General features: G+C 37.9%; 10 protein-coding genes across 22 annotated transcripts; 3 read left to right on the forward strand and 7 right to left on the reverse strand.

Annotated features, from left to right (window-relative positions):
* Positions 1-603: 603 nt before the first annotated feature.
* Positions 604-7,922, reverse strand: LOC116246905 (dehydrogenase/reductase SDR family member FEY-like). Its single transcript, XM_031618819.2, has 8 exons — positions 7,616-7,922; positions 6,985-7,105; positions 4,377-4,494; positions 4,019-4,155; positions 3,324-3,425; positions 3,146-3,238; positions 1,243-1,315; positions 604-1,136 (listed from the first exon to the last, which is right to left on the reverse strand). Exons 1-8 carry the CDS (start codon positions 7,792-7,794, stop codon positions 868-870), a joined length of 1,092 nt encoding a protein of 363 aa, XP_031474679.1. The 5' UTR covers positions 7,795-7,922; the 3' UTR covers positions 604-867.
* Positions 7,923-11,019: 3,097 nt separating this feature from the next.
* On the reverse strand, positions 11,020-20,385 carry LOC116246904 (uncharacterized). Of its 2 annotated transcripts, none has more exons than XM_031618817.2 (12): positions 19,070-20,385; positions 18,497-18,613; positions 18,191-18,383; positions 17,809-17,975; positions 16,232-16,406; positions 15,851-15,912; positions 14,094-14,175; positions 12,839-12,896; positions 12,641-12,765; positions 12,351-12,440; positions 12,181-12,251; positions 11,020-11,604 (listed from the first exon to the last, which is right to left on the reverse strand). In XM_031618817.2, exons 1-12 carry the CDS (start codon positions 19,588-19,590, stop codon positions 11,484-11,486), a joined length of 1,782 nt encoding a protein of 593 aa, XP_031474677.1. In that variant the 5' UTR covers positions 19,591-20,385; the 3' UTR covers positions 11,020-11,483. The 2 variants fall into 2 exon arrangements, with proteins under 2 accessions (XP_031474677.1, XP_031474678.1); XM_031618818.2 differs by lacking the exon at positions 11,020-11,604 and adding an exon at positions 11,655-12,098.
* Positions 20,386-28,686: 8,301 nt separating this feature from the next.
* LOC116247194 (rhodanese-like domain-containing protein 8, chloroplastic) lies at positions 28,687-43,814 on the forward strand. The gene is made up of 8 exons (XM_031619212.2): positions 28,687-29,052; positions 29,148-29,201; positions 36,273-36,422; positions 36,563-36,734; positions 37,087-37,178; positions 41,436-41,539; positions 41,633-41,914; positions 43,518-43,814. The coding sequence occupies exons 1-8, from the start codon at positions 28,708-28,710 to the stop codon at positions 43,669-43,671; spliced, it is 1,353 nt and encodes a 450-aa protein (XP_031475072.1). The 5' UTR covers positions 28,687-28,707; the 3' UTR covers positions 43,672-43,814.
* LOC116247195 (two-component response regulator ORR3-like) lies at positions 34,846-47,906 on the reverse strand. Of its 2 annotated transcripts, XM_031619213.2 has the most exons (6): positions 47,646-47,906; positions 47,437-47,504; positions 45,731-45,808; positions 45,570-45,640; positions 44,968-45,072; positions 34,846-35,872 (listed from the first exon to the last, which is right to left on the reverse strand). In XM_031619213.2, exons 1-6 carry the CDS (start codon positions 47,824-47,826, stop codon positions 35,854-35,856), a joined length of 522 nt encoding a protein of 173 aa, XP_031475073.2. In that variant the 5' UTR covers positions 47,827-47,906; the 3' UTR covers positions 34,846-35,853. The 2 variants fall into 2 exon arrangements, with proteins under 2 accessions (XP_031475073.2, XP_049931829.1); XM_050075872.1 differs by lacking the exon at positions 34,846-35,872 and having other exon boundaries at positions 43,943-45,072.
* An 8,417-nt stretch (positions 47,907-56,323) lies between these two features.
* Positions 56,324-57,243, reverse strand: LOC116248163 (uncharacterized). The gene has a single exon (XM_031620799.2). It carries the CDS (start codon positions 57,184-57,186, stop codon positions 56,584-56,586), a length of 603 nt encoding a protein of 200 aa, XP_031476659.1. The 5' UTR covers positions 57,187-57,243; the 3' UTR covers positions 56,324-56,583.
* A 2,728-nt stretch (positions 57,244-59,971) lies between these two features.
* LOC116246681 (60S ribosomal protein L23A) lies at positions 59,972-67,591 on the reverse strand. Of its 5 annotated transcripts, none has more exons than XM_050075980.1 (4): positions 67,506-67,591; positions 65,320-65,371; positions 60,494-60,857; positions 59,972-60,369 (listed from the first exon to the last, which is right to left on the reverse strand). In XM_050075980.1, the coding sequence occupies exons 2-4, from the start codon at positions 65,336-65,338 to the stop codon at positions 60,285-60,287; spliced, it is 468 nt and encodes a 155-aa protein (XP_049931937.1). In that variant the 5' UTR covers positions 65,339-65,371; positions 67,506-67,591; the 3' UTR covers positions 59,972-60,284. The 5 variants fall into 5 exon arrangements, with proteins under 5 accessions (XP_049931937.1, XP_031474357.1, XP_049931938.1 ...); XM_031618497.2 differs by lacking the exons at positions 65,320-65,371; positions 67,506-67,591 and adding exons at positions 61,003-61,051; positions 62,783-62,883; XM_050075981.1 differs by lacking the exons at positions 65,320-65,371; positions 67,506-67,591 and adding exons at positions 61,003-61,051; positions 62,721-62,740.
* LOC116249265 (60S ribosomal protein L23A) lies at positions 64,446-67,591 on the reverse strand. Its single transcript, XM_031622486.1, has 4 exons — positions 67,506-67,591; positions 65,320-65,371; positions 64,813-65,176; positions 64,446-64,688 (listed from the first exon to the last, which is right to left on the reverse strand). Exons 2-4 carry the CDS (start codon positions 65,336-65,338, stop codon positions 64,604-64,606), a joined length of 468 nt encoding a protein of 155 aa, XP_031478346.1. The 5' UTR covers positions 65,339-65,371; positions 67,506-67,591; the 3' UTR covers positions 64,446-64,603.
* Positions 67,592-68,958: 1,367 nt separating this feature from the next.
* Positions 68,959-71,217, reverse strand: LOC116247466 (uncharacterized). The gene has a single exon (XM_031619645.1). The coding sequence runs from the start codon at positions 71,215-71,217 to the stop codon at positions 68,959-68,961; it is 2,259 nt and encodes a 752-aa protein (XP_031475505.1).
* A 3,324-nt stretch (positions 71,218-74,541) lies between these two features.
* LOC116248727 (cysteine-rich receptor-like protein kinase 2) lies at positions 74,542-87,836 on the forward strand. Of its 7 annotated transcripts, XR_004171052.2 has the most exons (10): positions 74,542-74,729; positions 74,910-75,007; positions 76,717-77,420; positions 79,313-79,432; positions 80,130-80,257; positions 81,550-81,763; positions 83,280-83,511; positions 84,608-84,758; positions 85,578-85,954; positions 87,562-87,836. XR_004171052.2 is itself a non-coding variant. In XM_031621677.1 (9 exons), exons 1-9 carry the CDS (start codon positions 74,598-74,600, stop codon positions 85,887-85,889), a joined length of 2,091 nt encoding a protein of 696 aa, XP_031477537.1. In that variant the 5' UTR covers positions 74,542-74,597; the 3' UTR covers positions 85,890-86,153. The 7 variants fall into 7 exon arrangements, 6 of the variants coding, with proteins under 6 accessions (XP_031477537.1, XP_031477540.1, XP_049932342.1 ...); XM_031621677.1 differs by lacking the exon at positions 87,562-87,836 and having other exon boundaries at positions 85,578-86,153; XM_031621680.1 differs by lacking the exon at positions 87,562-87,836 and having other exon boundaries at positions 85,698-86,153.
* Positions 87,837-95,223: 7,387 nt separating this feature from the next.
* On the forward strand, positions 95,224-102,802 carry LOC116247467 (cytokinin dehydrogenase 3-like). Its single transcript, XM_031619646.2, has 5 exons — positions 95,224-96,432; positions 96,498-96,625; positions 96,710-96,973; positions 99,159-99,427; positions 102,286-102,802. The coding sequence occupies exons 1-5, from the start codon at positions 95,850-95,852 to the stop codon at positions 102,644-102,646; spliced, it is 1,605 nt and encodes a 534-aa protein (XP_031475506.1). The 5' UTR covers positions 95,224-95,849; the 3' UTR covers positions 102,647-102,802.
* Positions 102,803-111,150: the final 8,348 nt, after the last annotated feature.

A 111,150-nucleotide genomic window follows, 5' to 3' on the forward strand; every position in this document is an offset into this window, starting at 1 on the left:
GTTCAACCATGATCTTTGCAGATGAAAACTGTAATTTGTAGGTTTCCACATTTTGACCTAACAAAGAAATATAGCATTTAGATGGAATGTTACAGATCTCCTCGTGGATTTTGTCATGAATCTAATCCTACTTGAAGGCGTAGATATAGATCAGATAGACTATATGGCCCTCTAATTGGTTTGGCTCAGGTTGGTAATCAGGTCCAGGTGCGACCAGGCCTGTATTTTACACGAGACATGCTCCAATTGTGCTTATAAAATAACTATTTCAGAAATTTTGAACTTCAAGAAAGGATTATGAACTTTAATTGATGCAGCTTTCACTAGATCCAATCAAACAAATTGCATCACACAAACACCCAAGCACTCACCAAGTCCTGCCAGTGCCAACAGCTACAGTGATGCGGTATTTTGTAGCATGACAGCAGATATAAGAGATACATAGAGATGTGAATCATATTCAAGCAAGCATGCAGTGAAACTTCTCAACTCAAAGCGTTATTATGCAATTTCATGCGACTTTGTGATTAGTGCATTCGGCTAGACAAGCTAAAATTGTTCATCCTAGGTAAGGAGCTCAATTCAGTATGAACACATACAGCAGATCAGGATGAGGGCTCACATCATGGGCCCACATAATTTTCCATTATCCAAAAAGCAAGCACCCCAATCTCGTTACAATTTAACAATTGCCATTGATCTACTGTTAAAGTCACATTAAATTCCAAAAGTAAAAACCAAAGGAGAAGGATCAGCATTCTTTGAATATTGGTAAGAAATGAAAAGACCCAAAAAAGAATCAAACTTCTGATCCAGGTGAGACTGCACTGTCAAGTTTATGCTTGATGAAGCTAAAATTTACGTGGATCAATGGCTGTGATCTCTTTCAATCTCCTCCGTGAGAACTTCTTCCCCTTCTAAAAGCTTCTCCACCACATCTGGAGGGAGACCAACAAGCTCCATAGTCTTCTCATACACCCTCTTTGACGTTTCCAAATTATGTGCCTCTTCAGATGCATTGGTTGGTCGACAATCAACTGAAATATAGGCACAGACGGGCCAATCATCTGCCTTCAATACGGAGCAATATTCTGGAACTTGTGGGTCAGTTGCTGTGAACAGAGTGCTCCTTGCACCTGCAGAAAACCAGACACGTATAATGCTCTTTGAATAATAAAATTACAGAAAGTGTGAAATAGAAAGAAAACTAAAAAATCCATCAAATTGGTCAAGACGGCGCACCTTCTTGTGGAGTGAAAAGGAAATATGGAATCAGATGATATGCAGCTTGAATAGTGCTAGAAAGAGTTCTGGCCTGCATTTATGTAAATCTTAAGCAACAACTTAGAAACCATATGAAGCAAGGTCAATGACAAAATTTACTAGGCTAATGGAAACAAAGATAAAGGTATTGTGGTTAAATAAAGCATTTGCTGCAGACAGAAAATATATAGTAGAAACATTACATTCTGAAGTTTGGACACGTGTAGATTCAGAAAAGGGTAGCCCCTGGAGATAATGACCACCAAGAAGCTTAGAATAATTAAGACGACACTGCGCAATTTTTTACTACGTTATTGCCTTACCAGAAATTAGGAGATACATTAGGTTCTGGAATTTAGTACTTTACAAAGACATACCCTGCATTTTCTCATAGTTTATATCAATGTTATCTGTATCGTACGATACGCACATATCGTATAGGTCTAAAAAACATATACGATACACGATACGCTCGTGTATCGTAAGTGTATCGCCCTTATCGTACGATACAGGCGATACACCCCCGTATCGTACGATACAAGGAAAAACATAAAATTTTTAATTTTTAAAGTTTAAACAGTCCTCCCTCTCTTTCTTCTTGTATTTCAAGACTCCAAGAGACGTGGGAGGGAGAGATTTTGCTCATTTTCATAAATAATAACCGAGGATTCATCGATTTGGGGAGATATTATCGTTGAATCATGAAAGATAATAACTATATGTTTTGAACTTATGAAATTGTAATGTAATCTAAGTCCTAAGACTCCAAGTCCTAAGACTCTAAGTCCTAAGATTCTATAAAATTGTCAAGTTTAAAATTGTGATGGATGCTCATTATGTTATTTTGAATCTCTGATTTCTTATTTTTGAATGTGTTGTCGATACACATGAATGTTCCTTATGTATGATGATCTTTTTGATATTTGAAAACAATTTTCTTGATTTCTGACTTTTGTTTATTTTTCAGATTTTTAATGAATTTTCTCTATTTTTCCGATTTTTTAATACTTTTTCAATTAAAAAATTAATTTTACGATATGCTACGCTATTTTTATGATAAGTTATGATACGGCGTATAGGTCGGCCTAACCAATACGCGATACACTACGCCTTGTAGAACATTGGTTTATATAATCACTTATAGCAGTATTCAAAGCTCAGAGTAGGGAAAAAGAAAATTAATGGAATAAAACATTGCAGAAAAAGTGAAGTAAAATGAAAAACGATATGAAAAAAAGGTAGACAATGAATCTATTTTGATGTGGAAGCATGCCATGTGCCACATGGCTCTCAGTATAATTCCTTATAGCAATTTTCCATGCTCAAAGTAGGAAAAAAAATAAATAAAGAAAAATATTGCAGAAAAACTGAAACAAAAATGGAAAAGGAGAAGCCAAAAAATGGTAGAAATTCAATCTTCCAAGATTTTAATTTGTTCATGAAATTAACGTGCAGCCTTTCAAAATTTTTAATTAGTTCATGAAGTTAACATGCAAAATCACAGAGAGACAAAGAGGTGCCAAAAGAAAAACACACACACAAACACATAGAAAAACTGAAGAAAAAAGAAAAAAGAAAAAAGGTCGACATTCGACCTTTGAAGTTTAAATTAGTTCACGAAGTTAACATGCAAAATCAGAGAGAGACAGACAGAACAGAAGCTTACAACATTTGTTTGAACTGTTCCAGGAGTTTTAATTAGTTCATGAAGTTAACGTGCAAAATCACAGAGAGAGAAGCAGGTGCTAAAAAAACACACAAATAGAAAAATGGAAGAAAAAATGAAAAAGAAAAAAGGTAGACATTCAACCTTTGAAGATTTAAATTAGTTCACGAAGTTAACATGCAAAATCATAGAGAGACGGAGAGAGCAGAAGCTTACAACATTTGTTTGAACTGTTCCAGGAGATACGCATGTGACACTGATGCCGGCTTCTGAAGGTATCTTTTTATTGAGAATGCTATTAAACATAACCTGGAGTAGAATCTAAATTATTAGTCCTGCGCATCTTTCCTCTAAAACACATTGACGAGAATGGACAGTTACAATAGTGTTGCACCTGAGCAAGTTTGCTACTTGAATAGCCAATTAGACTTGAAAATTTCCTCTTGCCAGACACCACATTCATGTCATCAGGATCAACAAAGCCTACTTGGTGCATCTATGTCACGAGTAGGTCATCCATTTAATAGAAATATAAATGGTAAGGAATGAATTTGTAGCAAGCAAAATCATAAGAAGAAAATTAAGTGGGTTCTATCGTCATGGTATGAACAAATAACCCTAAAGGCACATTAAAAAGACTATATAAATGAACACCACTTTAAGGTGGGCAGCAAGGAGACGTATGAAGATATATTTCAGCCACAAATAGACAAAAAGTATAACCATATTTGTATTTCAGTTTCACTGACTATTAGAGTATGAGCTCTGCACAGGATATGAATGAAAATTAAATCGTGTACAATCAGATATTATCACCCTTTATTTTCAAGGGTAGTTTTGGAAGTAATTGGGCTTAAGGAGTTCTAAGAATGTGGAAAAACCACATATGGTAGCTCCATCTGGACCATCCATAAATACACGAATGCAAGATTTTCCAATAACCATCACAGGATTCAAGAAGGCTGGACTCCTCTAGTTATAGCATCATCCAAGTGGAACCCAATCATAATGCAGCCAGTTGGTAGAAAAAATGAACACAATAACCTGAGCTACATTACATATCAAGCCATGAAAAAGTAGGAAACTTACAATAGAGTTTACATTCACAATTCGACTGGGAGAGCCTCGGATCAAAGATGGTAATAGTAATACTGTAAGAAGTGCTGGAGCCAGGTGATTCACTTGCATGTGTTCTTCATGTCCATCCACTGAAAAAGCTTGAGGAGCTGAAAATAAAACCAGGCAAAATCAAACTCTTTTCCCTAGTGTCTGTTTTATATTAAATGTATACAAGTGAACTGGTTATGGAAGCCATTAGTTGCACAGCATCGTTCTCACCCTTTTTCTTTTTGTTAGTTATTTTGAAAATCAGATCGATATTGCATATGTTAGTTGGGCAATCAATAAAAAGCCACTGAATTTGGTGGAGTCGTGAACTTTCACAAACCTCCTATTGAGAAAATGCCAGCATTGTTGATCAAAACATGCAGTGGTCCTGATCTTGCATTCCATGCAGCAGCAAACCTTCTTACTGAATCTAGAGAGAGAAGATCGAGCTCCATCACCTTTACAAGAGTCAGAATGGTATCAGTGGCCCTGCAAGCTAAGGTGCAACTAGGAGAAATTTACTGCAATGTTTGTAGCTTACATACAGCATAAAGCCTTAAACCACGAAAATCTTGTACTGCATTTTTCTTCTGGTATTCAGCATAGGATTGTTCATATTGTAATCAAACTATAAGATAGCTACTAAGCTGTAGAAATAATAAAAAGCAAAGGTATCCTCAATCAGCAGGATATAAGAACACTTAAAAGGAGTTCACATATCACTTGTATATCATCTAGTTTTGTTTTTAGTCTTTTACACCAATGCAAATTCCATTTGCTAATAAACAAAAGAATGACCTGTGTCTAACTAAGAAGACGTTGAGAAAAAAGAAAGAAATAAATCTAGATAAACTGGGTAAATGACACCTCAGGGATTCAAAAATGTGAAATTAACTGAATCTACCTATAAACAGCTCAAGGCTCTGGTCAGCTCCTTTCTTCCTATTGGTCTTTGCTGGGTTTACATAGCACGAATTTACCTAGGGAGGACTAGGAGCTACCATGAGCTGCTAATTAGTGCCACTTGGCCTAAGATAACATCCATAGTCTTCTTAGGATAAACAACTATGCAGAAAAGAAAAATAATCATGCTAATTTAATTGTTCCACTGATGTAACAAATGTATCCCAATATAGAAATCCATATTGGTTTAATTACCTCAGCTATCAGTAAGTAAATCACATAGTGAATTTCAGGGCATGGCAAATGACAAAGCTTCCACCAAAGTTTTGGGTTTTCTACTGTTTATCAGGCACTCAAAACTAGATACATGGACCACTAATAATGAAGGCGGCCAACTGTTTAGAGCAATGAAAATGAAAGCTCTTATCAATGGCATGTCACTCTCGTTCAGGCAGCCTTAAACCTCAATCCAAGTTACTGGTTCAGTGGCTTTTTCCCTGCGAAGAAGATTATCAACACAATGGAACAAATCATAAGGAAATTCTTGTGGCCTGACTCTGACCATATGATACAAATCCATCACATGAAATGATCTACCTAAAGAGGAGGGTATACTTGATTTGAGGAAGTTGGAGGAAGTAAACTTTTTTTAAAATGGCATGCTGCCCTTTAAATATGTCCAACAGAAAGTGACCCTTTTAGAGATCTGATACCATCCAAGTATGATTCAAGGGAGACAAATAACAAGATCAGAAGTTTGTCCAGATGGAAAGTATTGAAGATGGGAACCAAAGTCAACTCAAAGTACAGTTAAATGGAGTACAGGAAATGGCACCATTACCAACTTTTAGTTTGGCATTAAGCAATCCTCTTTATGTTGATGCCAGAGTCCAATCAGGTCGTCTTGTTCACTTCTTGTTGAATGTGAAAGTAGCATATATGCTAGATATATCAATGCATCACAAATACCTCAATGTTACAGATTCCAGATACATCAACAATCCGTTTAGGATGTAGGTGAATGTTCTCAAAGCAGATCAGTTGGTCGCATGAGAAACAAGGTTAACCATTTAATATCTATCCTGTACTGAGAGCACTAACATCCCTCTGTTTTTGGTTGTTCAATATTGGCTCTTAACTCATGAAGACTGAAGGAGATGTATTTGCAGTGTCTAGCATATGCTATTTGTGCTACAATGCATGAATCCCTTGATCACTTGTTTACATGTTGCCCAGCTGCTTCAATGATTACAAGAGATACGTAAGGTATTTGGTTGAGCGCATTTGTCCTAACAAATTTTTAATAGTAATATAGAGCAACGTAGAAAGTTGAACTTTCAGAGGAAATCAATGAAGACTAGTCGCATGTTATGCTTTAGAATTGCAGTACAGCAGAACTAAGAAGAGCGCAAATGAGCAATTTTTCAAGGAAAGGTTAAGCAGAAACAATAGTAAGATCTTGCTTAGCAGTCATGAAGCAATGAATTAGTTAGACAATAGCAATTCAGAAACTGCAAGCTGGTAGTGCAGTAGCATCCCCACCTGCATTAGGATGGATAAAACAACAACGTGGATAGCATTTTAAAGCAAAAATTGAGTATGGTATTAACCATTTACAGATATTAATATAAGTTTTTTAGTAGCAGGAGTTATTGAGGTAGCAGGCAGCTGATAAATGGAGATTGGAGCCTACGGGCAGCAGTTTTGCATAACGTAAACAGTAATATAGTGATTCAGACAACTGGCAAAACGTGTGATACATTCACCAGTTCTTGTTAGAGTCTACAAGGGAGCGGGATCCCAAAAGGAATTCCTATTTACGGTATGGTTTTCTCTTGTGAAGTTGTCATGATCGTTGTTAATCTTGTAGATAAAGTGCCCAACAGTGTAGCCCAACTCCTATCACATTTTTGGAGGGCAAACCTCCAACGCGGATGCTTTTTGCATAATCGCCCTTTCTTGTCCGGTGATTCAGTAATAAATGGCAGGAGACTGCCAGACCCCACTTGACTATTGGAAAAGAGTAAAGGATAAAAAGAGGTTACCTCTACATTCAATGGAGGCCCCATTCCAGACCATTCAGATTGCCATTTGTGGATCAACTCCTGACCAGCTTGCGTTCTCCTACATGCCATTACCACATGGGCACCAGATTCTGCTAGTTGCCTGCGCAACATCCAAAAGTAACCATGAAACGACAGTGATGGTGAACATAAATGCGTATTAAGTTATAATGACGGGGGTTCTTCACCCTTCTCAAGCTGTGCGAATGATTGGTGGTTGTGATGATTATAATGATGATGAGTAAAGGGAAAAAGATGGGGCAAAGACCATATACGTTTTTGCCTCAGCTAATGACATCATATGCTGCTCTCTACATGCCACCATCAAACGCACCACTGATTTACGGTTTCTTTTCACGTAATTGCAAAATTATTATAATGATAAAGATGTAACACCAGAGTCAGAAGAACAGAGTGATGGCGGCGAGACGACGACGCTGGTGGGTGCCTGAAATGCATGTTCATAGAGGCCATGACTATTTAGTGGCCTTCTTGCCAGAGGTCTAATGGCGGTTCACCATGATGGAGCTCCTGACGATCATGGGGAAAATGCCCATGAAGAAAGAAGGTGGTTCTAAGATGATGGTAATTTTTATCTCAGTCAGCAACTTACTTGGCTATCTCCAGGCCTATGCCGCTAGTCGAACCAGTGACAATGCAGGTGAGGTCGCCCAGGGGAGGAAGAGGCAGGGGGTTCTTGAGGTGGCACGCCAGAATCCTTTGGAAAAATATCTCGTAGAGGATATTGAGCCATCCTCTTAGCCATTCCATCCAACCCAACGCTTCCTTCATGATTGCGCTCTCCTTTCTTTTTGTTCTCTCCCTGTTCTCTTTTTGTTGTCTCGTCCTTCCTCCTCTATGCTCCCCACTTTCTTCCGCTCCTCCTGCAGACTCCCCACTTCTCTACACTCGCTCACAGGAACACCAACTTTATGAACTGGCAGGATGGAAAATTACCGGTGCCTCCACCGTACTCCTAGGAATTACGGTTGGACGGCTGAATTGAATTGCAAGTGGGGAGAAAAAAAATTAAAAATTTAGTGCAAATCTGAGGCTTTCCCTTTTCTACTGGAGCATACGATCAGGATTAAGATTAAAATCTTAGAATACACTGCAGGCTTCTACTTTCTTCACATGGTAAACGAATCATGGTAAAATCCGTCGTGATCGAGAAATTTATGCCTATATTTAAAGCACATAAGACGTACTGCCTTAAATCATCATGGAGTGGTACCACCATATATTATTCAGCAGGTACGTTGTTCATATATGTTGTTAAAAAAAGAAGCTTGTAAGAGCTTAAGAATTCACGAGGCAAGCAGATGATGGCCGTGTGGCTCTCTATATTAGTGATTGAAGTTGTTTTTCATAAATTTAACAATTATGTATAAATGTTAACTATATAAAAATAAAAAATCTTAAGAGCTTCATAGTTAAATTAAGAAAGCTAAAGTCGTGAATTTCGCCAGGGATGCTGAATATGGAAAGCACACATGAGCTTTACGATCTTTCTTGTTCTTTCAACATTGCTGTGGAAAATCTGTAGGAGTCGAAAATCTTGTATAAGTGGCCGTCCTATGTCCAACAAAACATGGCTTGCTGTCAGCATCAATCAGACTGTAACAAGTGGCTGACAAGTTGACCGACTAATACCTTTACCTGTTCATCTTTATTAAGCATGCAGGTTTGAAAATGACTTATACATTCTCCTAAATTAAGACATCATCACCATTTATTAAGGTTAGGCAACGGAGATCAGTTAGGATTGAGTTTGGGTTGGTTATTTGACATTCAGGCCGACTGGTAGAAGAAACTTGTCGGGGTTGGGCCGGCTTGGGGGCTCGACCCAACCCAATATATATCATCTCTGTCTCTCTCTCTCTCTCTCTCTCTCTCTATATATATATATATATATATATATATATATATATATATATATATATATATATATATATATATATATAATGCCAACATACAAAATTTTCGGTAGATGGCTCCCTCTTTACATGTACCAGGAAGGCTCTCTTAAAAACAAAACACTTGATATATCAATCTGTGTTTTTGAGATATTAAAAAATAAAATGTTAAGAGTTTTAAATAAGGGTAGACATCGAACATGGTACCCAACAAATGTGACATTGATGGTCGAGCTCAACTTGATAACTAAGCCGGCCAGGCTTGGGCTGCTGCCAAAAACTTTGGTTAGCCTGAACCCGATTTTGTCAAGCTTTGGGCCAGCACAACCCGATCCAATGCCCAGACTTGCCATCTATCAATCAAGTCCTCTTTTAACCTTTCATGGTGAAATCTCTCTTTCTCTCTCTCTCCACCCCCGTATGAATGCAGGCACATGGATATTTGTTGTATAACTAGAAAGCAAAATAGTGAAATTGTTTGAGGGTACAGTCTCTGGGTTTGCTTCAAAGGCAAAGGAGCCAGCTCAGTGCTTGGTGGATGAAGGACTTTGCCTCCGTGGGTCGAGGATTGTGTCGGCTTATAGAGGGAGGAGAGCTGACAGTCACTTGAACCAGCTCATTATAGCAGCCCATTGGTTGAAAGTTTTTTTCCTTCTTTCTTTTTTAAATGAACAATTCATTTCTATTATTTTGAAAAATAACAAAAACGCGAAAAGAATTCTAAAAAGTACAAATTTTCAAGTTTTTCATAAAAATATTCTCTATTCTGGTTGAGCAAGGGAATCCACTACAAATACAAATGAGAGTTGAAGTCCCCTTCCCTTCTGCCCTCCCGGCTACTGCATTGATGCCTGAAGTCGGCGTCTTATAGTGTCAATTAGGTACCAGGATACACCCCATAAGGTAATGGAAGATATAGTTCATCGGAGTTGAACTGATGATATGTCTTTACACTATACTGACTATTGACCAATTATATTACTTCCCAAAGGTGCAAAACCAAGGAGTTGAACCCCAAGCCCCCTACATTAGTTGCACTAATTGCAGTAGGAAAAAAAAAATGCAAGACTCACAAGAACGAAGCTCTTGTTAAGAATTAGTAAAAGAAATCAAGGCATAGATGAGAAAAATTTTCAATAAAAGGCGAGACTGGAGGATGGTCAAACTCAATTTACAACTGGATTTGAATGCAAAACCCAGTTAGAAAAAGGTTGGAGCATGTTTGGGAGACCCCACCATATTAAGTTCTCTGGAAAATTGGTTTCTAATGGAAATGAAAATCCTGCCCTCAGCTGGCTTTCTCATGATCAAAACTTCTTGCTTCTTCAAAAACCTTAATGAATGTTCTTATATACTCGTTTTATGAAAACATACAAGATATGTCATCCAAATGAGCCCTAAATCATGTCCATTATAAATGGAACGGTGCTTTTTATCCACCGCAGCAGAAGAAAAGATGTTCATATTTCCAAGTCCCGAATAGCTCTGATTTAAGGCTCAGGATCTCAAACGTGAGCTTTGGATTCGCACAGTTTTAAGGAATTAAGATGGCATATTTGTGGTCTGCGACCCAGTTTCTTTTTAGTATTTACCCCACAGAGTTTCTAAAGAACAAATCTTTCATGAATTGCCAAACTTCCGGTGTCATACTCATCAGCTTGTCTTCATTCTTACTTCTTTGGCATCCATGATTTTACGAACACCGATTTATTAATGAAGGTCCTGCAGTAAAAGAATATTCATTCATGACCATTTGTTTCCTATGCTTCTCCTCGGTCCTGACTCACGTAGACAAATTTTTCTCCACTCGAAAACCAATATCTGAGAAATTCATAATTGATTGAATAAAGCTGTTTGATGTAATTTATTCTAATTGATCTCGAGCATGAACAGTACCATCTTTCAGTATTAGAAACACCACTCAAGTCCCCAAGCAGCCCTGGTCCCTAAGGCTACTCCTCAAACAGCCAATATTAGAAATGCCTAATTAATGACCATATACTCAAAAGGCTGCCCATGTTTTAAATTATTGACACGGATCACATCTAAAACAGCATAAATACTTCCCGATCACACGTCCATTATGGCACAGCCTTCAATCTTAACATAATTTCATCACCGGTTTGCATGTTTGGCAGCCTTCAACTCTGTCATTCTATACTTGAGCTGTTCCATGGTATAGTCCTTGCAACACATTGATCACAGCTCGCCAGGGACGAGCCGTCCGGTCCTTGACTCCCTGTTCTCAAGCCAGAATGTCAAACAAGAACAAGAGACGCTTTTTTGCCTCACATTAGAGAAGATTACTAGGCAATGCGCTACATTAGATAAAAACTAGGGCTTTGTACAATGAACAATGTACTTAATTCCATAACAGGATGATCGCGCTCAGATGTCAGCATACATTCCGCTCATCATTGTTCAGATGAAGATGATTTTGCTCCGTGGATTGATAGATATGTCGAGCAGTAAGATCCTCACTGAATTCGAGCCGGTTGCTTAAGGGATGAAATATACACCATAACAATTTACACGTCCGAGATGTCTTGCAGGAGTACTTTCTTGTCAGCTGCCATTCTGAACCACATGCTGAGGTTGTTGATCTGCTTGAGGTTTTGAGATCTTGTGTAGTGACCTATACTGCAGACGAACGCTTTCCCCATTATCTAAGGTCTTGAGAAGATACCTGGAGCCACCAGAACCAGGATCAGCAAAGAACATGATGACCAATATCAAGTTTGCAACCAGAAGCACCAACTTGCCTAGCTGAAGGCGGTTCTGAAATTTCAATCACATTTCTGAAAGATGCTAAAAGCATGCATCATTAAACCGCTTAATCTCACGACAGATAAATTTCAGACTGCCCAATTTGTTGAATGTATAACACTTTTCTTTTTAATAGTGACTAAAAAGTTTTCCCATAACAATCATACGAAGTTCTAGTGTCAAGCACAAATCTACAATAAATAGCCTTTAGGGATGCAAGTGGATATATTCGCTTAAAACGATTCCATGAAAATATTCCACAAAATTAACAATACCCTGAAAAACATCTTCCACACAGAGACAACGAATACAAGGGAATAGCAACTTGCACTTCCTTGGATAGCAGTAGAACATGTCTCAAAGAACTGGCATTTGTTGGACAATAGAAGTCATTACATCTCTTCTTTTTAGCTCCTAAAAATGAGATAAAAGTTCAAAATACAATGCACGAAGTTGAAGCAACTGATGGGAAAAATTAATATTTTGATTAACTTACCAGCCATTTAGACACTGTGAGGTGATCACTGCTTCCCTTCCTACAAATTTCTCAGGTGTTCTCCTATTCCCCTGCAAAAAGCTTCTCTTATATGAATTACATATTCAAAATTATCATAATTTCAAGGCTACCGATAGTTCTCCAATAAATATGCAAGAGTGAACTCTGACCTTAATTATCACTTTCTCATTTACAGAAAATGGATATTGTACGGCTTTCAGTCCAAGGTTCTCACCATCTGCATTCATTTCCCCATCTTCCTGTAGTTGAAATAGCAAAGTCAAAAGCCTGCTAAATTTGTAAGAACAAAGCTAACGGAACCACATTAACTAATCCTCAGTTAGTGAAAGAATGAGCACCAAGATAGATATTTCAAGCAGAAAAAAAAATATTCAAAATAGCATGGCAAAGTTTTATTTCATAAATCATGATAGCACAGTTTGAGCTTCCCAGAAAATACCTTGTTTAGTCTCTTTACTGAATCCACATGCTCAACGCCTTCCTTCCTTCTTTTACGGAGTGCTGCATTATGGAATAGCCTCCGGTCGTCCTCATGCTTTACAGCTGCAGCAGCAGCCCTTAGAGCTGCACAAGGTCTCATCAATTCCTTCCTCCTATCTGATGATGGAGAAGTGTACTTATAATTAAGAATACATACCATGATTAGGGATCAATGAACCACTATCAATCTCCACACCGCAGGTACTGCACCTGGACTATATAATAAACAGGAAATCAAATTATTGTTCATTACTCCAAAAAGATGCAACTCTGCGATTATCTAAATAATGCATGCAGGAGTGAAGATTTGACATGCATCAGGTCACATAAACAACACATCAACAGCAATACACGCCTTCCAGGTACAAGCCCACTAAGAAAAGAACAAGACGAAGGCCTGATATATTAGGCAACAAAGATGGAGATAAACAGTAATAACACATATGCGTGTGGTAGGAACCTGCTGCCCTTGACACAAGATAGCCAGGACAAGCAGTCAAGCACAACTAGAGAAAACTAAACATTGTCTCGTGCCATTCCTTTCAAATAAGTCAGAGACATACCATTTCATTTGTCTGTGTGTGTGCATGAGAGAATGAGAACATGTAACACGGAGTTTACAGAACACGGAGTTTCCAGAAAATGGATTTCTATCATGTATGTAAGGATATTAAATGAGTCAAGCCAACTCGGGCTTGACTGGAACTCATGCGGCTAAGCTCAACTCGAGCTGGACTCGTTTAATAAATGAGTTGAGTTTGAGTTAAGAACTCAACTCACTTCAAATAAACAAGTCAAACTCGAGCTAGACAGGCTCGGCTTGAATAAACTCTCCTAAGCTTGTGGGATAAATATATGTAAAACATGTTTCACATTTTCATCAAGTAAAAGAAGTTGCCTCAATGGGCTTCTGTGGGATTTGCAAGAGGCAGGTTCAATGTTCAAGTCCTCTTGTCCCCTGCTCATGACAAAATAATTTTTAAATATGGCTCTGCGAGCTTGAGCTCAGCTTGAGCTCAGCTCGAGCTCAGCTCGTGAACATTCCTACATGTGTATCTCCAATCCTCAATACATAAGTCTAGATCCCACTAAATATTTCAAAAGTAAGACTGTTGTATGGCCGGTTCTCTCCATAATATACAAAAAAGTATGAGTAGAATGCCGTCTTCTAATTTTGAATGAAATATTTCACAAGCCAGATAACTAATCTGTGAGCAACATAGAAGTAATACAAACAGGTTCATCCACCATGATCCAAAATAAGGCATTTAGACCTGGAAAGAAACTATAAGCATCATTGGAAGACTTCAACAATGAAAAATTGAAAAAATTACAAATCAATGAGAAATATCTGACAGAGATAAAGAAGAATACAAGTTACATTTTTTTAACAATGGGTCATCTCAGCTCACCATATCAATGACTTTCCTTAGCATCATCCCACCAAATGAATGACCACAGGAGACAACCATTGCATCTTCGAGGAATGCACCACTGCAATGCAAATGTCCCATCAACCAATAATATCACAAACAATAAACAATGTCACATTCCACACATTTAGAAGAAATAACACCAAATGGATGGATCAACAACAAAACAAACTGGACCAACCGTATCAGAAAATCGCGCTTGAAAAATCAAAACTGCTAAGAGAAGACAAAACTGACAAAAATTGAGACAAACGTAAATTTTAGATAACACTATATCTTTTCGGAAAAATGTTATCCAACCAACACATTAAGTAGTCAACTATCAGAAACTACCTCAGCAGTATGATTCTTAATACATAAATCAATCAGGTACACACAGAGCTTAAAGCATAAACATAATCACGTTTAACTGTTTAAGATCACTAAGGTATTTCTGAATTTTCCTTTTTTCTATCTTTCCTTATTCTCATATTTATTCATCCATTTTAGTGTCTTTACCTAATCTGACATGCTTAAATCTTAATATTGAGTCTTCATTTCTTCAACTTGTTGTAAAAAAGTTATGCTGTATAATCTTTGTAAATTCTACATTCATGTTCAAGATGATTGGCTTCATTTTGTTGACTAATTTTTCTAATATTGGTAGAAGTAGCATACCAAAGAAATACTTAAGTTTGACCAATATCTGCAAAATAGATTATAGCCTTCTCCATGAGAAATTAGGAGTTTGTAACAAAGCCATGCACCAAAATAAAGTTCCAGCTCAATGAGTAGGGCAGTAATCTGCAAACCTAAAATTTGTGAACCTGCTCAACAAATTCTTGTAAAGATCACAATAAATCAGTTAAAATACTGGATGTTTATGTCATCGTGGCAAAGCTTTGCAAAATTTTCCAGAAATGTCACAGGAAAACTATAGTCCTGATTAATTCTATCTTGTGGGGAAAACGTCAGCATCAGAATCATCAGAGAAACCAATTTGCATGTGATGGAGAATACATATAATCCATAGAAATAAATAAATAAAAGAGGTATACCTCACCAAAATGAGGATACAACACCACCTAAAAGGAATGACCTTTCCAAGAATGGAAAACAACAGTTTCTAGTTCTTGCCCCCACATGGGGACTAGTTAGACATCCTGACACAAATAACCAACTGGCTGTTGGAAAAAGGGACAGCTTGAAGAGAGCTAAGAATCATATATTTGCAGTATAAAGTCTTGAAGTCCATATTTGCAGTATAAAATCTTTAAGTCCAAGAAAACGTAAAAGGAAATCTGTTATCTATTTCCAGTAACATACATGCTCAGTGTGTGTTTAGTTTTTTCCTACATAGTATGATTTTTTGAATCCATTGCAGCATAAGATACAGAATGCGAAGGTACTTGTACCAATCTAAGCAAAAAGATCAATCCTGAAATTTAATAGCAAACACCTTGCACACAAAATTATCCACAGTATAACGTTATGCATCTGGAAACAACATTGTAAAATGTCCTCCGAGGCACTCAACTCTTTTAAAAAAATATTTATAACACGTCCCTGATAAATAGGACTCAGTTAATAACAGAAAAGAAGTTGAAAGCAGTGCTTCTGAAGAAGGATTGTAAGACATTCCTACATAAAAGCGGCCACAAAGGAAATGGGCCACAGGGCCAGTAATAGTAGATAATTACAGAAAGAATATGAGCTTCTCTAAACATCTAAGATTCTAAAATAAGAACACCACTTACGACAATGGATCTGAGAGAACACTCCTCAATGATGGCTCTGGGTTAACATTATTTTGCACTTCCTGCAGTTGAAAAATAGGAGAAACATCATATAAACAATAATTTTATGAACAGTATCTACATGATCTTCTGCTAATATCCTATCAAGAAAAAATGATTTTTTGCCTTCTAAAGAACAAGTGCCAAAAATGACTAAACTAATTAGCAATGAATGATACATCATCTTAGGTGCACGAGTTTGTTCAAGTAGAATCAAACCCAACTCGAGTTTGAGATGATACTGAACGGTTTTTTTTGTAGCAAGACAAGTTTGTACAGCTAACGCACAGGTCAGCACTAAATTAATAAGGTCATTGACATAAAGCCTTGGATAAAACTTACATAGTTATTCTCTACATGATTGCATGCTGTCATTTCTTCAGTAGATAAATCATCCATAAACTGGCTAACGCTTATTGGCACAAAGCTTTGGGGGATTATATGTCCAGCTGCTGCTATAGGAGAACAGTCCAGTATAGCATTGCTTTGTGGCATAAGCCTAAACAATAATGACATCCTGCAACAACAAAAGGAAACATATATAATTGCATCCAACAGCCAAGAGCATGGACATCTAAGAGGAAGATGAGCAATGAGTGGAAAAAGAAGTCCTTCCCACTGATATTTTGAAACAATTGTTACCATTTTCTTGCTTCCTAGTTGTCCTATACTTTTATAGAACGGCCTCGTATGAGTAAAACAGGTGGGATGAAGTGGGATATATACATATATTCACACACACACAAACAAGCAGAAACTTAAACACTATAAATATAATTCCCATGCCCATAAGCATTGAGATCAACTCATAAATCATCTCTATTAGTGTGCATTGTCAACTGTATCTGGAATTCATAATCAATATGCAAAGCAAAAATTGACTAAAAATTCAGTCTTTTCCAATGTATTGGTCAAATTTGCAAAAATATGATATGACTCCTAACGCAACTCTTAGGTTTTCTACCTCCAATTAGAAAGTACAGGATTCAAGTATAAAATATTATCAGAGTGCATCAGCACTCTAGCCAGAACTGATATTTTCAAGTGTTTTCATAAAACTAACTACATAAATGTGATTGCACGTCCGAAAACCTATAAACCAACCTCAAGAAAAAAAAAAAAACATGCCTTCCCATATGTAGGTCAGATTTAAAAGAGTTTAAAAACAATTAACTGGAATTTCTTGGCTTAACAAATTCTATACAAAAAAAGCACGATTTTTTATGGATTTCAAGCTCTTTGGGCATGGAGAATACATCTGTGCAGTTAGTCTTCCCAAAATTGAAAACAATGATAACGGATAAATCACAAGGTGTGAGCCAGCTAGAATCTACAAGTGTGTGCAAACATTATCCATGCATTACATAGTTTATAAACGTACTATCTCTTAACATACCAATAAATCCAACACTGAATATCACTTAGATGAACATGATTTTTACTTGTACATACATGACTCAATGCATTTGTTTCCATAGATGGGACATGTCCATACACATGTATATATTTCTTTTCCAAAAAAAACAAATTTTTAGACAAACTGTTGAGGCTGACAGTAGGTTGGGCATGGCTTAAATCAGGGCTTTCCTATAACTGCTGAAAAAGTCACTAGATGGAACATTGATCCCAGATTTGTTAAATTAAGAAAATAAATGCCAAATCCAGGCCAAGTAACTGAAAAGGCATCGAGACATGGGTCAAGTAAAATACACAGCCCACAGGTGACCTCAGTTATGTCAGTTGTCCAGACAGATTCACGAACTTTCCATATATATTTCAGATTGGTTTTTTGCTGGCCTAAATAACATTTGATTCACAACTTGGCATAGCCATCTTGTTCTCTCTCTCTCTCTCTCTCTCTCTCTCTCTCTCTCTCTCTCTCACACACACACACACACACAGATAAGGAACCATCAAACCTGCCCCCAGTCGTAGCTCCTACACCATAATCAGTAATAGCCCTGTATGAAGCAGCATGTCTCAGTCCAGCAGTGGCATGACTAAGTGCTCTTCCTGTAAGGAGCAACAGATCCCCAGGTCCCAAACCACCATCTGCCAGGTACCAACGCCCATTTGGGTCACAGACCTATGCAAGAAATAACTGAAAAAATGATTTGAGGATCACACCAAGTCCTGCTAAAGCTACTATGAGTTGCATGCATTTCAAGTGAGCCATAAGCTTGTTTTTTTCTTTTAAAACATTTCACCTGTAACCAAAGTTATCGAAAGTGACTGTGCAAATCCAGCATCTAACTCATGTTATAGTGTATCTTAAGCTTCAGAAAGCTACAAGTGGGTTACCTGAAGCCCTGGATTATCTGAAGCAATCAATGTAAGTAATCCTTTCTCAACTTCGCCGTTTGTCACAGGCTTTACTCCTCCCATCATACCTTTGCCGTTCTGTGTTGAAGTGTGTGAGTAAGTTGCAACCAGTACTGATGAAGAAGCTTCGTTAGCAGGTAACGGTGTATCATCCAGTAAATGATTGAAAACACTGCCAACAGCATTTAAAATAGAAAAGGACACAACAGCGTAAGCACAGCCATCACTTTATATGAAAAGAAAAAAGGAACACAGCATAACCTCAACACTGAAATCCATTATTACTCGCTCCGCAGGCGAAGATGCCTTGCAATTGCACAGAGTGCCACTCTAGAAGCCTTCCCCATGCATCTGAAAGCCTCCCCCAAACATGGTGGTGAAGAATCCCCTTCTTCAAGTGCCCTAGAATTTAAGCGCAGTGAAACAGTTTCATATGATTGGTGTAAAGTTGAAAAACAACTATGCATCCTACCTTGCAAGGAATCTAGACGAAGACTCAGGCAACTTATTAAGGAAGGCCATTACACTATAACAACGCTTTTTAGCTAGCATGATGTGCAAGCAAGAAGCCCGCTATCATAAGTCCTACTGCTAAGACCATTAATTGATGGAAAGTAACTGTTATTCAATAAGGTGCGTAATTTAATCTTTTGGCACGAAGGATGAATCCCCATATTCTTCCCCATTCCATTAGCCGTAAGTGGTCCAATTCTTTTCATAACAAGATTCACTTGCACTACACTTGACAAAATAATTTCCAATTTAACAGTGCACGGCTAAATGCATGTGAGCAAACATATCAAACTTGACAAAATAACGGGAAAACAAAAGGTGGCAAGGAATAGGCAACATTTCTACCTTCCGGCTCTATACATGTAAATACCAGGGCGAGCAGGCTTGGACCAACTGCCACCAAATTGCGAGCGTGTTCGGAAATATAGCTTTCCGGACTCCAAAGCGCACCTAAGCAGAGCAGCTTCCTCGCTCCCTACAACGATCACAGCTGCGTTGTGCCTTGTCAACGACGAAGAAAGGGTCTCTACTGCCTTGTTGTACATAGGTGTGGGAGCGCCGTCATATGAAGTGATCTCTGAAAGCTTTATCTTCGGCAGCGATGATATGGGTGTTGCCGTGGGCACGGAGTGCTCAGGCAGAGGGTGCACTGCAGCAAGTGGCTCCACGTTGATCATGTGGTCAGCACGATGATGAGAAGAGGCGGGAGGAGGGAGTGGAAGAAGGCCAAGAGAGAGAGATGATGCAGAAAGGCCAGGCTGAAGTTGTGGTTGGAGAGGAGCGGAGGAAGATCTCGGAACGGAGCTGTGTGGGATCTGCAAGGGCGACGGTGACATTGCAGACATCTGCATCCCAATTTCGAACATTACTCATTCTTTCTCCCGCTTTAAACTCTCGACGACTGTCGGTCTTTCTCCGGCAGAAAAGCAGAACCTCTTGCCTTTCCAAAATACACGCAGCAGAGTAGGGGGCTGCTCAAGAACCTGCATCCCAATTCGTATCATCTATCGTTCTTCTCGGAGATTCTGAGCTTATCCTACCATGGATTATGGTATTACTTCGGCCAACACAGCATTTGTAAGGCTTCAAAGGGTCATTTTGAAAGGCCCGAGGAACGTCCCACAGGGAGAAGCAGGTTGTGTACATTCAACTACCCGTTCCTCAGTTACCAATTCCTCGTTTTTATACACAGCCGCTATAGAACCAACTCAAGCACCGTTAACGCCTAAATGACACGAATTCTCTGCCTTATGAATCTGAATAACCTAGGAAGGCCAACGAAAAACAGAAATCATACGCATTGCAATCATCTACCACTCGCCTTCGTCATGTCTCCGCGTCAACTGCGGTTTGTAGCGGAAGTAGCAAAAGAAAATGGGTGGGATTCAGTGCTTCTCCAATAACCATGACAGAAGGAACCGTCAGAGAGCGGAGAAGCCAGAGGCCTTCAGGAACTATGGTTTCTTCTTGTTCTCGCTTCGGTTTCGAGTCCGGGGACAACGACTGTTCCTCGTTTTAGGGTTACCAATGGCGGGTGAGAATAGAAGATGAGTGAAAAATTAGGGTTTAGGGTTTGGGTTGCAGACAGAGGGAGGAAGAGAGGAAGTTTTCAGTTTCCGCGACGACTGTCCCATCGAGGGGTTTTCGCGAAATGCGGAGAGGGATTTTAAATAATAAATAGGGAAATAGGAAACCAAAGCGAAAATTTCACATGCGATGAACGAATTTCACCTTAATTGGAATACTGCAACACGAAATTTGTTTTTCGAGTCACCACCACTTCTTGTATTTATTGTCTCACCATTAATTGGATGTAGGACTTTCCTTATGAAGGCAAAAGTAAAACCTAATATCATTCATCATGTGAACTTTGGTGTTCATATTTTCTCCTTTCGAGCAAAAAAAAAAAAAACCAAAATAAAGCAAGCTTTAATAATTGGTCCCCTTTTATCACTTATAACAAATAAATGGAGAAAAACAAATGTTCAATCTAAAATTTTTTTTGGAGGAAAGAGAAAATAATCAAAAGATTTGACTAAATGGGCGTTTGTAATCATAATTTATAATTTAAACGTTGTCTTGCTGGGGACTTTACGGCTAGGTTAAAAGTTTTCTGAAGACGTTTTAAAAAGTAAGAGAACACTAAGGTAGATATATTGATTAGTGGAAAATGCAGGTGGCTGCACGCAAATTACTCCAAACGAGATCCGAAAAGCGCCGCACTTGAATTTCCTCGATATCCTTTAGAAGTTAACAATTATCATTGATGTACCTTCTAAGCAAAATTAATTACCATCAACCCCTTCAAAGGTCATGCGACGCCGCACTGAAAATGGAGAGAGAATTGAGAATTCCCTGCTGACTTTGAGAGTAATGCAATTTTAAAATATTCTATTCGTCGGCGAGGCGAGTGTGCGATCAAGTTACCAAAATACCCTTTACCTTTTAGGATATCCCGGACTGTGCTTCGTTTGACTTGCGTTCGGGAATATTCTCTCTCCCCAGTCAATGGGGGCCAAGATGGACTCTCCGCGTGGCCAGGTTCGCGAATCGGATCTGATCTGGTACCGAATCTAATTCCGATACTGTACTTCTCGATCCGAGGACCCTGACCCAATTGTACGTTTGGACTTGGATCTGATTCTGCATGGCCAGACTACTTCAGCCTAGTATTGGATTTGGATAGTTGTTTCTGACAGACCCGTGTTAAGATCCAAATCTATCCAATCAGTTAAATTGGTGGGGCAATGGGTTGTTGACCGGAGTGGACTGGTCAGGAGCCAAGCCCACTGACTACATGGGCCGGCTCATAATTGGGTGCTTGGCCCTTAGGTCATTAATACATGGGTTGGAGCTACTTTTGCTTCCCTTTACTTACATAAATATATATTTCCACGTATATATATACACACACACAATTGCATAAATAACATTTGTAATGTCCCACCCATCTAAGTTTGACATCATACATATCAGGACAGCCTCCTTATATCCTCAACAAAACCTTACTATATGTATATATATATATATACACACACACACACACAATTGCATGAATAACATTTGTAATGTCCCACACACCTAAGTTTGACATTATACATATCAGGACAGCCTCCTTATATGCTCAACAAAACCTTTATATATATATATATATATACACACACATACACAATTGCATGAATAACATTTGTAATGTCCCACACACCTAAGTTTGACATTATACATATCAGGACAGCCTCCTTATATGATCAAAAAAACCTTACTATATAGACTTGCCATATTATCATTGAATATAAGAAAACTATATTGTGGTTTCTAAATTCCTGTTACACTTTTTTCATTAATTGCTTTCCTCATTCAACTTTCTTCTCAGCTGTTACTGTTAGTACCAACCAACCTGTACACTAAAAGGTTCAATAAGTCCTTCAAGGTGTACTATTTAATTTCATGTACATAATTGGCATTAGTCCTTTGTGGAGTACAATACAACACTTCATCCTAACAGAAGTGGGAATTTGTAGTTGACAATTGTCCTATTTATTCCACTCCCAAAGTATCTTTTATATGATTCGCTACGGGATGACACTGTTTTTTTTGTTTGTTCTCAACCATGGTGTTCCTGCCATATATAAATATTTGCAATAGATTCGAAGGCGATATATATAAAAACAAGTTGAAATAGTCGATGGATTGTTCAGATCTCACGGATCCAAGTAAACATGATTATAATAATAGCAATAACTTTGCACGATTTTAATTAAATATATAATGAATCTATATCTATTGATATTTTTTAATGTTTACTTGGGGAAAATTACTTAATCTATATCTGTATCTATTGACTGCGATAAGCCAATAACATGCTTGTATATGTAATATGATTATTAGATGATGTTCGATAATAAGAATACTATGTTTTTAACATGGGCATAGACAGTTAAAAGCTTAAGTTAGTGTTCCCACTTGGGTGGATCTGATTTAGTTATATAAGACCGTCTCACGAGACCAGAGTCACTGTTGTATGTAATTAAAAATTTGTTAACTATATGTTTAGTGTCTCATGAAAAAAAAAATTTGATTCTACCCCTGGTTCTTAAAAAGGAGTTCATAAAACATGTTATGGGAAAAAGTTTTCTCGATTTTCATGCAATGTACTTTGATTTTGTCCATGATTTCTCATTAATCTACAAACACTTATAATCACGACATAATTTTTTAGTGAAAAACAATATATTTAATGAAAAAAAAATGAGTTAGGAGCCTGTATAAAGGCAGGTCTCGAGTTCGATTCCCATGGGTGTTATATTTTTGTGTCTTAAAGTGGTAGGGCGCGACATCCAAGTTAAATGGTGTACAGTTACTATCACTGACATTGACGCAGCTCACGACCCCTGAAAACCATCAATGCACTCGTACTACTTTTCATTTTCTATTTTAAATCTCGATCATCAACAACATTGAAGGCGATCTAAAAATTTAATACGATTAAAAATATCGCATCAAATACACATTCACTGCTACATGGTCCAAGATGATTTAAATGCTTAAACTGACAATACATATCATTGCGTGCCAAATTCAGTTTGCTTCTAAAAATATTAGAAATCTAAATAAATTAATAGCAAACAACTTACCAATTAAAATTTCATGTATACCTTTAAAAAATTTTAATGTAAGTGTATTCCTTAACTCTTTCCTACAATATAGTTCACTTGAACTCAAATATTAACGCGCTTGCTTGTGTTGCACCAGAGGATCGAGTCGCGATTTGGTTGGAAAATTGACTCAAGCACCTAGTTTGGAAGTGTGTCACAGGTTGCCGAGGGAGGGGCATTCATGTCATTTCCAAAAAAGAGAAATTGCGTTGAGTGGAATGGTGAAATGAAGACGTAGCGACAACATCGACCCATGATGAGAGTCGTCAATAATGTCTTTGGTGACAGTGATCATGATGATGGCGCCTAACGTGGTAATTAAAATTGCTTTGACAATAAATAAATTGATTAATCACTGTATATATAATATGTATAGTCACATGATTAGCGTAATAGGTACGTTTGTTTGCTTCTTCAAAGCAGTACTTAATTCAACGATATTGTTTTTTATCTTTAATTTTTATCAAACTGAGAAATTTATTTTCTGAAACATAAATCCAAGTCCACCAAACACAAAAGGGTTATGGAAATCTGGATTTTGTTTTAAATTTATTTAAATCCTGAAATAAGTGTTTGAAAACTTATTTCCAATTGTATATTTCCAATGCATCAAACGAGTCCTAATAGAGAGTCTTGGATCATTTGAGAGATATTTTGGTCTTTTTTAAATAGTTTTACTTTTTTCATCTTCTCTAGATGGACAACACAACTATTTTTATTAAATGTAGCACATAGAGGGCTTGATGGAAATAAAAAGAAAGAGTAGTTACATTCTAACTCGTTAGGCATGAACCTTACCATTGATTTAATTTGCAGGAGAAGTTGAGAAAAAAAAAATGATATTTTCGTCATTTAATGTTAATTCATAATTTCTTTTGAAATTAGTTATGTTTATAATATAATTGCAAAATAAATAAATAAATAAATAAACTTAAATAATTGTTGATGAGTCTAACACCTAAAGGTCTAGTAGCTACTTATGTCTCATAAATTGTTTATAGTATACTATACTGCCATGATGGTGACCACCAGAGAGAAAATACACCTCAATAAGGCCATAGTAGTAATGGATCATCACCATCTTTGAGAGGGACTACACTCTGACTTTCATCAAAGGACCCTATTGGATGTTAGAGCAGGCTTTGCTTCTAACAAATTAAAAGTTTTTAAATTTTAATAAATTAAAAGTTTTAAATTTTTTTATAATTATTTAGCTACTATGAAAGCTGGTAGGCTGTCAGCTTTTATTTTGAATAACATAAAAAGGGATCACTATATGCAAATTAAAGTATAGTAGAGACGACACCCAAAAGCAAAGAAAGCATATCTTTTACCATAAAAGGACACGGGGTTGGGTGAAAACTTCACTTTTTGTTTAGTGGCAGTCTCTCCTATTTACTCAAAACTTACCTTAAAGTAAAAGCCATTGAGAGTAAGTAAAATGAGTTTAAAAACGATCCAGCCTCTATAATAAGAGGAACAAATAAACATTGAAAAAAAAAAATTGACCAATAAGTCTGGTTCCAGTTTGCATTTTGTAGAAAATGAAGCTCCAAACTGCCATTGTCAACTAAAAAAAGCTACTAATTGATGTTGTTTATTTTTTGAAGGTGATGATGACAAGCTTGCAATTAATTGGCATTGGTGTTCAACCATTTTTAGTAAACCACAAGTTTGAGTCTTTGTTTTGTTTGATATTTCAAAAAGCCCTAAAATCTTCAACAAATTCGACGAGGTATATTTGTATAGTGATGACACAGGTAAGTTGTTTCTTACACGCTCTGCATGAAAAAAAAGTGCTCCCTATTGATATGCGGCACACGGTGCATGCGTGATACATGGAGGGAGGGCCACTTGTTCCACCAGTAGTGAAGCTATCATGGGGTTGTCTACCCCAGTAAATTTTTTATTTATCATGTGTTGGACTGAGACCTAACCATACGGGATGCTCACACCATACTCATACCAATGTCTTTTTGCTTTATGTGCACCCAATCAATTGCAATAATAAGATGAATCAATGTTCCTTAGCTAAAATTTTCTGACTCCGTTGCTGTGTTCCACCCTTTACGGTGCAAGAACATTACACCCAAAATGCCTCCTCTTATAATTCGTTGTGCAACAGCCCCAGTTTAGTAATTTTGTCGTGTTTGATTAACATTTAAGCAAAACTTAGTGCCACCATGACCTCTATCTAATAATCTTTGGTTAAATGGTGTAGAATGAAAATGTCACGTGGGATCAATTATGACATCTTAAAAAAAACTATTGGGCTAAGTTCCCTAGGTTCATAAATTAGTATAAAACTCTGACCTACTCTAGTCTCTAAAATGGAAAAACAACTCTACTGATTCCTGATTAGGTTTAAATGACTAGTACCAACTATGACATTATTTTAAATCAAAACAAAGAGCAACAACTAGAGTGTTCTAGAGCAACCAAATTTTGTAGTCTTTCTATTGAGACAATTTTTTCTTTTTCCTTTATTAGGGACCGTTTGGTGGTTTGGAATTTTGATTCAAAAATAAAAATTCTATAATCATAATTTCTCCTCAAACGATAATGAAATCAAAATTTCAGGTTTTAGTTTCTTAGTTTCAAAAACAAGAAAACTCCGTTTGTTTAATAATTTCATTTTTTTTTAAATAAACATTTCGATTCTAAAATTTCGTGATTTGGGTATATCAAACGCCTCTTAAAAGTTAAAAAAGGACAAGATGAGGCTTTATAGAGATGGATCCAAACCTAAGACAGTAGACAGCCTAGTGCAAGTCCATGTCAAGCACGAACAAGTCGGATCGATGATGGAGTTCTGTCGTGCTGTCACTTTTGAATCCGATCTGGATCCAACTCTTGGTATTGTAGTATTTACCAGTAACCAAAATTAACGCAATCCCCCTTGGATTTGGATATCTTTGATCCATTTGCGGCTTTATGATAGACTTAGAGTTTCTAGGGGAGCCAAAATTTTTTATTGTTGTGGGCACTAATTCAATATGTTTTATGTTTTTAGGGGCACTTATATATATTAAATTGTTAACATAAAAATAAATAAACTTTGTGAAGCTGGTGTGGGCAACTGCCCACACAAGTCACCATTTTGGTTGGAAGAAGAAAAGAAGAAAGATAATGATGGATGCAACGCATGATGGGGCTGTGGTGGTGGAGCGTGAAGGTGGTTGGGATGGACAAGCGGCCACCATCATTAAATTCTGGTGATAAGTCCAAGATACGTGTCGTATTTTGTTATGATGATGATGTGGAAGATGATGTTGATGTTGATGGTGGAGGTGGTTGCACATGATAAAATGATAATGATGATGGCTGTGGGTGGAAAATGGTGGGACAACATGATGGCGATGATGATGATGATGTTGGGTGGTAGTGGTGGGGCATGATGATATGACGATAATGGAAGCAATGATAATGAAAGTTAAAATTAATCCCACTTGCATCTCCTTTTTATTCTCTCCATTACCAAATTCATGTTTGACTGAGCGATTTTTTTTGTTTTCCTTTTTAGCGGCTTAAACCCCAAAAAATTTTCCAAAAACTTCAGCCGGACATGATATTTGGATACCAATGGAGATGAAGAAAAGTCGATACGTTCTACATGCCAAGATAGGGGAGTTATAAAGAACCTCTCCAATATAATGATAGGCTTATTTACATAATTCAGACCAAGGATTTGAGGTCCGACTAGATGCGGGGTTCTTCGCTACTTAATGTGGATCTTAAATCCACACTTTGTCAAATTCAAGCCTACCATAATCCATATGCTACTTGTTTGCCCTCATATCCGAAGGTATCTCAAAATCCCTTTTCTTGAAACCCATAGTTTAAAGTTCTTTAAACTAACTAAGGATTTCAGCTAGTCGTTGCAGAATGGATCTAAAATTGAGGATTTTATATGTGTGTGTGTGTGTTTTATCGGTGTGGTTGGAGGTTGTGTTTGCCATCAAATTCATAAACATGAGATCCTTGATAGACAAACAACAAACATGGCTATGTTGCCTATCACAGAGCCAGGATGATCTTATGGGCAGTTTGGTATTAAGAACACATTGTGAATGCTTTATGAATCAGTCCTAAATTTAAGGTAGATTTATATGAACTCACCCAAATATCAAGCAGATTAATAAAACACCAAAACATTGTTCTTACCACCGAACAACTCCTTAAGGAGTGTTTGGATAATTGTAAGTGTGTAATGAATCTAACCCGAAAATTGCTGCATATATTCGTGGAGCACTAGAACCCAGTGTTCCACGAAGATCTTATGGGCAGTTTGGTATTAGAACATCTTGTAAGTGCTTTATGAATCTAACCTAAATTTAAGATAGATTCATATGAATTCACTCAAATTTAAAGTATATTCATGAAACACTAACATATTGTTTTTACCACCAAATAGCTCCTTAGGAAGTGCTTGGACAATTGTAAGTATCTAGTAAATATGCCTCAAGAATTGCGGCATATATTCATGGAGAGCTAGAACCCAGTGCCCAGTGCTTCATGACTTTAATTTTTTGAACAGATTAATTCATCACTCACAAACTGTTTCTTTATCCAAACACTCCCCTAAAGCCACAGATTTGTAGTCCCATGTGCCCCTTGGACTACATACCCATGGTTTTTATAATGTAATGCTAATCACAAATATTTTTGGCTCTGCTACACTGAATGACCATGAGGAAAGTTTGTATCCTTTTCTTAACATTAGATTTTCTACGTCAGTTTATAGCTTATTTTCATTTCTTTGTCTCCATAAATATCATTTAGATATGAGTATTTCTAAATGAGCACTCTTCCAGCCATTTTTTCAGCTCTGCCACACTGAATTTCCTCATGGTTATGAGGAAAGTTGTATCTTTTCCTTGAAATTAGATTTTCTACGCTTTTCATTTCTTTGTTCCTATCAATATCATTTATTTAGTCTACTTTTTTACTTCATATGTGGTCGATTTTATTGTTTGCATTTAGGAGGCGTTTGATTACTTCATATTGAAGATCTATAGATCTGTTTGGATATTTTGAAATTCATAATTCATGAAACTCAAGATCTTCAGTCAGACCTAATGTCGACGCTTAAACCATGTAATTATTTATGCTTCAAGAAATAGCTCTACGTGAGCCAATGCATCTCGATTGAAACGCTACGGTGCACATGCCAGCACCCACAGAAAGCCACGCCCACCGGGTCCAAGTGGGTGCGCCTCTCTCGTCCGATTCCAAAACGACTCGGGTTGCAGCGACACGGTTCTATCCAAAGGAGCAAAATGCATCTCCCACAGAGAGCGAGCGACCTCCTTCCGGATTCCCCTCCAAATGGAGGTCGCAACTGCGGTTTTCAACCTCCCCAATCGATTCCAAATCGTGGCGTCTTCACTGACGCCCTCCCTCTGCAGAAATACAACAAAAACTCTCCTCTTCTTTGCACCAGAGTCCTTCAAGTCCTCTCTCGGGTGGGCCATTGTCAACAAGAAACCGATTTCTGCAAATTTTTATGTGAAGAGAAGGAGAACTCTTTGTGGGTATGGAGTGAATTGCAGCAAAACTGACATAGAGAACGGAAAATGTGGAAAGGAAGAGTTTATAGTGGTGAACTTCTACCGGTTTGTGCACATAGAACAACCTCAAGAAGAGGTTGCCAAGCACCACTCGTTCCTAGAGGTTTTTCTTCTGAACTAGTGTTATTTTCTGTTGTTAATCTCGTCAAACGGAAGGCCTGAACACTCATTTTAGTGTTAATCTTGGTGGTGTTGCAGGGTCGTGACATTCGTGGTAGGATATACGTCAACGAGCAGGGCATCAACGCCCAGGTGACTTTGTTGGTTTTTCCTTCCATTCCTTTCAAGTTAAAAGATGAACGGAAAGCTACTTTGGACAATATTTTAATAGGTTATCCGACATACGCATGCAAATGGCGCATTGTTTTGATGGTTTGTATTGGAGAGGAAAATCAGCAAACTGATTTTAAGGAATCAAGAAAATCTTTATTATACATCAAAGAGGAAAATCATAAAGTGAAATTTTAGGAAAGAAGTTATAATCTTTCCTTCTATTGTTGTAAATCACAAGATTGTGATCTTCCAATTCCAATCCCAAAACTTGTGGGATCTGCACATACTGTAAACTTGTATAAATACCCCATCAAACATGAAATGAAGTATCTCTTTTTGGCTCCTTCATCTTCCTCGTTCATCTTCTTTCCTCACGCTTTTCTTTACATGGTATCAGAGCAGTGAAAGAAGAGAAGAGAAAAGAGTGTCGCTTACCCTGTCTGTCTTCTCCATTTCTTGATAAGCAGTGCGAGAAAGACAGAAAGAGCTGTTGAGATCGGGAGGTCGCCCATTCGTTCATTTGCTCTCCGATCTTCCATAACCGGTCTATTTCTGTCGTCGACCGCCAAATTCATCACCAAAACTTGGTGGGGATTGGCCATTTTCCATTTCCCTCAGTTTTCGTTCCCATTTCCCTTCTTCCAGAGCAGAGGAAGAAGGGAAATCACCATGGAGGGCCAGAAATCGCCCAATCTTTGGTTGGGGTTTAGAAGAGTAAGAAAGGAAAATCGCTCTCTCTCTCTTTCCCTCCCCGTTTCGCCTCTCTCTGCATACTCTCTCTTAGCCCCATTCAGAGAGAGAGGGAAGTCCTAGTACCCAAGGAGAAACGGAGGCTGCCCGATTCTTCTCCTTCGACGCATCTTCCGCTTCCTGGAGGGCAGCTTCGATGTCGATCTCCATGTCGGCATAAAGACGGGCGAAGGTGTTGTCATCGGAGATCAGGAGGAGGTCGCCCATCTCCTCTGCCTCCTTCACGTCTTCAGGAGGAGGTCGTCCATCTTCCTCAACGTATCACTATCGAGTTACCAATCTCGCTCTCTCCTTCTCTCTCTTCTCAGAGATCAGAAGGGAAGCGGGTGGAGGCAATCCCAGAAGTGTGTGGATTCTCAGACCTACCACATTTTGGCGTCCCTCCTCCTTCTTTTTGGTGGCCGCATCATGCCTACAGGAGGTTCCGACGAACACTGGTTTGAGGAAGAGGTCGTTTGGCAAGGCAGACTCATCGTGTGTGCTGGTCATCTTCATCGTCTCGCTCAAACCTCTGTTTCTGAGCTTTTCCTGAAGTGCCGCTCGATTCTGCAAAAGGTGCTCTTCGTAAGGTCGTGTAGGGTTCTTGCGTCCGCAAGCCCCCGTCTCCTTGCTCCTCCCTCCGGCCGCCCTCTTTGATGCGTTCCTGGATCGCTCTCTCAAGCGCTCCCTTTTTGCTTCTAGAAGCTTCTCCGAAAGGCAATCTAAGGGACGAAGATTGCTAGGCAAAGAACCATTGGATTGGGTGAGGGATTCTCGCCGAAAGGGGTTCTCTTCTAATTGGATTTGGATCTGAAACTTGCATTCAATATTTTTCACTATGGCCACAACCCCTGTGGTTGATCGGACTACTGGTGAACAAAATGAATCGCCTTTCATCATGCACCACTCTGATAATCCTGGTGCTATTCTAGTGACAAATCCTCTTGTTGGCGACAACTATTCCACATGGCGACGGACAATGAAGATGGCCCTTAGTGCCAAGAACAAGTTCGAATTTGTTGATGGTTCTATTCCAAAACCAACAACCACTAGTTCAGACTATATGACATGGGTTCGTTGTAATGATTTGGTTCTATCATGGATTCTCAATTCATTATCCAAGGAGATAGCGAATAGCGTCATCTATGCCAGTGAAGCTCACGAAGTTTGGATTGATCTTCAAGAACGTTTCTCTCAAGGTAACGCTACTCGTATTTATCAATTGAAGAAGATGATATCTGATTTACGTCAAGAACAAAATTCGTTGGCTGTCTACTTCACTACACTCAAAACTTTTTGGGATGAACTTGGATCTTATTCAACTGTGTCTACATGTACTTGTGGTGCGTTCAAAGAGTTTCATTCATGTCAAGATCATGAGAAAGTTTATCAGTTCTTAATGAGGTTGAATGAAAGTTTTAGCAATCTTTGTAGTCAGATTCTTGCTATCGATCCTCTACCCAACATTAATAGGGTCTATACTATGCTGCTTCAAGAAGAGACTCAACATCCTGCATGTACTTGTGGTGCATTCAAAGAGTTTCATTCATGTCAAGATCATGAGAAAGTTTATCAGTTCTTAATGAGGTTGAATGAAAGTTTTAGCAATCTTCGTAGTCAGATTCTTGCTATCGATCCTCTACCCAACATTAATAGGGTCTATGCTATGCTGCTTCAAGAAGAGACTCAACATCTTCTCACACCAAAAATGTCTGGATCCAATAACATAGCTCTTGCAGCCAGGTCTTCTCCTACATCATATACCAAAAAGAATCTGGTAAGGACACTTAATGCTACTCGCAATCGTCCTTGACCACAATGTAATCATTGTGGAATGCTCGAGCATATAAAATCTCGATGTTATGTGCTTCATGGTTATCCTCCAAATCATCCTAAGACTGCAAGTTCAACTATTGATTCTTCTAAAATTGACAAGGCGCAACAGGGAAGAACATTGGCTAATAATGTAAAAGTCAATGCTGTTTTGTCACAACTTACCGAAGAACAGGTCAGTCAATTGGCATCTTGGTTAAATGTTGATACTTCACCGGCTGTTGCTAATCTAGCAGGTAAACAATCATTCCCAACTCATTTTCCTTGGGTTATTGACACCGGAGCCTCAGACAACATGACACCTCATTTACATTTGCTCTCTAATATCAAAACTCTATCAAAACATCGTGTGATCAACCTATCAAATGGACATCAAACACTAGTCTCTATTACTGGAACCGTTTATCTTTTAGCCACTATTCAGCTTACTGATGTCCTATATATTCATGATTTTAAATACAATTTATTATCAGTTCCAAAGTTTACCAAGACCATTAATTGTATTGCTGTTTTTCTTTCAACCTGTTGTGCTTTCCAGGACCCTTTGTCGAGGAAGCTGATTGGAGTGGGTAACTTGAACGGTGGACTTTACCATCTTCTTCTTCCAACTGCTTCACATGCTTTGTTTGCTTCTCCTAGTCATAAGACAACTCATATATGACATATGAGACTTGGATATCCTTCATTTGATAAGACTTTTTCATTGAATGAAAACATTTCTATTTCCAAGCATGATTCTCCTTGTGATGCATGTCTTAAAGCTAAGTTCACTCATTTGCCTTTTCCAACTAGTACTAGTAGAGCAAGTGATCCGTTCGGCTTGATTTATTGTGATATTTGGGGAGGATATGCTACGCCGTCACACACGGGAGCACATTACTTTCTCACCATAGTAGATGATTTTACATGATCGACTTGGGTCTTCTTGATGAGGTTCAAATTTGAAACATTTGCCTGCTTAACTCGTTTTTATGCCACAGTATTTACTCAATTCAATACTCATGTGAAATGTGTTCAGAGTGATAATGGTGCTGAATTTACAGCTAATAATATGCAAGCCTATTTTCATGAGCATGGCATCGAACATCAAACTTCATGTGTTGGAACTCCTCAACAAAATGAGCGTGTTGAGAGGGAACATCGTCATCTATTAGAGGTGGCACGAGCACTTAGGTTTCAAGCAAATCTACCTATTACTTTTTGGGGTGAACGTATTTTGACTACAACTTTTTTAATAAATAGAATGCCGTCAACTCTTTTGAATGACAAGTTTATTTTCATGAGCATGGCATCGAACATCAAACTTCATGTGTTGGAACTCCTCAACAAAATGAGCGTGTTGAGAGGAAGCATCGTCATCTATTAGAGGTGGCACGAGCACTTAGGTTTCAAGCAAATCTACCTATTACTTTTTGGGGTGAATGTATTTTGACTGCAACTTTTTTAATAAATAGAATGCCGTCAACTCTTTTGAATGACAAGTCTTCATTTGAACTTCTTTATAATAAAAAACCCAATTATGCTGACTTGCGTGTTTTTAGATGCTTGTGCTATGCCAAAAATTTAAATCCACTGCACAAGTTCTCATCACGTGCATACAAATGTGTTTTTGTAGGTTATCCTCACAATCAAAAAGGGTTTCGTGTTTATGATTTAGATACCAAACAAATTTTTACAAACAGAGATATAACCTTTTTTGAGGATCATTTTCCATTTCTAACAAAAAACTATCATACTAATGATTTGAACAATGTCGTTTTGCCTCAACCCCAAGACGATTGTCTTGATGAGAAGTATATGACACCGTGTAAGAATGACATTCCAAAAAATTCTTCCCCACTATCACCCATTCAATCTCACGATTCCATCAACAATGCCAAAATCAGCCAGTCTCTCATGTTTCATATCAACAACCTATGTCAGACATTTCACTTTCTTCAAACTCACTTGCTTTACACCGATCTAGTCGTACCCGTCATTCCCCTTCCTACCTTCAAGACTATGTGTGTTCCAATGTGATGGTTACAAGTTCACCGCCTAAGGTATCTACTTCAACTAAGCAATCCTCAGGTACACGTTATCCCATACATAATTATCTACTTGTTCACAAATTCTCTAAATATCATTATGCCTTTTTAACCTCTATCATGAGTGATGTTGAACCTAGCTCGTATGCGGAAGCCGTTAAGTATCAACATTGGCAAAGTGCTATGGCTGATGAGATTCAGGCTATTGAACAAAACAGAACATGGTCTATTACTACTTTGCCTCCAAACAAACATCCAATTGGATGTCGTTGGGTTTATAAGATAAAACGACGATCAGATGGAAGTATTGAACGCTACAAAGCCAGCCTTGTCGCCAAAAGGTACACTCAACTAGAGGAACTTGATTATTATGAGACATTTGCTCCAGTTGCAAAATTAACAACCATGCGCACGCTCCTTGCTCTTGCCTCTATTCAAGGATGGTACCTATATCAAATGGATGTGAGTAATGCATTTATACATGGAGAATTACATGAGGAAATATACATGAGCATTCCACCAGGCCTCTTGCGTGAGGGGGAGTATACTAGTAATAAAGTGTGTCGCTTTCATAAGTCTCTGTATGGACTCAAGGAAGTGCCACGTAACTGGTTTCACAAGCTGTTATCAACACTCAAAGGCGCTGGTTTCATTCAATCATCAGCTGACAGCACTCTCTTTACTCGGAAACATGAAAAACCATTTATTGTTATTCTTGTCTATGTTGATGATCTTATCATTGCAGGAAATGATGAACCATGAATTGCTTCAGTTAAGCAATATTTACATTCGAAATTTCATATTAAGGACTTAGGAATACTTAAGTATTTTCTTGGCATAGAAGTTGCAAGAGCGCCATCGGAAATATTTCTAAGTCAAAGAAAATATATTCTGGATATTTTGAATGATGCAGGTTTGATGGGAGCTAAGCCTATGGACTTTCCAATGGAGCAAAAATTGCGATTAACTCCCAATGATGGTATTCCACTGAAAGATCCAGCTAAATACAGGAGGTTAGTTGGACGTTTGATTTATTTAACCATTACTCGTCCAAACATAATGTATTTAGTCCAAGTTCTCAGTCAATTCATGCAATCGCCACAAACTATACATTATCAAGCAGCACTTAGAGTATTGAAGTATTTGAAGGCTTCACCAGCAAAATGAATATTTTTATCCTCATCAAGTGCAACACAATTGAAGGCTTATTGTGACTCAGATTGGGCTAGCTATCCTAACACTCGTAAATCAGTTAGTGGATATATTGTGTTCTTGGGGAATAGCCCTATCTCTTGGAAATCAAAGAAGCAGTCTATTATTACTAGATCGTCTGCTGAAGCAGAATACAGGGCAATGGCTTTGACAACTTGTGAAGTTGTTTGGTTAAAAGCCTTATTGAATGACTTGGGGTGGAGTCATGATAAACCAGTCAATTTATATTGCGACAATCAAGCAGCTTTGCATATTTCAGCAAATCCAGTTTTTCATGAAAGAACAAAACAAATAGAGCTAGATTGTCACTTTGTAAGAGAAAAAAAATCAGCAAGGAATCATTCGGGCTCATCATGTATCATCATGTTTGCGACTAGCTGATATTTTCACTAAACCATTGGGGAAAGACAGTTTTCAAACTTTAAGAATCAAGTTGGGTGTTTCAGATTTGCATACACCAACTTGAGGGGGAGTATTGGAGAGGAAAATCAGCAAACTGATTTTCAGGAATCAATAAAATCTTTCCTATACATCAAAGAGGAAAATCAGAAAGTGAAATTTCAGGAAAGAAGTTATAATCTTTCATTCTATTGTTGTAAATCACAAGATTGTGATCTTCCAATCCCCAAATTTGTGGGATCTGCACATACTGTAAACTTGTATAAATACCCCATCATACATGAAATGAAGTATCTCTTTTTGGCTCCTTCATCTTCCTCGTTCCTCTTCTTTCCTCACGCTTTTCTTCACAGTTTGAATGCTGGTCTTCTGCTCAGTCATGATATGGCGGTCTTCATTTATCGAAAAAGAAGCTTGTTGTTGAATTGTCTTCATGCTTGTCTCATGCTACTGTCCCACAATGTGGTTAGTTCTATAGTAAGCTGTCTACATGAAGATTTTTCTCTTTTTTATATCATCCATGCAATCTCTGTGCATGACACTTCAGAAATAATTTCACGTGTATAAGTGTACTTCTAACTGTAAATGTGGTTGCTACTTCAGGATCTAATAAGTAACACTCATAGGACATAAACAAATAAGCTGGTTTGCGTTTGTATTTTTACTACTATCGCTCTTCAAGTGGCCTTGCTTGTGAATATGGAACTGCAGGTTTGAATTTGAAACTGCCGGATCATTTTATGGGAAGAAAATGCATGCAAATTTCCTTTTTAACCCTTCTGTTTTGTGTTGGTCAAGTAAAATTTCCCGTCAAGTTGCCTCTAAGGACTAATGTGCATCTTTGCTGCAGTATAGCGGCCCATCCCAGGATGCATTGGCATACGTCGAATGGTTGAAGGAAGATGACCGATTTTCTGATATTTTGGTTCAGATTACACCAGCATCAAGTGGGCATGCATTTCCTTGCCTTAAACTGCGGTATAAACCTTCATTAGTCCAGGCAAGGCCATATATACGAACTTGGTGCTGGCATTTTTTTGAGAAAACGAAAGATTCGGCACTTTCAATGTTTCATTTGAATTATTGTTCTATGTGGTTGTTGAGTTTGATTGACATGAGTGCCTCATTTTATTGTTTCAGATGGAAGGAGGCATCTCACACCTTCCTATACTGGATCCAGAAATGAGGGCCGTACCATTGGATCCATCTGAGTGGAAGGAACGACTGCAAATGGCAAGACATTCATCATCTTCAGTTGAAATTAGCAGTTCAGCCCAGGAAAGGCAGATTCTGCTTTTGGATGTCAGAAATGGTAGTTTTAACTTCTCCCCCTTAGAATGTCTTATTTTTGATGAATTTGGTATTCAATTTGTTTCTTTTTTGTCAATTTCTTTTTACGAGTATTCTATTATATGTTATCTACTTAGACCATGAATATACGCTATCATATTCCTCAATCTGTCTAGCTGCTTTTGGAACTCTCGAAGGCTTAAACTCTTCACTTCGTTTTATTCTTGGCATTCGCTTCTTGCCAGGGTTTTCATTTGCATACTGTGTGTATCTATGTGGTCCGTGGAGCTAATGGTGTGTAATATGGATTGCTGGGGTCAACAATTTTAGATTTCTTCAATTTAGTTAACACCCTGATAATTTGGCATGTACAGGTTATGAATGGGATATTGGTCATTTTTGTGGAGCTCAGCGTCCACCTGTTGATTGCTTTAGGAACACCTCATTCGGGCTTTCTGATTCAGAGGTAAGAGTTCAAGCTGATGCATTGAAAGGGCAAATGACAACGAGAGGTCTGCCCTTCAGTTTTCCCAGTTTATGCGATTGCTTCAGTAGTTTTAATCATTTAACTTACTTTACAAGGAGGTAGGAAAACGAATATGAGTACATTCTCCCACTTGCTGATCTGTGAAATAGTAAAACGTTGAAAAGCAAACCAGATTATAAGGTGATGGGTCTCAGGTAGCTACAAATTTGAACTGAGTCAAATCATTTTAAAGGAAATCTGCATTTCAGGATTTGACTGATGAGATAATGTGATTTCTTAGGTCTTCATAGTTAAGGTTCTCTTACTTGAAGGATTAATCCATTACATGTGTTTGTTGTGTCTCTTCTGAGAGTACTTGAGCTCTTTTAACCATGTTTTATGTAGTTAAAATTGGTTAGTCAAATGGCATAAAGGGGGTAATTTTTTATTTAATTTTTTACAGTGAGATCCTTTTATTTATGATTGTGGAAGTTACATGTGGTACCCCTGGAATTTGAGGAAGTTAAATGTGATATTGCTGGATTAGAGGCTCTAAAATTTCTGAATCATGTCGGCCACATTTTCCTTTGATTCTCTAAAGATTGATCGCGTGATGTACACTCATGAATTTTTCTCGAAACAATAATGGTATTTTGGTCCTTTCAAAAGGTTATTGACCAAATTACCCCTGATGGCGGCTGGAAATGGGCAGATTTCTTTTGGTAAGAGCAAGGGCATATGGGCCTTTTGCTGCATGAGGCAAAAGTCAAGTATAGCTAGGAAATCCAACTTGGGGATTTAGGTTCCAGCAATTTCATGCCCCAAACAAGAAGAGAAAGTGCTTGGGCACCTTGATGTAAGCAGATCTCAAATTGGAGCATTTTTTGTTGTCTGGAATCCATGAAGGGCAATTTAGACTTTTTTTTTGCAGCAGAGGTCAGAAGCCAAAGTAAAGGGGTTTTTTCATTTTATATTGTATTGTTCTTGAATTGGATTAGAATCTCAGTGTTTTTAGTTCCAAATTCAACCTGTTTGCATCCATAATCAATCAAAGAGGTTACATTTTCATTTCAACATTCCAAATCTCTGTGTGCCACGAGACTCTTTAAATAGGAAAAAGTGAATTTATGGATCTAAATCCAACCATAAGAATATGGATTAACCTAAATCTGCCAGTCATTGTAACCTTAATCCTTCTGTGTGAATCCTTTTTAAGATGAACATGAAAAAATCCCACTGCCCGAGTGTGAAATGAAGGTGTCCCCCTCCTACCTTGCTTCAAAGAGTCCAGAGCTGCGTTGGAGCCCCGGTTGGAGCCCATGCTGCACATTAACTAGTGCATCCCTTTTCCTCCATCGGCACTTGGTTGAAGGGATATAGGCATCCATGCCAATTGAACTAACAACCAGCCACCTACCAGCTACAGGGCCCAAGTCGGTGCGCCAACACCCACTGGGGCTCTACATGAATGTGTACGTTTTGGATTCAATTTTAGAGTCTAAAACTAGACGAAAATAACAAAAGATAAACAACAATATAAGTGCAAAAAATCTTTGATTTAGCTGCTCTGAGTCTGATTCTAGATGAGCTTATGCCTGCTCAAAATCTGCTTCACTAGAAAGATGTTGATCCGACCACAAAAAAGCCCAGTGAAGATTCGCCCTAGAATATCATTGATGACCTCTAAAATGTGATACATCACAATCTCCTAAACAGCATTTGATTGATTCATTGGTCACCAAAGCCTCTACCAAAATGACCCTCTATAAAGAGAGAGAGAGAGAGAGAGAGATTAAACAGTCTGAGTGTCTGTCATCTTTGAATCCCGATAAACGTGCCATTTTTCATATCTTTGGTGCCCAGGTAAAACTGGTCTGAGCCTGGGAGCTGATGTGCATTCCGGGGAGCAACATCCTCTAAACTCCTCGACACAGTTGTTACAACATCTGCAAATGCAGCAAAGAGTATGCAGTAAAAATTTCAAACACTCATACATGCACGCAATCACACACACTAAACTGCAATACGAATTGTATGATGATACGATCTACAAAGAAAGAAAGATGTGTACATAGAGCAGAACCAATGTGCAAATTTTATGTCAGAATTTTATGCAACATACTTTACAAAGTAATACCTTCAGCTTAATATAACATTTGGCGACTGGAACAACTTTACTACAAAACCCACAACAAAGATCATCCAGACTCAGCTTCCTTTTGCCTTCAGGTTTCCGTGTCTATTGACTTCATAGATGACATGTGTCAATAGATACAGAAAATAAACACATAACCAGTAGCACCAACTCATCAATACTTATTTTCTGAAATGATGTTCTTGCAATTTATTTTGTGACATTCAAATGAGTTCATTAACTTCATGTTTTCACTAATGATCGATCCAACCTTAATGATCTCATGAATTTGGAAAATGAAGTGTAAACGACGCTCATTTCCTTCAAATTTTATGGTTACAAGAACCATGCTGTCTCCTTGCCAAATTTTGTGGTTATATAAGCGATGCTGATTCAGTTCAAATTTTATGGTCACAGATTTTATGCGAGTCAAAGCATAGTAACTGATAAGCCAAATGTTTGTTGAGAATTAGCAGTAAGGCTTTCATAAACAATGAAAAGTATGAAAATTAAGAAGATCTAACCTATAGCTCCTTCTTCCACCTCTACCTTTATTTTTTATTTGGTGTGCAAAATTCATATTTTCTTTTATGGTGCCTATTACATGTTATCTGTTTAGATAAACTTCTGCAACACAGTTTTATCTCTACAATCATAATCCTCAAACACTATCCAAGTCAGTGGCAGAGATACATGGGGCCTGGTGCAGGCCACGGCCCACACCAGCCTATCAAAAGTTTCATTTTAAAAATTCAAAGCTACATTGTGATGCATTAAAAGTTACATGGAATGCCCACATTAGCCTTGGGCTGGTGACACGAGTGCCACTCAGCCAAAAAATCCTGGCTTCTCCACTGTCCCAAGTACATAGGCATGTATTCAACTTCCCACTTCCTTCCTATTTTAACCAACTTTCAGTTACCTCACAATCTCTCATTATCACCTTTCACACATTGCTTCAAAGTCTGTAAGTGTTCTTGAGTTAACAATGTAACTAAATTACAAGCATATAATTCATGCCAAATTGCCAAGACTGATTAATATCATTTGATTGTTCACCAAGTCTGCACCCGATTGAAGTTCTCATGATTGTCTCCATTCCCTTGTATGTGTTTGTATGTGTATATTCAAGGGAAACTATTATAAGGACAGAGTCATCTTTTGAGTTATGAGTAAAGGGGAAATGATTTCCATCCACTGTATAAAGTCCGTTTTTCCAACTTATTCTTCTTCCTTTTTCCAATAATAGTTCTCCAGAAGATGGACTGATGAGAGCACAAGGTTCTTTTTCCCTGAGTTGTAGTCAATATGCCAAACCAACATGGTATTGTTTGGACAGTAAAACTCATGCACCACAAGAGGAAAAATGAGTACCAGTAGCTGTAGCAAAAACTTACAGGAAAAGGAAGTTGCAATCAAGGTTTGCACAGTTTATGAATGGGATATTGGTCATTTTTGTGGAGCTCAGCGTCCATCTGTTGATTGCTTTAGGAACACCTCATTTGGGCTTTCTGATTCAGAGGTAAGAGTTCAAACTAATGCATTGAAAGGGCAATGACAACGAGAGGTCTGCCCTTCAGTTTCCCAGTTTATGCAATTGCTTCAGTAGTTTTAGTTTTAATCAATTAACTTACTTTACAAGGAGGTAGGAAAACGAATATGAGTACGTTCTGCCACTTGCATTTTATAAGGTGATGGGTCTCAGGTAGATACAAATTTGAACTTAGTCGAATCATTGTAAAGGAAATCTGCATTTCAGGATTTGACTGATGAGATAATGTGATTTCTTAGGTCTTCGTAGTTAAAGTTCTCTTATTTGAAGGATTAATCCATTTACATGTGTTTATTGTGTCTTTTCTGAGAATACTTGAGCTCTTTTAAGTTTTAACCATGTTTTATGTAGTTAAAATCCTTTTATTTATGATTGTGGAAGTTACATGTGGTACTCCTGGAATTTGAGGAAGTTAAATGCGATATTGCTGAATTAGAGGCTCTAAAATTTCTGAATCATGTCGGCCACATTTTCCTTTGATTCTCTAAAGATTGATACAGCAGAGATGGATCATGGAACATTCCTAGTTTATTACTTACTTATGGAAGATGTGCTTTTGGTATACATTCAGTGTGATTGTTCAGATCCTCTGTCCAATGTCAACAAAGAAACTACAGATATTATGATGTACTGCACCGGGGGCATCAGATGTGATGTGTATTCCACTCTACTTAGGTGGGTGCCGCTCGCGATAATTTTTTTCTTCTTGCAAAGTTGTTAAGAGTCGTGGATGTTGTTTATTAACTATTTTTGTTAAATTATGGGCAGACAAAGAGGCTTCCAGAATCTGTACACTTTGAAGGGAGGCATCTCACATTTTCTTGAGCAAGAGGGTCCAGGAGAAGATTGGGAAGGGAATTTGTTTGTCTTTGACTCACGTTTGGCTCTTCAACCGTCCACCTTTAAGCCTGATGCAAACACACATGAAAAGCAGAAAGGGAATGGCTTAATCCACAAACTAACATCAGCCAGATGCTATTTATGTGGATCTTCAGTGCTTGAACTCAGACATCGGAACTGTGCAAATCTTGACTGCAACTTCCTTTTCCTGTAAGTTTTTGCTACAGCTACTGGTACTCATTTTTCCTCTTGTAGTGCATGAGTTTTACTGTCCAAGCAGTACCGTGTTGGCTTGGCATATTGACTACAACTCAGGGAAAAGGAAACCTTGTGCTCTCATCAGTCCATCTTCTGGAGAATTATTATTGGAAAAAAGAAGAAGAATAAGTTGGAAAAACTGACTTTATACAGTGGATGGAAATCATTTTCCCTTTACTCAAAACTCAAAAGATGACTCTGTCTTTATAATAGTTTCCCCTTGAATATACACATACAAACACATACAAACACATACAAGGGAATGGAGACAATCATGAGAACTTCAATCGGGTGCAGACTTGGTGAACAATCAAATGATATTAATCAGTCTTGGCAATTTGGTATGAATTATATGTTTGTAATTTAGTTACATTATTAACTCAAGAACACTTACAGACTTTGAAGCAATGTGTGAAAGGTGATAATGAGAGATTGTGAGGTAACTGAAAGTTGGTTAAAATAGGAAGGAAGTGGGAAGTTGAATACATGCCTATGTACTTGGGGAGCCAGGATTTTTTGGCTGAGTGGCACTCGAGTCACCAGCCCAAGGCTAATTTGGGCATTCCATGTAATTTTTAATGCATCACAATGTAGTTTTGAATTTTTAAATGAAACCTTTGATAGGCTGGTGTGGGCAGTGGCCTGCACCAGGCCCCGTGTATCTCTGCCACTTACTTGGATAGTGTTTGAAGATTATAATTGTAGAGATAAAACTGTGTTGCAGAAGTTTATCTAAAGTTCTAAACAGATAGCATGTAATAGGCACCATAGAAGAAAATATGAATCTTGCACACCAAATAAAATGTAAAGGTAGAGGTGGAAGAAGGAGCTATAGGTTAGATCTTCTTAATTTTCATACTATTCGTTGTTTATAGAAACCCTTATTGCTAATTCTTGACAAACATTTGGCTTATCAGTTGTTATGTTTTGACTCGCATAAAATCTTGGACCATAAAATTTGAACTGAATCAGCATGGCTTATATAACCACAAAATTTTACAAGGAGAGCATGGTTCTTGTAACCATAAAATTTGAAGGGAATGAACGTCGGTTGCACTTCATTTTCCAAATTCATGAGATCATTAAGCTTGGATCGATCATTAGTGAAAATGTGAAGTTAATGAACTCATTTGAATATCACAAAATAAATCACCAAGAACATCATTTCAGAAAACAAGTAATGGTGAGTTGGTACTACTGGTTATGAGTTTATTTTCTGTATCGATTGACATATGTCATCTATGAAGTCAATAGACACGGAAACCTGAAGGCAAAAGGAAGCTGAGTCTGGATGATCTTTGTTGTGGGTTTTGTAGTAAAGTTGTTCCAGTCGCCAAATGTTACATTAAGCTGAAAGTATTACTTTATAAAGTATGTTGCATAAGATTCTGACATGCAAAAATTGCACATTGGTTCTGCTCTATTTACACATCTTTCTTTCTTTGTAGATCGTATCATCATAGAATTCGTATTTCGTATTGCAGTTAGTGTGTGTGATTGCGTGCATGTATGCATGTTTGAAATTTTTACTGAATACTCTTTGCTGCCTTTGCAGATGTTGTAACAACTGTGTCGAGGAGTTTAGAGGATGTTGCTCCCCGGAATGCACATCAGCTCCCAGGCTCAGACCAGTTTTACCTGGGCACCAAAGATATGAAAAATGGCACGTTTATCGGGACTCAAAGATGACAGACACTCAGACTGTTTAATCTCTCTCTCTATCTCTCTTTCTTTATAGAGGGTCATTTTGGTAGAGGCTTTGGTGACCAATGAATCAATCAAATGCTATTTACGAGATTGTGATGTATCACATTTTAGAGGTCATTCAATGATATTCTTGGGCGAATCTTCACTGGGCTTCTTTGTGGTCGGATCAACATCTTTCTAGTGAAGCAGATTTTGGGCAGACATAAGCTCATCTAGAATCAGACTCAGAGCAGCTAAATCAAAGACTTTTTGCACTTATAATGTTGTTTATCTTTGGTTATTTTCATCTAATTTTAGACTCTAAATTGAATCCAAAACATGCACATTCATGTAGAGCCCCAGTGGGTGTTGGCGCACCGACTTGAGCCCTGTAGCTGGTAGGTGGCTGGTTGTTAGTTCAATTGGCATGGATGCCTATATCCCTTCAACCAAGTGCCGATGGAGGAAAAGGGATGCACTAGTTAATGTGCAGCATGGGCTCCAACCGGGGCTCCAACGCAGCTCTGGACTCTTTGAAGCAAGGTAGGAGGGGGACACCTTCATTTCACACTCGGGCAGTGGGATTTTTTCATGTTCATCTTAAAAAGGATTCACACAGAAGGATTAAGGTTACAATGACTGGCAGATTTAGGTTAATCCATATTCTTATGGTTGGATTTAGATCCATAAATTCACTTTTTCCTATTTAAAGAGTCTCGTGGCACACAGAGATTTGGAATGTTGAAATGAAAATGTAACCTCTTTGATTGATTATGGATGCAAACAGGTTGAATTTGGAACTAAAAACACTGAGATTCTAATCCAATTCAAGAACAATACAATATAAAATGAAAAAACCCCTTTACTTTGGCTTCTGACCTCTGCTGCAAAAAAAAAGTCTAAATTGCCCTTCATGGATTCCAGACAACAAAAAATGCTCCAATTTGAGATCTGCTTACATCAAGGTGCCCAAGCACTTTCTCTTCTTGTTTGGGGCATGAAATTGCTGGAACCTAAATCCCCAAGTTGGATTTCCTAGCTATACTTGACTTTTGCCTCATGCAGCAAAAGGCCCATATGCCCTTGCTCTTACCAAAAGAAATCTGCCCATTTCCAGCCGCCATCAGGGGTAATTTGGTCAATAACCTTTTGAAAGGACCAAAATACCATTATTGTTTCGAGAAAAATTCATGAGTGTACATCACGCGAGCAACTGCTGAGTTGCCGTTGTGTTTATTGGCAAACACTAATCCTTTTCTTCTCTAACTAGAGTTTCAGAGAGAGAACCTAGAATCGGTTTCTGCTCGGCGTCACGGTACCTGTCTGAATGCCGGTTCGATCTCTTCATGTGGATCCCGAGACGCTTCACGTCCGATAGTTTGAGGGGTTTGAGAAGGAACTCTTTGGCTCCCTCCGCGAGGCATCTGAAGAGAAACCAAAAAAAAAAAAAAATCATTTCGTGTTCTAAAGAATTCACCGATTCACCCAAACATATTGGGAGCAACTTCATCTGACACAAAATTACCTTTATAGTTTCAGTTGAAGACTAAAAGATAAAACAAATAAAAAAATAACAATAAAAAATGTGAGAAATGGCGCCCTTGAATCGGAGATGAATCGATTCATACATACCAACACGATTTGAATCGGCCGATTCAGGCAGTTCAGCCTATTTTGTCCTTGTTTTGATATCATTAAATATGATAAAAAAAACATGCAAATCAACATTATAACAAGACAGATCTCTTGTTTTATTCCTGTTCCTGATCTTAAACGTCAATTGTGTGAAGCCCACGCCCCACTAGAAACGAGGCCGTCTATGTGACGTTTTATTATCGATAATTACAAAACGAGGATTTAAGTACGCATATTTAACAATTGGCGGCAAATAGTTTCTTCAATTAAAGAAATGGGGGCTCACCTGTCGATCCTCGTCGGAACATTTTCTGACGATACGATCACCACCGGGATCTCCCTCAGATCTGACGACTCCTGATTCACTCAAATTCAATATATTTAAATTTTCTGTCTGAAATTAAAAAATATATATATTAACTATTTATTAATTTGTTTTTTTAATACCTTGAGTCTTTTGAGCAGATCATACCCTGTCATCTCCGGCATGCAGTAATCAGTAATTATCATATTCACGCTTACGTCCTGAAACCATTGCAACAATTGCAGTTAGACCCCTCCACACTTTTCCATAAATTAATTTCTCATCGCTTGACGCGAACAACTAACAGATACGCCGAATCTTGGCGTCGGGATGTGAGCGTGAAATGAATCGAGACGCCAACCAAGGAAAGGACATGACGGTGCTTGCTCTAGAAAATATTTACAGAAAGCAGGCTATGTCAATGTTGTCACGATGGACGTCACTTTGGTTAATGATCATGTTCGGATCAGGAGTTGTTTGGATGACATTTCAAAGCTAGGTTTTGTAAAAAAAAAAAAAAATGGTTTTTGCCTCAAATATCAGGATTTTTTATTGTTTAGATGTCATCAAAAGTAGGTTCACGTAAAATTCAATTTTATAAAACCTGGTTTTGCAAGAAAAAGTGGAAAACCTGACTCTCTCGGGTTATTCACAAGACCAGGTTTTAGAGCTCACATAAACAAACAAACCAAGTTTTAAAAGACCATAAAAAAAACTTGGTTTTCATAAAACTATGTTTTTAAGAAACTGAAATATATTTGGGTCATTTTAAAAATAGAATTAGATATTTTGGTCATTTTCTCTAAAAATAAAATTTCTACTTTTACCTTTATAAATGACAATAATCATCGGCAACTCTAAGCCCTTTAACACAAGAACATGCAGAACTAAGAGTTTGTTGACAAACAATAAGGTTGCATTGATTGATGCTCTCTCTTTCTCTCTTTGCCAATCATCTTCAATTTTCTTTTAAACTACAATGGACTACAACTGGTTAGGAGCTAAATTAATTTTCATTATTTGAAGTGCATTTTTCTAGTATAAACATGCGCGCACAAAAAGAGAGAAAGCTCCACTCAAAGTCATCCTAAGAGTGATGGCTATGGGAATCGAATAGGAGACGTACTCGATATATGCTTCTCCCCGACCAGCTATCTTTATAGTGTGTGAGAGACAGTCCACTTCCCAAGTCATTTTAGTCAGAGAATAAACATAGTTGCACATAATTTTCTGCATCAATGAGAATATATATATATATATCTATCTTACCAGTCCTTGTTTGTGGTATAGCTAGAGAATGAAATTGCTTGATTTTAATGATCAACTTAAACTCCTACTCAAAGTACCAAAAACAAAATATGTGAACACATATACATAACATTAAAAAAAATTAAAGTGTCTTTGGTATAAGGCTATTCCCAAGTTCTTCCTCACATACTTGAGATAGAATATATAAATGTTTGTACATTTTCACAAATTATCTAAATTAGTGACCAGAGGATGGAAAAGATTTCAGTGTTTTCGACCATGCTGAACACATGATTCAATTATTTAATCAATGAATATAAACAACATCTAATAACAACAACAACAACAATAATAATAATAATCAAGAAGCATGGATTAAGCAACTAGAAACCTTTTTATTTGATACCTATTGAATTGAGTGCATATATTACTGCTGCTGAGGGGTGCCGGCACACTGGTGAGTTTAAAGCCCGTTAAAATCCATTTTGTATGTGCAGTTCGTTATATTGGATCTAAAAGCGTCGACTACTAAACAAGAAAACAGTTTCTGTCATTTCTTTATATAAAAGAAACGCGTTAATTATGTCGCTGTTTCACTTACATTTTGCGATGACTCGTCCCCCAACCCCAAGATCTCCAACGCTTGCTTCGCGCTGTCGACGGCCGTCACTGCACCCAAGATCAAAGCATTTATCGTCAGACAAAGAAAATTTCCGGCCACCCATCTGCCATAATCCGTTCTTCCGGCGACAAGAAGCACAAGAAGTTAAAGCTGTAAAACCGGGAGACGGTTTTCTTCCGGCCACCAACCTTTGTAGGAAGAGAACCGGAGCAGCCTCTCCATCACCTTGCGGTCGAGGAGACTATCATCTACGGCTAACACGTGGAGCTGCGGCGTGTCTCCTGCTGCCGGTACCCGTCGGGGGCACGACGGCCCCACTGAGATATCCTCCGACTCCGACCTCTTCTGTTCTTCAGCCGGTGGGTCCATCCCAGTTGTTGTCCCTCTTCTCCTCGTCAATGAGCTCACGGGGCTTTGCTTACAAGTCGCGTGCCCCGGAAAACCTGCCGGAAAACGTCCTCGCCGGTTTTTGTTTCTTGGGGGTTGCTGAGGGCTGGTTGGCCATTAATCGACCACCTTTCGTTATATATACGTTGAGAGAAACAAAACAAACCCATTGACGCAAGAACGGGGATAATGGAACTTGACAGTCTTACCCTTGTCTGTTAGATTAAAACGTCTTCTTTAATTAAAAAAAAAAAAATTGAATGGTTCTTGGATGCCCCCACCAAATCTTTTAATTTATTTTAGAAAAACTTACATTTGGAAGGCCATCCTTCCGCCTTGGTTTCAAATATGAGCATTATATTTCAGATTTTCCCCTTAGAGGCCCCATTTATACAGACAATTGCGGTATAAAAACCTACATTTAGCATTAAATTTAGAATATGAAAAAAAAAAACAGACTTTTCTTTCGTTTGTAAAAGTGAGCAACATTTTCGAAACATATTAACATAACTTGGGAAGTTAATTTTTTAGGTGCTTCAACATTATATATAGGGGTGGAGTTAAATTTTTATGAAGGGGGCGATTTAAAGTTTTTTAATTTTGATACACACTAAAATATTATTTTTCAAAAAATTTATATAGAACAAGCAAATTTTTTTAAAATTTACCCTTCTACGCCCCTGATCACATATAACTCCAGGACCCCTTGTAGTTGTAGTTTTTAGCAAAACGAGCACTACAAAAAATAAAAAAAAAATCACTTGAATATGCACTAATAAAACTATTGTTTCATGTTCAAGTTTTTATGAATGTTACTCTTTTAATTAGATTGCTTGCGACATGCATAACACTCGAATCAAATGATGTACCGTAAAACCACCAGATTCTGAATGCAACTCTAAAGATAATGGGCGCTGGAGGTTTCTCAATAAGAGCGAGATCCCTGCTTGGGAGAACTAGAAAATCAAAGCCCGAATTTGAGATTAAAAATAAAAAAAGTGGTCTGGAAACGAATACTTCTTTTTATTTAATTTTAATTTTTTGTTTTGCTGGCAAGCCGCCCAGCCCAAGGTCGGTGTGATTGGAGAAAAGACTCCGGCCGTTTATGATTGCACGACCTAACCTTCCAGCTATCACATCTCATTTCTCTTACTACGTTAAAATTATTTTGCCGCGAATAGCAAAGGTGAAAATCATGTTATTTTCATTTGTCCTTGTAATAAAAGTCGTTTTAAGCAAATTCTTAACACGACGATATTTTGGCGACTACTAATTGATAGAGCGAGATGTGCTTATAAATTTAAATGCAGCTCAAGTTGATCCTGTAAGAAATCTTATTTTCTTTTATTACCAAAGTATCAGTCCAATAAGAGTCATTGTTTTTTACGGTTAAAAAAGGAAAATTGAACATAAAGAATTATTAACTTAATATATATTCTTTACCAAATCACTCTTTAATCATATTTCAGAACGTATGGTTGCACCAAAAAAGTGCCTTCTCAGCATGCACTTGATTTAAGTAGCTCAATTTTGGTCCTATATATATATATATAAAAGTTGATGATGATTTCGGCTATTGAGAGTCACCAATGCTTATTTGTGAATATCTGATCCATTAAAATGAATGATTGAGAGAAAAACAATGAAAAAAAAAGTACTAAGTACCACATGTCAATTAAGAAGGAGCCATTCTAAGAATATATTAATCATAAAAAAGCTGAAACCAGAAGCGACCAAGAGTACCTTATTAAATATGTTAGTTGGTCATTTGTTAATATGTAAGTATAATGGTAGTTTATTCGCACGTCATTTTCTTTAATAAATATATAATATATATGCGAGTGAGGACCAAAATGTTGGAATAAAATTTACCCCCCGAAAGGTTAGTGAAAGAAATGGGAAGACAACACTCACAAAGTCTGCCAGAGATCGATCAGTTGACGCAGGACAATTCGTTTTGGATATTAGCTGATGGATCCAACACAGCTCCTTCCAGTTCAAGCAAACAGGATAAATTAATTTCTAGATATTTGACGTAGGAACGGGAATATTATGCAGCATCTTTTAGTGCCAAATTATGTTCGTGACTCCAATTATGTGATACAATAACTTATTACAGTTCTCTCTCTCCCTCTTGGTTTTTTTTTTTTTTTTTTGAGTTATTTTGCTATATGAATTTTATTATAGAAGTGAGAATTTAGTAGTTTCCTTCTCATCCATTAAAAATATGCACTGAGCATGTCCTTAAAAGAATCTTAGACAAATAAACAATTTAACAGTTTTCATTAAAACATTAGAAAAATGAACTTATATGATTTTTTCACCAAGATCCACTTGATGGTACTTCCAATTGAGCAGGAACCCGGCTTTTTTTTTTCCTTAAATAATCAATGGATTAAATAATTTTCTCTAACAATTAAACTTTTAAATAACATAAACAGTATATCTTAATTAATGAAACATATCTAAAGATTGTGCTCAATAAAATCCTAATAACATAAATGGTTTTTTTTTAATCTAATGCCCAAAACCGTTGCAAAGTTAGATTAAGATTTTTCAAGGCATTTAGCAGCGGTTTTTCGGATTTTCAGCGACAATTTTTTTTTTTTTAAATCCATTTCAATTTTTCGATTTACTAAGTTGTTGATAAGATAATATCAGGTAGACAAAAAAAAATTGGTACCTTTCAATTTCTTTTTTCCTGTTTTTTGAAGCTTTGGCAACTATGAATTCAATGCCCAAGATTCTATTGTCTTTGTTTATTATTCCACTTGCTATAGGGTTTAGGGCTGAGGGTTTTAGGCTCGAAGTTTTATGCCGCAAACAGGGACTAAGAAAGTTTTTCATAAATAGGATTTCCTCCAAAAAAGTGAAGTCAAGTTGGGCACTGCAATCTAAGCACAACATGTTGTCTAAAAGTCTCATGTTAATCCAACTCTAGTTGGATGCAATTTTTTTCATTTTAGAATTCTCCGGCCCATCCGTCCCCGCAGCTAAAACGTAAGTTGTGGTGAAGCTAGAAATTTTTGGTTGATTAAAACTATAATAACTAAAATTTAGATCCTCGAGAAAAAAAAAGTATAATTGAAAAGCACCAACAAGCAATAAACTAAATTACGTGAAAGCTCCTATATGTAAATAAACTAAATTGTGTGGGTCTGCATGGGCAATTGCCCTTTGTAATTCAAATGAAAGCTTGTGACACGCCATAGTCTCCTCAAAATTTTGAAAAATCTAATACCTATTAAAAATTTTTTAGAAATTTTATTTTGACCCATGTAAAAGTTTTGGAAAATAGTCTTTTGTAATGGTCATTCCTTGGACCATTCAATCTGGTCTCCTTTCAAGGGATTTGGCTCCGCCCCAACTTACAAGTTCTTCTTTTTTACAAAAGACTGGATGAAAGTGATGTTCATGCTTAAAAAACCGGAGACTGGTCAGAAAAAAAAAATCACTATTTTCCGATGTGAAGTTTAGGTTCTTGAAGGATTTAAAAATTGTATTCTGCACCTTTCCGGTTATAGAATCTTATCGATACATTAAAGAATGCTTTTTAGATCATCTTTTGGGCTTTAAAGCATTGATTCATATATATATATATATATATATATATATATATATATGAGAAAGAGAACTTGTCTCGGATCGGTAACATGGTATATATAAAATGGTCTGAAAAATTAGGTAATGGCAGGTCAAAATTGATCGGTTATATGTATAATGTATTTATTTATTTGGCACTAAAGAAAAGGGGCATAATAGTCCAAAATAAGACAGTTCTGCAGGTTTAAGTAAGCAATTAATCTATTTATTTATTTATTTGCGACATAATAGTCCAAAATGGGACGGTTCTGCAGGTTTAAATAAGCAATTAAAATGCCAAATGTCACAGTTTTATCTCATGTAGCAACTAATCTACATTGGATTCTCATACATTCTGAGATTGTCTCCTCTAATTAATCCACAGCCGGTGATGTTCGTACATTGGCTGGTAGCTCCTAATTCAAATCATTTTTACATCAAACAGGTGGATAACAAAAAATACTAAAGTGGTTTTGTTTTTTAATTTTTTTTTTCTAAGTGCATCCCCTAAGGGACCAAGAACAGCAAATATATGCGCATGGGGGTGATATTAATGTTGAATTAGTGTTTTTTTCTTTCTTTTTTTATTTGTTTATTATTTTTTAATAAATCACACGTGTCGCGACACTTAATGGCTTGCACAAAATTACAAAGTTCTATATTTGGTCATGTTTATCCGGTAAGCAAGAAGAATATCCCACCGCCCAAATGAGAGCTCAGCCCCTCCAACCCCATGGTCCAAGGCGGTGCTGGCGTCATGTGGGGCTCGTAATACATGTTAGTTCTGCTTTCAGTGCATTGAGGTAGATCCTTCAACATGCATATAATACCTACTTTTGCGGCACATAAAGTTGATGCATTAAAAGCTAAAAACAGATACTAACCGCCTCTCAACGTCTGCTTCATCCATTGTACTAACCTGACTGGAATCCACAAAAAAAAAAAAAAAAAAAGTTAACCATGTCACTTATGTTGATCAGGTTTCTTTTCAACGTTAAATATATAGAAAGAAGCATTGCGAATAGAAATTGCATATAAGGGGTTGAAAGTAACTTGGATCCTGGCTTCGGTAGACATGACAAATTGACAATCAAAGCTACTCTTTTATCCCTCCGTCTGCATAGAATACTTAAAAAAAATCAGTGAACAGGACAGAACGAGCAGTTAATTTATTATCTTTATGGAAGATTTAGTTATTCAAGTTGTTAATATTAAAAAGAAAAAAATCTGCCCGTGTGATTTGAAAAACACAATGTCGCTTATCACGTGGAAAATTTCCTGTTTTTCTATGACTTATACACTGACAGTTCACATATTTTTCTTGTGAAAATTTCAGAGAAAGTTTGTCGCTTGTCATTAGAGAGTGTACTTTTTCATGTCCAACTTATTTCCTCCCACCATTGGCTCACTTGCATATCCGTTTCACTGTAGAAATTCTCTCTCTTACCTCTCTCTGAAATTACAGGGCACGGCCTATGGTGTTTGCCCAAGTGAAATACTCGGTCTTTATATTAAAGTTTCAATATTACAACGAAGGCAACAATAACAAAACAGAATTATAATGCATGCCTTTCACATCTTGAAATGCTAAAAACAAAGCAATTTAATAATTCTTTTCGATGTCATGTCCCACCCTCCAAAAAATCTTTAAATAGGCACTAGGATTGTTGTTTGGAATTTTTCATGCAGCAAAAGTAACATTAATCTCTAAAATCCAAACGACACCCTTCTTGTTAAACTCTAGAACTGTACTGGGGATCAAATTTGCACTCATCTATCTAAACCATTGTCTTCTTCTGCACATTTTGTCCTTTGTCAACGTCTAAAACTGATTGTCAACGTCGAAAACTGATTAAGGTCGCCTTGCAAATTCAAAGTAAACTGTACAGTATGCTGACATAGTTTGCAGGGGTCTGCACAACCCAAAAAACAAATAAATCAAATCCAGGACAGTCATTGTGAGGACAGGATGTTAGTCACATTCATTCCTCCAATTCTAATCTAGAAACAGTCATTGTGAGGACATGATGTTAGTTTAACTTTACCTGGTGCAAAAGTGGAGTTACATGATGAGCGTTCTATTAACCAGCCTTTTCACACCGACTTTCTGCTCGTGCAGACAATATGAGGACGATTTTGAGGTTACATATATGCAACACTAAAAGTGGAGTTTGCGTTAATTGGGTGTCAAGTCTCCAATTAGTGAAACCTGCCAGAGCTAAAGTTTGTAACACCAGAATTACAGGTCTCAATCTAGAGCTAAAATTAAGTAAATCAGCATGACTTAACACATTTGGAGGAAATGAGAAGGTACTTAAATCCATCAATCAAATGAGATGCCTTAGGCGCGCTGTCCTTTGGCATAAAGCAAAAGAAGTTAAAGAGATCATCAAGGAGAGTGAAAAGCGGGGCACTCAAGTTCTACATCATGGAACAATTCAAGCAGGATATGATAAACATGCACCTCCAATGCCATCACACAACAATAAAAAGGAAAAATTGGTGGTTTTCCTCCGACATCATAGGGGTTTTCTGTTATCAGAAAACACATGTTTGAGAAAGCCCTTGAGCAACAAACCGTTACACAGGGTTGAAGGCTTGAAGCAGCTAGTGAAATCTTTTACTACTGGACTGCCGCCTCCTCTAAGCAAATAGAAAGTGTTTTCCATGCTTTTTTGCGTGCAAGCCAGTGTGAGTTTCAGACTTTTGGGAGCAAAAACATGAACCCACCGGCTATTTCCTGAAGCAATATTGGTTTCAACCACATGGGCAAGAAACTTTACACACTCAAATTTGAAAGGAAGTTCAGCAAGGCAAATTTATGATCCTTTTACGATAATTATGTTCACTGTTTCTCATGCATATGTAACATGGCAAAATCATCAAAGGACATCGTGTCTGTGTGCATGTGCGTGTGCAAGAGAGATCGAGCGAGAGAGCGAGAGATAGAAAGAGAACCAGTTACAGTTGCTCTGATGACTAGTTTAATTGTGGAATGACTATGGAGAGCTTCTCACCTGCTCCCACAAGCTGACAGAAAGCAGCACATGGGTCAGATATTTCCTTTCCTTTTGGGGTGCGTGTGCATGTGGGTAAAAAGAAGCAAGTTAATTGTTCTGGCTGCTCATAAGAGAGCTCTCCTCGCAGTTTGTCCCGAAATATGATCAGATATTTGTACATTCTACTCCAGTATTCATCATAGAGATCATCATTGCAATAACATTTCATCAAAAAGTACAATAAAAAATACACAGGAGAATATTTAGAAGCAAGTTTTACACTTTTTATCATCCATCTTATGCACGTTCATGCACAAAATTCTGTGATTTAAATTTTAAAGAAATGTAAACATATGAAAGCAAACATACCGTCTTCGCAAGATATATTAAGCCATAGCAGATTCTATACAGCTTTAAGTTGATTATGAGCTTCACAATTCTTGACAGAAGCCATGTTTTGCCACTCTAATACTTTGCCATAGTATTAAACTACTAGCTTCGTAAGACTTATTAAACCTCAGTAGACTCTATACATCTGGATGATGATTAGGAGTTTCATGTTTCTTTCAAACAGAAGCTGTTTTTGCCACTCTATTAGCTTGCCATATTATTAGACAACTGAGTCAACCTTGCACTGGTTAATGAATAAGCAAAAGAAATAACTAGCAACAAAGCACATGACCACTTATCAGTCTCATAAAACACCAAAGCAGTGTTAAAGCCAAAAGCAATATCAGTGCCAAAAGATCAACCCAAGCATCAAAACAAGATAGATGAATGAAGAGTGCATGACCATGGGGATCCCATCCTATGTTCAGTAGGCCTAAAACAATCACCAGCAAAAAAATAACATCCAATGCACCTCTATAAGCACCAGCATGTAGCCAGGGGGCTTCCAGCCTTTGTTTGAGACAGGTAGGTGCATGCCATGTTTCAAACATGGGATGGTCCTGACTCCTTTTAACCAAGGAAAATTAGGTGACTGCCTAGCGACATGTGCACCTCTTGACAAGCTTTTGGAACTAGTCTTGGTAAATGCATAAACATGATGTTATAGAACAACTTTGTCACCCTCAAAATATTACAACAGAACCAGAAATCACTTCCAGCACAAAGCAAACTTGATGTGAAATCAAAATACTTGAGCATCAGATGGATGTTTACCAATGCAACCACTAATCAACATCCAGTTATGCCACACATTAAAGGACCTTGACTTATAGCAACACTCACTATAAGGAGTAACGAGCGGATTAAAATTCAAACGAACCACCCAAAAGTATCTACACGAACCAAACAACTACAGGATAAAACACTTCAATTATAAAATCATGAACGTTAAGAGGACCGGCAGCTAATAAACAATCACCACAATCCTGCTTAATTTACAGAAGTAAAATTGAAGTTCCAAACCAAAATCGACCATGTATAGAGTTGAACAAGGATTCTGGATTTTAGTTCCACTAATTTTTCTTATAGAAACGACAATGTTCAGGAATAAGCAGCCATGGGACAAACAAGAAAGTCGTACGATCCGAATTGTCCCCAAAATAAAACTCTGTACGCGGGTACAACAAATAGACCATCACGAGAACTTCTAGACCATAACACAACAGGTAAATAGCAATTACACTATCAATTCAACTACAACCACGCAGTTTTTTTTAGCCAAAAATAACCAAAACTACGAACCAAGTAACGAGCTCGAAGACAAACATCAACAGAAACACCCAAATGAACGAACAGGTGAAATTCCATACATCATAAAAAGGGGATGAAATGAACCAAGAACTTCAGAACTAAAGCGATGGATGACAGAGGAGTCGGTGCAAAAATCAACAAAACCTAGTAAGAAGAAAGATTCTTCAACAAATCACTAACCAATGAAACACCCCACAGAAGCAATAATATAAATGAAATTCAACCCAGACCGACGGTTCCAAACAGATAACAAGAAATCATACAGAAACCCACAAGTCACATATAACTGCAATCCATTGGACAGGACGCAGACGATACAGGGTTAAAGCGGAGAACTTAGTCCGTTCCACAATTGATAGACAAAGCGTCATATATAGATTATAAGGGGACATGATGAGCGGTACCCCACAAGATAAGATGCCCCATAGTCCAACGTACAACTCGTGGAACCCTAACCCTAATTTCCCTCGTACCCTTCCTTCGGCTTCACTGGCTCCGGAATCGACGGGATCTTGATGTACTCCTCGTGCCCGGAAAATTCGTCGTCCTGGGAGTGGAAATCGCACCCATTGTTGAAGAGGGACCAGACAAGGTACATGGTAGACGCGGTGAGGGCGCCACAGGCGACGCCAAAGAGCAAAGAAACCACCACAGTGAGGATATCCCTGGCGCGGGCATGCAGCGAGCTCCTCATGTCGACGGGATCGGCCGCCACAGAAATGGCGGGCTTGGAGGGGACAACAAATTCCCGCTCGGTGGTTGTCACCAAGGGGAAGAAATCGGCGGGACGGGTGAGGCCAAGGCGGGAGAAATCGGACCGAATTAGGGAGAATTCAGATGATCCGTCGTCGAATCGGATGGTGGGCAAGAGAAGTTCAGACGGGTTGAACGTGTCGAGGGTTTTCAAGGAGTCCTTGGGGGAGGAGAACGAGTAGGAATAGGAAATGAGGAAGGTCCTGCAAGGGTGGAAGTGAGCGCCAGGCCTCGCCTGAACTCCCATGAGGGAGCTCATCAACGAGACGAGCAGGATAACTTGAAGAAGGAGATTGCCGGCAGCCATGGACGTTGCAGTCAGGGAGAGAGAGAGAGAGAGAGCGAGAGAGTTGAAAAACGGAAGACGGGGCTGATGGTTTACTTTATTTAACCAAGGCTCTGGGAAATGGAAACTTTCAATTAGGCCCCTAATATTTATCTTAAAATAAAATTGGCGCCATACCAATTTCTTTACCTTATAAGCACATTTGACGTTAAGCAAACACTTGCATGATTTTAATACGAGTCTTTCAAATTCAGAAGGATTTGCTTGCATGCAAAAAGAAGGCTTGATTCTTGGTTCAAAGTCTTCAAAATGAAAGTAAGTTTAGAGATCAAACATACTCACATTTTCATCAAGCCTCAAGCCAATAGATTTTTTTTCTTTTGACAATTTTTTTAAGATCCAAAAATAAAAATGAAAAAAAAACAAGTGAAAGGGGAGAGAAAATATGAAAAAGGCAGTTGGTATAAGAAAAGATGAACAAGCATATGATTAATAAAATTGTGATTGGCCTCTCCAAAAACATGAGATTTGCTATTACATTTCTCTAGATGGCAAACATGTGAATGTGATTGAGAAAACAGGTGCACGTCCAGTAGCATAAAGATGAAAAATAAATGAAAGAAGTAGGAATATGAATAGGGGATATCAATGAATACCAATTTGATTTTGAATTTTATTTCAGTCAAATTAAAAAAAAAAAAATCACTATGCAGGTTCATAACTGATTAGGTTCGGAGTCCAATGTCTGACTGAGAGTTGAGATAGTTCATGCTTGATTATGTACTAAGACTGGATATTTTGGTGGTGCATTTGAATCAATTTTCAAATTCAAATCAGAATTCGAATCTAATTATGTAAGATCTAATTTAGTCCAATTGGGTATGAATTATATCCAATTTGAACCCAAACTCATAGCATCCATAGGTAAATTATATCCAAGTTTTTTTTTTTTTAAGAATCGGAGATGTAGGCTGAATCCCTCATCCAAGTTTAAATGCATAATTTTTTACATATAATGTGGATTTAAGATCCATTTTACTAAAATGAAACTGAGGATCACCTTTTGACGTAACCTAGAATTTAACATATGAAGCTATCAAAGACAACTTTAATATCCGCTTGTATTGATTTTTATACAATTCAAAATAATGTAAACTATTTTAAATTGATTAAAGAAATTGAAGAAGTGGAAGCCTAAGAGCGTCGCATGAACAGCTGGCGGTAAGACTGGCTTTTAATATTAGAATATTAGAGGCAGAAAAAAAAATTGACCATGGGTTTGACAAAAATTAGGGCGATTTTTAGAATTAGAGCAAAAATACTGGACCAATTCGGAAAAAGGTTGCCGCAATCTCCGCTTAGTAGAAGCTCCTTCCGCACCATCGCCTAAATTAGAGGCTCGTGAATTTCGTATTATATGGGAAATTCTGCAATTATTTTTACTTGAATCAACTTCCCCATCGAGAAGCCAACAGATGTCCCTGATGTTCGTCATTTGGCTGACTCTCTGACTTGGAGCTTCAAAGCCCTTCCTGTGGCGTCCAAGGATGAGTTTCGATATCTGAATATCGTATATTTGGTATTTCAATTAGTCTTGGATCTAACCCCAAAGGGGTTGTAGCGCACTGGCACAGGGAAGTGTTCTGTCCATTAAAAGCTAGGGATGGAGTCCTTAAAAGCTAGGGATCGAGTCCTTAGGCGTCATTTGATCGCTCCAAAGCTGCTTAGTTATTGGCTCGTAAAAGGGCCTGAAACAAGCTTGGTAATCCAGGAAGGAAGGCACCCCGGAGCCTGTGGCCTCTGTCTCACCCTAAAAAAAAAAGAAAAAAAAAATATAAGACTCATGATTTGAGAATGATACAGCAACAAAATTTAATCAAGTAGTATGTTTGAAGTTTAAGCTTTGCAATATGTTTCCCCTAAACAAACATTAAAAAAATTCATTTTCAAAGGCATCAGGGTTTTCCAACGCATTATTTGGCTTCTCTCAAAGACTTCGAATCATCCAGTCTCTGCACATGGGTAGAACAAATGTTGAAAAACAATGCTGACTGATAACTACTAGGAATTTTTAGTGATTTTAAATGTTTTAAAGGAGTGTTTGGTAGAGAATATAAAAAATTCCAACGCGTGAGAAATACATTTTATTTAGTTGATCTAAATACAATACATTTACATTTCAAGACCAACAAGTTGACCCTTTTGAACATATCTATAATTTCAGATTTGGGAAAGAAAATAAACTGAACCCGATGAAGAGAGAAAAAAAAAAAAAGACATAAACCGGTGGCATTAAGAAAAATTCCATCCAATTAGAAACAGACGCGTTTTAGGCTATCATCTAGGCGTCTAATTATTCAACCCGATTGATTACTTAAAACTATAGAAACAGACCCAATTTCTTTAATCGAATATCCAACCAACAATTAAGGACCCAAGTAATTCTCAACAAATATGGTAGCTACATATATATATAATTCTACCCTTCAATAAGAATTAGCTCCACCACTACTAATTTCATTTTCTATCATTAAATTTCATAGTTTTATCCAATAACCTGCGCTATGAATGTGATTTTTGCATCTAAGCCATTATAAATATATAAAAAGAGATAATTCTATACAAACGTAGAGGGAATTTATAAAGGCGCAAGATCGGCAAACTCAATTTATTGTCTCCCGCCACTCATATATTTTTAAGCACGAAGACCATAGCCGTGGAATATTTTTTCAATAGAAACCCTGTAAAGCAACAGCAAAAAATACATTCACATGGTTCAAAAGAATGTCAATCAAACTACATATGATTAAACTTTCAATGCCCCAGGCTCTAAGACAAAATTCATTAACTGAAGATACAGCAAAAAATACATTCAGAAACCCTGTAAAGCAACAGCAAAAAATACATTCACATGGTTCAAAAGAATGTCAATCAAACTACATATGATTAAACTTTCAATGCCCCAGGCTCTAAGACAAAATTCATTAACTGAAGATACAGGTCCTAGTTAGACTGACTACAGCTCCCGGCATAGATTTTTCGTCCATCCGAAACTCCATAATCACAATTTTTTTTTCTGGAAAAAAAGCAAGAAAACAGAGGCAGGCAACTGATCCAATTTAGATGATGCCGATCTTGTTTGCAACATCCAAAGCATCATAATCTGGCGTAAGCCTCACATATGCTTTCTTTGTTCCGTCAGGCCTGCATAAAGAATCAAAGAGAAGGCATACAATTCAGACAAATTTTCACCAGTTACAATAACCAGAAATGTAGCATTTGGAACAATGAGATGAGAGAAAATGGAGGAAATGGTAAAGCATATCACCTGACCAACGTGTTAACCTTCTTGGCTTGAATGTCATACATTTTCTTTACGGCTGCCTTGATTTTCTTCTTATCCGCCCTGATGTCCACTATGAAGACGAGGGTGTTGTTGTCCTCAATCTTCTTCATAGCTGATTCAGTGGTCAGCGGATACTTGAGGATCTCATACTGATCCAACTTGTTCCTTGGTGCTGCACTGATGCGAGGATACTTTGGATTACGTTCTTTCTTCAGTGTCTTCGGTCGATGGAAAGTAACAGATGTTCGGATTTTCTTTGTCTTTTTCTTCAGTGTGAAGGACCCGGACTTCACTGCTTTGGCTGCCTTCAAGGCCTGACCCTTGGCATCAGGTTTCTTAGCAGGAGCTGTACACGGAAATTTCAAATTACTGGTAAGGAACATGAAGCAGAGAGAGAAACACAAGCCACAACTAGTATACTACAAACTTAACTACAATATGTAGTGTAAAGAAATGAATTGCGCGTCAACTAAGAAACAACGTGGACATACTTTTTGCAGGAGCCATTCTATCGCAAATTAGCTACCTCAAAAGTGCTACCTGCAAAAAGGGAAACAGGTTAAGATTTCAACAAATTATAAATATAAAATCAGACACACCAAAAGATGCTTGAGCATTCAGAATAAAGCAGCAAAAGAATCCAAGAAAAAGGAGAAAATTGTTCATGCCCAGCACATGCTTCGGTTTAATCTGTCCTAGTGATGACATTCAAACTCTACGAAGAAGGGTCAACAAGGCTATAGATAGCAGATACATGCAATATGCACACTATCACAATCAAGACCTCCATGATAATTCTTCTATATAACCACAAATATGGACAACTAATTCCATCCAAAATTGCAGCAATTAAACAAAGTCAATTCAAAATTACTACAGCTACCTAAATATAAAGTAAATTACTAACAAAGCAAAATAGAAGGCAGTTTGCTACAGACGCAATGACAAAAATAATGCCCAGAACTTGACAAAGGCAAGTAATCATCAACCTGTATCTATAGTCTACCATATTAGCGGACTCAAGAGCACAAGAGATCTAAAGATTGTTCAACTAGAGATTACAAACTTGAACTGCAATACCAACAATACAAAATAATAACAATTCGATTCACTCGAGCACATCAAGGCAATTTAATAACTAATGAACTTGGGAATGTAAAACTGCTTCTAAAATGCAACGATACATATACTCAGAACTGATCTAATATGCACAGATTAAACGAATGGATTGAGCAAGGAACCCAAGACACAAAACTACTTAATTTGATATAAAGTGTGGATTCTATGTAGTCAAAATACAGAATAAGTCTAGAAAACTATGTAACATTTAGCAGGAAAGCAGCCTAAGAACTGTAAGATCTAACATGTTGTTATCATGCAATGAGGCAAAGCAAGGCGTTGAGCCTATCGCAAAGCAAGGGGTAACGTGAGAGAGAGAGAGAGCCCCGATTCCTGATCGGCAGCCCTTGTTTGCAGCATGAGAGTAATAGAGACTGAGAGACAAATCGAAGGCAGAAGAAGGGAGGGAGGAAGAGAGAGAGAGAGAGAAAGAGAGAGAAAGAGCCCTCGCCTGAGCGGTGCCGGCGTTGAAGCGAGAGAGATAGAGAGAGACGCTCACAAACAGAGAACGGTTGGCAGCTTCCTCGGGGATGAAAGAAGAGAGAAGAGGGATTTTATTTTTAGGGTTACGTAGCGAAAGGAACCGTGTTTGCATTTTTTTTTTCACCAAAAAAAAAAAAACAGCGTGGACAGCGATCACACACTGGGATTTGGCAGTTGGCATACTATAATACAGAAATGCAGCCTGCGAGAAAACCTCCTTCACTGAAGTTTCTCACAATAATATCAACAAATTTAAAATACCATAGAGATCAACACTAAACTCCACGGTACATATGCATTTCAAAGTGGGGTTGGAACATGAAGAGGTGCTAAACTCGAATCTTCATGTATTTCACTTTAGAAGACATTTCGCCACAAGCACGAACCGCAATTCCTGATCAAATTTCTCTTGATTTCCCGTAGCTAATGCTTCTCACCTCATAGATTCAGAGACCTAATGAACATTTATCGTTCTAAAAAACGTTCATTCGAACAACTTTTTTCACCAAAATTACACCATCGAAGATAGATTCTGTCACGTAATTGCACTTGAAACTTCGACAAAGATCCGCTTGTTGAAGCAGTAGAAACAGCAACGATATCATACCCATCGAATAAACCAGGGAATGGAGTTCATCTAGGAAACAAAGAAACAAAGAATAGAATGACCTTCCCCGTGAATTTCCCCGCCACCGGCTCCACCAGAAAACCCTAGAGGCGAAAGGTTTGGGGCAAGGCTCGATACTCTTTTATATACAGCTAACACTTTCCAGAATCAACCTTCCTACTCTTGGAGTATTACGGTTTATCCTTCCCTTTCATGAACGGGTGGGACCTCTCCAGATCCATTTTAGATATTTGGACATTGGGGACGGACTAGAATCCGAGTTCGAGGCGATGAAGTGGATTCCGACTCTGAGATGTTTATTTTTATTTCCAAGGGTACAAACTCGCCGTACTTGATTTGGATCTGGATATAGATCCCATTAGCGATGTCCATGGCTCGAATTAGAGGGTTGTGTATAGGCTTAATCTCAATTAAAGCTGCCAGCCTACCAGCTGTTGATTTCAATACAAGTGTTCAAAATTCAACAAGCTTATAGGTTAATATTCGACTTGTCACCAGGCCATAAGCCAATAGAAAGTTCTTTCTTTCTTTTCATTTTATTTGGAGGAATCACCACACATTGAAACTCTCTTAGGCCATTCTCCCGCTTCCAGGATCCTAAACTTCTATCGTACATCGGTTTGATAAGGAGCGAGCGCCACTCTGATGTATAAAGAAAGAGATTGATGATTTGAAATGGATAGAAGTGCATAAAGTTCAAAGAGACCATAAGAGTATTGGTTAGCACAACACTCTCACCCTGTTTCTAGTACAATGACATAGCGTCAACATAATTACATGCACTGCAAGGAGTATGGCTCATAAGGCAGACGTCTTCAAGATTCAAAAAACAAGTGAAAAGGGATGAGAATATACGAAAAGGCAGTTTGAACTAGGCAGTTCGAACAAGAAAACATGAACAAGTACATTATTAACTAAATATTGTCATTGGCACCTCCCAAACATGTCATTTGCTATTACAATTCTTTAGATAGCAAATATTTGATTAAGAAAACAGATAATATTGTCATTGGCCATTTCCCCTTATGTCGGGCTGCACTGTAGACAAGTTGGGCTCGAGCTTAGTCAGCTCAAACTTGACTCAACTCATATCTTGGGCCAAGCTGTACAAGGTTACTTCAAGCTGGAGTTGACAAACCAAGTGGTAGCTCGAGCACAATTTTCCCAATTCTCCATTTGACCTTCTCTTTCCTTCATTTTATGTTTGGTAATTGCAAAAAGAAAAGAACAACCTAGATTAAACCAACTTACTCAAGTTTAATCAAGTCGAGTTCATGTTACATGAACCGGATTCGTTTGACCATAGCCACGAAATACTTTTCCATAGGAACCCTGTAAAGCAAGTCGGCAAATGAACATATCCTAGCACAGTAATATTTAGACCGAATAACAAACAGAAGGTCCAGCTCATTTTAGCCAATTAAACGGGGAAATGGCCGAACCTGTCTGTTAATGTTATTGAGACCAGACATTGAGATTCACTTGGTTAATTCAGCCTTGGGCTGTTTGCAGCCGTAAATCGGGCCAGCAAGACCCCGTCCGATAGCCAACCCCGCTCCCTGGCCGCATCCCAGCATGCCATGCCAGCGATTCACACGGTTCAAAAGAATTGTCCATCAAAGATACAACCTGATTAGACTTTCAATGCGTCGTGCTCATTGACTGAAGATACAGGTACTAGTTAGACTGGATAACGCTCCCGGATTACGAACTTCAAAATACTGATAAAAAGGATAACAAATCCTAACGGGTAGAATGAATACAAGATGCATAAATTTTCCCATCCATCTAAAACTCCATAATCGCAAAACATTCCTGGAAAGGAAGCAAGAAAACAGAAGCAGGCCACTGATCGAGCCAATTTATATGATGCCGATCTTGTTTGCAACATCCAATGCATCATAATCTGGCGTAAGCCTCACATATGCTTTCTTTGTTCCGTCAGGCCTGCATAAAGAATCAAAGAGAAGGCATACAATTCAGTCAAATTTTCACCAGTTACAATAACCAGAAATGTAGCATTTGGAACAATGAGATGAGAGAAAATGGAGGAAATAGTAAAGCATATCACCTGACCAACGTGTTAACCTTCTTGGCTTGAATGTCATACATTTTCTTTACGGCTGCCCTGATTTTCTTCTTATCCGCCCTGATGTCCACTATGAAGACGAGGGTGTTGTTGTCCTCAATCTTCTTCATAGCTGATTCAGTGGTCAGCGGATACTTGAGGATCTCATACTGATCCAACTTGTTCCTTGGTGCTGCACTGATGCGAGGATACTTTGGATTACGTTCTTTCTTCAGTGTCTTCGGTCGATGGAAAGTAACAGATGTTCGGATTTTCTTTGTCTTTTTCTTCAGTGTGAAGGACCCGGACTTCACTGCTTTGGCTGCCTTCAAGGCCTGACCCTTGGCATCAGGTTTCTTAGCAGGAGCTGTACACGGAAATTTCAAATTACTGGTAAGGAACATGAAGCAGAGAGAGAAACACAAGCCACAACTAGTATACTACAAACTACAAAATGTAGGGTAAAGAAGTGAATTGTGCATCAACTAAGAAAGATTGTGGAGGACATACGTTTTGCAGGAGGAGCCATTCTATTGCAAATTAGCTACGTCAAAAATGCTACCTGCCAAGGGCAACAGGTTAAGATTTCAGCAAGTTATAAATATAAGATCCGACACACAAAAAAGTACTTGAGCATTCAGAATATAGCAGCAACAAGGAATTGAAGAAAAAGGAGAAAATTGTTCATGCCCATTGCCAGCACATGCTTCGGTTTAATCTGTCCTAGTGATGTGACGTTCAAACCCTAATAGAAGGGTCTACAAAGCTCTAGATAGCAGATACGTGCTATATGCATGCTATCACAATCAAGACCTCCATTATAGCTCTTCTGTATAACCACAAAACCAGACAACTAGTCCCACCCAAATTGGCAGCAATCAAACAAGTCAATTCAAAATTAGTAGAGCAAGCTAAATAAAACGTAAATAGCAAAGCAAAATATAAAGCAGTTTGCTATCTTCAGAAACAATGACAAAAATAACGCCCAGAACTTGACAAAGGCAACTAATCATCAACCCGTATCTACAGTCTACTACATTGGCAGACTAGGGAGCACAAGAGAAATAAAGATTGTTTATCTAGAGATAACAAGCTTGAACTGGAATAGCAACAGGACAAAATAATAACAATTTGATTCACTCGATCACACCAAGGCAATTTAATAACTAATGAACTTAGGAATGCAAAACTGCTCCTAAGAATTAAGATACAGAAATACATATACTCAGAACTGATCTAATATGCATACAGTAAACGGATGGATTGATCAAGGAACCCAAGAAACAAAACTACATAATTTGATATAAATTGTGGATTCTATGCAGTCAAAACACAGAACAGGTATAGAGAACTATGTAAGATTCAGCAGGAAAGCAACCAAAGAACTGCACGAACTAACAATGTTGTTAAAATGCAACGAGGCAAAGCAAGGCATTGAGCCTATTGCAAGCAAGGCGCAGGCCTCGAGGCCTTTAAGGTAAGCTTCAGCATCAAAATTGTGAACCATATAATATCCATAAAGGCATAAACATATTTAAAACAATTAAAATAACAAGTACAAAAGTTTATATATATATATATATATATATATATAACACGTTTAACTAATGTTAAACATCTTTCATAAATATATATACATGCAAAGTACAATCAGATTACATTTACAATGCCAGATAAAACAACTTAAAACCACAATTATGCGACCTCAATCATCGATAGAGAGAGGCCTCATCTAAGCGGTGCCGGCATTGAAACGAGATAGATAGAGAGAGAGGCTCCGAGGCAGAGAACGGCAATGCGGAGATAAATAAGAAAAGAGGGAAGATAGGGTTATGTAGAGGAAGAAACGGGCTTTTGGTATTTACTGTTCCATTATAACAAAGGACCGTGCGCATGAGACAGGATGCGCAAGCCCGAGGAAACTCCACTCCTGTCATGGACACACAAATAGTAAAAACTGACAAGGATCACACACTATGAATTTGCATACTTTAACATATAATGGCCTAATTTTATTCACATCCCATATCAAATCAACCAAGCACTAATAAATCCAAGCTACAATAATATAAGGAAACTAATTATTCGGTACAGATGCATTTCAAAGGGGGTCGGAATGTCAAGAGGTGCTAATACAAATTCTTGCGGTCAAATGCAACACTTCCCACGTTTGCTCTAGGGTTATGTAACTATAACTCATCGGTTTGCAACTCTTCTAAATCCGTTATTACCCTCTCCAATCCGTTCGCGCCATTGCATGTGGCTGTTTCGACTCGTGATAACAAACACTCTTCCACAACCGATCGTGCAAATCGAAATGTAATATAACTCACTCATTCGATTCCATGGTACACCTTGAGTCTTCATGTATTTCCCCTCTAAAAGCCATTTCGCCACAAGCACGAACTGCAATTCCCAATTAAATTTCTCTCGTTTTTCCCTATCTAAAACCCACTCCGCCCCTTCTCAAATTTCAGAAACCTAGCAAACATTTATTGATCTAAAAACATTCATTCAATCATTTTCTTCACCAAAAATGCACGCTGGAGACGATTCTCTCGGACAATTGCACATGAAACTTCGATAAAAAAAAAAAAAAAACCGCCCGCCTAAGCAATAGAATCAACAATCATAATCATCGAGGCAATGGACCTCATCTATGAAACGAATTAAACAAAGAACAGAATAACCTTTACCGTGAATTCCCGTCGCCGGCTCCACCAAAAACCCTTGAGGCGATAGGTTAAGGACGAGGGTTTGTACCCATTTATATGCATCTAACGCTATCCATAATTAGCCTTCCTTCTCTTGAGTATTGCGGTCTATCCTTCCCTTCCATGAACGGATGGGATCGCTCCAGATCCATTTCGGGTACTTGGATACTGAGAGCTCGAATCCGATTTCGATGTCGTAACAAAATAGACCCGAACTCCGAGATATCCATTTTTATTTCCAAGATCAATAGGTAGCAAGCTTGTCCGCTTCTTATAAAAGATACCAATTCGTCATACTTGATATGGATCTGATTAGGGATGTAAATGGCTCGGATTCAAGGAGTTGTATTTGGGCTTAGTCTCAATTAATCCTTTTTAGAACAAAATTATAATATATTTGCTTATAGCTGTGGCCAAGCTAGAAAATAATTTTGGAGGGTCACAAGTATGTTATGACAAGGATGGAGTTTTGGAGTATTTTTATGGAACGGTCATGTTATATAGGGTCGAGTGGGACATCAAATTACTTCGGTTTAAATACCAATCTTGTGTTTTCCACTTACTTTAATTTGCAAATTCATGGTTATAAGATCCAGCCATGTTGTTTGGCAGGAGGGACAGTATGAGTTTCTCATGAGTCCGTTCAAAGTTTAGGACAGATTCATAGAATATTAATTTCAATGTCTTACAAATCTACTTAAATCGGCTCAAAGATTAAAGCAGATTCTTCAAACATTAATTTTAGTGTTTTATGAATCTGCCCAATCTTTGAACAGATTTATAAAACACTAATAGAATATCTTTGCTGTCAAACAATCCCTTGAAGTTCAGTATCCAAAACCATGTTCGTAGTCGACAATTAAATTGTGGGGTGACAAGCATGCTAGACAAATCGATTGGTTTGTTAAATTGGCAATGAAGCAAAGTAATAAATTGTTCCAAGATTTTTTTTTCAAAAATTATGACAGATTTATGAAGGGCAAATTAATGGAAAAGAATTATACTGTTCCAGTTCCCAAATGCCCTCTAAAGGTACCGCAACATGTTTCATTGAGGAAATTGTTTGATATTCAGTTACATTGAGCAAAATAATGTTACATTACATAGTTATAATAACCAACTATGCCCTTCTTGTTATATTTCTCAAACAAAGAGTGAAAGCAAAGGAGAAATATAGAATGCAACATATATATATATATATATATGAGCTTAATAGAATTGAGAAACGGCACGGCTTGTTTTGCCACATCAATGACGGTTTAGTTTTCTAAACATGTAATGTAAATCCTACAGAATTTAGATGTACTGTATGTATACTGTTCTTACAATTTTTATCGTAATGCCAATAAAAACAATAAAGAAAAATCGCCTGCACCAGGAGAACCAACGTTACCACGGAGTATTGGCTGCCTTCCCTGTTCGGATCTTCTCGTCTTCAGTATTCGCTTAAACAATTTGAGCTGTCGTTGGATATGCCGGAGTGGTAAAGCAAGGCCCACAGGTGCGTTATGAATTCCCCTCCACTTGTCAAGTACTTAACATGAGCCCAAGATTGGCCGGACGGCGCAACGAGCAAGATCAACTCCGTCCAAAAATCCGCCAATATCTTCCACTTCCTTCCCTCTTCCATCATCTCCAGTTGATTCGCCAAAATGGAACCCAAGCAGATGACGGATCCAGAAGCCGCCGCCTCTTCCTCCCTGCATTCTCCGGCGAGCGCTCTCGCTCTCTCGTGCCTCTGCCGCAGCGTCCTGAACTTCCCCAAACGAACGCCTGCATCCTTGACCGCATCGTCGAAGATTGTTCCGGTGAGATACGGATTCCCCGGCAATAGTTCCGGCGCGAAGGCGACGAGGTAGGCGCAGTATTTGGACAACTGCGTGGCGACGAGTTGGTGGGTACCATAGAAGGCTCCTTCGGCGTAGGCCTTCCGCTTCAGCAGTCGCTGCTCGCCCGGACACACGGCCCTCCACCAGGGCCGCACCGGCGGCGGAGGCTCGCACAAAGTGGTGGCGACGTGCCAGACTAGGATCGTGTGGATGCAGGTCTCCAGATTAACGCATGCCCACGAAAGCTCGTGGCGGTCGCTGTTCTGCAGCAGCGAAAACTCGCCCCTCCTCAGGTGCGGCCAGCTGCCCCTCAGGCGGCCGACCACCGCCCGCTTAATCTCTGGACACAGCGGCACGAACTTCGCTGGCTCCAGGCCCTGCCTAGGCTTGTCTATCAGGCCGCGCAGCAGTAAACCAAGAAGACGGCCCCCTATGCTCCTGTGACGACCATATCTGTGGGACTCGAGCAGGGAGTACTGGCGAAGAGTCCTCGTCCATGGTCGCCAGAGAGAGAGAACCCTAAACGAGTGATTCACCGCCTCGACGATCTTGATCAATCTCAAGCACATCATCTGTATGAACATCCTGATCCTCACAGCAATGTGGCTGTCGCTGCTGCTTTGTAGAATCGAGTCTTGTTTCACATAGATTGAAACCAGCAACATCTTGAACCAGTTGGTGGTCGCCAAATTGATGAGTTGAATCACCTCCAAGAAGGCAAGCACCCCGAGGATCACCCTCGTCTCCACTACGTCTACATTGATGCCGTTCTCCCCGTACGGATAGGATGCACAGTGGTCGGCTGTTGGCTCGTGGTTTCCCAGCCAGTTGATGCACAGCAGACACGAAACTATGACGGAGAGGGAGACCGGAATCCTTATGCAGATGAACTCCCTGGAGTGAAGGAGCGAGTATTTGGTGTAGAAGTATTCGAACAAGAACTCGAGCTCGACCTCCACGACGCGGAAGGCTCTCTCGCCGTCTTCCTTGGAAAGGAGGCCGTCGCGAACCAGCCTCCAGGTCTTGGACTCGTCCTTCTCGGCCATGTCGAACCCGGCGAGACTTCTCTTGATCATCTTGAACAGGGCGAAGGACAAGCAGGTGTCACGGATCCGGTCGCCGATGCCGTGCAGAGCCTGCCAAACTTGATCGATGGTGATCAAGTAGAGGGGAGGAGGCTGACCTATTCGGGCGCCGGCGGCGTGTTTCTCGCCGTAGAAGATGTACTTGTACCCTGTCATGGAGGTAGGCTCGGCCTCTGCGTCTGCGCTCAAATGGGGCTCGATGTTCCTCATGTAATCGGCCACCAACTTCGATTGCTTGCCCAACCCGAACGATCTACTGACGTTGAGATGGGCAGCCCCCAGTTCTCTTATTCTGGTGAATGCAAGAACACAAAGAACCCAGGGACCCATTTGGAGCTTGCCGGAAAGAGGATAGTTGACGATTATCTGAGCTGCAAGGAGAGATTTAGCACAGAAGTACAGGAAATTGGCCTTCCTTTTCTCGATGTCATCAAGTTCAAAGGCGGAGACAGTGTCGGCGCCGCCGATCAAGACCAGCAAGTAAGCTGCCCAGAAACCGAGAAGGTCGTGGTAGCTTCTGCTTGTGTTCATGAGTCCGAGAGTGAAGGCGACGACGCCGTAGGACATGGTGGAAGAAAGCCAGAGGAGTCGGTGCACCAGGCTTTCGGAGGCGTACCGGCGTCTGTAAGTGCCGAAGAGAACCTGGTAAAAGAGCAGCATGGTGCAGAAGGCGGTGAGGACCTCCATCTTCCGGAGAGTTTCAGACACTGTGACATCGCAGGGTTCAATGTAGCTATTGCTGCCGCCAGTGTTGGGGATGCTGCCGTTGACGACATTCATCTCTGATATTACCGATCTCAAAATGTCATCGACAATGAAAGTGCTCCTGGTCGTCAATGGCTTCGCTGCCTTTCCGCCATCAACACAAAAGGTATCGAAGACGAGTAAACAAATCAAAAGAAGAAAAGTAGATGGATCGAGGAGGAGAAAAGATTGAAGAGAGAACCTGGTTCGGCTTGCAATTACGGGCAAAATATCTATTTCTTTGTGAAGTGATCTAATAATTGAATATGCATCTATACATGCATTAGGACCTTACAATTGGAAAATGCATCTACAGAAGATTGGAGTCAATCTTAAGGATGTGCACGAAAATGTTATTTGTCAAAAATGTTTTAATAGAATATCTAGTATTGATTTGTTTTCCATTTGTTGCATCTTCTAATTAGTGTCCTCCTCGAATTGAAGCACAAACAAAAGGAGTATGCATCATAAATAAGGAAGGTTGATAGAAGTTGGACATCACGAATCACAACATTATGCAGGGAGTTGATGTTCACAATTTTTTAATGTGTGCTAAAGATGTTAGAAACTTAATGGAAGAGTAGTAAGGAAATTGGAACATGATTTGATGAACAACTACTGACTTGAAAATTTTGTGTCTTATACCATGTGAAAGTTAGTAACTAAAAAAAAAAGAAGATGAGTGAGCAGAGATAAAACGATACAAGAAATCCACATAGTTTCACTATAAGGGATTGTAAATACGGGAAAAAATTATTCGATCCTTGACTCATATCTATACTTGTGCAAGACTTTCATGTTAAAAAATACATTTAAAATAAATTGACATATATGTTAAAGATGAGAAAATAATCTCTCTAATTAGAAGACCTTAATCAGAGTACATTTTTTTTCATTTGTTATAAGATCTTAACAATGAATATTCAACTACCAACGAGTTAGTTTCCTCCTTGACCAGATTCTAGAGTATTCGCGCTCCTATTCATATTAACTTACTAGGATGTTCCAACGCTGTATGTTTTCAAAAGGCAAATGTTTTAAAATGTGATGAGAAAAACGGGTTTTCTAAGATCACCAAAATCAGATTTTCTAAGATCACCAGAATCATCAGCATTAATTAGGTTGATCTTTTTGACAATTATAAGCGTCTACACATGTCCTCTTGGGTAATAGTTGGGCTTGACTTTTATGCCAATCAAGGTCAAAAATTGGATAACCAAGGCGCTTGTCTGGTTAGCATGATCCACAGTTTATCAGGTAAACTTTCCAAAGCAACTGGTGAAAATCTTTCAATAATAGAATTTGCAGTGGATGCATGCATAATTATTTATTATTAATTTCTCACTCAATTGAAACAAGTGTGGATTTTCGTACTCCTCAAAAAGTGGCTCTTCAGTGACGCAAAAAAAAGAAAAAGTTACTACTTAGAGGCAAGCTGTCAGTAAAGCTTTTGTTGGAACAACTAATGGTGCCACTGAAAGTAGCGTTACTGAAAGGTTGTTGATGAAACATGCACGTGCCAGTGAAGACCAACTATTACAAGGGCGGAACCAAAAATATTTGGTTAGAGGAACTGAAGTATAGTTTCAAAATTCTAATAATAACGGCTGATTTTTTTTTTTTTCAAAAGTTTTATATAAGCTAAATGAAAATTTTAAACTTACATGTAATTTTTTAAAAAACAAATTGAGAGGGCGCCAAGGCCCCTGTTGCCCCCCTCACTCTGCGCCTGACTAATTGCAGGCGTATGCAAAGAGACATCGACTATTGACAATGCAGCTGAATATAGTGTCAGCGAAAATATGTTTCACTTATTTCCACAGCAGCTGAATGTAGTGTCATTGAAAATATCACTTACCTCCACATGAGGGAAAATAGGACCTTGGAGTGACGCATAGTTCTTTTCGTCACTAAAGGTTGCGGCTGAAAACCTTCGCCACCATGCATAAGTGATTAGGGCCGTTTAATACTTTGGTGTAAGTATCCTTTCCAAACAATGCATCAGTTATACTCGTTATTGTCCTGGTAGGTCACAATTAAAACACACACGCACCCACCAGGGCCACCACACACACATCTAAATATTCTTCTAAAGTTAATTAAAAAATTCACAAACATGTTCCGTTTACTTAACATATAAACGTTGTTAGATAATTTAAAACATGCAATGGAAAAATATAACCAACGTTATAAAGCACCTAAGCTAACTTGGATGACTTGCTAGTCAACAAGATTCATCATTGAATTTCAATATACTTAAACAGTATAGCAAGACAAACTATACCAATATATATATATATATAACTCTAAAATTACCAAAATGCCCCTATACTTGGGGAATGGAATATTGGAATAGTAAATAGAATACTTTTGAAACATTGAATTCGTGTTTGGTGATTTGGAATTTTGTTTCAATAATGAAAATTCAAGAACCATAATTTCTCCTCAAATTAAAATGAAATCAAAATTGCAGGTTTCAGTTTTCTAATTACGAAAACAAAATAGCTCTTTCTTTAATAATTCTAATTTTTTAAAAATTGAACATTTTGATTCCAAATTTTCATAATTCTAAATATATCAAAGCTCCTCAAACAACATGTGTAGTACTATACTTCCATAAATTTGCTTTTACATCAACATTTTCCCATCCTTTTCCATCAAATAAGCCTGGGCATCGGTTCGACCCGAGCCGGTCCAATAAGGAGTTGGGCTCGGACAGGCCCGACACCTGAAATCCAGGCTCGGGCTTAGCTCGACACCTAAAATTCTAGCTCGGCCCGATTAAATTAAAAAACATAATTTTTTTATATAAAATAATGTATAAATATAATTAATCATATAGATAAAAATGAATAAAATATATATTAAAAAATTTTATCTAGTCCACCGAACCAGCCCGATAACTGATGGGGTCATTTTGGTTCTTTTTTTTTTCCCGGAATGAACCAGGGCCCGAGTGTACTTGACCCGCCCTGTAAGGTGGCTTTTTGATAATGATGTTCTTAGTTCCAGCCCAATCCATGGGCTGATCTGTCATTACTCAAAGGTCAAGCAGTTTTTTATAATTCATACAAGAAGACTTCACTCCCCTCATTCAAACTACCTTTCACTTTGTTTCGGCTTTTGCTTTCCTGCTCCCATCATCTCTTTGTCCTCACTCAAGCAAGCAAATTATTGCAACAAACACTATTTTTCCTGTTCCAATCGCACCTGCTTTTTTTTTTTTAATAAAGTGAAGTTTTTGTCTTTATTAGCAAAATATGACTTTACGGAAATGTCCTTCCACATGTCTGACTGGCAGCTAGCTTTACTTGGAAAACGGTCTCGCAGGCCCATAATCTTCTTTTCCTTTCACGTTGCAGTTGAAGGATGAGCAAGTGGTGTGTATATTCGAGACAAAGACCTCAGCTCGTACGATGAATTGTTCGCACTCTCATTCCTGTTGGCGCGTAGTTTTAATTTTCGGTTGGGAATTCTCCTCCTCCTTCATCATCTTCCCACGCCTCTCTTCCTTCCTACTCGCTAGGCGGCGTCTTTCTTCCTGTAGGGTAAGCTCTTCCCGTGCTCGTGCTGAGCTCGCTTTCGTTAGCAAGCTATCTTGAGGTTCTGATCTCTCAAGACTCTCGCGCGAAGTCGATTTGTGGATTTATGCCTTAGTGCTGACTTTAGCTCATGACGCAATCGCGCTGAAACGGAATGAAACTAAAATTTGTCGCTTTTGTTTTCAGGTTTTCGCGGCAACTCAGATGCATTGCTGCTTCTTCCCGACTCTCCTTTTTTCAATTGTTTTTTACGTTCTTTCATGTGATCTCGGCGGGTTTCTACGGTATGTTACGTTTCTTCCTCTTATGTGTTTAAGCTCATCAAATTCTTACAAGTTCAAGATTTCCCGCGATTGTGTTCCTGTAGGCCTTTAGGTATCGGACGTGGAAGTTATCTGAAAATTTATCCGAGGTTTTCTCTGAGAGAATTCTTTTGTTATTTATCGGAGTTCCAATCGAAAATCGCGAGTTTAATTTGCCCGGGGATTGGAGTGGAAGTGGTTTGACTGCAAAGTAAAAGATTATTATCAGAAAAATGTGCACGATATTTAAAAGAGATAGAATGATCGAAAATATAAAAGAGATATATGCTAATTTAGCTTTGAGCAAGAAAAAAATTGATCAATTGAATTTATCCGCCTTCCTGGCTATTGGAGGCGTCGATAAAAATAGAGCGTTATTTTCGAGTGTCCAGGGACATCTGCATGGAGATCTCGCTTCGACTATAATTCCAAGGATTTAGGTCGCATATCCGATCTTTGATGTACTTTCATTTTGGTGAAAATTTCCTGCTCCTGATAGTGCTGCTTTCTGATAGACAGCATATGTTGAGATTCTCAATTATCAGGAAGTGTTTTGCAGTTTTCCTAGTTTCTCTCTTTTTTGGTTATTTCGCCATCTTCTCTCCTTCCTTCTCTCTCTGAAACATGCAAGCGCTGTTAATATGTTAGTGTGCTGGCCTCACGTGCTTTCGTGGAGCCAGGATTTACTTGGCATGACACACATAAAACACAGAGACACAAAGGCGTGCCTTGGATTTTGGTGCGATTCCGTGAAGAATTATGTGTGACAGTGTCATTAGGTCTAACTGATGGACCCACGGCGTTCACGCACCGAAAAATGTTTATGTCGACAAATCTAACGGATGGAGTCCTGGCATTTGATATTTCCTTACTGAGAACATATATGTCTTCGTATTGTACATTTCGTTCTTTGTTCAGTTGAAAGCGAAGGCGCCGTTTAACCTATATTTTTGACGTTGCGATGCTGCTTGTCTCATGATGAAAAGGAGTCGTGATCAATGTGTTCCATCATCCCTAACATTATTTTTATTTCCTTGACAAGCATCCACGATTTTGTTTTCCACTTTTCAGTGTTCACATTAAACACACAGAAATCCATTATTCAGTTCGCGATCAATGATTTGCTTTCTTTTCAAATTTTTTTCCTATGGTGTTTGATCCAGATATTCGTATGTACTCTGCAGGATACCGTCCGAGTTTCTTCCACAGGCAGTATTTTAGCTTCTGCTTGAAAGCCCTTATGCAGAACATTTTGTTTCATACTTTCAGGATTTTCAGTAGATTGAGTCTTCTTCAATATATAATTATGATTTAGGTTGAACTGTGAATATGAATTGGTTCTACTGTTTATCCTGCAACTACTACTTCAAGGTTCAGAATCTGCACATGATTTTGTGCCTTAGTGTTACACATTGTCGAGGTCACAAGGAATTGTATTAGACCTTTTATGCAGGGCTTTTAGATCAGATGCTGATTGCTTCCGTAGGTGACCAATAGAATCGAGCTGATGTATACATAAAAGTGATCCAGCTTAGTCCACCCTCTGCTCCCTTCCCCTGCTTTGCTTTTTGATCTCTCCTCTTCTCTGATCTTGTTGTATTTTTAAGCAGTTTAAACTCTGCAGAGTAAATGAGAAAAGTCTTCTTAACTTTTCTATTTAGTTTGCTAATCAGTGGGCTTTGTCCTTTCAGCCCTGCAGATGCAAGCCCACAATCTGTCCTCTTAAACAAAGGCTGCAGCCAATACAATGTGGCCAACACAGCTACTTTCTTCCAAAACCTTAATTCCTCCTTCAATGATCTACGTGCCCAATTGAATTCGAAAAAGTTTGCCACAACCGAGAAAGCCCAAGGGTCAGACCCAGTCTATGTCTTAGCACAGTGCCGGGACTACCTCTCTACATCTGACTGCTTGTCTTGTTTCACAACAGCTGAACTTCAGATACGCAATTGTTCATCTGCAAACGGTGCTAGAGTCATCTATGATGGCTGTTTCATAAGATATGAAAGCAATAATTTCTTTGACCAGACAACCTTACCAGGAAATGTTGCCTTGTGTGGAAACCAGACTGCAACCCAGAAAGGGACCTTTATTCAACTTGCTGATAGAGTCTTAAGTGATCTAGCTTCTGCGACTCCAAAAATCCATGGTTATTTTGCTGCTGTAAAGTCCGAAGGAAGTCAGAATACTGTTGTGTATGCTGTTGCCCAATGCATACTGACTGCTTCTGAAAGTGAATGTACGAATTGCCTGAATGTTGCGTATACCAACATAAAAAGTTGTCCACCAGAGGCTGATGGACGAGCTGTGGATGCTGGGTGTTTCATGAGATATTCAAGTTCACCTTTCTTTTTGGACAACCAGACCGTTGATATCACAAGTTTCCTCGGCAAAAGTGAGTAATAGATTGTTCATTTCAGTTTCAGAAGGAATCAGCTAAAGTGTGCAGCTCCTTAGGAGTGAATTAGGTTGACTCTAGTTAAAAGCTTAGAGTGAACTGAAGAATTGACATGTTTTCCTTTCATAATTCATACTTACATAAAGATAATCTTCACTGCTGCTATAACAATCCCATTCACATGAGGTCATAATTTACGGATGGAATTCCTGGTTGACAGTGTCAATGCTGAGGTCTGTTAAATCTTTGGTTAATATTTGTAAATTAAGCACTATGTGATTCTTTATATTGTAAAACTTGGCCAGACATACAGTTTATCATTAATTCTGGGGCATACTATTAGCTGAATAGCCAATACGTGTGCCTATGTGAGTTTGGTTGGCCTCTAACTTACAACAGCCACCAACAATTTAGAATTTGATGAACATATTTTTATGTGAGCCACTTATGAACCTGGTATAGACATGGAAATATTAATGATCCATCGCCATAGTTTTCACCAATAACAGCTAATTGCGGTCTAATAAATTAATGAAGGAGGTGAGAGAGCTCCTTTATTAAATTGTACTTCTTTCTTTGTGTCATTTGTGCTTCAGAGTGGAATACGGTTGTGACCTGTAAGCCGAAGGACATCAAATTCATATGCTCTTCAAGAGCATTCTGTCAGGTTATATTATGTTTGATGAATATTGGCAGTATCTTGAAAATATTTGTGTGATATAGGAAATATTTTGGATAATTTTTCATTTTCTTGTGTCATAGATGCACAGGACGATAGGAATACAACAAAATTGTACAAGACTGTCAAATTTAGGTTTTAGATGACTTAATCTGTCACTATATTTTTATATACTCTTCTCTTCATGTGTATCCAGATTTTTATTTTATTTCTAAATCTTAAACCTGCCAAAACTTTTTCGTGTCTTTTTTTCTTCAAAATGATTTTTGTTGTAAAATTGATATTTATTGGATTTTGTGCTTTCTGTGGGATCATTGTTTGGGATATACTAACTTGCAGCAGTGGTTGGATCTTCCAAGATGAGAAGCATACCCTATCTTGAATAAATATGGTACAAAGAACAAGGTTAACCACAATTCTGTAAGGGATGACGCAGGAAAGAGAGGAATAAAAAACTTTCCTTTTGTTTTGATTTCCTTCAGAAACTTATGTATATCATAAGATCTTCAACCTGCTATTGTTTTCCTTTATAAATTATGGCATCTACAGGAGTTTGTCCAGCAGTGCCTTGTCATAAGAGGCTAGACTCCACAAGGTACCTGCCAAAATTTTGTCTTTCCCTGACAAGGAAAACCAACTGACCTTTTGGAGTGGCTCAGCTAAAAGATTTTAGTGTAAACCAACTTATGTCTCTCCCTTGCGCATCAGAAAAGTTTCTTCATCGCATGAGCCTTGTATTATAGGGCAGCACAGCACCTTCGGGTATCGGAGCATGTGTCTCTTTCAACCTTGATGGTTTAAGCCGACTTGCCTGTTGGGTCCCCAGTACTCGGCCCGATTTGGCTTGGGTTTGGGCCCGAAAAAATCGGCCCGGGTTGGCTCGACGGGGCCCAATATATTTTAATATTTTTTATTTTAATATATGTTTTATTATTACAAATAAAAGTTTATTTTATGTTTTCAAAATATATTTTTTTTTATTTTAACCGAGCCGGGCTGGGTCGGTCCCAAGCTTGGGTTTCGAGTTGTTAGGCCAGGCCCAGTCTCGGGTTTCGGGCTGTGGGCGGGCCCGAGTCTGACCCTTATCGGGCCGGGCCGGCCCAATGCCCATGCTTACTTTTGGGCACTTACTAGGTTTTAAAGTATGGAAAAAAGAAGTTGAACTTGTTTGGTAGTTGAACTTATTTTTTGTCTATTTTGATAACTGCAGATGGTTCAAGCAAGAAATATATCCTTGGAGGTGTCCTTGGTGGAGGAGCTCTAGTTGTTATCTTAGCTCTTTCATTCTTCATTTTTTGGCGGCAATCCAGAAAAGCACCTTCTGCTAAAGGTAAAAATAGAAACATCTTATGTATGATGTCATTTGTATTAGATGGTTAAAACTTAAAACTGTAGTATATCCTAGAAAGCATTCAAGATTGATTTACATAATGCACTTTTTAATAATTGAGATGTTATATTATTTTGATGCAAATTTTTGATATAACGGTAAAATGACTATTAATGGATGTGAGAAACAATCACATGAACCTGATATACTGGCTATAAACTTTTGTTGGACATGGCAAACATTTGGGGCACTCAGATCACGCTCATGCCAAATTTGATCAATTTGCCCCTAATTCATGACTATCTTTTCTGAGTCTTAAGAACTTTCCACTTGGATGCCTCTCAGGTAACAAGATTTGAACTTTGAATTGTCTTGAAATGGTAACTATGCCTTTTTTTTTTTCCTGCGCTGTGGATGCAATACCTTGTAAGATTGTTTTATTTTTCTTATGTGGAACTTGTTGATATTTCTGAAGTATTAAAGTTCAAACTTCAAACTTTAGCTTGTAAGACTGTAGAAACTTGCAAGGAAGTAAGCCCAAATGGATCAATAGAGACAAAATGACAACAACTTGGAATTTGGACCCTTGTTCGTTTTCTGTTATGTTGAATTCCTAATTATTTCCATTTCGTGTGCATAACGTTGAGCACTTGAGCTCCGTTCTGAATATATTAAGAACTGAGTGTTATGCTTGCAGGAGACATATTAGTTGCGACTGAACTGCAAGGCCCAATGAACTTCCATTATTCTGATCTTAGAACTGCCACAAGTAATTTCAGCCTAGAGAACAAGCTTGGTGAAGGAGGCTTTGGGGAGGTTTACAAGGTTTTTCTTTTGTTTCCAGTCACATGTTATTCTTGTAGCTTTGTAGGGTGCAAACCATTGAGACATCTACTTTGTATTAATTTATCTCCAAGTACCACACGTAGAATTCATGGTTCATGTTTCTTATATTTTGAATGTGTGATTACTAAGAGGTTCCCGTGTTTGGATAAAAGCTGGAGGTTAAGATATTGTATGCTTTAACGTTGTCCTTTCCAGTTACAAAGCGTTCTTAATCGAAAAGGAACCTCTGTCGTAACTGTGATGCTAAAGGGAAATGCTAAAGGTAGGCCCCGATATGCTAAAGAGCAATGCCAAAGGTAGGCCCCGATTTCATAACTATCAGTAGAGTTGGGGCCTATCTCTGGAAAATGAAAACTATCAGGCCCATATTTGGGTTTATGGCAAAAAAGTAGTTCTCTAGATTAATTTCTAATTTTATATTCTTAGCTTCGTATTGGAATGATTATTGTTGAAGGCATGACCTTATCTATTCAATGTCTTGGAATAACCACCATGCTGAAAATCACGTGAATATATATATATATATATATCATTGTACACTTATATCCTTTTTAAGTATTTTTTTATACAGATTTCTATAAGTACCTATGTAATATGGCATATATATATGTATAGTAATGTATATACACGTATATAGGAGACAATGTAGCTTTGTTTTCTTATTTCTTTGTAATTATACCTTTTAGTTGCAGCCTGGTCAGAATTGAGCTTTGACCAGGCTGACTTAGCCATTGGACTGCTCCAGTGGCTCTATTTTGAGCTGTTGAGCTGGTCTATCTTCTTCTCCTCCATAATAAGGGGATTCTCCCCATTTGTAAATCTGTCCCTTGGTGGATTGTAATTATTTCTTTTTAATAATATTCAGCTTTTGTGTGCCTTGGTGCAATTTTCATCTTATGAGTGGTTTCTCTTGGACCTTTATCACTGTGAGCTGTCTCTTGAGGTTCTTTATCAAGTCATTTTGGACTTTATTTGTAAGGTTGGAGGAGACTTACATTTATTACCAAATTTAATTGATCCTTTGGGTTTGTGTACATGTCTATGCATGCTTCTCATTTTCATGTGGACATCTTTGTAGCATAATATGGAGTGTATTTAGGAAAATTGCATGTTGAATTAGAAATTCAGAAGTAACGTTAAGGCTTACTGTGTTTTTGCATCTTGCTATTGCTAGATGTAGATATCCATTGTTGCCATGCTCTTTCCCCATACGTAGGTAAATTCTAGATGCTAAACTTTTGATTTTCAGTAATTGGTTTAATTTCTGACAGGGTATCCTTAAGAATGGAAAGGTGGTAGCTGTCAAGAAACTAGCAATAGAGAAGTCACAGAAGGCAAAGGATTCATTTGAGGGTGAAGTGAAACTTATTAGCAATGTGCATCACAGGAATCTTGTTCGGCTTCTTGGTTGTTGCAGCAAAGGCCCTGATATGATGCTTGTATATGAGTACATGCCCAACAAAAGCCTTGACATATTCTTATTTGGTATTTGCTTTGATCTTCCGATTTATCCTGAAACATTTTTGCAAGAGTTAACTAGTCATCTTTTGTTTAATTTGGGACAAGCCGTAGAGGTTGTTGTCGTACATCGCATGTTCTGGTTGACTGTTGGCATATAACTTCATCAATATTGTCTGAGCAAGTGCCGGTAGATAATTTTTATTCATATTTCCTTTTTGTAAAGTCTCTAACATCTGAACAGTTTCTAGGATGACATTTATCGTCAATTATTTTCAATAAGTTTAATCTGCCTCTTTAGAGTAATTGAAATAACACCTTCAACTCAATCAGTTTTACTCAGATATACAATCCAAATCCAATCTTTTATCTATAAATCTATATGTTAAGTAGAGTATGTGTTCAGTTTGGATTGGATTGAGATTTGGATCATTCAATAACTCTAATCTGCCCGTTTATAAATTTAGATTGTTAATTTACATTTAAGGGGTGTGTTTTGACACATCTTTTTATCATAGTCACTATATCTTTGGGCACCTTTCCTTCCAGTATACAAAACAATTTCTGGACTCGGACATGGTTGCAGTTAATTAGGTTTTCTGAATTTGGATTCAAGCAAGCATTTCAGTGTTGGATTTGACTTTAGTACAGTCTGGTTTAGATCTGATCCATTTGCACTTCATGAGCATGAAGTGGGTTGGATATGGATTAGATGGTTACACGGTAGCAGTACATCAAAAAACTTCAAAACCTCTTGTACATATAATTTGTTTCGCACCGATTGAAAGGAAATTTTATAACTCTCAAATGCTAAAGATGGGATGTTCAGAGTTTTGTTTCCAGTTGTCATTAGATAGTAGATGAGAATTTCATGTCTGAATCGCCTGATTGATGCTGTGGATATCATCCATTAGGCTGAGAGTTGCCTTCTCTTTTCTTTTTTCATGTGCATGCATTTCTACTAATGTGCATTATGTTGGATCATAGGTCTCATATTGAGAATAGTTCTGGTGACATCTCAGTAGGTTTGATTTGTTTTTTTTTTTTGCCCCAAAAATCTTCCAAAACTTGCTCTCAAATCTCTCTGTCCCTGTCTCCCTAGTCTGTATTGGTGTGTGTTTGAAAAGATAACAAACGGATGTCCATTTTATGGAAGTCCGTTTTGACCTATCCATTCTGTCCTGTTTCAAGGCATATCCTGCAACCAAAGTTAATTTTGACCCTCTCCATGTTTCAAATTAGTCAATGTATTGAAGACGGATTATATTTCCTTGTGTCTCCTCCAACGAGCAGATGCAGATGTTGGCTATGAGATTCAATATAGCTAAGCTGGAACCTTTTTATTACAAGTCCCCTCATCTGTGGCACTGTTTGTTACTGATAGGAGTTTTCTTAGCATGTTTGGGTCTGAGAAATAAAGCATATTCTGTTTATTTTCCTTTACCAAAATTTTCTGTCATATACATGCATAAATGGATAGATTAAGCAGAACTATTCTTAACATCATTACATTTTAAATATTCCTTTTTGATAATTTGTGTAGGTGACCAGCAAGGCACACTAAACTGGAAGCAGCGGTTTGGCATAATTGTTGGGATGGCAAGAGGCCTTGCATACTTGCATGACGAATTCCATGTGTGCATTATACATCGCGACATCAAGTCAAGCAATATACTTCTTGATAACGATTTTCAGCCTAAGATTGCTGATTTTGGACTTGCAAGGCTTCTTCCAGAAGGCCAAAGCCATCTTAGCACCAGATTTGCAGGAACCTTGTCAGTAATTTGCTCATGTGCTGCTTATGCATGCATGTTCATGCATTTACAGGCACACACATCCAAAAACACCCTTCAGCGGCTTGAATTATTTCACTTATTAGGACAAATTCTTTTCCCATGTCAAAGAAATTGTAATGTTTTCTCAGAGAAGCATTCTTGTTAAATTGCAACCTACTGCTCATAGCACATTTACGATCCTGTAATAGTGTGATGACTTGCCCATGCATGGAGATCAGTCCCGCATAATTAAACATAAAATATGGGTCAGTTTGATGACCTGCATTGCATGGTGACGAATTATTTCCTATTGAATGGTTCATTTTCTGTTGGTTGAGTTGTGAAATTTTAAGTTTCTGTTAAAATTTTCTACGAGTGATTTTTGTTCAAAGTTTCTTGAATCTACCAAAATTTAGTGTGTCTGTTTTTCAGATTAAAATATATCTACTCTCCTGGTTCAGGAACTACTTCCTACCAAAAAAGAAGAGGAATTCCACAAATGAAGGAGGACAGTAGTTCTTTTGGGACTGCAGCTAACAAGTTTTTGGTCCTGGCTGTAGAAATTTAAAAAACCTGATATTTTCTTAGTTATCTGATGGACCTCAGCCTTTTAATTGGTACTTTCTTAGCTGCTGTTGGAAATAAGATTGACTGTGGCATAAATGATTTTTCACTGAACCTAACAACGATCCAGGCTGTCAGACTTGTATGTGAAGTAGTGAACATGATGAACTAGTGGCTGACCATGTGAGCTTGGTTGATGGTCTTCCATGTAAATCCTGAATGTGAAAGATGATCCTCTAACACTAAGACAGAATACTTTTTACTTGTCAAACATAAGGTTCAACAAATTCAACACATTTACATCTAACCCTGCTAAATAGAAATGCTGCAAGTGTTTTATGGGCCTTTCTGTAATACATTAAGCTATATTTTGTTCATATCTGTATGTCCTTTAGCAAGACAGTTTGATGGAAATATTTGTATGAGAAATTTGTAGGCAACCATGATAAAATCTGCTCTCCAGTCATTTACTGTACAAAGTCGATGTTATCATGACACTCTTTGTGATTCAATGTATGTTTTTCTTTCACAGGGGTTACACTGCACCTGAATATGCAATCCATGGGCAATTGTCAGAGAAAGTGGACACTTACAGCTTTGGTGTGGTTGTCCTGGAAATCGTAAGTGGTCGAAGGAGCAATGACATAAAACTGGAGCCCGTTACTCAATATCTGCTTGAGTGGGTAAGCACCTATTTAAACCCATTTTTATGTTGGATCAATAACACCACTTGATGTTTTTTTATTGAACAAGAATATATGAATAACGAGTTTGGTGGAGTATACCAGATGATGCCAACCAACATTCTCCAGGTATTGAACCCTTGAGCTCCTTGTACTTGAGGATCTTGTGAGAGCCCACCCACCCAAGTTTGTGGAGTTTTTCATGCCTAAAATGAAAAAGAATAAGAAGATTTGTTCTCATGCTAGAAAGTAAAAGTTATAACACCTTATATGGTGTTTTTTTTTAGGTAAACCAATCTATGTCAATAATTTTTTTTTTACCTGTCAACATTTTTTTTTTTGCCTTGCATTCAAGCAAGTTATTGAAACTTGTTAAACTTCAACAATATCTAACTGGGCTTTTGTTAACCCACTCTGGGTAAAGTGCTCTGCTTAGTTCCTACTCGTGTAAAACATGCAACATACTGTATGCAACATAATTGATATCCCTCATTCCTTTCTTAATGATTAACACAGTCATTTCCCTGGTTGGCTTGCATGAATTTGTGACTACAAGGATGTGCGATGGGTCTTGGTCTAATTATTTATATTCATCAGAACGACTGCCCATTCTGTTTGTCTTTATCTTGTTGGAATTGTTTCTTTTAGGTTAAACAATCTCCTTTTTAACAAATAATATAGAGTTCAAGTTAGACCAGGCTCTTGAATATGCTTGATCTTTTGGTTAAATCAGATCTTTCTTGTATTAAGGCTCCTATATCAGTGCATGTTCTCTAAAGACTTTAGCTCTTTGGTTCAAAATCTTAAATGTTCATTCAGGCATGGAGATTATATGAGTCAGACTCACTTTTAGAATTAGTGGATCAGCACTTTGACCCAAATGAGTTCACAGAAGAGGAAATGATTAAGGTGATTAAGATAGCGCTTCTTTGTACCCAGTCTGCTGTCTCCATGAGGCCAACAATGTCCGAGGTGGTAGTTATGCTCCTAAATAAAGGGGAGTTGGGTTTGAGCAAGCCAACAAGACCAACTTTCATAGATGCCACAAACAGAGTTCGTGGTGATACATCTACATCAAGTGCCTCATGCAAATCTAACGCCACAATGTCAATGTCCCTTGGAGCTCGTTGAGTTCTCTTCCTCCTCCTCATATTCTTCCAGGCCACAGGAAGCTGGTAAAAGTCTGGTTCAGTTAAGTAAGCACCATTCGTCCATGGTCTTCTTTTTCGTCAGTAACTTGTATGTCTTGTTGTGTGGTGATGTTGAAATTTATCTATCTAAAAGAAGAATGATGGTTATAATTTGAGCATATATGTACATGTGAAAATGAATGTTTGCCCAGTAATGTAAATGTTTATCCATTGTTATATAAAAAAATATTATGTTGTATTTGTTCATCTCAGTCTAATTTCATTTAATTCATGCAGTCATGTCATTTATGGTGTAATGATTTGCAGGATTAGGTTGTGGATTTTTTTTATTATTAGGGTTTTGGACATGGAGCTCAAATCTGCATGGTGATTTGTTAGAAAAGAAAAAATAAATTAGGTGTTCTGAACCCACGAAGGGTAGCAAACGTTGTCCTGTATGTGCAGAGGCCTTACCTCTAAAATATAAACGGCAGCTCCAAGTTCATTTTTTCTCTATCCTATGTAGCTGCAGTTTTTGGTTGAAACACGAAGATTGCCTGTCTATCGAATCTAGCTTCCCCTTCTTTATTGGTTGAGAGACAACACTAGCCTGTTCAAATAGCCTAGAACTTTCTTGGAGTCCCATGAGAGATTATCTTTTGCATAAGGTTGAAGAAGCTTGGTGTGCATGGCAGGAAATCCTTAAACGGTGCCAATAAATAGTAAAGTGAAAGAGGGGTTTCATCACACTCATAAAAAATTTTACTACACTTTGGAATTTATCAATTTTGTGGAAACCCCAACAAGTTCAACAGGTAGCAGGTGGTTGATGTGCATTTGGAGTCCAAGATCTTGGGTTTGCAGCCAAATCCATGTAATTGAACACTTAAGTCCAAGTAACATTGTGTTTTGTCCTTCACATCTTGGTAGGCCATGTCACTAGTAAATCGAAAGATAACAAACAAAATCTTCTTCTTTGTCATTGAGCAGAATGAAGTTGATTACAACAAATTTTTTGTCCGCCGTTTTGGCTCAGACAAGAGGAAATCATAGCATAAGCTATATGTTTTTTGTTGTATGCGGAGGAACACACGAAAATATGTTTAATTTTCGTAGACTGTGTTCTTTTAGATACATTATTCATGTAACAAGCATGACAAACTGGTGGGCCTTACCAAATTATACTTTTTAAATTAGTATTGGTTTACCCACTTTAGATTGCAAAAAATAAGGTTGTTATCATGCCATACTGCAGAAGATTGTGACGTACAAATTGTTTACTAGGTCATGACACCTATGAGTGTCATGAATCTGACATATCATTAGCATGCCACATCCTAAGCCTACACATGGCACCATGTTTTAATGCTTGAATTGCAAAATAATTCATGAGGCATATCTATAAAGTTAGACCTTATGTTTGGCATCCTGGTGCGCAACACTATGTCCCCCATTATTAAATAAACCATGATATACATATTTGAAAATTTCACAAAAGAGTGCGCAACTTTTAGTAACATTGCTCAAGTTTGAAGGTTTTCCATTTAACCATTTTTTTTAACTAATTCATTCAGCTATAATGTAAAATATTCGAACATGAGCATGCGTTTATCATTCTTTCATGAGAGTTTTTTGTTCTTTAGAATATTCACAACTTTTTATTTGGTGGTTAGATGGTCTCTTTGAACCCTTAAATGGTACTCCTCCAAGAAAAGCCACATGTCAAGTTCTCAAATCTTCTGCCTTGCAGCAGGCGATGTACAAGCCCAGGTATCGGTTAAACTTTCAATATCCCTCTTGAATGCCTTATGCAGTCGTCCCTATTCAGACACCTGGAATGATTGTGAATGTAACACTAAAAATTCAAGTGCGTAGAGAAGTCAATCAAGTCATCACCTTAGAGATGAATTTCCCATATTCAATGGACCCATTGTGACCATTTTAGTAGTTTTTAGGCGGATATTCTCGTCATAAAGCTTATTGATCAGTAGCTCTACAACGAGTCCTCCTCATAAAGCTTTCTTAGCCAGTAGATCTACTATTGTGACTTTTTCTTTAAGATGGGGAGAACTTTTCTGTTTGAAGCTGATAACTCTTTATGATTGATATAGAGGATGGCCGGTCCATGAATGAGAATGACACGTTCTATTTTTAAGATCGCTTTCATGTTTAGTGTCAGATACAGTCAGATCCAATTAAAATTACGGTTTCCTTTCCTAAATTGTGGGATTAACTACATCAGGGATAGCCTTTCATAGCATTTAAAAAAGTTCACAGTGTAGTTTTGAGTAAATAAACAGGTAGATCTACACCATGAAAGAAGAATCCACAGTGATGACTGTTCAAGTAAACAGCCAAATGCACAAACAATGGACCAGAGAAAAAAGAGCGAGCTTACTGTACCTTTACACTAGAATCTAGCCCCAGATGCCTCTATATGGCCACTGGCACTAAAAGTATCATGAGAACCATTGGAGGTTTATCGATAGGTCTGAGCCTAACATGGGGTGTGAAGGACTAGTTGTTGCTTTGAAACTGAAGGTTAGATATCACAGGAGACCTGCTCAAAATGAGATGGACTGCAGGATAGCCCCCACTACTGACCTCTGATTTTTAGGTTTTAGTCACTTGGTCGTTGGATACCCTGAATCAGGTTGCTGCCTCTCTGCTGCGACACCAACAAAGGCTGGGAAAATGTGGTCTTGTTCCATTATGGATCTTATCATTAACAGTTGATGTGAAATCTGGGGGAATAGGGTCCAATCCGGCTGTTGGCTTTATTGTTTACAGTTGATGTGAAATCTAAAACAGTGGCACAAAGTAGAATGCTAAATTATCAATTGCAAGTAGCCTGATCTTCTGTGAATCGGATATATATGAAAATTGTCTGGATTAGTTGATTATGCCGTATTTGCTGTGATCCTTCACCTTTGATCAAAAAATGTCTTGTTCTTACCTCAGTTTGTTTTACCTAGATTTTCTGTTTCTTCTATCCTTCTACTTTTATGGGGATCGAAATCTAAATCCATGTAGGACTCAGTTTTGCTGCGCCTGGGTTTTGCTTTGAACCTTCCAATTCCGCTCTTTTGTCTGAGTTTGAATTCGCTCATGTAAAATCCGATTAAGTTGCACTTGGAAATGCTTAGAAGTAGATTTGAGTTTCAATCACTGTCACGAATGTTGCTGTTCTTTTCAAAGCATGGCTTTAAAACCGAGAAAATTATGAAAAGCGGAAAAGCATGAAATATCAAAATATTTTGAAAAAAAACACCAAAATGAGGCTATTGTTTCTTTATTTTGTTTTATTCTTTTCCTAAATGATTTGAAATGTATTTTAGTTTGTTCTGACATTTCAATAACTACTTTGATTTTTTTTACATTGTTATGTAAGAAAATTAGTAGAATTCAGAATTTCATGTATTTTTTATTGTTTTTAACTTTGTTATATTTTAAATTTTCTTGAAGTTTCGACTTTTTTTTTTCTTGAAAAAGAATTCTCAATTAATAGCAGAGAAAAGCCTCGAAAAAAAAAACTCGAGAATGATATTTTTGACATGGTTTGAACGTTTCCACCTCTGGTGGGTAGAAAATAGCACCTAAAAATTTTTCCATCTCCGAGAAGCGGTCGACAGTAAACGACGGATTTATCCTCAACCACCTATCTACGTCTAGCTAAAAATGATGATTCAGAGATACCTTGGTTCACCTTGACACCAGAGACATCTAGGCGGGAGATATACAAGATTTACTTTGGCTGTAGTAGGTTCTTATTGCCAGTCCCTGAAAAATCTGACCCGTCACGAAATTCACAAACACGACTCTTTTTTGGAGCCGATGACTAAAAGTTATGTTTTCCATCTTCAAGCAGAATTTGAAAGCATCAACTTGAACTTAGCTTTGAAAGCATCAACTTGAACTTAGCTAGTCGGGCTGATGAAAATTTGGTCATTAATTTTATCTTTGTGGGTGTTATGTTCCTGGGTCAATGACTCCATGGTGCGGCACAAGTTGAAGGTATATACTATCTTCAATTCAGATCTCTTCACAGCCTTGGACCCTAAGGACAAAGGGAAAGCCTTTGGCTCTTGTTTGGACGGTCAGATATTCCTCCTTTCACCCAAAAGAATCTACTTTAACAACATTACTATTATTTTATTGTCCCATAAACATAATTGTGTGTCGTCAGTGTAGTGTAAAAAAGAGGGAGCTACAGGATGGTAAACAACATTGTGAACTAGGCTGACGAAAGCAAGTGGAGAGCGATCCTGTGAGCTTTCGTGGACGATAAGTTTTAATAATGATGGCAAGTGTAAAGTGTTTTTGTGAGCTTCCATGAAGAATAAACTATGGAGACAAAAGAATAAATAATTTCGATATTAATCCACCTAATTCACTAGGTGCCAGTTCAATCTTTTGTCTTCCATGTTGGATTTTTAAGAAATTGGTACCTGTTGGCTTTTGCGTTAGTGGGCATTACAAATAAACCCAGAAAGCAACAGATATAGGTAGGCAGAGAGGTGAATGATCACTCTAGGATAGAGACATGACATAGTTTGTTTCTGAGGATTGTGTTTGTTTATTGATAATAGACTACAGGATGAATTTGTGATTGATTTGGAGGGTGTGACCGATTTTAATTATTCTCATTTTCCATTTTTCGCAGTACCTTTTGGTTTTTGGCGATCTGGATAAGACCCACCATATAGATTCTTATTGTCATATATATATATATATATATATATATATATATATATATATATATATATATATATATATATATATATATATATATATATATATATATATATATATAGAGAGAGAGAGAGAGAGAGAGAGAGAGAGAGAGAGAGAGGACAAAGAAGAAAAGTACAGGGACAGGTAGACGAATGAGTTGGCACTAGATTTGTCTTCCAATGGGATACCATGAAGAATGAAGCCTATACCAACTATGTTCTCTAAAGTACACTCAGGCAAAACAAGAGAGACCTATTTAATTTGTGGGCAAAAAGTTAAAAAGGGTGGGCACGAAGCACACACTCTGCCTTTGATCATGTGCAGGGAGCTGTCCCAATTCATTCACACAAAGCATGAGGAAAACTGATGAAACTTTTGCTTAGTTTCTGAATAATTCCTGTTTGCAACATGCGAGGTTTCATAGAGACGGTCGTCTACTTTTCTTTAAATTCGTTGCTCTTTTTCTTCATTAGTCCAGCATTCCATAGATTATGTACAGGATATATAAACTCTTCCATTCATAAAATTTTCTTTCTTTGCATATAAGAGAGAGAGGTAGAGAGAGAGGTGGAAGAGAGAGGGAGGTAAACTTGTGCTAGCCTTTGTGTTGCTAGTGCATGAGAATAGCAAGCCTTCATTCCCCCCTACAATTTGTGCGGATATAAACTGCTGGATTCAGATTATATCTATACATTGTGGAGTCTAATCTTAGCTGGATTTTGCATAATCGGGTTCAGAACAAGGAGTTGTCAATTTCTTTAATCAAAACCAATATCCAACTAGGTTAGACCCAAACTTCACTTGTTATCTGGTTTCGATTTTAGTCAAATTCAATGTTAATTCAGGTTTGAATTTGGATTTAGATGCAAAACCACGAAACAAACTCAGATCCATTTATCAAGCAGAACCTTCATAACCAAAACTTGAGCAATTTGAGTTTAGATTGGATAGATTTCACAATTTGAATTCTTGCAACTGTAGTCTTAAAGTTTAAAGAGGCAGAATTGTTCAAATGTGCTCCATTACTTGGTCTGATATACATATTGTAGAGTGCAAACCTTAGCCATTTAAAGAGAAGGGGCAACTAATTCTGAGATCAGTTTGGATTCGGTTCAAGACTGCACACATTTGAATCTCTATGTTGACCACGTGATCTTCATGATAGTTTTGACAAAAATTAGACGTTTAAACGGTGTTTTTCCGAATCACCAAATTATGTTCCGTCGCTAATAATTGTCACAAAATCAAATGTTTGATTCTGGTACCTTTCACAGCTAATCTTATCAAATCAGCTATATTGATCATATCTATAACGCTAAATTTGTTCACATTAACTTACAGCGTTGAGATATTGGCTGGTTTTAACGTATAGTTTCGTAGATGAGCCTCGTGGAGGATCCCAATTGATTGAGGTCGCACTCGAGAATGCAAACAGATCTATATTAGAGTGTGGATCCATTGCTGCCAAAAATGACAAATCATGATCACTTTATTTGGACCGACCCGTTTGCACTTTGTCGTCCTTTGTGGATCCGTTACGTTCAAAGACAAGCCGGATACCCCAAATCAAGCGAGTAGGTCCACTCCTGCAGTAACCTAGTAGTCTACAGGACAGTGGAGTTATATCAAGCTCTCGTAATATTAATTACAAGCATCATGGCAATTACAAGTTAAACGTTAATACCATGACTTACTGCGATGTATATTTCAAGTATTGTAGAAAGAAGATTTAAAATCTGTCACCTTTTCGTTTTTTAATATATGTTTAGTTTTTTTTAATGCTACATATTTTTGCATGACCTTCTTTGGAGGAACTTCAATGCATGATGTTACTTCCCAAATCCAGATGACACGATCACTCTGCCTAAGCTCGAAATTTTTGTTGGTGCAATTGGGGTTTGAAATCTCAAGTTCTATTTATGTTTTTTTTCATTTCCTGGAAACATACTCAAAGACTTGAGATTCTTCAAATTGAAGGTCTTAAGAACAAGCTCCTAGCTAGTAGGATGAAGGAACATTTCACATGCAATATTTTACAATTAGTCCTTTATATAGTTTCCCCACATTGTCTATAATTTAAGATTAACTTAAAGATCGGCAATACAAGCCTTTGTATCATTTTGAGTTTTCCCATTATGGTCCCTTCTTGATTAGGATTTCAAATTTATGCTTCCTCTTTCAAGCTTTTCAATCTAACTTCTATTTTTGCATGTTTGACGCAGCCATCTTCGGTTGAAAGAACTTGGGGGTTCCCCATAATTTTTTTTTTTAAAAAAAGAATTGGTTTTGTCGAAAAAAATCGAAAAAAATCAGTTTTGTCCTTAATCACAGATTAACGAATAAGATGTGTAGGGTGTTCATCATTTTGAGTGTTTTTTTTTTATGAAGTAGGCCAACACGTGCTCCGCATGAATTCACAGTTGATGTGACTCGTTTGTTTGGGTGAAAAGTTCGGAGCCAATTCCTAAAAAAAAAAAGCGTTTTTATACATCAATTATGTAAGCATCAGTATGTTCCTTTTGTGAAAGGAGCACCTTATATGTGCTTTTCATAGTTTCCAAAGAAATTCCTTCTTTTCTATTTATGTCCAAAATCAACCTTCAATCAGGACGGCTACAACCTGGATGGCTGGATGTCGTAGTAAAAGTGAAAAAGTAATATGTAAAAACTAAAGTTCAATGTGAAAAAAGCTAATATGGTGGCGGCAATTACAGTTTCCTTCAGCTTTTTACTTTACAATATGTACTATTGCGGATTTACATGTAAAAAAAGAGTTTGGCAATTCTTAGAACGGATAAAATTCTTCATAGAAGTTCAAAAAATAACGGTCCAGTTACATTTAGCTGATAAAATTTTATCTGTGCGTGACCTTTTCGTCAGTTTCCACTTATTAGGACGTGGAATATATTCACATAGTTAGCAGCAGCTTTCTAGATATTATATTTTGGACAGCATAATCCTCTCATCCTCTTTATATATATATGTATATAACCATAATGATAAATTCTGATGTCCAAAAATGTTGAAATAAAAAATATGTATTTTTGATGTTTAACTCAAATTTGATGAGCCAACACTTCACTTATGGTCTTTGAATTAATTACCTTTATGAAACTTGATTGCCAATGTTTTGGATTTGAGATCCATGGATTTAAGACCAAACTTCCCCACCCTTTTGATCTTAAGTAATGCATTTTCTCAATACGAAAGAGGTAAATTAAGGATTTCAAGTGTGAATCTTAGGTCAGATCTGAAATCCTCAGTTTGATAAACCATAAATTTTACATTGGATCCTTTACCGCATCAGCAAAAGTATACCACGTCATATCCACATCCGATTCATTGGTTTAAAACATGAAATAGTCAAAGACTTACGGCTTTAGATACATGGAACCAATTCATGTGGTTGTATTGGTTAAAAATACTTAAAAATCGCTTGAAATGTTAGACTGAATCATATTTCCACACGTCGTAATCTAATCCCCCTAATAACATACAAATTATTGGGTGTGGAGTTCATGTGGATAAAGCAAGAAGCCATCATCCCATGGCGTTCATAAATTCTCATGGCTTTTGGTTGGACTTAGATGTACCAAAAACCCTGGCCCCGGTTTGAATGGTGCCCCTTTCTCGCACCATCGTCAATTCTTGTGCCTCCCATTACGAACAACTCGAGAAATCATTTCTTTGCGACTGCCATCTTCTTCAACGAGAAAGGAGGAACAAATATGAGATATTTTCTTGCCATCTTACTTAAGTTTATATTTAAGGTGTCTCCACTGAAATGTCAATCATGATCCAGACGGTTCGCCTCAGAAAAAGCTTGCGAGAAATTAAAAGATCTCGTTTATATGGCGCAAAAATTTTGTTTTGTTTCATTCTTCATCATCTGAGAAGCACTTTTTCCTGATAAAAGTTCGTGAAAGATATGAAATTTAAAAATCTTAGCAATTGTTGTTCTCTTCGTTCAATATGGGGCAAAGTTTTAACCGCAAATGATTTTCTTCGTTTTTTCGGTTTCTAGTTTTGCAGTGAAGAGTTTGAAAAATCTTTAAATAAATTGGCATTTAACGCTTTTTACGGTGTACGTGGTTCCATAATCACATGCATTGCACATATTTTGTATTGTTAAAATAGGAGTCAGAAAACATAGAAGTTCATCAAGCTTCCTTATTCAAGTGTGTCGATTATCTCGACATTGTGTCACGGTGTTACTTTGAAAGGTATATACACTGTACATGGTTTCCCAGTCGTACGCACACACACATTTTTGTCGAAAAGACATGATCAATAAACCTTTGGATTTAACTGGGTGGATCACCTTTATATATATAGATATATATATATAATGGATGAACCCTAACGTGGTAAAAATCCATAGATGATCTTCATGTCGGTGTGTTAGCAGATCTTATTGTTTCCGATAAACCTCATTTCTGTCCTCTATGAAAAGGACAAAGCAGACCTTCTTCAGGGTTTTTTGTCTCTCGAAGGACTCCATTTTTCTAACTGTCTCTTCCATCTCTCTTTCTTGCCTACCTCAGGCACCAACTCTCTCGTTCTTGACCCACTTTGCTCTTCCCTCCAACTCCCTTTAACGTTCCATTTCGCCCTCCAACTTGCCGTGGGGTTCCTTTCGCCTCCTTTCCATGGAGCTCCCAACGTAGCGTGGGTTAAGGGAGGAACAGGACTGTTTGTTTGCTTTTTTTTTTTTTTGGCATTTAAAAAAAGATGGAGACTGCCCACATACATTTCATCTTTTTTTATCATTAAAATATAGAATACCCATCTGATTTGTTTTGATTCTTTTTCTGCGCACGTTTCCACTTTTTTCTTTTCTGATATTCTTTTGTAAAATCCTATGTTGATTTCCTCTGTTTTCTTTTAATTTTTGTCATCGATGACTTTATTTTCTTGCATCTCCTAGTCACCCAGTAGTTCAAATGCTGCCCTCTTCGTTTCCCTTTTGGTTTACTCACAGAAGTCACCAAATGAATCATCGCAGATGAAAACGTAGTCATATTTTCTGACTCGGAGCTTGCTCTGGGATTTGATGGTATAATTTCTGACTCATCTTTTCTCAGTCATCCTGTTATCTCAACTAGCCAAGGCTCACAGATACCCCACCAATCCGAGTCTTTTGTTTTCCGGGTGTCTAGAAGAAGAAGAAGAAGACGAAGAATAATATTAGCCTTTGTAATTTAAGCTCCGTAATTCGATCTCTGCAATGGAGTTTGCTTTCCTGCTTAATCATATCAATGTTCTTCTCCTTCTTGTTATGCTGTGTGTTCCATGTGGATTCATTCAGTGTCCTACGGATTTTGGGGTCTCCAACATCTTGCAAGCAACCCCAAGTGCCTCTGTTGATTTCGGGAGGATGTATTTCAACCTTCCGGCTGCAGTCCTGAGACCAAAATCCCCCAGAGAAATATCCTTCCTATTGAAATCTGTTCGTAGCTCATCGCCCTTCAGCAACAGGGTGACTGTGGCTGCTAGAGGAGCAGGTCACTCCATTAATGGGCAGGCTCAGGCCCTCGATGGCATTGTCATTGAGATGGACTCTTTGCCTGACCATATTGAAATTCATAGCAACAGTGAAGAGTATGGATGTTCTTATGCAGATGTTAGTGGTGGTACTCTGTGGATTGATCTTTTGAGGGAATCTCTTAAGGTTGGGCTGGCACCAAGGTCTTGGACAGATTACCTCTATCTCACCATTGGTGGCACTCTCTCTAATGGCGGCATCAGTGGTCAGACGTTCAAACATGGGCCTCAAGTTGCTAATGTTCTTCAGCTGGATGTAGTCACAGGTAAAGGTGCTACTCTGAGTGTGTCACAATGGTGTAATGGGGTGCTGGTCTTGACTTTTAAGCAGGCCAAGGAGAGCTCCTGACCTGCTCCAAAGCCCAAAACTCAGAGCTTTTTTATGCAGTTTTGGGTGGTTTAGGTCAGTTTGGGATCATAACAAGAGCTAGAATAGTGCTTGAAGAAGCTCCCCATAAGGTAAGTACCAACCAAACAACAGCCCCACCTCTCTTTCTCCATCTCGCTCTCTCTGCATCAACAGATTATCTGTTCTGCTTTTAGGTGAAATGGGTGAGAGTATTTTACGATGAATTTGAGAAGTTCACAAGGGACCAGGAGCTGTTGGTGACTGCAATGGAGGGGATGGTGGACTACGTGGAAGGATTAACGTTCTTGAACCAGCATTCCCTATTGAGCTCCTTTGCTGCTTTCCCGTCTGACCCTGATCTGCTTCCTGGCCTTCACGGGGAAAGCAACACGAGCATCTACTACTGCATTGAGTTTGCTGTTCACTGCCACCACAAAAAGGCATCCAATGTCCAAAAGGTACAACTTTTCGATCTCAACAGCTGGTTAAAGGAATAAATAAATAAACAAAGATTTGAAAAAGATGCGCAGGTCATTATACTTGAAAAAACGGACCTATTTATGGGCGGGAGGTGGATTGCCTGTAATCGCTGATCTCTTGGTTATTATGCATGGCTTCTAGGATTTGCCATTTCCAGCATTTTCTGATTTAAATGGAGTTTCTTTTCTCTTCCTTATAGAGCCGTTTGACAACATTAGAAGTATGTTATTGTTTCATATATGTGCCTCAAATGTTAGGACAGATTCATGAAATGTTGAGTGTTACATGAATCTACCCAGATATTTGGCATAGATATAGAAACTACTGTTGTTGCCAAATGGCTTTTATGGGACATTGGTGGCTTGAATTTGGTGGAGGTTGCTATCTGCAAAGACCTACAAAAATATACTTCTTAGGATGGGGAATTGGATTGAAAGTTTTCTGTGGAGTGATGCTCTGAGTTTGAACTTTTGATCTCCTGCAAATTTGGAGATTTTGAATCACTTATTTGCGCATTTCATTCAAATTCATGAATCTAAAGATTCAAGATTTAGGTAAGATAATTATTGAAGGTTTATTTAATACCATGAGAAATATAAACTACTACTTCAACCAATATGAAATGAAAACTTGGTTCAATCATATTTAACAAATCAACATACGTACACTGATATTTTTAAAGCAAACCGCTTTTCAAGAACATCGCGTTTTTATGGTGATTCCTTGGACCATTTACAAACTTGCATTAGAATCAACATATTCCAAGAGACAACGGTTTCCCATGTGTGACGAAAACCCGATGAAAGAAACTCGAGGTTCATAAAAATTCGATCAAGAAAAATGAAAACAGATTGGAACGACTAATCTCCTCTTTTTTAACTATCCCCAACGAAATACTAGAAGAAAAGACGCATTTTCTGCTTTTTCTACGGGGGGTTAATGTTATTGTGATTATTAATTACAGCAAGGATAGAAGTCCGAATTTGTCTTACTTGAAGGACTAGGTAATGGATTTTACAGTACAAGATGACAAAGCTCTGAGGTTTTGGTCTTTAGACAAAAGTTTCAAGGAAAGTTTTCGACGTTGGCATGTGCTCTATAATCTGAAAGGAAAACTTTTCCCAATTCCCCGTGCTAAGAACTACAGAAAACTGCTCCGTGAGTAGAGTTTCTTCGACGTTCGCAGTCCTTTCTTTACACTTTCTTCACAAGATTGCCTTTCTTCCAAAAAAATCTAAGGGGAAAACCTAGTTTTAGAATAGAGCAGTTGGCAGGAGTGAGTGCAATGCTATTTCTCTAGATGGGTCAGGTTTTTCACCGTTCAAAGAAAAAGCCTCAGTCCCCACCAAACCCTTCATCCCCTCCCCTCCTCATGATGACGCTTATAAAATCTTCTTTATCGTTTCAAAGTCTTAGCATCGCTAATTTTACTAATTTCTTTCCCTGAAATGAAATATGGGTTGTGGGATTCGGTGAAAGCAAATTGGAAGCCGACAAGCGAATTTTTGAAGAAGTGGTGATTTATTAGTGAAGAGAACGGTTTCTTGTTTTCGGTATTTTCTGAATGTAAAACCATGAGCCTGTGATATTTATATCTATCATCTGACTGAATAAGCGGACATGATTAACCAATAACTAGAAGCAAGTTTTCTAAAACGATCGTATTTTATGAAATTTAAAGATGCAAAAACAAGCAAGATATGATCAAACTAAATGATTGCTAATGTGATCAGAGTTGTCGGCAGGACTTTTTGTTAAATTAAAAACAACAAAACTTGGTAGCTACCATTAATCTCTCTCTCTTTCTTTGTTTGTTGCATAGTTGAATTATCCTTCTTCCCCCTTTGATAACCCAACATCTTTTTGCCCATGACCTTCTCTTCGGTCCTCGGAAGATTCGGAATTAACAGAAACAGCGTTTTCTTTGGAGGATTTGGTTATATTGCTTTTGGTGGCACATTTGAATGGTGGGGAGCAACGTCTTCTTTAGATAGATGGCAGGTGTATGACTTTGAAGTTTTACTTTTCAATCTCAGAGCGTGATCTTTCTTTAATTTTACTCATCAACTTGGCATCTGATTTGTTGTATGTTGTACATTCATTGCTCTTGGATGTGTTTGGTTGAAATGGACTGGTTTTCAGCTCTCTTTTGGATTGTTGCAGGCAACAATGGAGGAAGAGGTGGTGAGGCGACTGAATCACATTCGATCGCTTGTGCAGAGAGCGGAGGTGTCTTACTTCGATTTCTTGAACAGGGTGGGGATGGAGGAAGAGAAGCTGAGGAGCAAGGGGGCATGGGACGTCCCCCACCCTTGGCTCAACCTGTTCGTCCCCTCTTTTTCCATCACCACCTTCAAAGACCTCCTCCTTCAAAACATATCGCCCACCACCTTTGAGGGCCCGCTTCTCATCTACCCTATCAGGCCAGACAAGTAAGAGTCTCTCTCTCTCTCTCTCTCTCTCTCTCTCTCAAAGGCCGCTGCTTATTTTTTGAGATTCAATGTTTTTTATGACACGCTTGAATTTGGATATGGATGGTTAAATGATTTTTCTCAAACTTGCAGTAGTTAGGCGGTCAGAATTAAAAGAAGTCAAAAGTTTTTATAGAAACTAGATGGATGGTTAAGAGAAAGAAAACAAAGGGAAAAGTGTTCGAACTAATATTAGATGACGAACAAAGAAAAGTATATTTCCTTTGTGCAGTAATGTTTCATAGAAAAATTTTAAAGGAAGTAAGAAACAAATTGAGAAGGTAAGGTTACTGCAAGTCTTAGGATCTCATATTCTCATTGATCTCATATAACCTTCTATATCAAATCCAAGTTAAATAAACGCCCTCTAAATTTTAGTAAATTTCTGCATATTTTTAACATTCTCGTTCTCTGAAAAGCAATAAAGTGTTATCCAATAGTTCATCTCAACCCGGAAACACAGGTGACAGGACTGCATTTTCAAGTAATATATATATAATATTAGGAAATTTTTTTTGTTTTAGGAGTTTCACAAATTTTTTTAAATTTAGCATTTTAGAAAATTTAGGGTGAATTTTTTCTTTTTTGCCCTTATGGGAGGAGGGATTTCCATTTAATAATTTGAGGCATTTTGGTCATTTCCTGCCATAATACGAATGCTTTAGAGGCTGTTAGGCTGCTTAAAATCCCAGTTTGTGGGCAGATGCACCAAAACTGAGAATTGATGCAAACAGGTATATGGTTGCACAATCTTGATTGAATTGACAGCAGGAAACTACCAATTGATCTCAATAGTTACAGTGACTCAATCTTGACAACCAGACGTTATATTGAGTAATTGCCAGTTCTTCTCCCTTTGCTGTGAAACAGAATAATTCTATGAACCTCTCTCTCTTCTCTTTCTCTATCTCTAACCCATTGTTCACAATATGGAAAATTCAAGTTCTGCCACCATGTGGGGAGGTCATTTTAAGGTGGAAAAGATATCGATTTATTGCCATTAATGATGAATATTTGCACGTACCAAGGAAGAGACATAATCTTGTGTTGCTGTCTTTTGTTATGATAAAATCGGACAATCTTACATTACATTTTGCAGGCAGCCATGGATGATAGATTGAGGGTGCATATAAAAAAAGGGTGTTTTGAGAGGATCTCAGTATGCTACAAGTTAGAAACCATGGACTTAAATCCATGGAGGTCCATAGTATTAACAATGACAACCTAATCCATTGATCTGAGTATGACAAAGACAACCTTCGTCCCAAATCTAAGATCCACGATGATTTGAGATCTCTAAGATCTTAAATTCATGGATTTAAGACCGGTCTTCAATTTGTGATCTTTAACATGTAAAATAAATTTAAAATATACGCTAATGAGATAGGATCTCTCAAAACAAATAAGATATGAGGCTATCAAACGCAACCTTAAGGAATTACTATATGGCAAGTACAATGCTGCTTGAGCCAAATCCCGGAAATATGAAGTAAAACACTAAGAAAAAAAAAGGTAAAAAGAAAGAGTTTGGCCTTTATTTCATATTTTGAGGAACCGCACTCCCTACAGATTACATCATCCATCCCATCTTTCTACCTTGTGAATTTCATCATTTTAAGTTGTTTTTTGTCATAAGGAATTATGGACCTACCAATCTATCTGATCTTAAACCATGTCTGTAGATGTTTGAACCTTACTCTTATGCAATTTAAAAGAGAAAACGACAATCGATTTTAATTTTCTCTATCCAGAAAAATCCATCGCCTATATTGTTCCAGTTAAGAATCTGTTCTAAAATGAGGATGCGTTTTCCAGGTGAAACTTATATAAGAAAACTTTTCACCTGTACCCGTGCGTCCCTTTGAAAATCTTGAAAGAATATTTTGAGTTCGAAACTGCATATATTGCATACTTGCGGCCTCCAGTATGAGGAAATACGTTTATCTTGGATTGGGAGATTGTTTCTCATCATTCCAAGCAAGATTAGAATGAACGGGACTACAAATGGATAGGATCTAGGTGGGTGTTCAGTTTTTACTTTTGAATCTAAATCAAATCCAATTTGAATTTTTCATATTTTCGCTTTATCCGCGCTTGTTGTTCTAAGAAATGTGGTATAGCTGGTCACATAAGGTGCATATAAAGCAACATAGCATATAAGACAACATATCTCATGTTTGATTTCTTCCGGTGCTATTCTTTTAAGTGGTTGAGGGTAGCACTCTCTCTCTCCCTCTATAATTTTCACTTGGACAAAGCCAAGAGAAAGTCATATAAAAACTTCCTTGTATAAATTTTACAGGGCGCTTTTGTTTGTGTTGGAAAGATGGACAGGACATTGTAACTATGAGAAATGGAAACGACTTTATATGTCATCAGGGGCGAAGTCAGAATTTTTTTCAAGGGCAGGCCAAACGGTCTATCGAACTTATTCGGGTAGGGCCAAACTAAATTCGAATATAAAAAATACATTACCCAACCAAAATTTTTCAATTTTTGTAATGTAATTTTTTTTTTTAAGTAGTTGGGGCGGGCCACAGCTTAGGCGGCCCCCCCTCCCTTCGCCCATGTACATCATCCTACTCTGCAACTGGTCAGGTACTCAAATCTCGGGGTGGCGTCTAGAGCACTTTTGTAGTGCTTGTTTGGGTGAAAGTTTTTACGGTTCAAATGGAAGAAGCCTGTTAAGTATCTTACAAGATTTTTTTTCTTAAATGTGGTTTCTTATGGTTGTTAAAGGAAACTCAACTTCAGTAGGAAAACTTTTCCTGGGAAACAAACACTTTTTTTTTTACTCAACCGGAAATGACCAACTGCAGGTGGGATGCGAACATGTCGGTGGTTCTTCCACGTGCACATGCAGGGAAAAGAAACGACAGCCTCATCTACGTTGTCGGGGTCCTCCGATCCGCGCCGCCGGAGTGCGTGCCGGAGACGCCGTGCCTCAACCGAATCGAGCAGCAGAACCGAAGGATAGTTGAGACGGCGACCCGGTGGCTCTCCGCCAAGCAGTACCTGCCAGCGTACAGCCGGCGGCGGCAGTGGGAGGAGCACTTCGGAGAGAGTGGGTGGCTGCGGTTTCAGGCGAGGAAGGCCCAGTTCGATCCTCTTAACGTTCTGGCTCCCGGCCAGAGGATCTTCTCCCGGTGGGAAGCCGATTCGAAGAAGAACAACCGGTAAATTTGAACTCGGTTTTTCGGGAACGGCGAGCGTATCGAGAAATAATGTGGATATCGGGAGCTCAAGATTTCTTTTTCCTTCTCGAATTTTAGTTCTGGTTTTTCTTTTCCATTCTTTCTTTTTGATCATCTTCTCATTTATTTTTTTTCCTGGAAAAATGAGATGAATACATCCTCGAGAAAGCTGGAAGATGGGCAGGAGGGGCTTCTTGCATTATCTAAATTGATAAATGTGAAACATCAAAGAAAGTACAGAAGAGTAGTGCTTAAATTGAATTTTATGAACAAAAAAGCCAATATCATCAATCTCTTAAACCAGCAGAATAGCAAAAAAATAAAAATAAAAAATCTTGGAGATGCACTCGTAACCAAAGGGGTACACACATATATATAACAAAATGAATATTTAAAAACGTTAATATGAAAATAAAGAAACATTGTGACCATCGACAGAGCCAGAAATTTTGTATGAGTTCAGTTGAATTAAAGGTTTTAAATTTTATTTAAGGTCGAATATTATTTTTCAAAATTTTATATAAAACAAGTGAATTTTTTTAAAATTTATACGTAATTTTTTTTAAAAAAAAAATTGAGATGGAACCAGGGCCCAAGCTGGCCCTACCTTGACTCCGCCCTTAATTGTGACACACCAGCCCATTTGCGACCCAATCAATGTCTTAAATAAAAGTGTGTCGGGGTGTGACATCCCCATCATAAACTATGTTTAAGGCGTATGGGTGACGGTCAAAGCAAAATTTATGACAATCCCAATTTTAAGTTAGAAAGGACAACAAAAGTTCATTCACACAAAGTGTCTGTTTTAATCTCATCAGCTAAACACACAAACTAGGTTTGTAAAAATTGGTTGAACAATTAGGTTTTTCAAAAATTTGATTTTTCATAAAGAAAAAGCTTTGAAGCTGTCATCCAGCACAACTTAAATTAAGAGAAATTGTATCTGCATATATAACATATAAGTTTAGATATTCTGCTTCTGTTTTTATGGGTAGACTTGTGAAAAATAGTGCCAACATAGGTAAAATGACTCGATTGCCTGCATAATGAACAGGGGAATGTATAATTTAACTTTATAGCTGCATGTTGTTCTTTAGGGAGGGTGGGGGTGCCCGGGCCATGGCCCAGGTGAGACCAGAAAAAAAAAATTATATGTAAAAAATCAAATTTTTTTAGTTTGGCCTGACCCGTCCTTCCTCTTGGCCCGACCCGCAGATGGTTTGGCCCGCCCCTGGTTACTTAGAGTTGACATATGATAGAGGGAGCTAAGAATGACAACTCTCAACCCAAGTCAACACTCTTCAATACCATCAAGATAGCGCCTTTTAGAATCGAAGTTAGGACATGGTTAATACAATCTACACAGCCCGACCAGCTACACTACCCATCACTTTGAAAAAGAGAATCGGATCCCAAAAGTAGACAAAGATGTCACTGGAGGAGGAGGAAAAGTGAAACCACATTTTGTCTTGGCAAGACAAAGGAGGGGCAGTAAATGACCCTCCCATGACAGTGTCAAAGGCAAAATTCATAAGGCACCATTGGCGTCATCACCTTGGCACACCAACTGTTGTGTCCATAGTTCACACCTTTTAACCTACCCATTCCTCTCTCTCTTTATCTCTCTTTACATTATCATATCTTAACTTTTTCTTAGGGAGTTCTAGATGGCACCAAAAGTATGAACAAAAAGCAAAGAAAGATATGCCTTATTTCTTGTCGAGGATTTAATGTGTCATTAATAAACCATCTTCTTAATTAGAGAATGAAAAGACCAGTTGTAGTGAAGTTGCTTCTTGGGGTCTCCTAGGGCTTCATATCAACCTTAAAGAGACACTAGCCTTGTTGGAACACCATGGATTTTTAGGTACAAAACTTTGTGATTTTGGGGATGCCTTGTCTCAAGGTTGTTGGGAAAAGAGAGGGCTGAGAGGAAACCAGGCATATGGGCAGCATCTGCGTTCCATGGGACAAAAGTCTCTCCCCCTCTTGGGGCTTCTGTTTCGCCGTAAAAAGTTGTGTGTGCCGCTGCGCACGGTACTACGCAGTAAAGAAGCAATGAGCAGTTTTGTAATTTTAAAAAAGAAATGTCTTTTGAAATCATTTTTTTTTATTTTCATTTTTATCTTTACGAAATGTATTGGTTTTCGTTTTCAGTGTGAACTAAAGGTATTTTAGTCATTAGCGATACTGGCACATGAAAATTCGTATAAACAGGTTAGCTATTTCATGGGGCCAAACTCGCTATATTGTGAACTTCAAATTGTTTTTCAATTTGAATAGTTTTAAGGTTTTATAAACTTATAAAATTTTATGTGCCAAAGTTACTCAAAAAAAGAGAAAAATAGGGTTCATGTTTCGTCTTTTTGTGAAACCCTTTTATCCTAGCATATGAATTATGTGATGATAGTCAATGGGCTGTATCTTTGAGGAACCAAATTAAACTTTATAATCTTTATAAAATTCAAGAAACAAAATAATAAGGAAAATTTGAACAGATAAAAAAATAAAAACATTTTGACATAGAATTAGACGTAGAAGTTTCTGATTTATTTCTTGATTTGAATCGGTTGCTACACACCATTTTTTGGCCACATTGAGTAACAGCGATTGTAGATAAAGTGAAAAATTAATCATTAACATGCACATTTAATCAATCATAAAAAAGATTTGTGTTCAGTTTTAAAAAGTAGAGTCTAAACATGGTCTATCCAAATTCAATTGCGTAAAATCCGATTAAGTCAGAATAAAACCAGTGTGAGGAGCAAGAAATTTTGGGCTGAGGGGGACTAGTTCACAAACTTCTCAAGCTTTTAGGGGCACCAATATATATATATATATATATATATTGAGCCAGGAGAAAAGCTAGAAAATTTTGGTTAATGAGCATTAGTCATATAATTTAATTTTTTTAAGGGGCACCTATATGTAAAAGAGAAGAACTGCTATGAAGTTTCAATATAAAAATAAACACTTGTTTGTGCTTGTGTAGGCATTTGCCCATACTATGCTTACGAGTTGAGCAAATAGTTGAAGACACCAATCTGACTAGATGGGCAGTGCTCACTTTGAACCCAACTTACACTGGTGCGTGCCCACCAGACTCCATGCATGACGCAGCAAAGAAAAAGATGATCTTCTTCCCTCTACCATTCTCATCAACTGTATTCTGTAGACGTTGGTACTCATAGTCTCCACCACCCAAAGAGAGAGAGAGAAAGAGAATGACTCACTATTATCTGCAAGTTAAGGGAATCCTTTTGTCCTGCTCCGAAGTTCTGAAATTAAGCTTGGTTGGTTCAGCTTTCGCGGAGCCATATGTAAGCCAGGGAGAATGTGCTGGCTTGAGTAGAACTTGCCATATGCACTTGGCAAATTCTCACGAAAAAAATACATATAGTTCCTGACTTAAATTTGTAGTTCTGCCACTGGTAGAAACTTAGGCTGCCATGAATGAGATCAAGAAGCTGGTTATTAGATATATATATATATATATATATAACCCTCGGTATGCAAAAAAAAAATTATGTATGGTTGTATAATGACCAGAATACCCTTGGTCAGTAAAAGAAGAAAGCCCCTTTTAAAATGATAAAAAGGATAATGACCAGAATATTCTTGGCCATGCAACTTCTTCTTCAATCTTCTTTTCTGCCGAACCTATGGTTTTGAGTTGAAAGAAAGTTAAAATTTGGGCCAGTAAGAGTATTTTTGTCTGTTCATTATTTCTTAAAACTTTTCAGCCTAAGTCATCGGACTCTTCTAACCGGAGTCCGCATCGAGTCGGGTGCGCATGGGACATCGGTGCAGCTCCGACTCACACCCGAACCCAGTTAGAATGTCATATTACTAAATTACTTATATAATATATATTGTTTTGATATTTTTCTATGCAATATAATTATTGAAGTATGTTATATACATTAATAACTAAATTGTAATAATATGCATATGTTGTTATATATATAATAATAAATTAAAAATAATAATAATAATAAAATACCTTTACCGCACTGCTGCACCTAAATTTTTTGAGATGTGCCGTTTCGGCACCCGTACCCGCACCCCGCACTATGGTGACATCACTTTCAGCTTGTTTATGATTTCATTATTCACCGCACTTCCTTGCCGAAGAAGGCTTCCCGGTTCCCGGCCTTCCATTTTCCACTATAATATGTGAAAATGGTAATGCATATAATTTAAACTAGTTAAAGAACATGAAAATAAGTAAAAAGAAATATCAAAGTTAATGCATGATTAATTCTACACATGTAACAACGCAATCACTTGAAATGCTGTAGAAATTCACAAAATGCATAAATAAAAATAGTAAGGATAAAATGGAAAGAATATGAAGCAAATTAAACTTAAATTATGCGAGAAGCGAGCTTCTCCTTCTAAATGGAATGAGCTCGCACAAATGAGGATGAGGCCCCCCAACTTCTTGCTTCTTTGGAAGTCTTGCCTCTTTCAGATAGATTAATGGAATACTATAAGTAATGTTTCACGAATCTAGCTCGTAATCGTTGGGATGATTCATAAGACACTCTCAGAATATCCTTACAGCCCTTTGAAGAATGCATTAGGTTTCCATTTTCAGAAACAATTTAATTGAGAAAGTAATATTCCCCTTATATGAGAAGCCACTTTGTCGTTCTAAATGAAACGAGTTTTAACACAAAAGGGAAACGAATTCCTCCAAACTTCCCTCCGCTTTTAAAAATGCGATAAGTTTTTGGTTCCCAAATTAACATGTTTTGAGGAAGCAAGTTTCTCCACTGAATCTGATTACTATGGTGAACCCATAAAGTACGTTTGGTGAGAAAAGCATTGAGTTCTTAGACCACATGTTCCGAAACATGTTTCAAGAATACCATGTTTTTGATAGGTGGCTAGTTTTCATTTTGAATTTTGAGGTGTCAACTTCTTGTGGTGCCAAAAGAGGATACCGATATGCAAGTTGAAGTATAGTAGATATGCTAAAGCATTGAAAGTAGCCAACACCCGACAAAGAGCCTGCTCTTGCAGTTCATGCACTCAACTTCCACTCATACTTGCATTTTCGGCCCCGGATTCTCGATTCACCAGCATCATATCCACCCAACTCACTAGACTCGTCTGTCCCTGAAGGATGGGGGGAAGGGTGGGGATTTCAGCTGGTTTGTAAGACTATGTGATGAAATACTCCTCCTGCTTACCCAATTTTGTTTTAAGGAAATATCATGTAATTATCTCCATTATTTGATCTAAGATGTGAAAAATAATAGCTATTATATGACATCATGTTTCCTGAAATAAAAAGCATGCACTTTAGACAATCTATTTTAATATCGTGTATTTCAAAAACACAGTGTTCATCTTATCAAATGCGCTCTTAGGGAACCTTGATGATAGAAATGCCTTGAGAACATACAGAATTTGAGATCGCCAAGGAGCCCTATGTCATTTCTCTTACTACATCAATATGGTTCTTGCTTGTTCCATGGTGTACCCGTTGTAAAGTGGTGACACAAAAGTTTGGTCCATTACAAACACTAAATTATTTGTGGCCGTGTTAAGCACTATCAATTATGTGGGCAACCAGTCAAAAGGCCACAGAGTGAGCGATTAATTGCGGCTTGAGTAGGACAATTTCTGTTCTATTCTTACACTAAAATAGGTTTTCATGGCTTTAATACAAGCTTTCTTATTCTACCTCAAATAAAATATGTGAACCAAACAGTGTCCTAGCAATATGCATACTAAAATATGAGTATTCTTCTTCTTCTTTTTCTTTTGGCACTAGTTTTTGGTTTATCAATCAATGACCAACTCCTTGCCCACTCTTTTAGGCCCCAGTAGTACTGTTGATGATGCAATGTCTGACTTGAGAACAAAGAGAGGAAAAGTAAAGGGCATCATGAACTTGCCTTAAATTTGTGGAACATGACTGGATTTGTATTGCATGGTCCCAGATGATCACATAGTTGGATTATATTGGTACCTTTCTTGAATGTGTTCTCTGAGTCCCACTCTGAGTGATAGTTGGCTCATCAACCCTAAGAGGTCGTTTGATTTGCGTTTCATCGGAGAGGAAAATTGAGCATTTAATATGTTGAATGAGAAAGCCAATCTTCAAACATGTTAAGTAAAAAAGCACTTCAACAGTGGAGAAAACAAAACCAAATAAGCATCACCTTACACCAACTACTCTGGTCATCACTTCGTGTATAAACTACTTGTTATCTGAATAGTATTTTAATAGTAGTACATCTTTATAATATTCATTTAGTTTCACTCTTATGGCTTATGATACCCACATTTATACATTGCCAACGAAAAGCTAAAACTCCAACGAATTGTACACTTCTCATCCATGCAACCCAAAAAAATGTATATAGTAGAATAGAATCCGTACGTAGTTTTTGTTTTGATCTGTGGCCATTTGAGCAAACCCTTTAAAGAAAAAAGGGTTATTCAAAGCATACCTAGACAAGTTTCATAGCCTTATTCATAACCAAAAAGTTTGGTTTTTGAACTTAGCTCATTTTACCCATAAAGAAAATTTCCCTCATTTATGGTACATTCAGTGATGGATTTCTCTCTCTCTCTCTCTCTCCCTCTCTCTCTCTCTATATATATATATATATAGCTTTAAAATTATTTCGAAAGGCTGATAGTGGCCAATATAATTCATTTGATGTAGCTCCTTCTCTGCCTTTTTGTAAAGCAGTTCTCCATACATACTGATATTGACAACATCAAAAAAAATTATGGGATGGCACGACATAATTCCTTGACTAACGAAACATGATTGGCTACTCCTGTCCATTTAATTCTCCTTTTACTTTAGTAAGTCCTAACAATTAGAGAAAACGACTGTTTTCGATTTAAAAAAGTAAACATGATCGGGTGTTCGGCCCATTAGATTTCATCAGAAAAAAGATGAAAAAGAAACATGCAAACGTAGTTGGGTTCGCCAGTTTCACGTTCTTATGAAAGCAATCAGGGAGCAGAGAAGTGATTCCACGTAGTATTCAACATCGAGGAGAGGATTCAAATGTGTCAAAGGGACCATGGCTTTACATAAAAGTGAAGGCACTAGTGGTAGAAAAAGCTTCAGACCAGAATAAGTGGATCTTACTGTCAACTTCCTCGCCTTCCCCCACGTAATATCACTTTCTTTCCTTTCTCCCCACCCCCTTATACCAATTCTCTCTTTTGTTTTCTCTTTTCTCCAAATGATGAGTAGGGCAACCGGTCAGGTTGGGTGGTATGTAATATCTGCGTCTTTAATTCAATTCAATTCAATTCATCGGGGTGCTATCTTGATGGTATTGATGAGTGTTGATCTTAGGATTATGTGTGCCGTTGTGGAGGTCAAATAGACCGGTTTATCAAAATCGGACTAACCTGATTAGATGACCGAGTGGCCATTCAATTTTCTTTTATATATATATGTGTGTGTGTGTGCGCACACGTGCACATGCGCCCCATTGGTATCATTAGGTGTCTTGTTATGTAATTAGTGAACTAATATAGGATTAGTGTAAGTAAAGTATATTTATGATTAATGAAGGTCGGTGTGGGTGTAGACATGCATGTGCAGCCCTACCAAACAATGCAAGTAGCAGCCAATATGCGTCCAAATCGGTAACAAAGTATATGCGTTCAATTTACTTATGAAAACCACTCGAAGCATTAGTTGAAAACGCTAACAAGTTGCCATAACCAATGCAATTAAACTAACAACAATAAAATAACTCTCTCTTGAATCAAGCTGAGGAATCAAAAGGCCAGTTATGATATGCTCAATGAATGTAGTTAGTGACTCGGTCTAGGTAGGGAAGCCCGTATCTTAATGGGGATTCCACCTTGTAATTAATATCTCTCCTCTTCTAGAATAAAGAGAAATGATTCTTCTCAAGATTCTGCTTCAGCCACTAGCTGTAATGATCTGCTTCAAGCAAGATATATATTTATGATACGATCTCAGTTTGTAGCCCATCATCTTCGGATGATGTAAGTTTTGAAAAAAATGAGAGAGAAGCAGTCGTTAGACGATTGATGCCTCGTGGTTTGTTAATTAATTATAAACAGCAAATACACATACACACGCACATGCACACACACACACATGTGCACATATATATATATATATATATATGTCCTATAAACCTCGGATTCTCTTGCTTTTGCAACATAGAAAAGTAAAATATTCTCTCAATATTGCAATGCTCTCTTTCTGTCTATGCCTTTCTGATAATATCTTTTCCAATGTATGTTCTCTTTCTCTCTTTCTTTTGTGTGCGAAGGTTCAAGATTATACAGATCTTGAACAGTTTCGACTTAATTAAAGATAAGATCATTAGAAAGATGTTGGGAGTCAAAATGCCAAAGGGGAGAACTGAAGAAGACTGCGCACTTGACCTGGGAATGGGCGATGCGTGCATGCAAGTGGAAGAATCATCTTCATATCGAATGCCCATCACACAATTATTGCGTACCTCC

Source organism: Nymphaea colorata, chromosome 2, assembly GCF_008831285.2.
Source record: "Nymphaea colorata isolate Beijing-Zhang1983 chromosome 2, ASM883128v2, whole genome shotgun sequence".
In the NCBI taxonomy this organism is placed as follows: Eukaryota; Viridiplantae; Streptophyta; class Magnoliopsida; order Nymphaeales; family Nymphaeaceae; genus Nymphaea; species Nymphaea colorata.

Excerpts from the sequence above, each read along its gene's own strand:
- LOC116246905 (XM_031618819.2), bottom strand. The coding sequence starts at position 7,794 with ATGAAGGAAGCGTTGGGTTGGATGGAATGGCTAAGAGGATGGCTCAAT. Across the intron at positions 3,426-4,018 it reads TTGTGAATGTAAACTCTATT|ATGCACCAAGTAGGCTTTGT; the intron begins GTAAGTTTCCTA and ends CTCGTGACATAG. Across the intron at positions 1,316-3,145 it reads GAACAGTTCAAACAAATGTT|GCCAGAACTCTTTCTAGCAC; the intron begins GTAAGCTTCTGC and ends ACATAAATGCAG.
- LOC116246904 (XM_031618817.2), bottom strand. The coding sequence starts at position 19,590 with ATGTTCGAAATTGGGATGCAGATGTCTGCAATGTCACCGTCGCCCTTG. Across the intron at positions 18,614-19,069 it reads TACATGTATAGAGCCGGAAG|GGCACTTGAAGAAGGGGATT; the intron begins GTAGAAATGTTG and ends CTTAAATTCTAG. Across the intron at positions 16,407-17,808 it reads GGAGCTACGACTGGGGGCAG|GATGTCATTATTGTTTAGGC; the intron begins GTTTGATGGTTC and ends TTGTTGTTGCAG.
- LOC116247194 (XM_031619212.2), top strand. The coding sequence starts at position 28,708 with ATGGAGGTCGCAACTGCGGTTTTCAACCTCCCCAATCGATTCCAAATC. Across the intron at positions 36,735-37,086 it reads GCTTTTGGATGTCAGAAATG|GTTATGAATGGGATATTGGT; the intron begins GTAGTTTTAACT and ends TGGCATGTACAG. Across the intron at positions 37,179-41,435 it reads TCGGGCTTTCTGATTCAGAG|TGTGATTGTTCAGATCCTCT; the intron begins GTAAGAGTTCAA and ends GTATACATTCAG.
- LOC116247195 (XM_050075872.1), bottom strand. The coding sequence starts at position 47,826 with ATGGACCCACCGGCTGAAGAACAGAAGAGGTCGGAGTCGGAGGATATC. Across the intron at positions 45,809-47,436 it reads GGGACGAGTCATCGCAAAAT|GACGTAAGCGTGAATATGAT; the intron begins GTAAGTGAAACA and ends CAATGGTTTCAG. Across the intron at positions 45,073-45,569 it reads GTTCCGACGAGGATCGACAG|ATGCCTCGCGGAGGGAGCCA; the intron begins GTGAGCCCCCAT and ends GTTTCTCTTCAG.
- LOC116248163 (XM_031620799.2), bottom strand. The coding sequence starts at position 57,186 with ATGGCTGCCGGCAATCTCCTTCTTCAAGTTATCCTGCTCGTCTCGTTG.
- LOC116246681 (XM_050075980.1), bottom strand. Across the intron at positions 60,370-60,493 it reads AAGGTTAACACGTTGGTCAG|GCCTGACGGAACAAAGAAAG; the intron begins GTGATATGCTTT and ends TTCTTTATGCAG.
- LOC116249265 (XM_031622486.1), bottom strand. Across the intron at positions 64,689-64,812 it reads AAGGTTAACACGTTGGTCAG|GCCTGACGGAACAAAGAAAG; the intron begins GTGATATGCTTT and ends TTCTTTATGCAG.
- LOC116247466 (XM_031619645.1), bottom strand. The coding sequence starts at position 71,217 with ATGAATGTCGTCAACGGCAGCATCCCCAACACTGGCGGCAGCAATAGC.
- LOC116248727 (XM_031621677.1), top strand. The coding sequence starts at position 74,598 with ATGAATTGTTCGCACTCTCATTCCTGTTGGCGCGTAGTTTTAATTTTC. Across the intron at positions 74,730-74,909 it reads GGCGTCTTTCTTCCTGTAGG|GTTTTCGCGGCAACTCAGAT; the intron begins GTAAGCTCTTCC and ends TTTTGTTTTCAG. Across the intron at positions 83,512-84,607 it reads ACCAGATTTGCAGGAACCTT|GGGTTACACTGCACCTGAAT; the intron begins GTCAGTAATTTG and ends TTTCTTTCACAG.
- LOC116247467 (XM_031619646.2), top strand. The coding sequence starts at position 95,850 with ATGGAGTTTGCTTTCCTGCTTAATCATATCAATGTTCTTCTCCTTCTT. Across the intron at positions 96,433-96,497 it reads TCAGCTGGATGTAGTCACAG|GCCAAGGAGAGCTCCTGACC; the intron begins GTAAAGGTGCTA and ends ACTTTTAAGCAG. Across the intron at positions 99,428-102,285 it reads TACCCTATCAGGCCAGACAA|GTGGGATGCGAACATGTCGG; the intron begins GTAAGAGTCTCT and ends GACCAACTGCAG.